General features: G+C 37.1%; 1 protein-coding gene, 1 long non-coding RNA gene and 5 other non-coding genes across 10 annotated transcripts; all 7 read right to left on the bottom strand.

Annotated features, from left to right (window-relative positions):
• Positions 1–45,517: 45,517 nt before the first annotated feature.
• On the bottom strand, positions 45,518–49,233 carry LOC131037358 (uncharacterized). Its single transcript, XR_009104208.2, has 2 exons — positions 48,803–49,233; positions 45,518–48,130 (listed from the first exon to the last, which is right to left on the bottom strand). It is a non-coding gene; the product is annotated as an uncharacterized LOC131037358 (long non-coding RNA).
• On the bottom strand, positions 48,605–48,685 carry LOC131037387 (small nucleolar RNA snoR77Y). The gene has a single exon (XR_009104218.1). It is a non-coding gene; the product is annotated as a small nucleolar RNA snoR77Y (small nucleolar RNA).
• LOC131037388 (small nucleolar RNA snoR2/U65) lies at positions 48,757–48,903 on the bottom strand. Its single transcript, XR_009104219.1, has one exon. It is a non-coding gene; the product is annotated as a small nucleolar RNA snoR2/U65 (small nucleolar RNA).
• On the bottom strand, positions 48,922–49,095 carry LOC131037386 (small nucleolar RNA Z112). Its single transcript, XR_009104217.1, has one exon. It is a non-coding gene; the product is annotated as a small nucleolar RNA Z112 (small nucleolar RNA).
• A 7,129-nt stretch (positions 49,234–56,362) lies between the features above and the next one.
• LOC131037383 (small nucleolar RNA snoR2/U65) lies at positions 56,363–56,509 on the bottom strand. Its single transcript, XR_009104215.1, has one exon. It is a non-coding gene; the product is annotated as a small nucleolar RNA snoR2/U65 (small nucleolar RNA).
• An 18-nt stretch (positions 56,510–56,527) lies between these two features.
• On the bottom strand, positions 56,528–56,701 carry LOC131037384 (small nucleolar RNA Z112). The gene has a single exon (XR_009104216.1). It is a non-coding gene; the product is annotated as a small nucleolar RNA Z112 (small nucleolar RNA).
• A 5,905-nt stretch (positions 56,702–62,606) lies between these two features.
• Positions 62,607–115,080, bottom strand: LOC131037316 (uncharacterized). Of its 4 annotated transcripts, XM_059218150.1 has the most exons (4): positions 114,819–115,080; positions 114,506–114,669; positions 63,167–63,534; positions 62,608–63,081 (listed from the first exon to the last, which is right to left on the bottom strand). In XM_059218150.1, the coding sequence occupies exons 3-4, from the start codon at positions 63,527–63,529 to the stop codon at positions 62,905–62,907; spliced, it is 540 nt and encodes a 179-aa protein (XP_059074133.1). In that variant the 5' UTR covers positions 63,530–63,534; positions 114,506–114,669; positions 114,819–115,080; the 3' UTR covers positions 62,608–62,904. The 4 variants fall into 4 exon arrangements, with proteins under 4 accessions (XP_057825399.1, XP_059074132.1, XP_059074133.1 ...); XM_057969416.2 differs by lacking the exon at positions 114,506–114,669 and having other exon boundaries at positions 62,607–63,081; XM_059218149.1 differs by lacking the exons at positions 114,506–114,669; positions 114,819–115,080 and adding an exon at positions 63,999–64,174 and having other exon boundaries at positions 62,607–63,081.
• Between the last annotated feature and the right edge of the window lie 29,099 nt (positions 115,081–144,179).

Raw genomic sequence — 144,179 nt, 5'->3', positions numbered from 1 at the left:
GCCTTTGGAGTCTCCGTCTGTTTGGCTTTTTCTACTGCCTTCTTTTCTTCATCTCTTTTCTTTTCCTCTTCTTTCTTCCTTTGCTCCTCTTCATGTTTTTTCTTCTCCTCCTTCTTTCTTTCTTCTTCTTTTTGCTTCTCCTCTTCTTGTTTCCTCTTCTCCTCTTCTTTATGCTTCTCCTCTTCTTGTTTCCTCTTCTCCTCTTCTTTCTGCTTCTCCTCTTCTTGTTTCCTCTTCTCCTCTTCTTTCCACTTCTCCTCTTCTTGTTTTCTCTTCTCCTCTTCTTGTTTCCTTTTCTCCTCTTCTTTCTTTTTCTCCTCTTCTTTCCTCTTCTCCTCTTTCTTTTTCTCTACCTCTTTCTTTGCTTTCTCCTTATCAGCTGTTTCCTTCTCTGCGTCTGGAGTGACATCTTCACCATATAACGTGTCCACATCAATAGTGTCAACCTATTCTGTAGCTGGTTCTCCTTTTCCATCAAATGCCTCATTCGATTTTCCAGTTTCTATTTCTTGTTCAGCTTCTCTATTTGCTTGAGAAACTTGATGTATTTTCACAGCGGCTTTAGTATGGAAGTGTGTGTCTTTCACCACTTCAGAGGCTTTGCCTTCCAGTAGCAAGAGTCTTCTTCTTCTCATGAAGAAGAGACCTTTGTACTGGTCCATGATTTCAAACAATTCAGAATTTGAAGCATCAAGGAAGTATTTTGCAAAAAAAAATTCTCTGATCTCCTGTTCTCTCTCGATAGCAATGCGCCATTTATTATCTAAAGAATTGTATAAAGAATCCGGTACCTCAGATCTAATTTATGATGGTGGCCAGTCATAAACACATAAATAATTAATGATTTCCCACTCTACTTATTCTTTCTCACTATCAACAAAATCATCAAAATATTCCTTCAAATAACCAAATTTTCTTTTAATATTCTTAATAGTCCTCTGACAATGTGTCATCGACTTATAAGAAAAGATGTCAATATTTACCGGTGTTGACGATGCAGGTGCATTACTAGTAGTTTTTTCTTTCTTCCTTGTTTATCTGGTCTTCTTAGGCTGCACTTCTGGTTTTGTATCCTCAGACTCCGGTGAGTTGCTTTTGGTCTTCTGCTTCCTTTCAAAAACTTTAGTGGTAGCAACTTCAGGTTTCTTTTTGGCAGGTGACCACTTGGTCACTTTAGGACTTGTTGAGGTAACCGGTGCTAATACCGATGGCACTACCTTTCCCTTTTTCACTGAAGGTTCTTCAACCGGTGTTATCCTTTCCAAGTAGGTGCCGGTTCACTTTTTCTTTGCATCTAAAGGAGAGGCAATCAGGGTAGAGGCATACCCATCCAACATGCAATACATCACCTCATATCCCATAGGTTCTACTTTTTCCTTTCTAGGCTCTACCGCTTCCATTATGCACTCATCTACTTTAATGGTAAAGCAGATGTCCTCTTCATATTTCTTAACAATGTCTCCAAATATCCTCATCCTCTGGCTCATCTTCTGCTTGAATTCATCAAAGTATTTATTCAAGACTTCAAGATATCCGGTTCCCATCGCTTGGAGACTTTCCCTAATTTGTTTGGTGACTAGTTGGTCAGCAGACCATTGAATATCACCGACTCTCGGGAAATAGCCTTGAAAGTAGAAAAATAGACCTACCAAAAGTTGTCCAAATCTGAATCTTAAGGAATTGTCCTGTTTGATGGACTTCAAGTTTAATAAAAGTTTCTTATGCAAACAGGTGCATAGATCAAATGAGGCGTCCTCCTTGATCATTCTGTGGGCAGCATTCACCGCAGCAGTAGGGACAGAGTTTATTCTGCTAGCATAAAATACCCTGTACCCAATCACCATGCAAACATACTTGACCAAATCATTTTTGATGGGATTGATAGTCATTCCCCGTTGGTCACTTAGAGAACCGGTGAGCTTAGTCATTTCGGTCTTGATGACTTTCCTAAGGGCTAGCACCTCACCAATGTTGCAGAAACTTGTGACTACATGAATTTCTTCTGGTGTTATGTCATGTGTCCACTCCAGGTACATTTTATCACTATGTACTCTACTCAAGATGATGTGGATGTGATCTTCCATGAACTCTTCAAGAAAATAAACAGCATTGTGTAGTTTCTTCCTTTCTAGGATGTTGTATTCTGGTTTGATTTTCTTGTCATCCCCATAGAATAGACCTAGCTAGGAGTGAATTGTTGGGGATCCTAGGTCTTCCAATTTACAGTCAATGTACCCTGAAATATCTTCTTCAATAATGACTCTAGCAGGTATTTGAGGCAGGGCATTGTATTTCATTTTCCTTTGAATAAATTCAGCTGAGTCCACATGTACACTAGAGCTGGAGTGCGATGCAGAAGCCATGATTAACAAGAATTTTGAGAAATACCTTCGCAAATTCTAAATTTAGGGTTTGCCAATGCAGCTCATGACACACCACTTTGGTTTCTCGGTTACCGCTTAGTATTCTTCACCGATAGATTGAAAATATCTTTGGATTCTTATGCAAGATTTGAATTCTCTCTGAATCGCAAGTCGAATCGCACTTTATCGCTCTGCTCTTGACAATTTCTACACTCATAAACTGATAAGTGAAAATGACTTTGAAAATTCCTTTTAAACAAATTCTTCACCTACCATAATAAATGCTCCACCACTAGGGTATAAACCCTAATTTTGCCTTTTACCGCTTCACAATCTTTTGTCAATTGACAGGTAACGTATACCGGTTTAAGGTCTTTATCGATATAAATCGGGGGTTCAAATATTTCATTGATATGATCCCCCTAAGCTTTTCTAAATCTCAGTTTGTCGGTTCAGAGACTTCCACACTAGGTGTAGAAACCGGTTCATCTTGTGACACTTCTTCAGGTTTCTTTTTCCATGTTTTATTCATTCCTTCTTGAATGGTTTCGACATCAATCTTCCCTTCTAGAGTGATGGGTATATCATCTGATAGGTTCTTTCTCATTCCACAGGTTCTGGCAAGGTGTCCCGGTTTGTTGCAATGATAGCATATCATTCCAGGTGTTCTCCATGGTCCATTGTTCATTCTACCATTCTTCCTTCTGCATGTTGCAACAATGTGACCACCACCATGACAGATCAAACAGGTTGCTCTCCAACTGGTTGTCGATTGATAGCCACCACCACCTGACTGATGGTCATAGGCATTGTACCGATTTGGATTCCGGTCCACAGTGGGTTCTGGAATAACTCCTTGAGTCCTTGGGGGGTGTCTCCCAGTGTTGTGCACAATAGACCTGCATTCAAATGCTCTATGCCCAAAATTGTTGCATGCATAACAGTTTCCATTGAATCTATTGGATCTAGGATTACTGTTTAGAAAATAAGGAAAATTATTGTAGGCCTTATTTCTACACACATTAGCAGTATGTCCTTCCTTGAGACAATTAAAGCAAACAAGTTTAAACTTTTGCTTACCTTTATCCTTTGATTTTGGTTCCTTCTTTGATGCTACATTTTTTGTTCCAGAGGTCTCGCCTTCCTCATAACTGGAAAAACCAAGTCTAGTGGTATTCTTTACCAGTTTTGTTGATTCAAGATTTTGCTTTAGCTTAACAGTACTCTGATTGAATTTGGCAAGTATTTCCTTAGACTCAGTGAGTTCCTTGGAAATAGCAGCATTGGATTCCTTCAAGGTTGCATTCTCAGAAATAGCTATGTTTAGTTCACCTTGCATTTCTTCTTTTTCCACTTTACTCTCTTGGAGATGAGTAGTAAGGGCACTGATTTCTTGCTTCATCTTGGAGATCTCATGATCTTTGTCTTTTACCAGATCTTCATCTTTCCTTCGGTTCTCAAGCTCTTGACACATTCTGATTGTCAGTCCTTCTAGTTCCCTTCTTAGGTTGGCATTGGATTCATTCAGTTTTTCAACTTCTTCAACAAGGGCATCAATGTCTACTTCATCAAAAGAACTATTTTTAGTTAGCTCCATTAGTTTCTTAGCATGCTCTCTTCTTTTTGCCAGAGAGGCTTTATACTTGACTTTGAGTTCATCATAGGCTTTCTTAGTCTGAGTGAGATGATGAGTAAGTTCCCTCACAGTATATTCCCCCATATCTCCTTCCAAGTGGTTAGACTTATAGAAAGGTTTGCTCTGATACCAATTGATGAATACTAAGAGGGGGGGTGAATTAGTATACCAAAAAACACTGAACTCAAACACTTAAACAGTTTAGTAGATAACTGGTATGATAGATTTATAAATAAACCGGTTAAGATAAATGCAAACCAAATAGCAAACAAAGCATTCACCCACAAGAGCACAATCACCATAACACAAGAAGTTTTGACGTGGAAACCCAAATGGGAAAACCCACGGTGAGCAGAAACTCATAAGTAACTATCTACAGAATAGAAACCAAACCAGTTAAGGTTAGACCGGTTAAGGTCATACAATGTTCTTCACCAGAACAGATCTGCTTAAGAATCTAGATCTTTGTTAGGAGATAAGTCCTGTTAAAGACTACCTTGGGAGAGGATTTTAGATTCACAGTTGTGAACGACCTTGTTAGAGGATTTACAAAGGCTTTGCTAGGCCTACCCGGTTAACGGTTTCAGACTTGTCAAAGATGTGAGTAATCAACAAGTGAGTGATCTATATACTAGCATAGTATGCTTGGTTAGATCCATGATAGCTCATTGTTAATTCATTTCAGCATTACTTCAGTCTTCAATATCTCCACACTCCTACTCTTCACACAGACCTAATCTTCTCTTCTGTGATCGCACATACTCATCAACAACAAAAAGCCCTAGACATGATGTCCTTATAAAGGAGTTTGATTTCATGTCGGTCCAATAGGATTACATTACAAGTTCCTAGGTTCAGTGCATCTAGACACATTTGGTAACATGGCACAAAATCACTGCCAAAGTGTCGGTGGATGATAACTCACCACAGAAATACCGGTTGGTAACTCATCACAGAGTAATACTAGTTCATACAATTTACCAATTACCAGGTGTCAAAAGTGAAGACTGGAAAAATGTTAACTACCGCTTTGTTCCTTCGTACCACTTGATATCCTCAAACCGCTTGAGGTCTTCATACCGCTTTAGGTCTTCAATCAGTTTGTGACTGGTAAACATCTTCTGCAAAACACCAATAGGCTAAAGACTATAATACATAATATCGATTGGAACAAATATCGGCTGAGTATAACTCATACATAAAGAAAGTGATCTCAAAACAAGTGTGTGTCCATCAATGACAATCACAGCATCATCAAAATGCCAACAAGGAATGTGAAAAATCTCAGTAAATAGAGGAGAGCACGTGATGCATTATCAGCTTCCAGAAGTGGTGAAGAACGGACAATGGAGAACGTCTTGAGATTTCTTCAAGATTGTTTTACTCTATGCAATGTGATTAAATGGTCAAGATTGGACCGACTGTATTGATAACCTAGATGCTTAGGGTTTTAGGTTTTGGCTACCAACCTAATTGTTGTCTATAAGGTCAATGATGATTTGCATTATGAAGTTGTTGGCAAATGGTTGTGTTTGTATCCAAGTGAAGAGATACTTGATTCTTTCCAGACTGGTGCAGTGAGTAGAGATCTCCAGAGTGTGATTGCAGAAGTATAAGAACTGAAGTGGATCTTCCTTAACATTGAGTGTTGTTATCAGATCAGTGTATTACCTGTTGACTTCTAATCATTTCAACAATTGGAAAATACCTTAACCGGGTGGCTTTAACAGGCTCTTTGTAAATCCTTTAGCAGGGTGACTCAAAATCATTGAGTTCTTCAAATCCTCTTGCGAGGTAACCTTTAACAAGGTTCTAACCTTTAACCGGGTATTTAGTCATCCCTTAACCAGGTGATCCCTAGCAGGATTGGTTCTTAGTAGAACCTGTTGTAAAGTCTTTAGCTAGACTAGGCTCCTAACAGAGTGGACTTCAGAAGAGTTCAAAGAATAGCTTGAGGGTATTCATCCCCACCGTGGTCTTTCCCAGTTGGGTTTCCACGTGAAAAATCAGTGTGTTATGTGTGATGTTGAGCAGAAAATTGCAGGTGACAAGAAGAAGGAAGCCAACCAGGTTTGGGTTGAGAAGGATAAGAATAAAGCAGAATCAAGTCTGATTGTACAGACTACCCTACATGCAGAAATAAGAAATATATGGGTTGTAGATGGTGGATGTTCAAATCACATGACCGGAGACAAAAAGAAGTTCATCAAGTTTGAAGATTGGAATGGAGGTTCAGTGAGGTTTGGAGACAACTCTTCCATCAAGATAAAAGGCAAAGGTACTCTAAATATAGATGGAAAATTAAAAGCACATGATGTTTACTATGTGGAAGGCCTAAAACATAATTTGTTGAGTGTGAGTCAGATGTGTGACAAAGGATACAAGTTCACTTTTGACTCTACCAGTTGTCAGATAAGAAAGGAGAGTACCAGATAGATTGTTGTAGAAGGAAAAAGGACAGATGTAAATGTGTAGAATCTAAAGGAATTCTTTGAGTCCCAATACTTGATGGGACAAGTAGATGAGAGATGGCTATGGCACAAAATATTAGGCCATATAAACTTTGATAATCTAGTTAAGGTGAACAAAAAGGGCTATGTGACACATATACCACCAATCATCAAATTGGCAAGCACCTTTTGTGATGAATGTCTAAGAGGTAAGAAGACTAAGGTAGCCTTCAAGACCAATGAACATAATACCTCAAGGCCCTTAGAAGTTGTGCATACTAGTCTGTGTGGACCAACCAGAACAAGAGCTTCAGCCAGTGAGAGATACTTCATGTTGTTCATTGCTGATTTTTCAAGAATGACATGGGTCACCTTTCTACATGACAAATCACAAGCATATGAGAGGTTCAAGATATTTAGGAAGATGGTTGAGAAGGAAAGTGGATACAATCTAAAATGTCTGAGATCTGACCGGGGTGGTGAGTTCACATCAAATGAGTTTGTAGACTACTGTGAGAGACATGGAATCAGAAGACAGTATTCAACCCCAAGAACACCACAACAAAATGGTGTTGTAGAAAGGAAAAACCGAACTGTCAAGGAGATGGCAAGAACTATGTTGAATGAAGCAAACATACCAAATATGTACTAGAAGGAAGCAGTTTGACTGTTGTATATACTTTGGACCGGGTTCAACTAAGAGAAAATAGCAAAATGACACCTTATGAATTGTGGTATGACCTGAAGCCATCAGTTAAATATTTCAAAGTTTTTGGAATGAAATGCTTCATCGAGAGAGATGAAGCTGGTTTAGGTGGTTTTGATTCTAGGAGTGATGAAGGTATTTTCTTGGGTTACTCAACTCACAGCAAGGCCTGCAGATGCTACAACAAAAGACTAAGAAGATTCATTGAGAGTGTGCATGTAAGAGTATATGAAGATTTGCATAAAAGTAGAAAAAACACAAGTAAACTGGTATGATCACTCATGTGATGAAGATGAGGTGCAGTCAGAGTATGAATAGGAAGAGGCATATAGCAAGGCCCCTAATAGATATGTGCAAAAAAAATTACCCCGAAGAGCTGATTATAGGAAATAAAAATGACGGTGTGCAAACTAGAAGAAGGCTTGCACAGAACAATGAACAAGTGAATTTTTGCCTCATGACTGAAATGGAGCCCAAAACATTTAATGAGGCTAGCAAAAATGAGAAATGGATGGATGCAATAGAAGAAGAGGTGTAGTAGATTCAAAAGAACAAGACTTGTTAGTTCCTAGACCAGCAAATAAGAATGTCATTGGTACTAAATGGGTCTACCAGAACAAGATGAATGAAGAAGGTAAGGTCGTCAGGCATAAAGCAAGATTAGTGTGTAAAGGGTATTCTCAAGTAGAAGAAATTGATTTTGAAGAAACATTTTCACCGGTTGCAAGACTTGAGTCTATTAGATTGTTCTCAGCATTCTTTGCCTACAAAGGATACAAGGTATATCAAATGGACGTTAAATCTGCCTTCTTGAATGGTAATTTGGAAGAAGAAGTCTACATAGAACAACTGGAAGGTTTTTTGCTGCATGATGGCGAAAATTTTGTGTGCTGATTGAAGAAGGCATTGTATGGGTTGAAGAAGGCTCCAAGAGCATGGTATTCAAGGTTAGATAAGTATCTTCGAGAGAAAGGTTTCAGAAATCGAAATGCATATAGTAATCTATGCATCAAAGTAGATGGACATCACATGATTATTGTTGTTGTGTATGTGGATGATATAATATTTGGAGGCAACAAAAATACCTTGTGTAAAGAGTTTGTTGATCATATGCAATTAGAGTTTGAGATGTCAATGCTTGGAGAGTTGTCATATTTTCTTGGTTTGTAGATTTCATAGCAAGATAAAGGAATATTTATCTCTCAAATCAAGTATGCCAGAGATATGTTGAAGAAGTTTCAGATGGAGGACAGCAAATCAGTTAGTACCCCCATGGTGACCAGATGCAAGTTGAGCAAGGTTGATGAGTCACCGGATATAGTGCAGGCAGTATGTATGGTGGCATGATTTCAAGTTGCACCTAAAAAATCACATGTGAATGCAGTCAGAAGGATCTTCAAGTACCTACAAGGAACACTTAATTATGGCTTATGGTATCCAAAGCAAGGGGATTTCACTTTACAGGCCTACACTAATATCGATTAGGCAGGCTACATTGATGACCAAAAAAGAAAAAGTGGTGGAACATTCTTTTTGGGTAACCATTTGGTTTCATGGCACAACAAGACGCAGGATTCAGTCTCCTTATCTACTACTGAGACAGAGTATATTGCTGCTACTACATGTTCTTCTCAGGTGTTATGGATGAAGCACACCCTCAAGGACATTCAGGTAGAAATATCTAACCCTATTCCTATCTGGTGTGATAACTCAAGTGCAATCAGCATTTCAAAGAATTTTGTTATGCACTCAAGGACAAAGCACATTGCCATTAAATACCATTTTCTCAGGGAGAAGGTTGTAGAGAAAGAAGTAAACATATAATATGTCCCTACAAGTGAACAAGTTGTTGATATCTTCACAAAACCTCTACCAGCAAACACATTTGAGTATCTAAGACACAAGTTGGGAGTAGTCCCACCAGCTTTCTGCACTTAAATGTGTATGGAGATCTATGGTTCAGGGGGATTTCACACCTATACATCTTTTAACTCTTGGACCATATGTTGTACACAGAGGGAGAACTCGATCATCAGTCTCTGGAGTGAAGTTGGTGTCTGAGCCCTTTGTCATTGTTGTCAAAGGGGGAGTAAAGAGTGCAGTTGGAGAAAGAGTACAGTTGTGTATGTGAGTTGACATTGTGTGTTGACATCAATGCCAAAGGGGGAGATTGTTGGCATTGTGTTGTCATTGATGTCAACTGGTATGCAAGTAGGTGTATTGCAAATTGTTGGTATGTTGATGTCAACCGGTAAGTATGTCAATCGGTAAGAAAGTAAAGTGACAAATTGAAATTGAAGGACCCAAATAAGAAGATGAAAGGATGTGAATTTTTTTACACTTTGGCAAAACAGTTGAGGACTTTCACCGGTAAATGTTAAATTGTCCTAACCGGCCGAATAGAGAAGTGCATGATATGAAGGTTAATCGGTTAGTGTATATCGGTAGCATGTTTGGTCGATGACTGAGATTGAACTGATACAATCAAGTGATTTGTATGTTGACAGAGATTTTGCATGGACTCCAAGTGGCAAACATGCAGTGGTAGGTGAATAGTGCATCGGCGAGGTAGTTGTTGACTAGGACGATATTAAATGAAGACCATGGAAATCATGGATCGATTGCAGAGGATTGCGGCTCAAAGTAGATCGAAAGGCAGAGATTTTATTTTTTGATATCATGATCGAAGTAGGATATCCGATCATCTTGTTGATCTGGAGAAGGAAACAACTATATCGTTTATTGTAATCAAAAAAATCAAGGCCGATGAACAAGATCCAATTTGCTAAATATAGTAAACGTTCATTGGAAGAATAAACAAGGACAAAGCTTTTTGTTGAACTATTGCAGGTTGTCAATTCAAGAAGATGAGATCCGATTTGATACGGATTATGGTCGGTGAAGAAAACCCTAGACGCATAAAGTTTGAGTTTTTGTTTTGGCGGGAAAGCATGTGGATAAATGTGCAGATCAATGACTTAAGAAAGTTGGATGTGTGATGAGAAAGTGCGATCATGCTAGAGGAGAGTTGATCAGTCTGAGTGTTGATAGAAAAATATTGAAGTGACAGAGTGATAGAAGAAGAACCGGCAAGAAGGGTTTAACCGGCAAGGTTTAAGGTAATCGGTAAACTGTTACAGAGCATAATAGTCTATCAAACCAGCAGAGATTGAACCGGTAAGGTAGCCACTGAGAATGAAGGAGAGCAGAGAGAGTGTGAGAGGTGATCTAGTAAGGCAAAAGCTGAGTTGAAGAAGATTCAGACAAAGAGAACTGATATCCGGTAAAGGAGAAGCGGTGTGACAAAAAATAGTTCAACTGGAAGAGTGAATAGTTTGCAAAGGTTACAAAACTCATTTGTAACAAGGTGCTTATCATTGTATTGAATTTATATCTCATTGTATTTCACTGAGTGGGTTCTTAGTGTAGGGGTTGGTGCTCCTTGATTTGGTGCTCATAATAGATCATGGGTTGGTGCTCCTTTGGGTAGGTGCCCATAAATTGTTAGGGGTTGGTGCTCCTTGGGTTGGTGCCCTAAACATTGTAAAATTGTTATTTCATTGTGAGGCTGGATTGGAGCAGTAGATCTCCATCAGCATTTCTCACTGAGGTTTTTCCCACATTGGGGTTTCCTCATATATCCAGTGTTATGTGACATGTGCTCTTGTGTGTGATTGCTTGTTAGTGTTTTCATTATTCCACCTGTTGCACACATTGTTTGAAATTGTTTATAATCACTGATTCACCCCCCTCTCGGTTATATCTTGTGTTCTACACCTTTGTCTATGTCAATAGACCCTTTCCCATGAACACGCATATTTGTGTTGTTATCCATCATAATGTTTAATGATGAACAAGTTTTAAATGAAGAGAACAGATCCTATGATGAAGCCATATGATGTGAAGCTCCAAAATCAAGGATCCATCTCCTTGACTCAGAATTTGCCATTTCAACCAATTATTTCCCCTTTTGTTTCTCTGACTTAGAATTAGATGAAGATGTTGAATCCTTTGACATAGTTGATGGTAGATTAATTTTATTCTTTGCCAAAAGATGCTTCAACTCATCAATTTATTTTAAATAACATTGATGTTCATCATGCCCATATTTCTTGCAATATGCACAAGTGGGTTTCTCCTTTTTAGATGATTCCCTTTTTGAGGAAGAAGACTCAGATTATTTTTGTGACTTGATATTTTTATTCCTATGTTTCTGATCAGGATACCCTGAATATTTTTGTGCCTTACGTTCACTAGCAATCAATGCTTGTGATTTGGATGTTTTGATGATACCCATTTGAATTAGCTCCGCTTCTTCTTGGATTAGAAGATCTAGAAATGCATCAAAAGTGGGTTGTTGAGATTGAGTAATCTCAAAAATGGAGCAATGGATGGTTGAGATTGAGTAATCTCAACAAGGGTCAGGATTGAATGATATTCAATCCATGTGATGGCTTTCAACCCAATCCTAGGATGACAAGTGTCAATATGAGATAGGTTGAGAGGAGAGGGAATAAGCATTAAATGCTTGACATGACCTGAGAGTTAACTTGGGAGTTAAGGCCAAGGTTGGGTTGAATGGATAAATTCTTTATTCAAAGAATAAAGCTTTTATCCAATGGATAAACTCTTGTACAAAGGCAAAAGGGATAACCATGGTCAAAGCAATAAATGCTTGAGGAGACACATGAGTGCAAGTTGAAATAACCATAAATGGTTATGTAAGAGCCATAAATGGTCATGTAAGAGACATTAGTGGTTTTGGAAGACTTTGGAGGTTAAATTGTTGAACACACAAAGCATTAAATGTTTTTCAAAGACTTTGAAGTCTTTGAGAAGTGACTCCAAGTTGCTTAGGAATGTGACAATAATTAAGGGATGGATTAGGCTAATTAGGAAGGGGTTAGAAGAATCTAGAAGGGGGTTTAGGAATGCAAGTGGATTTGGTGGGTGAGGGAAAATAGGATTTTTATTTAAAATAAATTAATTTATTTCAATAAATGTGTGCAAGTTGCATTTGTAGGAAAATGCAAGTGGGGGGGATAAATGATTTAAATAAATGTTTGATTTTAATTTATTTAAAAGAGGAAAAGGAGATTAAATGAAATAAATATGATTTATTCATTTAATTGATTGTGAGTTTGGTTTAGTGAATTAATTAAAATAAATTGAATAATTTATTTAATTAATAGGAGAATATTTTGAAGATGAATTAATTAAATATTAATTTAATTAACTGATGGCTAGTGGATTTTTAATCAAATAAATAGCAAATATTCATTTAATTAAACTGGACAGATTTATGTGACTACACAACCTAATGCAATATTAAGATGATAATGATAATGATAATAAAATGATACTAACGCAAGATTAAAATGATATGCAACCTAATGCAAGATTAAGATGATAATGATAATAAAATGATACTAATGCATTCTCATTCCCAAATGTTTCCATCTGTTTTGATCGAAGTGCCAGTGCTTCCTTTGTTTTCATCATTGAGCCTTGATTTTTTGAAAGTTGATACAAGCATCATGGTATAATTAAACCATAATGACCTGAGTATAACTTACATGGATTTTGATACTGCAAGATGACACAAGCGTCGAGGTATAATTGAACCAAGACAACCTGAGTGTTGCTTGCGTAAAACAAACAAGAGTTAACCTTAGTCCCATACAAATCCAAAATGTCTTCAGTGATATGTTGTCTGATCACATCGTAAGACAAATTTGCATAGTAGAAGGCTTCACTCCCAAATAGTAGACAAAGAAAACATCACATTCCTTCCTTGCTTCTCTAGTCTGTGAGATATCCTTGAGCCACTTAGGAGATATGATAAGAAAAAATCAACAACTATAAGTAAGCATGCATGCTATTGAAACGTATTCTTGTTAAGTAAAACATCTTGCAAATAGATAGTTTGTTTAGTTCAAATCAGTTCAATTCCTTGATGTCTACCCTTCTTGCATTGTTGTGGTCATTGTTGATTGTTCTGATCTGTTTTGTCTTGCTACATGTTTGGTCTGATGTCTAAAACCTTCAAGGTGAAATGCCCCTAGCAAGGTCAGGTTTTTGCCCCTTGTTGATATTACTTCGATACGGATATGTACACTAATTACCAAGCCATGGTGGGATATGAGTCAGATAACTAATTCAGATAATCAAGGACAACAACTATGCTAAGTATGTCAAAATTATCCTTGACATACTTAGCATAGTTGTTGTCCTTGATTATCTGAATTAGTTATCTGACTCATATCCCACCATGGCTTGGTAATTAGTGTACATATCCGTATCGAAGTAATATCAACAACAAGGGGCAAAAACCTGACCTTGCTAGGGGCATTTCACCTTGAAGGTTTTAGACATCAGACCAAACATGTAGCAAGACAAAACAGATCAGAACAATCAACAATGACCACAACAATGCAAGAAGGGTAGACATCAAGGAATTGAACTGATTTGAACTAAACAAACTATCTATTTGCAAGATGTTTTACTTAACAAGAATACGTTTCAATAGCATGCATGCTTACTTATAGTTGTTGATTTTTTCTTATCATATCTCCTAAGTGGCTCAAGGATATCTCACAGACTAGAGAAGCAAGGAAGGAATGTGATGTTTTCTTTGTCTACTATTTGGGAGTGAAGCCTTCTACTATGCAAATTTGTCTTACGATGTGATCAGACAACATATCACTGAAGACATTTTGGATTTGTATGGGACTAAGGTTAACTCTTGTTTGTTTTACGCAAGCAACACTCAGGTTGTCTTGGTTCAATTATACCTCGACGCTTGTGTCATCTTGCAGTATCAAAATCCATGTAAGTTATACTCAGGTCATTATGGTTTAATTATACCATGATGCTTGTATCAACTTTCAAAAAATCAAGGCTCAATGATGAAAACAAAGGAAGCACTGGCACTTCGATCAAAACAGATGGAAACATTTGGGAATGAGAATGCATTAGTATCATTTTATTATCATTATCATCTTAATCTTGCATTAGGTTGCATATCATTTTAATCTTGCGTTAGTATCATTTTATTATCATTATCATTATCATCTTAATATTGCATTAGGTTGTGTAGTCACATAAATCTGTCCAGTTTAATTAAATGAATATTTGCTATTTATTTGATTAAAAATCCACTAGCCATCAGTTAATTAAATTAATATTTAATTAATTCATCTTCAAAATATTCTCCTATTAATTAAATAAATTATTCAATTTATTTTAATTAATTCACTAAACCAAACTCACAATCAATTAAATGAATAAATCATATTTATTTCATTTAATCTCCTTTTCCTCTTTTAAATAAATTAAAATCAAACATTTATTTAAATCATTTATCCCCCCCACTTGCATTTTCCTACAAATGCAACTTGCACACATTTATTGAAATAAATTAATTTATTTTAAATAAAAATCCTATTTTCCCTCACCCACCAAATCCACTTGCATTCCTAAACCCCCTTCTAGATTCTTCTAACCCCTTCCTAATTAGCCTAATCCATCCCTTAATTATTGTCACATTCCTAAGCAACTTGGAGTCACTTCTCAAAGACTTCAAAGTCTTTGAAAAACATTTAATGCTTTGTGTGTTCAACAATTTAACCTCCAAAGTCTTCCAAAACCACTAATGTCTCTTACATGACCATTTATGGCTCTTACATAACCATTTATGGTTATTTCAACTTGCACTCATGTGTCTCCTCAAGCATTTATTGCTTTGACCATGGTTATCCCTTTTGCCTTTGTACAAGAGTTTATCCATTGGATAAAAGCTTTATTCTTTGAATAAAGAATTTATCCATTCAACCCAACCTTGGCCTTAACTCCCAAGTTAACTCTCAGGTCATGTCAAGCATTTAATGCTTATTCCCTCTCCTCTCAACCTATCTCATATTGACACTTGTCATCCTAGGATTGGGTTGAAAGCCATCACATGGATTGAATATCATTCAATCCTGACCCTTGTTGAGATTACTCAATCTCAACCATCTTGTTGAGAAATGGATTAGAAGATCTAGGAGCAAAGGAGAGGGGAGCAGAGCGGACAAGGGGAATGGTCAGGCCCAAAATTCAAATGTTTTGGGTAGGAGACCTGGAGCAGCATCAGGACAGCAGGTACCAGGTGGATTTTCTGACTCTTTGGAGGGGGAGGGACCAGAAGGTTTGGAACCCAATGCTCCTTTGGATTTGGGGGACCTAGGTGGGGGTCCCAGATCATGTGAACCTAGGCTTGAGAAGATTGGTAAATGGTCTTCTTTGTTTGGAATCAAACCTAAAGGTAAGTCAACTTTGCCTCCTGTTGAGAATATATCAAATATTTCAAAGGGATAGTACACCATTTCCATTCCTGATCAAATAATAGATCATAATATTGCTTGAATGGAAAGCACCCTGATAGGCAAATTATTTGGGGTGAGACCTAATATTGAGGTTGTTCGAGGATTCGTGAAGAGAAAATGGAATCTAAAAGGTCAGGTGGATGTAGTAGCTATGAATAAAGGATGTATCTCCTTTTCCTTTTTCATGTGAAGAAGATCGCAAACAGATCCTCTATAATGGAACCTGGATGATAGGTAAATACATGATGTATATGCAGAAATGGTACCCTAACTCGGGTCAGGATGAAGAGTTTGTGGTCCAAGTGCCTGTTTGGATTAAGCTTCCAGGTCTTCCAATGGAGTACTGGGAGGAAGATGTGTTTGCTAGGATAGCTAATGCTTTCAGGGAGCTTCTTTCCATTGACCTGATGACGGCATCCAGAAGAAGACTCATTTATGCCAGAATCTGTGTAGGGGTAGGACCCGACACGGATATGCCAAAGGAAATAGAGATAGACTCAAAACTTGGTAAATGGATGCAAAATATTATTTATGAAACTATCCCCTTCGCCTGTCTTCAGTGTAAAAGAGTGGGACACTGGGCTAAAAAGTGCCCAAGCAAAGTTTCCAAACCACAAACCCAAAAAAGGGTCTGGAAAAGGGTGGAAATGAACCCAGATAAAAAAACCGAAAAACCTTTGAAAGTTCCTCCTTCTGAAGGTCTGGATCAGGAGAAACAATCTCAGATGGGAAGAAATGAGGAGAAATCAACTAGGGAAATAGGAAGTGAGACGGTGGATAGAATGGAAGATAAGATTTCCCAGTAGGAAAATGGGCAGGAGAAAAGTGGAGAGGATTCTAATGATGGTGAGAAGAACAGCCTAAGTGACCAAAAGGACACAGAAGATCAGAATATAGCTAAGAGTGAAAAGAGGGAAATTAATCAAATGGATAAAGGAGGCAGTCAAACTATGGACAATAAGGTGGAGGGAGATTCTCCTAACTCTTCAGGGTCTGAAAATGGAGTAAGCTAGTTTCAAGATGCTCATCATGATAATGTTCTTGAGCAAGGACTTTCGGAGATATCGTTGGTTTCTCCAGCTCAAGTCAAGGTGACTTTCCTAGAGGAAAATGCTCCAATGTGGGGAAATGAAGAAGACATAGACAAGGCCCTGAGAAAGAGTGGGATAAATCAAGAAGAGGTTGAAACATTGGAGGAAAATAGAAAAGGAAAGAACAAAAAAAAAAAATAATAATAATAATAATAATAACAACCACCAGACTACCAAAAACACCAGAAGTATATTAGGGGATGTGGGGGCTCAGCATGCATCACCTGGAAGATATTCTAATGCAAAGAAGAGGGCAATGGAAGCCAATAAGAATCTAGCGGATGGTACTCAAAGAACCATCTTTGAAGCGGGTATCTCTAAAAAATCAAGAAGATTATCTCCTGGAATATTTGAGGATTGAATGATCCTCATAAACAAGACTTAATTAAAAGTATGAGTAGAGACAAAAACCTGGATGTTATTATGATTCAGGAAACTAAAATGTCTAGGGAAAAGGTTGAATGTCTGAAAATGTTTAGTAATGGAGGAGTTAGTGGTGGTAGCTCTAAAGGGGCTTCTGGGGGTATTGCTACTTTCTAGAATAAGAATAATGTAAAGGGTGAGGTGTTGATTCAAAGTAACAATATGGCTTGTATTAGATTTAATCATCTGAAAGAAGGTACATCATGGGTTTTGTCCAATGTGTATGCCCCTAACACTAAAGTTGGTAGAGGTATTTTCAAGAAGAACCTATCCACGATTAGAAATAAGTTTGTTGAAGATAGCTGGATTATTATGGGGGATTTTAATACCCCTCTAAGAGAAAATGAGAAGAAGGGAGGAAGCCAAACTAATCTGGATAGCAGATTGGACTTGATGCAGTTCATTATCAACCATACTCTCCATGACCTAGACTTGCAAGGGGTTAAATATACATGGACCAACAGAAGGAGTGGAGAAGACTTAATTCAGGTTAGGCTTGATAGAGCTTTAATTTCTCATGATTGGTTTAATTCCTACTTTTGTTCCTTATCTGCTCATATTAGGTTGGGTCGGATCATTATCCTATATATTTTAATGCTGACCCCAAGCAGGGAAGGAGGCATTCCCCTTATAGATTTTAAAGAATATGGACCAAACACCCAGACCTTGAAAGCAAAATCAAGGAATGGTGGCAGGTTAGAGTTGAAGGAAATGCTATGTATAAGGTGGTTAAAAAGCTAAAGTTTGTGAAAGACAATGTTAAAAGGTGGAATAAGGAATCCTTTGGGAAAATTTTTGTGTCCAAAGCTACCACTCTCTTAGATCTGAAAGATATCCAAGATGAGATCCAGCATAATGGCTACAACAATGTCTCTAGAGAGGCTGAAGATGAGATTCTGATGAAATATCATGATATCATAGCTAAAGAATAAACCTTTTGGAAACAGAGATCGAGAAATGTATGGTTGAAGGAGGGGGATAGAAATACCAAATACTTTCATATGTCCACTTTGAAACACAAGGCAATCAACAAGATTTCTTAGCTTAAAGTCAATGGCAGAATTATTGATAATGAAGATTCCATGAGGAAAGCTTCTCTAGAGTTTTTCTCCAATCTTTTGACAAAGGATCAGAATCTGGACCCTCAACCTCAAAGGGATCTTTTGGATTGCATCCCTTCTATCTTGGATGCTAACCAGCTATATTACTGCTATCCCTGCTAATGATGATATTTTGAAGGCTATCAATTCTTTTGATGGTAATAAGGCCCCGGGCCCAGATGGCTACCCTATGTTTTTTTTTCAAATGTAAAAGGGAGGTGTCCAGTGCGATGAAAGAATTCTTTGGTGCTAGGAGAATTCTAAAAGAATTGAATGGTACTTTCATTTCTCTTATTCCTAAGAAGATGGGGGTTGACTCCATGGATCTTTCTAGACCTATAAGTCTATGTAACTCCCTGTACAAGATCATCTCTAAAGTCTTGACTTCTAGAATTCTCACTTTGCTCCCCTTGATCATATCTCCCCATCAAAGTGGGTTTGTTCCCGGGAGACAAATTTTGGAATCAATTATCGTGGTTCATGAGAACATTCACTCTCTTTCTAGGGCTAAAAAATAAGGTTTTCTTCTAAAGCTTGATTTATCTAAAGCCTATGATAGAGTTGACTGGGGCTTTATGTAGACTGTTCTTTCAGCCTTTTGATTTTGTTCAAGAAGCATCTGTCTTATTATGCAATTGGTTTCCTCTACTTCTTTCTCTGTGTTGGTCAATGGGTCTCCCTCGCCATTTTTCAAGTCCTCCAGTGGTCTCGGATAGGGGGATCCTCTTTCCCCTGTTCTTTTTATAATTATGGTAGAATGCTTGGGAAGACTTATTGGAAATCTTGTTGAGAAGGGAGATTTTAGAGGCCTTAAACCTTCATCTGCAGACCAAGTGTGCTCTCATCAGCAATTTGTGGATGATTCAATTATTATGGGTAATTCTTTTGTGAAAGATTCTAGAAGCCTAAAGAAAGCTTTGGATAGATATGGGAGTGCAACTGGTCAAATGATTAATTGGTCTAAAAGTTATGTTTATTTCATAAATACTCCAGAAAGAAGATAGACAAAGATTAGTGTTATTTTGGGTAGCCAAATTGGGAATCTCCCTGCTTCCTAACTTGGGCTCCCTTTATGTCAAGTTCCTCCTGATACCTTTTGGGGTGCTCTGGTGGATAAAGTTCATAAGAATTTAGTTGGATGGAAAGGCTCTTTGCTCAGTCAAGCGGGAAAGGTCCAGCTTCTGAAATCTACCCTCCAGAGTATTCCTCTTTATGTCATTTGTCTTTTTAAAATTCTTGTTAAGTTTGCAAAGGTTATTGAAAAAATCCAAAGAACCTTTCTTTGGACTGGGGTTGAGGAAAAGAAGAGAATGAATCTGATTGCATGGGATAAGGTGTGCAAACCTATAAGAAAAGGTGGACTTGGTCTTAGAAGAATCAGGGATATGAATGAGTTTCTCATGGCTAAGCAGATGTGGAGAGGTTATAAAACTGAGGGAGAGTGGAAACGGATATGGGATAATAAGTACAAAAGACAGCTTCCGACCCTTCATAGTTTCCTCAAGGCTGAAGGAATTTCGATTGGATCCAACATCTAGAAAAATGTCACAAGAACTAGAGACATAATACTCAAAGGAGTGAAATGGATGGTGGGGAGGGGTAATTTTATTAAATTTTGGGAAGACACTTTGTTGTTAGATTCTCCCATTAGTGACAATCCTGATTGGGGCAAGTTTAAGGATCGGTGTAAGGAAAAATTTGGTACCACTATGGCTTACTACTGGAATTTAGGATAGTGGAAGGACCTATCCATTGTTGATCCTTCTCTTGAGCATCTGAATAAAATAATGAATTCTATGGTGGTGATTGATGATGAGGATTAGCTTATCTGGAAACTCACTGTTCATAGTAAATTTTTTGTCTCCTCTCTTTATTTCCAGCAATTTTCTAGTCAGGAAAGCCCTTGTTGGGCTAAGGCTTGGGTGAAAGGTTTTAATCCCAAAATTAATATTTTTTCCTGGATAGTTCTGCAAAACAAGATTCTGGCGACTGACAATCTCAAAACAAGAGGCTCTTGTTTGCCTAGTATTTGTCATCTTTGTATGCAGAATGAGGAAATCATTAATCACATGTTTATCCATTGTCCTTTCTCAGTGGATATTTGGGCCAGATGCTTGGACAATTTCAATATCAGTTGGGTTTTCCCTGAACCTGTCCAAGATGTCTTTAATTCCTGCCTCCACCCCTCCAGGAATAATTTAGTTAATCTACTATGGAAATTTGCTTTACCACATATTTGTTGGGGAATATGGAAAGAGAGAAATGATAGAGTGTTCAGAGATAAGGAATCAAAAGCCCAAATTATTTTTGAGAAAATTAAAAGAAATATGGTGGTGAACCTCTACATAACAGGTGGAATAATGAATCCTAAAGATCAAGAGGATAACATTATTTTTAAGAATTGGAAATTAAAGGGGAGTGAAACCATATATGCTAATCCTAGAGATGAGGTGAGATGGGAAGGCCCTCCTCAAGGATGGATGAAAATCAATTTCGATGGTTCTTCCCAGGGTAATCCTGGTAAGGCAGGGTGTGGTGTGGTATTAAGAGATGAAGGGGGAATATGTAAAGCTATTAAATGTATTCCTATAGGTCACCAAACCAATCATGTTGCAGAGGCCATTGCTGCTTATCAGGGGTTGGTTCTTGCTAAAGATTCAAACTACACAAAAGTGTGGGTTGAAGGACATTCTTTGAACATTATTAACTGCTTGAATAATGTTTTCCCGCCTTCTTGGTCTATACACAATGCCATTGAAACTATGAAGGATATAAGTAAAAACTTTGAAATATGTATTTTTACACATGCTTATAGAGAAGCTAACAAATGTGTTGACTAGGCTGCCAACCTGGCTTGTCACTCTGACAAAATTACTACCCTTTATGGTGAGAGTAATCTCAAGTGTGAGGTGAATTCATTGCTTGAACTGGATCGGATCCAGATGAAACAACGTGTCTTAACTAATCATAATCTTTAATGCTTTATTCTCACTTGTCCAGGATTGATCACAACGGCGGTGAGGCTTGTTTTATTTGTCGTATCATATTTATTTGGCACGAATTCTGGGTGGCTCTGCATAGCAACAATAAAATTGTTAGCTTTTTCCATAGAGCTCACAGAGAAAATAACAGAGCTGCGATAAGGAAGAACTGGGAATTCAATGATAAAGTGGGGGGTAATAAAAAGAGGTTTGAACCGGCTTCTTATTCAGATTGGAAGAAAAACAAAGAAGTATGGGAGATTCTTCAAGATGGAGGTTTGAATTTTTTTATGGAAAGGCTTTGTGGCAAAGACCCTATTGTCACGAAGCACTTCATAAAAAATTGGAAGAGTGGTAAGATTCTTGTTGGCACCCAAATGATGCAAGTGGATGAGGATGTCATTGCAGAAGCTACGGGTATGGTGAAAGATGGTATGAAATTCTACAGAAATAGAAGTGTGTCTGACAAGGCCGCGGATAGGTTTCCTGGCATGGATGGAGAAAGAAGAAAATTGGTTAAGGCGAACAATCCCTACTAATCCCCTAAGCGCATTTGTAGGTCGTGGAGGTTTCTGTTGTTTGCTACCATCAGCTACATTACTCTGGACGGGAGATTCACAAGGGCTTATGGGAATCACTTTGTGCTGCTCAACCACTTCCGCCATGGTGATCAGGTTATTTTGCCGTACTATCTCGCATGCTCTATGGATCATACTATTCGTGAAATGCAAAAGGATTCTCAAAAATATCATACCCTGCACCAGGGTTTAATGGTTTTAGTTTATAAGATGTTGAAAGGGAAAATTATTGAGAAACCCATCAATAAAGGCAAACAAATTAGGGATGATGAAACAGAACGTGAGGATAGTGGGTTCAATCTTTATTCTGAAACTAAGGGTGAGTCTGAATATTTTAGCAACAAGGGGAAGACCAAGGGAAAGAGCAAGGGGACTACAATGGAGTCTGACCTCTCAGACTCTGAGGAGGAGTCGTTTGATGATAAAATCATAATGAGTAAGAAAAGAAAGGGGATGAGGAAGCAAACCCAGAAGAGAAAGAAGACCAGTAAGGGGATAAATAAGGTGAAAAGGAATATTATTATCTCTTCTGATGAGGACACTGAGGTTGAAAAAATGGACAAGAACAAGGGTAAGGAGGAAGATGAAATGCAGAAAGCTGACTATGTGGAGAACCCAAACACTTAGAGAATGCAGAATGAAGATCAGGAGAACAATAGGGGAAATCAAAATGTCAGCCAAGGCACCATAGGAAATGATAGTATCAAGGGTTTCTGTGAGGTCATAAGAAAAATGGCGAAAGAAATAGGCGAATTGAAGGCTGGTCTCAACATGATCAAAAGGCAACCATAGGTGAGAAGCCTCTTTCTGAAAATATCAAAGAATTAATGGTGGCCATTAATAAGGCCAAAGCTATTGAGGCAATGGTCAATAAAATTCTGGAAATGGAAAAGAAGGTGAAGGAGATGGAAGGAATCAGAGCTGATAAAGGTCTAGGAATTAACTTGAACGACCTTGTCAATAGGGTGGATAAGATGGAATTAACTGTGAAGAATATTGCTGAGCAAAATTTCTAGATCTTTAAGGCCACTGTTGATCATGTTAACATGCTAATAAACAAATTTGAATAGATCAAAGGTAAGGAAGATGAGAAGGAACAGATAGAGAAGATGGGTCATGAAAAGAGAACAAGGGCCAACACCCAGAAACAGGTGGGCATCAAGGAAAAAGAGCTCGATGATATGAAGAACTTTGCAGTCAATATGAAGCAGCAGTCAATATGAAGCAAATGGTGGTACATGTGGAAGAACTCATAATAAATATCTAGTTGTCTCGGTGTTGTCTTTGTGCTATCTATGTGTTGTCTTTGTGTTGTCCTTTGGCTGTCTTGTGTTGTTCTCTTTATCTCTGATCCCTTTTTGTTTTTCTGGGATCTGATCTTTGTTTGGGTGTCCAGGCACTATTATTTCTAGTCACTTTAATGCTTTTTCTTTTTCCTTCTATGTAATCAAGGTTCTGGGTTCCTCCCAAAAACCTGTTTTTAATTAATCAAAACAAATTTAGAATCAATTGTAAATCCTCTTTTGTAATCTTGCAATTTGTTAACTGTGTTCTTAGTTGCTTTATCTTGGAGATATAGTCTTGGATGTTGTTGAAACTTTTTGGATCAAGATTCATTAGATCATTATCAATCTAATAACACCTAATCTTGTCAATTTTACCATAGAAATTTTCAAGAGTCTCCCAGGCCTCCTTTGGTGTCTTGCATGATTCAAGATGAAATTATAAATCAAAAGAGACTAGTGAACAAATGTAACCAAGAGCTCTCTCATGATTGATATAGCCAATGGAACCTTTTTCCCTTAGATAATTCCATACTGATTTTTTTCATGTTTCATAGTTATATGGAGTTAGGAGTTAAATTTGAGTTTTCCCCATTGTACTATCACACAACAAAAGAAAACAACACAAGATCACCCCCCCCCCAAATTCACTAAATAAATGGTCCTCCCAAAAAAATATGGTGGTGGCACTTTATAAATTAGTGTGTTTACAATTCTATAGTGTTTTCCAAAGTTTTACAATGTCCAAAATTGGACCCAAATAATGAAAGTACAATAGAATGTTAGAATTACAACCTCAAAATAGCACCAATGGATAGTTCTCAAAAAAATATTAACTTTCAAAAAATAAGCACCTCGATCTGAGGTAGTATGTGAAAGTTATAGCCGTTTGAAGTTGAAACAACTGAGATTGTCCTTCAAATTTGATGAAAAAACTGATTTTATGGAGAATTTGGATCACTTGAAGAAAAAATGATGGCACCACTAAAAATCTTGCGAAATTCTACCCCAAATCAAAAAAAATTGTGTTGCAAACTGACTTCGTATAACTAAGATATGATCATCTGAAGTTGAGGTGCAAAATACAAAACTCCAATGGTGAGGGGTAAATAATTTCAAAAATAACTTCTGCCAAGTTTGTTGAAACATTGCTAAATTTGGAGAGACTGCCAAATTTGGTTGGACCTGCTTTTAAATTTTGGAAAACTAACAATTTTACAAATCTCCACAAACTAAACTTAGAGCTCCTCCATATTTAGCGAAAACGCCAAACTGATAAATTATCAAAATAATTGCTAAATCTGGTTGACCACCAAAACTAGCAGTACTGCTAAATTTAGCACAAAGACCAGAGTGGGTGTGCAAGGTTATGGTTCCCAAACCAATAGTCTCTGAGTCCTAGAGGAATTGTCACTAATTCATCGACAAACTCAGGGAGGGATTTGGCTAACGAATGAGATTTAGTCACAAGGACTGAGATCTCCTGCACTTTTGGCTCTACGAGACCAGGGCAGGTGAACCTATGCAATTTCAAAACAACTAACAGCTTCAAGATACTCAGGACGTTACATTTATACCAGATCGTCCCAATGAAAATGTACTAAGGAAGATGGTTTATTAGTTTCTAAGCATATGTGCACTTCATTGAGGAGGGGGTTTCTACACTAATCCTACTCCTAATGCATAAATAAAATGCATAAATGAAAAAGATTTTGAATAAAAAGATGATTCTGAAGGCTGGAAACAACCCCAAGACCAATGCCTCATATGGGCAGTAGAGTCAACTTCACAATATGCAGATATGACATCCAAACAGGGCAACATGCAACCTTTGAGCCTAAAATGATAATGCATTACACCAGCATTCACTCTTTTGGTATCACCAACAACCATACTTGAGAATCTCATATATGCACAACACTATTTCTATATCTTGAAGAAGCAAATTAATATCTTCTTTGAAGAGAAGCAAACAACAAGATATACACCTGACTTGCAAGGACAAAACAAAAGATCCATGATCATTTCATTTCATAAAATAGAGCATACATAAGAGAGACAGTTGCAACTAAAACCTCTGAAACTGTTTGTATTCTGGTTACAAATTGTTTGAAACATCAAGATACTACAAACTGAAAGAAAACTAACTCTAACTAGCATGAAAAATTTGCACTATGTACACGGAAGCCTTGCTTCCAGAAAAAATTACAATTGAAATCAACCCCTTCACACTGGCCCTGGATTCCCTTTTATAGACACAAGGGAGAAAAACAAGCTCCAGGTCAGGTGTGATACACATGTCAAAATTTGATTGCATGGTAAAGATACACCGTGATGTGTCCAATCTCCTACTCTGCACACAATCCACCTAGAAACAATCAATGCAAGTGGCCATGAAGATAGCCTTTGGAATCTAGGACCACGAGTCCGAGGACAACAACAAGGGGAGGTGTCTCGAGCCACAAAATTTTTCTCTTAAGTTCGTCCCCTGCTGCACTTTGACTAACTTCTGAATCTGGATTACTACCTTTAGTAATCCAAACCTTCTATGTGTCCTTTCATCTTCTCGGTCAATGACCCTCTGGCATTCTTGATGCTGCGAAATCTAGCTGACAGAAGATCATCAGATCTTATGGAGCCTCTCAATTGATCCTTTGTCCGATCTTCATTCAATGTGAGATCCCTCTTGGGATTTTTCGCTGCGATCCGATCTGATCTAGCCACAAAAAAATCTACCTGCAATACGTCGGCACAACAATTCTCTATCGGTAGCATCTCCACCCGATAGGTAAAATTTGGCCAATTAGCACGTGCCATGTCCTCAAAATATTCCCCTTTGTCCTCTAGTCAACCTTCGTCAACCCTCCACATGGACAATTTGACCATCGGGTTGTGCACTACAAATCACATAACACGCGTGTTATGCGCCCCTATGATTCCATCGTCTGGTCATCAGTATCGCGGGATAACGGGCTCTACTTTTCTCTTTTGTTTTTACTTATACTGCGCTACCTCAGAGACATCGCTTCACCCCCGCAGGATAAGCCCTTTTATCTTTTTCCTTTATCGTCTTCTTATCTCGCGGTCAATTTCCTTATCCCAGTGGGGATGCATGGGATAAGGAAACCCCTTTGTTATTTTTTTCTCTTACCCTATGGCCTTTGGAGACATCCTCTTTATCTCCGCGAGATAAGCCATGGCCTCCATCGGCTTTACCTTTTCTTACCCCGCAAGCTCTCGCTATGCTCGTTTTCCCTGCACAGGATAACACTGTCGACTCCATGTGCCTTAGCTTCTATCGGCTTCCCTTATTTTATTATCTCGCAACCTTCATCTGCACCCTGCATGCCCTCCCGAGATAAGCCTTTCAACTTATGCTTTTATGTTTCCTTATCCTGCAGCCTTTTTCTAAGCTTCAAGACATGTGCAGGATAAGCCCTTCCTTCATGAATTTCATTACCCCATGTGACCTCTCTAGTCACCTTTTGGATGAGCAGGATAAGCCTTTCCTCTTGTAGCAACATCTTTCATTATCCCACGATTTGACTTACTACCTTCAAATATGGCGCGGGATAAGCATCACCTCTTTTTTCTTTTTATCTCTGTTTTCTTGCCCCACAGCCTTTATTGACTGATGGGAACCCTCATGGGATAAAGGTTTATTTCTTATCCTTTGTGTGTCTTTATCCCGCATCATGCTACGTGCCTCATGAGGATTTCGTGGGGTAACATTTTTCTTTGTTTTTAAACCACCCCTTATCCCGTGGCCTTTTCCTTATCCCCGCAAGAACGCATGAGATAAGGAAAACCCCTTTCTTTCATTGTGTTGCCTTGCGGGATAAGGGAAACCTCCCCTTTGTTGCTTCACCTGCCTTATCCCACATGACCCTTTGGTTGGTCACGTTGTCTCATAGGATAACGAGTGATGTTACCACTAGTTGGTAAGGACTAACCCTAAGGACCGACCTGCCAATGAGATGAAACCCATCAGTCAGTGAAGCTTAAGTGAGTTGACTGGCTAGACCCATCAACTCAAAAATAGAACATTTTGGAGCCCGAAAAGACTCCCTCCTGCGTTGCAACATACTTAGCCACCTGCTGCTGCCTCAGCGGTCAATAACACGCTGCCCAAATACTCAAGGCAGTCAATAACACAACATTCTATTGACGTGAGATGCTAATGTTAGGAACAAGGTCAATAACATATTGACACTTCATATAACCCTCATGTTATACGACACATTGTTGCCTGTTATAGTATGATAACCTGCGCGTTATCTTGCAAAGGGGACTTTGAGTGCAAAAATTCAAAATTTTGTGTCTGGGACTTCAAAGTTAACAAAATGTTTGAAGTCCCAACACAAGGGTTGAGACAAGAATGAAAAAGTATAGACACGGGCTGAATTTTTGAAAATTTCAATAAAACAATTGCACTTTTTATCGAGGGGCTGAAGCCACACCTCGTTCCTCTTGAAAGGGGTCCTGCGGTAGGGTTTTAAGCCCACCATGCAAGCCTTAAAGCCTGTTGAATTTGAGGTCAAGAGGGAGCAGGGCCTGCGTATAGTGCAAGTACCCTGCGTACCTACCTCGTACGGGGCTGACAGGGGATTCGGTACCCTTGATAAAAAAATCTTCTTTTTTTTATTTTTACTTTTTTTCAAAAGTTTATGTAATAATTTTTTTTAAATAAACAATATTTTTTTTAAATATAGGATGGATATATATATATATATATATATATATATATATATATATATATTAATAAAAAAAATTGTACCATAATTATGCAAATGGAGCCTCAAATTTGACTTTCACCAAAATATGGAGAATTTTATATCAAAATTCATCTGTTCAACCTATTGGACTCGATCGTAATGTCCTTTTCAGCTGAAAGTGCACCCAACAAAAACTCGGTGTTGAATCTCTCCCAAATTCAAGAAGGGGCTTGCAGATCTAGAAGCTTTGATACCATGTCAGAGTCACTGATGGACTCAATCTCCTAGGATCACCTCCAAAACCAAGATCAACCTTATACACAAGAGCAATAGAGAGAATGAAATGTTGGAATATGGTGCAATAACAAAATAATGATATTATCATACTCCGAAAGATACAATATGGATCAACACTCCCTTGTACTGACTAAGCTAATATAAACTCATCTAAGTTAGCTCTGATTTAGCTCATAAGGGATAGGTGAGTGTTGATTATATAGGAAAATGTGAGCACATAATTTCAAGAGGAATAATAACTCCCAAATAACCAAATTAGGTGGGGGTTGTGCCTACTTGGAAAGTGCCAAACATGCGGCAAACCAACTCAGGTAGGGACAAACAAATGGTTATGGGGAGGTGGAAAATGAGTCCAAAAGAGGGTGTGACATTCAACCACCCAAATATGGGTGTGAATGATACATGTAAATGTAGGACTATGCCATGTGTCCTCATATAAACCATCCTAATATAACCTAAGTATGCTTAATAATGTGTAGGAGAAACAAATATAAAAAACCTACACTAACAATTTGGGTGTCGTTGGCTAGGTCTCAACTCAAAATCATAGGGTTTTCACTATTTGTTGATTTTCACCTAGCTTGGACTTCTGCACACAACTACTTGTGGGAAAACTTTATGAGTTTTGGTTGCTTATTCTTAGCAATGTCTTCATCAAAGTGGTTGGGATGTGGAAAGCTACAAAGAATTATTCTAGATGATAATGAGAAAATCCTCATCAGAGGCGCTTGAAAGATAGAATTCAAAATTGAGATAGATAAGGAAGTCGTTTAGAAAGGGTATGAGACCATATTTTTTCATTGTTCTCTTCTTGTCATTTGTAGTCTTCACAAAAGAACTTGTTTATGTTGAATATGCTTTGTTGTTTTTAAAATTCTATAATGAAAAGAAAGGAATATAAAATTTATATCTATTTGTAATGTCTCTAAACATATGAGTGACAAAGAAATAATGGGAGAGATCTAGTCAATCACGTGGAAAATTACATCTAGCATCACCTACCTCCCATGTCTTGATGAACCATGTATGTACACATCTAATCAATTTTGTCCTAATAGTTTTGAGTGCTTATCAGGCTTTTAATAGCAATCATAGCTGCATCAAACTGGCCCTAATGAAAGATAGAAAACTCTTAAATTTCATCTTGACATTTTGAGAAATTATTTAGGTTTTGAATGGAAATCATATCCACATTAGATTCACCCTAAGGAAAGATAGTAGAATCCTCCACTTAAATTAAAAATAATGAAAATATTTGAATTAAATTAAATCAAATATTTAGTTCCTCACTTGTGAACATTAATATTTGAATTAATTTGAAAATCAAATCAAGTTTGGATGGTACTCCTTGACGGATATCTACTAGTTGCTTTCATTTTAAAACATTGTAGATCATTATTAATTTGTCTTCTAGCTCTATATTGAACTAATGTTATTTTTCTTTGTTGGAGGCATATTTGATGTACTTTCCTACACAAGTAGGGGATTTTTGCAATTTGGTTATGTCAAATTACAAAAAAAATAATGTTTTGACATACTTTGATCTCTAAATCTAACACATTAATGTCAAACTTGTTTCGATTACATTACTGATAAATTTTATCTTTTTTGGATTTGATTATGGAATTTTTTAGTATGTGTTCTCATATATGATCATTGAATCTATTCATTGGTCAATATATAGAGAAAAATAATGTTTTAGAGAAATTTTCAAAAATATTTTCTTTGGTTTTTGTTTATTTGTGGAAATTTTGAGAAATTTCAATGTTTAGAGATTTCTAGTTTTCATTTGCATTGAGGAGATAAATTGTACATCACTCAAGAAATTGAATAATACCTTTACCTTCTTTCAAGAAATTGAAAATGTTCCAAATCTCTTTACCTTCTTTCAATCCCTTAACTTTCATAAATACTACATCACTCAAGAAATTGAATAATACTATTCTAGCTTTCACATTTGTCTCATGATCCTTCACTTCATCCAAGGTCTGAGGTCCATTATGTGGAGGTTTATAATTGGACTTCACAATATCCCAATTTTTTTTATGCAAAGTCTCCAAATAAGATTCTATTCTATCCTTCCAGTAAGGAAAATTTGTTCCATCAAACAACAAAGCCTTAATATGTAGTATGTGCATAATTTTGAATCTACCTCAAGCAGTTAAGCTTTCCAAAGAGGAACCTTTCTCTAATACCAATTGTTGAACACAAGGTAGGACTAAGAGTAGGGGGTGAATCGATACAAAACTTCAAAACAAATTAACTATAAACAACATTCAACCATAAAAAACACTACTGAAAAACTCACTAACCATCAACACGTGAACGCCAGATTTTACATGGAAAACCCAAACTAGGAAAAACCATAGTGAGAATATAACTCACAATAACAATGATTACAAAATTTTAGGCTCACTGCCAAGGAGCAATAGCACCTAATGGACTTGCAGAATTCGCACAACCTTAGGTAAGATACAAAATAAGGACTTAGTCAGCTAAGGCTTACTGCTTCAAGGAAATATACAAAAATGTTGCTAGAAGACTCATTGTCATACAACAACTAAAGAAATAGTAGAACTAATATGAGAAGGATCTCTTGGACAATATAATCTTGAGCAGCTAATCTCATGGCAAACATCTCTAAACATAATCTTTGTCTTTGTACATTGTCTTCCTAAATATACCACCTTCAAAGCTCTTCATAATATCACTTCCACATATTCACACACTCAAATTTGCTTGCATATTATTTTCATACACTTCTCAGTAATTCACATGCATTCTACTCATCCATGTACACACTCCTTAAATATGAAATAGAACATCAAAAACTTAATTGAGGATCGACCAAAATAAAAATGAATATTATTGCACAAAATAAGCTACCCGGACCAAAATACTCAAGGCGGTCCACTCGAAGAGAAAGAGGGGACTCAAATACATCATAAAACATTCATCCAAGATAGATCCAATGGTCCGTACATGCTAACATATCCTCCAAGGTCAACACCAAACGTAGCATGTAGATAGGCATTAAAGCTTATCAAATAGTCAACCAAAGAGATATTCTCCAATAAAAAATACTCCATGCAGATCTCCACACACCAAGGTGAGACCCATAAAAATATCCCATCTTTCCATCAAAAGCATATTCAGACCAAAAAAAATGATCCAAATAAGATAAACCAATCAAACACATTAGAGCACAGCATAATTGAATATACATCACACTCAATTCAACATAACTTGCTCCCAATGCACCAACACCACAAGAGAATCATATTGAGAATACTGGAAGAACCATATAATCATGTCCTCTGAAGCGCAACATAAACTTCAACATATCTAGAGGCCACCAAAGACTTTTTGGCCTAGTTTGGTAAACACTCTTCCTATTAGAAAGTAGTAACAAATGACTTATGCAAACCACAAACTAGAAAACCAAACCAAACTGTCAATGAGATATTAAAAAATATTTCCTGCATATTGCCACAACCAACACCAAAAACATTTCCACCAACTGCAACACCAACACAAGATACATTCAGATCAAAATTCATCCAAACAACCAAGTTTGACATCAATGACAACAATGCAAACTCTTATTTCCAACATAAATATATAAGTTGAATTCAAGTTTGAATACAACAACCTATCTCATTTTTTGAAAGGAAAATTGTAGCTAAATATATGATAATTTTTATATAACACAATTGAGAAATCAAAAAAATAATCACTTACAATACATGCAAAGAATAGACAACATACCCATCAAAGTTGACATAAGAAATACCCTGGGAAAATCCTCATGAGGGAAAAACCCAACCTCCAAAAGAATCTATCATCCATGTGTTATCAGTAATGTACAATTAATAACAGTGAAAGCCTTCAAAACCCCTACCATCAATAATCACTCCATGTGAACAATCATGTAACCATACATCCCACATGTCATTCTTCCAACCTCTACAAATGCTAATCTGGCTTACCCAAACAACTACCCTTGTAGCTTCTTTTATGGACTCGGGCTACCACAAAACCACCAAATGGTATTACATCAAAACCATGTGCTAATACCATGGCCGAACTACCCCATTGATCCCACATCTAATATTGGATACTTTATTGAATTAATTTCCCTAATATTAAATAAATACAATATAATATATTATTCATTTGTTGCTTTTGGATTCGATTGTGTGAGCAATTTTTTATCATCAACGATTCGAATCACACTTTGTGATTCATCATCAGGATGACAAAGAATTCTAAGGAGATGAAGAAATTCTTCATCCTAATGATGAATCACGAAGAGTGGATTCAAAACATTGATGATAAAAATTTGCTTACACAATTGAATCCAAAAGCAACAAATGAATAATATAACAAATTGTGGAAATCTCATAGCTTTAATATAATATATTTCAATATTATAATACAACTCATCAAGTGGCCTTGAGAATATTCCAAGGGAATCTCTACACTTTACACATCTATGTACATCTCACATAGTAAATAAAATATTACAATTATAAACTTTATTATGCAAGATATACAACACCTATTTTCCCAGCATTTTTATCAACTCCAAAAAATTTCATAGTACAAATATAAAATATATTTTTATTAAATATCTCATGTGCATCTAATGTAAAGATGCTAGGAGTCATATTTTTGTTATGCATGTCATGGAATCAAACTAGGGTTGTGAAAATATTAAGTTGTGTGGTTGAATTCTTTTTATAGGCCTCTTTTCATTAGATAATGATATTGATCCTTCTAGGCTATGATGATCTAGAAAAGTCTTTTAAAAAACCTAAGAGCAAATAAAGTGAAACTTTGACACAATGATTCTTAGAAACTTTGATACCTAAGAATTTTATTTTTCAGCCTAATGTGGATGGTGATTCTTACTATAATAAACTATCTTAGTTTCCTTCATTTCTAAAATATTTGTTTATGTCAATAACAAATGTATTTGTATTAAATGTCTCATTTACATCTAGTGTAAGGTTGTAAAGAGTCATATTTTCTATTTTGTACAATGTCGGACTAAATTTTTTGTTCCATCATATTTGTTGGATGATTTAATGCTTATCTATACCTCATTCCTTTTTAAATGGTTAGGCTCCTTACAAACAACAAATATATGAAAAAGTATCTTAGCATACCTAAGAGCAACGAATCGCTAAACTTTGATATATTAGTTCTTGGAATTTGAGACTCCTAATAATAGCTTTTTTGCACTTAAAAATGGATGTCATGCTCGAAATGATAAAATATCTCCATTACCTTTATATCTGAATTATTAATGTGCTAGATAAAAATTCATTATTTCTTAATTCTCCATTTATATCCTATGTAAGGGTACCAAAAGTCATATTTTTCATTCAAAAACTTGTGGAAACAAATTAAGTGTACCAACATGTCAAAGTGGATTAGTTAATTATATTAGAGACCTCCTTAAGTTTTTGAATGGTCTCAATCCCAATGGGTTGTACTAATCTAGTAAAATTTCTTAAGACACCTAAGAGCTAAAATGTGCCAATGTTTGATGCATCAATTCTCATAATCCATGGCAAACAAGAACTGTTTTGTCACCTACAACTTAATGTTAGGTTTAGGTACAATAATAAATTTATATTTCCCTCAACACTAAATTGTATTATCATATTGGTGATGAATGCATTCTTTCATTTTCTCAATTTATGCCTAACGTAAGGGTGCAAAGGATCATAGTTTTGTTATCCACTTTATGAAACCAAACAAAGGTTTTGAACATATAAAGGTGGAAATTTAAATGCTAGTAGAGGCATCCTTTTTATTTCTGAAGTGTCAAATCCTTTCAAACTATAATAATTTGACAAATTTTCTTTAAAGAGCTAATAGCAAAAAAGTGTCTCTAGAATTATTCTTATAGTTTGGCAAATTTTCTTTATATCATTTGAATCTATAGGAATCCAAAAAAGTCTCTTAATTGAGCCAAGAGCAACAAGATGCCAAAATTTTACGCAATGATTCTCAAAATGCATGGTAGCTATGAATATTTTTGTTGCACCTAAAATTAGATTAAGGTCTATCTATAGTAAACTACCTTTGTTTCCTTCAACTCTAAATTACTTGACCATGGTATCAAAAAATAAATTCTAACTAAATATGTCATTTGCATTCAATGTAAGGGTGTTGAGGATAATAATTTTTTTAACAACCTTGTGGGATCAAATTTATGGTTCCAAAATGTTGATGTGGGTGGTTCAATACTATTGGAAGTCTCTTTTTATGACCAAAGAGTTAGATGATCGAGAAAAGTGTTGAGCAAATGTTGCCATTAATGTCAAAGGAGTATTATATTAGTGATAGAAGAGCTAGTAGATTATGTGGAGCTCACTGTGAGATCAAATCAACATGTAATTGTATAGCCATAGCTATCAAAATATCTATGTCAGAACATTTAAACTTTGAAAGTTCACTATCAAGTTGAGGGATAAATTGTAGTATACTTGTAATATCATCTTGCATCCATTCCTTGTGTGGAAAGTGATCTAGAAGTGTAATCCAAAAATTTATGTGGTTTTTTCCTCAAACAATATGTTTTCACTAGAAATTTGCCATGCTCCACATTTTGCCTCTATTGGGTGCTTTAACTTGTAGTTTGAAAGGACATTATGTCTACACTTGTCCTATTAGATTCTAGAGTCTCAAGAATTAAGTTTTTGTGGACAAAGAGTTTGAAGTGACAAAGTGGTCACTATTCTTATTTATCAACTAGGATATCATTTTGGTATGTTGTGCTAGAGGTTTGTAACATGTGCTCATTATAGATAACGTGTGGATGAGTGTTGGGACAAGATAAGGCTACATTGAGAAACATGTAGCATGTTGTTTATTCTTGCTTAGCATGTGGGCTATTGGATCAAGCCTATTACACATTTGGTTTAGGGTTATGTTTGTTGTTGACTTGCAGATGAAATAATATTTATTTTAGGTTAACATATGAATGCAATTGTAATTATAGTGCATATAGAGTTCATGTAGGATCTATCCTGGAATGTTTTAAAGCTATGTAATATCGATATTAATATAATTACCTAATATGTGTTTGAAGTGCGAGTATGTGGGTGATGTTATGTGAGTTGTAATCCTATCATTGTGTGGTTCCATTAGATGATCATATACAAGGTGGGAGAGTGTTACTAAGGTTGTAGGGAAAGTAGGTGTTGTACACCTTGCATAATAATATTTATAATTGTAATATTTAATTTATTATGTGAGTTGCACATGGACGTGTAACATGTAGGTATTCTATTTAGAAAATTCTTAGGGTCAATAGATGGTGTATTATAACATTGAAATAGTATATTATAATTATTTAATATTAGGGAAAGATATTTAAAAAAGAAAAAGCTTAGTACACAATATTAAATGTGAGGTCAATGGGTAGGTAATCCATGTTGCAAGGTGTGCACCCTTGGTCTCCTTGTGTTGTGTAGCATTGTGCTTAGGTTTGCGACATGGCTTAACCACCTCCCATGGATTCATCGTCTCACGGTTAAATCAGGAATTAGGATGTCATTCTTTGGTGCAACAACAACTGTGTTTCTAACAAGTGGTATCAAAGCTTGGGTCACGGGTTTGAACCCCACTTGTGCTAAGGGGGTTGTTGCAAGGTGTGCGCCCTTGGTCTCCTTATGATGTGTAGTGTGGTGCTTGGGTTCACGAAATGGCTTAACTACCTCTCATGGATTCATTAAGTCTCGTGGTTGTATCGGGCATTAATAGGTCAATCTTTTGGTGCAACGACAATTGTGTTTTTAAAAGTCCATGGTTTTTGCACATGGTTTTGATGCAATAGTACTTGGTGATTTTTTGGGATCTTGGCTCTATAAAATAAACCACAAGATATTTGTTTAAGGTTTGCTAGGTTAGAATTTGTGAAGGTTGGAAGCATGGCATGGGATGTTTTGTTCCATGATTATTCACATGGAATTCTTATTGATGGATGGGTTCAAAGGCTTCTATGGATGTATTGTAATGTTGCATTGTTGATTAATACATAGATGATGGATACTTTTGGAGGCTAGGTTTTTCCCTCATGAGGCTTTTCCTAGGGTATATCATGTGTCACTTTTTTATGGGTATGATGTCTATTCTTTGCATATGAATTCTAAGTGTTTATTTGCTTTGATTACTCATTTGGGTTATGTGAAAATTGTCATTCTATGGCTGAAAGTTTCCTTTTATTTGGTACCAAAGCCATGGTTCTAGTGGTATAATCCTATGAGATAAATCTATGGAATGCATGAAAGAATGAAAGACAAGATAATGTTTGAGGGTTTTCTTGTAGATTGGGGTTTTTGGGTTGCATATTTGTGGGTATTTTTTGCACACCTGTGTTTAGAAAAAATTGTTTAAAAATGGGTTTTCTTTGATGTTCATGATGATGGTTTTGAGGGTGAGGTTTTATATTTGATCCCATGGGGAAAAATAGATCTCATAGTTGGGTTCAAGAGGAAAGGGACATGAATCTCAAAATAAAATTTGAGCCCCTTTGGTGATGGTGAAGGGTTTGAAATAGTGGATTGTGACTATGGCTACAACTGTGGAGTAGTGAAACATTGTGGCATGTGAGAAGCTGAAGCGAATGAATAATTCTTTTCTTTTCAAGAAACTGTTGTCTAGCCCTTCTTAGTTTCAGGGGCCTCAAATGAGAATGAAGGTTAAAACTCCTTTTGGGAGGTATTAACTCATGGAGTAGCTAGAGGGCAACCCCTAATCTCGTGCTCTAAAGACTAGCACCAAAAATAAGTATTGGGAAGATTCAGATAGAGAACTCGTTGCGAGTGAGAAAGACATCCCATCTAAATTTCAATAGTCTCTTTAAGGTCTTGACACAAATCAACTTCTACACAACCCATCTTTTAAGGGTGAGCATGGTAAAACTAGTCAACCTCAACATAGATAACCTTGCTAATGGACTGGCCAATGGTCTGAAAAAATGACCAAAAAGGAAAAGGGAGACTAAGGAATTGAATCCAAACTGGGAGCTTGAGCTTCTTGCCATCAGAGACAAAGAAATATCTTGACCATGGATGAGAAACATGCAAAGACAACCAAACATACCAAGGCCCATGTTGGAGAACGGCCTAAACATGGTTAGCCCCAACAAAGCGAAACAAAAAATGGCCTTTTATGAGATTCTAGATGCCATCAAGATAGTCCCAATGAGGGGCCTAGGTCTTGGCATCCCAATCATAAATCATGGTTTTGGGTGGAACTCTCCCCATAAAATACCCTAACAAATTAAATTGTTCAAGCCACTGGCATGCACTATCAAAATAATGAACATCCAAAAGAACATTAGGGGTACCACAATATGTACCTCATGAAATACTATGGGAATAAATTTCGTAGGATGTTTTTTCAAGGGTGCCATGATTATCAATTGCCAATGCTCCAACACTAGCATCAATTGTTGGGGTAAGGTTGTTTGAGGCCATAATAAACCTAAAGACTCCTACAATAAATGTGATATGATGGCAAACACTCAAAAAATAGATAGTAGGCATAAACAAGTTGCAAAACCTTAGCATAACACAAAATGACCATTAGAGTTCAATACTTGACCAAGTAAAAATATTTTGATTCTGGTTTCATATTTCATATCTAAAATTTACATAAATATGTTTACTAGTTTTCTCAAGCCTAAGATTTTATGTATAATTTTTTTTATTATTATTAAATATTAGTCTTTCTATTTGTAAGAGAATAAAAGTACACATATTGACACAAAAAATATGGCTAGATAAAAATCACATCCAAATAGTCCATGTCATATAATACCTGAATAGAAAATAACCACATAAACATAAAGGCTACAAGGTGGCAAGAGCAGTGGCAAGAGGTGGAGGAAACAAGTCCTAACACTTGACCCACCCCATACATTAGTGGGGTTTGGGGTGACATTATAGGGATTCCACCCCTCAACATATTTTTCTTTATCTTCATCATGAGCCAAAGGAAGAGCCCACACCAACTAAGGAAACTTGTTCAAACTAGACCACTTAGAAGTATCACTAGATGGCCTCCCTAGGACTACCCCTATAACGCCATCCAAAATGGCCTCAAAAGGAAACCCAAGAGCAATACCTTGAGGGGGAGGTAAAGTTAAGCATCATCTAACAAGTTTTGATGCACTCTAAGGACCCCAGTCATTTCGCAAGTTGGAGGAGAAGCCTAGGACCAAATATCTTGATTACCACAAGCTGGTGGACTCTTACCTCGCTAGCGCACTTGAAGGTGAGAAACCTTAAAAAGAGGAAGTTGATGGAGGAACTTTAGATAGGACACAAGGATTATTCCCCAATGATAAGGCATTTCTTGAAGCTAAATCCACTTTCTAGGTAAACCTTGTTGGATTGTTCCTAGATCTATAATAACATATTAGAGCAGATAGTCGCTTTAGAAAAAAGTGAAAAATTCTAGTCAACAATATAATGAGAAAAAATAGCAAAACTTGTATCTTTCCAAATGCTGAAGAGAATCTCTATGCTAAAAGTGTCCTAAATTTGATTGAATCTATAGCCTGGGATGCAAGTCCAATCCCCTAAAAGAACCACATGCCAAGAAAATGCTCTAGCCAAAAGGGTCAAAAAAAATAATGAACCAATTCTAGAGCTATTGATATCAAATATTAAATTAAAAGAAGTGTTTAAAAGACTTCAATTATTCATAAGAGAGGAACAAGGGTCTCAAATTTCGATGCTTATTAACTATGAACCCATAGGCAAGCCCTGGAAAATAATAAACCAAGAAATTAGAATAGTTTGGAATTCAAAATAGTGGACCAAACTTTGGGAAATTTGTGTTTCCAAATAGAGAATGGAAATTGCATATGTAGTCCCAGATTTAAACATGGTACCATGTGTAAATCAAGACAAAACTAACGGTATCCAAAATGTGGTGTGCAATTGTAGCAGGTAGTGTTCTAACCCCGCTTTCAATCTTTCTACCATCATCTAGAAGATTAAATGCTAATTTTGTGAACCATATCAATAGGAATGACCCCTTTAATATCTTCAAAAGTCTCACTATCTTGACAAAAAGGAACCACAAAGCCTTCACCAATGAAAAAAGAGCTATAGTGTGACCTTGATCTTGCAAAAAAGGAGACACCAAAGGTTATATTGATTGAGACAAAAGTCATCCCTAAAATTGAATCCATTCCAAGATATCAAAGGCATAATAGCCTCCCAAGAATTACAAATTCTTTTGGCCATAAAAATGCCCTCGATGTGAACCACATACCTCATGGTGAGAAGGGTTTTAAAATCAATCCCCTTCTAGGTAGGTTGTTTAGTTAGGTAGCTTGAGGAAATGAAATGTTGAAGAAGAATCTTTAAATATTCATTTCTAGTGAGAGCACAAATAATCTATTTGAGGCAAAGAGCCAACTTTTTCTGCTAAGTGGATAAAAAACTCTAAAAACTCTAAACCTCTTTACTCATGAGGGTGGCAACAAAAATCCTAGGAAACCTAGTGAAAATGCTTGTAGTTATTGGAAGAAGCCCAAAAAATTTTGGGGGAAGCTTCTCTAGCTCTAGGTAGGAGGGCTTTGAAGGAGACCATCAAGACTAATAATTTACATGAGTGGACACAAGAATTTTGAGAAAACTTGATTTTTTTCGACTAGGGGAAGAGGGTTCATAATCCAGTAAGGAAGATTATGTAAATCCAAATTAAAAACAAGTTCCTTTAATAATTTCATGACCAAATGAAACCTTTCAATGTTAAATTAAACTCTTTGTTGAATTTGATGATAACATCATGTTATTTTTCTAGAAGTAATAGTAAAAAATCATAGATAAATATCCTATAATTCTCCTCCAAGGTAACTGATCAAAAAAATTGTCTACTATTCTCAAAGAAATTTTAATTATTTTACAATAATTAACTACTAAAGTTCATGCATTTTATTCTTTCCGTAAAAAATTCGAGTTATAGAAAATCTAAATACTTTATTCAATAATCCACAACTATCTAATAAATCAATTTTTTTTAAATTTCTAAATAAAAGAAATATAATTTTTAGCTAATACTTAGGGTAGAGGACCCTGTAGTTGAGCATCATAACTCTATGCTTCTCAAAATCTTACATGGAAATTTTAAATCACTCCCAATTTTTTATAGTAGCTTACATGTCAAGTCCCTTGCCAAGGTGTCCCAAAAAGCCCCAAAAAATGTGAGACTGATACCTGTGTGTTGATGTGGCATAACATGATTCATTTCTTTTTAGTGCTTAGGGGGACATTTTATTCAATTATGGGTAGTCATCATCACAATAACAACTTTAAAATCACAACTATTGGTGCCATGTTATAAATAATATTAAGCATTAAATCAACAAGAATGGGCACTAAATCAATAAATGTTATCACAACCATTGGAACGTGGTCAACTATTGGGTCCTTTCCCCTATTAATGTTTCCAATAATTATGCTAAATATAATTTTAAATTAAATTTTACTTTTTCTGATATTAAAGGAATATGTATTCTTTTTTATTTAATTTCACTTATCTATAAATTGATTTTATATGAATGAGTAAATAAAATATGCAGTTTCCAATTCAATTCTATTTGACTAATTATATTATATAAAAAATAAAGTACTTCTAATAAATAATAATTGTATTTATTATAATTATCTCTCCTAATTGTTGATACATGATTATTGCTTCATAGTGAAGGTTAGATGCTTACAAACTTCGTGAACTAGATGCATATTAAATATTTAACATTAATTTTATTTATATTATCTTAAAATTAAATTATGCTTTGATAATGTTTTTTATTAAATAAAGCAGTGTTAACTAGGGCGTTGACCCTTAACATAGATAGAGACTACCAAAAAAAGAAAAGCCAGTAGGCAGGAAAAACAGCACATCGGATTAAGCTCGGGACCAACAAGGTCGAACAGAGGGAACTTGTCCAACCTTCAACAACTCAAACCCAACTCAGGGAGGGGAGTGGACACTCAATCCTTGGGGGGGCGAGGAGGACTTCCCCTTCCGCCTGCAACAAACAACAGTCCAGGCGATACTACTCTCGAGGTCGTCAAGAGAATGACCAAGCGGTAAGGATCCCGCTTGTAAACCATCAATAAAGCCAGCAAAAGGCTGCTACGAGACAACAACCGACTACGGTAAGACAGCAATCGACTGTTGCAGAACAGGAGTTGGTTGCAGAACAGTAGGCTACAGCAGAGCATCAGGAGCATGACCAGTAGGTGTAGAGCAAAGCTACAAATCGGAGGCAACAAGGTTCGTTCGGACCGGAGGATCCAAAACGGTGGAATCGACAGCAGCATCAGTAGTAGTAAAAGGCACCTCCAAATCAAATTTAGCAACATAGATGGTCAAGTGATTATCAGGAGCATCCTTCCACCAAGTAGCAACACCTTTGTGGCGTGAGATAGAACAATCCAAAGCAAGATGGCTCGTAGAGAAACATATCTGACAACGAAAGGGAAGACCCTCAAAATGCGAGCAAAGGTAGTGTTGTTATAATGTGAAAATTTAATTATAAATTACATTAATTTTATTTATTTATTCTTAAATTAAATTATAGTTTGTCTCTATTGTTATAATGTGAAATTTTCATTATTATATTATTAAAGAATCTTTAAGCTTAATAAATCTATAGCATATTGCAACTTGTGTACAAATATATCACAAATAGGATTAAAAAAAATTTGGCCTTGATCTAATTAATTGTGGAATATAAATTTTAAAATTCAATTAGTTTTTGTATATATTATTTTGAAGTTAAAAATAATGTTACCAATATCATAATATAGATTAACTTAATCTTCAAATCTCCACAAAGCTCTATATAATAACAACAACAACAACAACAACAAATGCTTATAAATTTACATATATGTAAAAAATAATATATTACTTCAAGTTACATTGCTTATAAATTTACATATATGTAAAAAATAATATATTACTTCAAGTTACATTGTCCAATATATTCTACACTAATTTGTCAAATTTTAAAAATTTCCATAACTTGAATGGATTTAATAAAAAAACCAATCAATTTTAATTTTTTTGAAAAGAATAATGTTTTACATGTTATAAATTATAGATTTTATTATTAGTTGTTTTTTAATGTGCGAAATTAAATTACTTTTTAAAATTTTATGTTATTTATATTTATTATTATATTAATTATAATAATAGATTCACTACAATTAGTTTCCATAGTAGTAAATTACAGAAAATAGTATTATAAATGTATAATTTAATAAAGAATTATAAGGGCCATTTTGTTGCCGAGATAAGCAAGGTAGGGGCATAAGGGCCATTTTGTTGTCGAGATAGGCAAGGAGGGCAGAGGATAGATGCCTAAGGTAGGTAGTGGCAGCCAATTTTTTACATTTTTACAAAATTGAGATGACAAATTAAAAGGATAGAACCATTAGAATTCACATAAACTATTATGATTTGCAGATTAAACTATTGTGATTTGTAGATTGTACTATTGATCAGGTATTGTTTTGTTAAATAATATAAAACTCAAATGGATTTTTGTTTGGTCTATATATTGTATATATTTATGTAGTAGATGATGTCAATTGGTAGGTCATTTGTCAAATGATTTTTTTACAACAAATGTCTCAATGTTGAAATGATAACCAAAAAAGAACCTTTGAATCAAGAAGATAATTAGGCTCCGTTACTAATAGGCTCATATTATGTTTGGAATAGGAAAAGAGGGAACACCTATAGAGTTAAGGGAGGGGAGAATGAGATAGAGATAGAGATAGAGACAAAGACAAAGATATAGATATAGACAAGGATGGTGATGGTGATGGTGATGGATAAAGAGAGGGATATGGAGAGGAGGGAGAAATGAGGAGAGAGAGAGAGAGAGAGAGAGAGAGAGAGAGAGAGATGGGAGAGAAATATATAGAGAAGAAATATAAAGTGATATATAGAGAGAGTTATAGAGGGGAAGATATATAGAGGCGGAGAGAGATGTAGAGATAATGAGATAGATATGGAGATATATATATATATATATATATATAGAGAGAGAGAGAGAGAGAGAGAGAGAGAGAGAGACGGCAAGATGGAGAGAAAGGGAAAGTAAGGGAGAGAGTAGGTGGAGGAGTGAGGGATAAGAGGTGCCTGAGAGAGGTAGAGATAAAGGTGGAGAGAGAGAGAGAGAGAGAGAGAGAGAGAGAGAGATGTATGCAAAAGAATAGAGAGAGAGAAATTGATAAGGAGATAAAGCTAGAGAAAGATATGGACGGAAATAGATATATAGAGAGAGCGATATAGATGGATGGAGAGATATAGGGATAGAAAAAATAGACCAAATCCTCCCTATATATATATATATATATATAATTAATAATATATTTTTATGTAGTGTAATATAACAATTATTAAATATATAATTAACTATTTATAAATTATATTTTTATTTTTATATATGCTATAATTATATATAAATAAAATTAGACAACAAACATATTTTTAAATATGTAATTCTATGATCTTATATAAAATATATACTAAATATAATATAATCCCACTTTAATTAATGTAGACATAACTGAAATAAATTTTTATGATCAAACTCCATTAGCAATAGGCTTATGCTAAGTTTACAATTGATAGAGAGGGAGATAGTGAGAGAGATAGAAGGTTAATGGGATAAAGATGGAGAGGACAATATGTAAATAATATTAATTATTATAAATAAACTTTTATGATCAAACTCCATTAGCAAAATAGGCTTATGCTAAGTTTACAATTGATAGAGAGGGAGATAGTGAGAGATAGAAGGTTAATGGGATAGAGATAGAGAGGACAATATGTAAATAATATTAATTATTATAAAAAAATTATTTGTAATGTAATATATTGTAATTAACAATTATTTAATTAACAATTATTTAATTATATGTTTAAAATTAATAAATATTTGATATCATAAAGTTTAAATTTTTTAAATTTAGATGTCAAGATCTATCTAAGGTAAGAAATTGAAAGCATTCATTTCTCTTTGATTGAAAGTTTTGTTTGTTGGTCATCTATAGAATCTTAAATTAAATAGTCAATCCTTGATGCTAATAAGATAAGTCTATTTATCAAAGGATCCAATAGACAATATACATCAACAACAAATTTCATGTATTGGATGACGAGATTTGACTTTAAGTTAAGTTATTTTTACACTTTAATTATTTTATAAAATTCATTCAAGCATTAAAATTTCTATTAACATATGAATGAAATTAACATAAAAAATAAATTAAAATAGCTAAATAATATCATATTCACTTACTAATTTTACATTCAAATATTTATTTATTTATTTAAATTTAATCTACTTCATAAACACTATATAATGTTTTTTTTATCCATGTACAATGTCACATATCCTTTATCCTTTTTAGATTTTATAGTATTAGTTTATCATTTACCATCTCCAATTGCACTTAAGCTCTAGAACTCCTCAATATTGAAAAAAAAATCCCTTCTTGAGGAAGTATTTGAATCTTTGTTTCTTTCATGAAGTGGGAACTTGTGGTTCAAAATTAACCATATGGGATGAAATATTATGATATATTAATAATATCAATACAATTAAAATTGCAATTATACATAAATTGTAAGTGAAACTTTAAGATTGTATTATATGAAAAATACTGATTTGTAATTATATATTAAAATTTATTAGAATAAAAAAGATTTATTCCAAATCTTATTAAATCTCATAAAACGAATTTAAATAAATGAACATAGTTTTCTTAGAATTTAGAAAAAAACTTGAATAAAAGGCAAATATTCAAGAATATCTATTAGAATATTTAGATAGGCCTTTTTTCATCAGCATTGATACAATAAATGAAAGAACTTACAAATCAAATATTGGGCATTAATATTTTTTGTCAAGAGTTACAATAGGAAGCTAAATTTAGCCATTCTAGGAATGGTAGTAAAGAAACAGAGCTTGACCACGTGTAAATACAATGTTTCCTAGCCTTAGCACGTGTAGAGTGAATGCAATAGAATGACTTGCATCGCTGTCTTTCGCATTGAGAATGTTGCAGAAAAGCTCTCTAAGAACCAAAAAAAATTGCAGTATGAATCAGAAACGACGCTGTGCTTTCATTGCGTAATGGATGGAAGATCAAAAATTTCTTAGAGAGGGTTATGTATATATGACATGAGCAGTAACCGCAATTGTTGCAATCTTAACTTTTTCATTTTTAGCGTTCATTGGTTTAATAAATTATCATGCCTCTTGACCTTTACGAATTATGTGTTTTTAGTAATCTCTGCATGGTCCCATGTTTCAATTACATGGGTCATCTCACAGGAAATCAAAACAAAGAACAAAATTAAGAAACTTTTGGATCATTAAAGTCAGGAAAATGTGAATGCAAATTATGGCAAATATTAGACAGGAAAGGATGACCATCAAATTTGGTATCTCAAGTGCATGACGGTTAAAAATTGTAAGGGTTGAGGGGACCCTTGTGCCATTCCACTGCCTTTTCTTGTTTTGAAGAAATCATCAAGAAACATGTAGCACTAAGCATGATTGCAGTCCAAATATATGCTCATTCAATGCTATTATTGGTAAGTATTGGAAGAAAGGAAAATTCAAAGAGATGATGCAATTTCTTAGCGAACTGAGATCTGCTGGATGTACCCCTGAGAGAGTCACATGGAATACCATTTGGTGAACCGAGATCTGCTGGATTTACCCCTGAGAGAGTCACATGGAATAACTTGTTGACTATGTGCAAGAAATGGAGGGCATAAGTTTATTGATAAGAGTTTACAAGGAAATGATGAAAGTTAAAAGAGTATATCCAAGCCAGCCATGATAATGTTTAATATGATAGAGTTTACAAGGAAATGATGAAAGTTAAGAGTATATCCAAGCCAGCCATGATAATGTTTAATATGTTGATTAGCGCTTATGGTAGTTGTGGATTAATCAACCATGCTTTGGCAACATATAGTGCAATGTTGGAAGCAGGAATCGCTCCCATTCTTGTGACTTACAATACCATTTCAAATGCAATCTCTAGAAAAGCGCACTGGAAGGAGGCAGAGGCTGTTCTAAAAGATATGAATGAAAAAGGGTTATAAACCAAATGCAGATGCGTATACCTCATCATTGCATGCTTATGCAAATGGTTATAATTTAGGATAATCGAACGCCCTAGAAAGAGATATACAAGCAGGAATCATTCATGCCAGTTTGGTACTCCCAAAATCAGTTTTGCAGCAAAGGATCTGTACAATTTATTCTTTTCCAAGGAGAAATTGTGGGTCACTTATTCAGCCCTTTTTTAGTGCCAAAGAAATAAAGAAAGAACGCTTTTGGAGAAAACTCTCATGAATACGATAATTATACGATAATTACACTGGCGTATCTTGACTGGTTTAATACATTGGAGTATCTTGTTTTGGTGGGTATTTTCACCTAAGGAAGTGCGGCTAGTGCTAGGAGATTTTGAAATGAGAAAACTGTATAATCCTCATATACATAGTTGCTCAGTGCGGCTAGTGCTAGGAGATTTTGAAATGAGAAAACTGTATGATCCTCATATACATAGTTGCTCAACACGAATCATATCAGCTGGAGAAAAAATTATCTTAGAAAGTAAAGTGGTGGAGAAGAAATTATCTTTGAAAGTTAAGTAGGTAGTTAGTGCTACAAGTAGAGATTTGTATTGAATGAATGTGTGAGTGATGATTCAGCAATACAGACGAGTCAGATGAGCCACTTGCCTGGAGATGACATAGTTAATAATGGCACATTCAATGCATGTGATCATGCATGTGATCCAGCGAAAACATTTGGACGAATTAAAATTATGAAAAATGAAAGGTGGCAATCGTCTTGCAGCACCTCTAAATAACTTTCCACCGTTGATTTGGAACCGGAGGTTGTTTTCCTCAAATAAGAGGGGCCGCCTTCGGCGTAATAAGTTGAAAGTTTTTTCTTAATATTTGCAGTTATCATCTATTTACGTGGATTTGACTTTTGTTATTTTTGACAGTTGGAACTGACCATCTTTTTCCATTATAATAGAATGTTAAAGAACAAATGGCATTTGTGAACTAATGACATTTTCTTTTTTTTAAATAGAAAATAATAATTATCCAGATTACTTCTAATTAGACACCATTGAACCTCATTTTTAAAATAATTATGATTAAACTATTTTTGATAATCAATATGATGATTATTGATAAAAACAAGTTATCATGTGAATGAATATAGAACATAATGATTATCCAGATCAGTTCAAATTAGACACCACTGAACCTTATTTTTAAAATAATTATTGATAAAAACAAGTTATCATGTGAATGAATATAGAACATAATGATTATCCAGATCAGTTCAAATTAGACACCATTGAACCTTTTTTTTAAATAATTATTGATTAAATTATTATTGATAATTAATATGATGATTATTGATTATTCTTTTTATTCGTTAAACAATTTAAGATATAAGATATGTGAATGCATAAAATTAGCAAACAGTTTCAAGATGAGAACTGTTCCATATACATCACAGAAAAACATGAACCAAAACACTAGAGTTGCAACAAAGCTACAACATCAAAATTCAATGGACAAATATTTAACATATCCAAATACATTTAAAAAACTGAAAAAAGACTACAAATTATCAAACCAACCAAGCTCCCAATATTCGAAGCTCTTCCTACAATAAGCAGAATGGCCAATACATGGAACATAAACTTCTAATACAAGTCAAATCTCTTCTGCAGCTACTTCTAATATAAGTCAAATCTCTTATGCAGCTTCCCACAAGAATTCAAACCATCCGAGTTACTCTACATGAACAATCAATCAATCTTAATATCCAAATTAAAATGAATCTAATAACATCCATCTACTAACTAAATCATGTCTATTACAGAGTTGATTTAGCTCCAATTTGCTATAGAGCCTTTATCCAAACAATCCATCTACTAACTAAATCATGTCTATTACAGAGTTGATTTAGCTCCAATTTGCTATAGAGCCTTTATCCAAACAATAAGTTTAATACACCCCACCCCATGTACCTGTAATAATCAACCCTAACATCAATAGTTTTAAAAAATATATACTCCTTGATATTTTAAGCTAGAATGATCAAAACTAATATTTATACGCCTAAAAACCCTAAAACCCAACTGCCAAAATGGAGGACAAACGAGCATAAAAACCTAAATACCGTTCGACATTATATTATATTAACAGTTAAACCCTAAACCCAAATGATCTGCCTAATAGCCACTAAAAACAGCTTGTATAGTAAATGTCTTCTAAAAGAGAGACAGAATGTTAAAAGCTAATCCCTGATTCTTTGTGCCACACGAATAAAACCCTCCTATCCCGCTACTCATGACTGAAAAGGACGTTACGATATTCAAGCAAAAACCCTTAAAGGTTTGCCTTTACTTCTAATTACTAAAGGCCGTCTTAAACCCTAATCATGAAAGACAACTTTTTTAGATCCCTAATTTTAGGAACTAAAAAAAAATTATCAAAAAATCATGGAGCCTCAGAATGCCTAACGACATCTCCGGATTAATCCTCAGTCGGTAATTCCAACAAAATAACATCATCACTGGCTCCAGCACTTCCATAATCTTAACCACATTCAAGATGAAAAAAAAAGAAAAGCCAGAAAACTAAAGGACTGAAACAATGTAATCACAATAATGGCACCAATAAGCAATTGAATATCATACCCTTGGTTTCCTATCAGAAATGTGAAGAAATTGATATTTGCCCAATCATAGCATCCATGGTCACTGCAAATAAGTAGCTACCGAGGACGTGGCATCGGGCAACAGAATATATATAAAGAAACCCTCAGAGACCCGTGTAAAATCACTCAACACTTGTAAAAAGCCACCAAAAACAAGAGGCCGTGGTGTTTCAATGAAACAAACCAGGGATTCAAATGTTCTGAGACAAAGAACAAGAGTTTTTTTCCGTCATACGGCACTTCCTATCAGTGGGTTTGTGTCCTCACAGGGTTTGTTGAGGGTTTCCTGTCAAATGCTCTACTTAAGCAATGTGATGGAGTGCGCTGCAAAGTTAGGGCATTTAACCACAGTTGTTGCAACGACCAGGGTTAAGTTAGGTTATCCAGTTGAAGGGTTAGACTAGTATAAAAAGGTGATTTGCCCCGGGTTAGATTAGTTAAAAAGGGTTAGATTAGGATAAAAGGTGATTTACCTGTTGTAAGCTTATATGGAATTTGGAATATGTATGTATATTGTTCTCAAACATTGGGAGAATTTTGAGTTCCTTTAACGTGATTTTGTTTTTTTTTAATTCATATTTGTTTAAAGGAAGAGTTTATTTTAAGTTTAGTTTAGGTTATTGATAAAATGTATATGGATAATTAATCTAGATTAAATAATGATAATTTGAATTTAAATTTTTGTGCACATAATTAAGAATGTAAATAGAAATAGGCATATTTAGGCTCGGTCTAATGGAGGGGGCTTCCTAAATAATAGAGTTGGAGGTGCTGAGAGTTTTTAGAAAAAATTTAAAGCTTGTGGTTCGATGAATTTTGTAGTGTAGTTCAACTTAAAAATTTAAGCTCCGAAATAGAAATTAAACTTGGATGTTTAACAAGTGGCAATAACATCCCTAAGCTCGTGGGGCAATTTCTAGCCCCACCCCTTATTCACCTGCTCAAAAGATTCCAAATAATCCCATAGCACAAATTTTTTTATTCATGGGACCGCCTCTTCCTTAAAAATAGAGCTTAAGCCTCCCTCGTGGGACCCTCCTTAGTTTGATAATTGAAGAATATAAATAGAAATAAATATATTAAGTTTTATAAAGATGATTTGAGTTTGATATGTTTCAAGATCAAGAATAATGCATAACTAATTGTCAATTGTTTTGGAATTAGAATATTATGTAGAGTCTGTTTAGGGATGAGTTTGACGATCTAGCACTAATCCATGAGTGTGTACTTGTGTTATGCAATCTACAAACTTTTGTTCTTCACTTTACATGATAAACATTGGCTTATTTCATATCTTCTAGTGCCTAATAGACTAACAATATTTAGAAATACCTTTGTGGGGTTCAATATCGCATAGGGGAACATGTTCTCCTAGGTCAACCCTTGAAAATAAGTACAAGTAATAAGAAACAACAATCTTTAGTTGTGTGTATGCTCTCATGGTGTTTATACGGAACTAGATTTCTATAAGTGCACCAATCAAATAATGCTTGCTAATCAAGATACAATCAGAATGAATGCATTGAGTGTCTTTAAATACAAGGAATAGCAATACATTACACCAAGTTGTGTTTGTTCAACTCTAAGCAAGAAGGGCAAAGTTTGGAAGTCGGTCAACTTTTAATTTTAAATTTTAGATTTGGGTAAGATATGTCTATGATTGCAACGATATCTTCATGGCCACGAATTGGATCTTACCACTATTGGATAGTGGTAAGATCCACACATACAATAATGGCAATTTATGATAATATAGAAGATAGATCACACGCAGAGCAAGATATGTTTATGGGTCAAGATACCTTAATATCATTTATATGCAGAAATAAAATAAACTATTGAGGTAAGGGTAACACCATATAATTTTCCTTGAGGAAGAAGCCACTCCCTACTATATCTCTAAGAGATACAAAACTCAATATCAAACTCATTGCTTATCCTTACAGCCATATTCACCTCCTTTTATAAAAACCTTGTCTTAATAACATAGTATAGGGATGAACAACTCAACCCATCTAGGTCTACTTATTACAAAACATAATTAAATATACAAATTATCCACATCACCCAACATAACTAACTTAAGGGATGTGTGTCGCATGTTGGCATCTTCGTCAACCTATATATTATAAAATCATATCTCTAGGTAAATAGCATGTCATCCTTTCTTGACATGTTTTATCCTTGAAACATGAGAAGAGACCAAATAGTAAGGCCATGGTTGATCTTTGTGATAATTCCAGCTTGATGGTACCTAGATTCTATTCTTCATCCACATTTTATTACACCAAGTTGATGTCATCCTTTATCATATTGGGTTATCATTTTTGCCTTATAATAGTCATTACTTATATGTTAACATGATCAATGTAGTCTCTTCTTTAATTCCATGCATATCCATAGCAATTGACCTAATAGTTGCATGTGAGTGTCTATATATTGCACCCTTTATGTCTCTATAACCTTATTCAAGACTCTTAACAATTTTTTGTTATTTTCTTTATTAGCTCATGAAGAGAAATAGTCTTTTCCTTCTTTTTAACATCTTGCTCCTCTTGTTTGTCCTCTAATCCTTTGGTGCATTCTTTAGCAAATTCTTGAACTCTCTCTACCTTGGTTTTTGTTTTGTCTCCATTATGTGTAACATCTTGATAGTTTTTTCTTTCTATATCAAAGCTACATGATCTTCTTATGCACATTAATATTTAGTGTCCCCAAAGATTTGAACCAATGATATCCAAGAAAAATAATCAATCCATCCATATTCAAATCATAAAATTTTGAATACAAAACATATTTATTCATGGAGAGCTTCAAATCTTTAAAAAGTTGAATATCCCTACCCTCTAGTTGACTATCCTTAATTTAATTTGCGTGTACTTCCAATTGTTTGGCTAAGTTTGTGCTAATGAATGTATGCATGCTACTAGGGTTTAAAGAAACAAAAATGTGTTCCTTTTGAATGCATCATGAAATTGAAGGATTGGATCTTTCTTCCTTAGCATGAAAATGTATGTACTAGTATCCTTCATCTTCTCTTCATCTCCTTCTCCTTTTCTTTTTCTATTCCTCGTCACAATTCTTCTTCTTGCTCCTCCCATTGAGACTTTAAGGGCATTAGCTCCCTCATATCTATAATCCAAATCCCTCATCTTTCAACCCAAAACACCAATCAAACCCTTCGACTCGCCTAATCATCATATCCAATCATAAATCCTACCCATTCTTCTAATCATTGGAAACTAACCAAGTCCCTTGATATCAAAATAAACACCATTCATTAATTGAGACCCTAACTAAATCAAATCAATCAAACCAATGCTTACTTGAGAACTTAGCCTAGATTGAATGGGTATCCAAAATGATCCTTTCTTAGGAACTAAGTGTATCTTAAGTATTGAATCAAATCTAATCAAATCATCATTTAAGGTTTTGAATCTTGACCCATCGCCTATCCAAATTTTCATCCTCTTTCCATCATTGTAACCATCAAAATCCTCTACCAATACATTATTCAACTCCAATCATTTATCCTAATCCATCACCAATATCATTCTTCTAATTCAGCCCTAAATCATTGTCCTAAGATCCTAGGTTCAAACCCCTAAAAATCTAAATCCAATTTTGTCCAAAATCATCAAATTTCTACCAAGTCCATAGTTTGGTGCATCTACACTTTCAACATTTATATGTTGTTTTAGTACATCAACTTCCCAAACACTCAAAACTACATTTCAAGGCATCTACACCTCAAATCAATGAATATGTCATGATCCAAGGCATTTGCATCATATTTAAGTGCACGTGCACAAGAATACTGCATTTGCATCCTACTATAGCATTTGTACTTCTTAAACTATCATTTTGATCCAAAATCAAGTTACTCACTTCCAACATCAAGAATATTTTTTACCTTTATCCAACCTATCCAATCCATACATCCATCCAAAATTAAGTTCACTTAGCCCAAACTTGAGCTTAATGCAAATTTAAACCTAAGTTATAGTAATTCCACCTTAAGATCTTTTGATATTGAAAGCAATCTTAAAATATATTTTTCATCATTTTCTAATTCCTTCCACCTTTTCTCTAATCATCTCTTCACGTCCAATCTCATCTTTCATTTTCATCCTATATCAAATAAAGAGTGATTAATCCAACATGGTATAACTAGGCATTTCATCCCCCCTCCATTGTCACTTCATCCTTTTCATCGCCTATCCATTGTCTCATTCCTCATCTATCTTGCATCTTTTCATCCATTTCAAGAGCACGCCTATGTTCTCCAAACTTGCATGTCCTCTTAAGGGCCCATCATCATCATATTTTACTAACTTTTATGCTTAATCTAATTGTTACATAGATTGAGAGAATAATAGACTAATATATTTTTTCTTGTATGCTCTAATTTTTATGTATTCAATTCTCTTGAATGAGTAAGAGGTTTACTGATCGAATGTTTGAACTTATATAAGGTAAAATTCATAAGTACAATATCTCTTTATGTGATAGTATTATGCCAACTTATATTATGATATACCAAAAACCTTTTAGGTTTATAAAGTACAATTTCTCTTTATGTGATAGTATTATGCCTACTTATAGTATGATATACCATAAGCCTTTTAGGTAATATTTTGCATGGATTAGCCTAGAATTTTTATCTAGATTGTTATGTACAAGTTGAGTGGAAGGTGAAGGACTTCAACATGTTTTAGGTGAGACAATAAGACATGCTAGCATACTAGTAATCTAAAAGTTGGGTCACTGGTCTATTGCAAACAAGTTAATTGTGGCTATCATATATGCTTAGCTAAAGTTTGTAACATTGATAGGTTATGCTATTGATTTATTTATCTTATGATGACTTCATGAAAGCTCTTTGTGGATAGATAGTTATTTAAGATTTGAAATAAATAAATTATCCTACTCTTATGGAGTGAAATAACTAACTTGATATCAATTATTCTTAGGTAATTACACTAAACAACGACTTGAACCTTGGTACATATTTGAAAATTATTAGCAAACTATGAATGCAAATAAATATGAATGAGATTAAAATTGATCTAGTTTTGGGTCCTTGCATAGGCATGTTAAAGCTCTAGATGTCTAATTGAATTCTAATGATTTAAATGGGGATATATAACCCCAGAATATTGGAGATCACGCCTTACAAATCAATGATCATAACTGACTTGATATCAATTATTCTAATTACATAAGATGATTACTTGAACCTTAGTATCTATTTGGGAAAGATGGGTAAACCATGAATGCAAATGAATATGGATGGCATTAACTTTGATGTAGACTTGGGTTCTTACTTGGACAACTAAAGCTTTAGAAGCCTAATTGAAGCCTAATTATTCAAATGGAGATATATAACCCCAAATAATGGGAGATCCCTCCTTAAAAATCAATCTTTGAGGAAAACTCCTATCGACAACATTAGTAACAATTGAATGTGAAGTTAATATCGAGTGTCTACAGTTCCAGTTGAACACTTGGGATCATGAGATTGGGCTCTAGTCCTTAAATTGGCACATGAGTTAAGGAAATGAACCTAGATGTTAACAATTGCAATGATTGAAGAAAACCTAGTTATAAATTCAAACAAAACAAATACCTGTAATTACCAATTCAAGAAAAATATATAATTGTGTTCTAAGGTTATCATGCTAAGTGTAAACGTGTAATAGCCTCATGAATTGACTCATAAAAATGGTTAAGGTTTTGAAATTCCATTACAATTGGTTGTGTGCCTTTGAAAGCTATTACTTTCATGTAGCTTGCTTGTCATCCTTCATTATACCAATTATTTTTGAGGGATTTTAGTGCTACCTTGATGAGAAATTTATAGCACTTCCATCCAATTTCACACTAATTTACATTGCTTATAAATGAATGAATGAATTTTAATGACATCCACAAGACGAGGTGATCTAAGGGATCATGAGACCTATAGTTACCCATTTTCACTAGCTTTGTTTACTCATAGATCTCATTAAGACTATCCACTTGCAAAATATTTACAATTGAAATATGAATATCCTCATATGTTGCACAATCTAGAATGAAGTGTCGTTTAGTTTCAACTACCCCTTTGCTACAAAAAAATGCAAATTTGTTCTTCCCAATTTTCCTCAGGGACAATCCATATGCCCATCCCACATGTGAGATGGTGAAACCCAATCCTTACCTTAACAACTAAAATCCTAGCCTTTCCCTTAATTGTGGCTCTTGAATAAGGTTTTTCATCATGTTCTCACAAAGGGCTTGAATTCTTTGATATGATGTGGTTTTTTTCGACCAATTTTTTTTGTCCACATGGTAGTCTTGAATGTTTCTAACTCAAACTTTCTTATCTCTTCATTGGTATTAGGACATTCATGTGGATTAATGTAATGGATTTGCCCATACACTTCTTATTCTGCTTCATCCAAGTCATCTTCCTATTGTGTAACTCCTCCTTAACAACCATTTTGAGCCAACGATGTTTATCCATGTTTTCAACTATTTTTTAAGTAGCTTAGCATGTTGAGACATGGACCAACTAGGACTCAAACCTAGGACCTTCCATACACTGTTGGAGTGCTCTACCATTGAGCTATTGGTTCCTCTTGGACCAATTCATCGCCGGTTCGGGTGTGGCTTATTTCCAACACCAACACCCCCCTTAAGTCACACCTCTCGTGTGCTTGGGGTTCCTGGCCTGGCACTGGCTCTGATACCATGTTGAGACATGGACCAACTAGGTGCTCTACCTCTGAGCTACTGGCCACTATTGGGCTAGTCCATCGTCGGTATGCAAACATATTATTGTTGTTGCTTGCATTGGAAACATCCCCGCTTCAAAAAAATCTCACAAGCAATCATAGATTTGACTTTAAGACTGTTGGTGATTAAATGTTTTTGGATTCTTTCAAGATGTCTTCGCTTGAGGTTTGACATGCTACTCCCCCAAACCTCACAACCATAGAGGACAACCAATAGGACCAACAAACCAAAAAGAGTTCTCTTGGTTTTCTAATCTCATAACTCTGCTTTCATCCAACTATTTTGAAGTAGGTAAGAATCTCTTCATCCTCCTTGGATCCTTTATGTTCTACAGGTCTCCCAATTGAGTCTATTTTAAAAATCAATTCCTACGTACTTGTATTCTTCCACCATCTCCAATGAGATTCCCTCAAAAATGAAGTTAACATGTTGCTTCTTTTTTTTTCAAAGAAAATATCATGACTTTAATCTCGCTGATGTTTACTTGGATCATGACCTCTTGACAAAAGAGGTCTAAAGCCTTCAAATAATCTATGAAATCATGAGCAGAATTTGCAATTAGAATAAGGTCATCTGCAAACAAAAGTATAACTTCACCACAAAATCATGGAGCCTCAGAATGCCTAACTATATCTCCGGATTGATCCTCAGTCGGTAATTCTAACAAAATAACATCGTCACTGGCTCCAGCACTTCCATAATCTTCACCAAATTCAAGATGAAAAAATGAAAGAAAAGTCAGAAAACTAAAAGACTGCAACAATGTAATCACAATAATGGCACCAATAAGCAATTGAATATCATACCCTTGGTTTCCTATCAGAAATGTGAAGAAATTGATATTTGCCCAATCATAGCATCCATAGTCACTGCAAATAAATAGCTACCGAGGACGTGGCATCAGGCAACAAAATATATATAAAGAAACCCTCAGAGACCCGTATAAAATCACCCAACACTTGTAAAAAGCCACCAAAAACAAGAGGCCGTGGTGTTTCAATGAAACAAACCAGGGATTCAAATGTTCTGAGACAAAGAACAAGTGTTTTTTTCCGTCATACGGCACTTCCTATCAGTGGGTTTGTGTCCTCACAGGGTTTGTTGAGGGTTTCTTGTCAAATGCTCTACTTAAACAATGTGATGGAATGCGCTGCAAAGTTAGGGCATTTAACCACAGTTGTTGCAACGACCAGGGTTAAGTTAGGTTATCCGGTTGAAGGGTTAGACTAGTATAAAAAGGTGATTTACCCCGGGTTAGATTAGTTAAAAAGGGTTAGATTAGGATAAAAAGCGATTTACCTATTGTAAGCTTAAAATTTAAGGATTGATAGGGAATTTGGAATGTATGTATATTGTTCTCAAACATTGGGAGAATTTTGAGTTCCTTTAACGTAATTTTGTTTTTTTAAATTCATATTTGTTTAAAAGGAAAAGCTTATTTTAAGTTTAGTTTAGGTTATTGATAAAACGTATATGGATAATTAATCTAGATTACATAATGATAATTAGAATTTAAATTTTTGTGCAAGTAATTAAGAATATAAATAGAAAGGAAAATTTTTAAGCTTGTGGTCCCATGAATTTTGTAGTATAGTTCAACTTAAAAATTTAAGCTCCAAAATTTAAGGAAGCTCGTGGTCTCATGAATATAATATCTTTGTATGTGCATAATAAAAACATGTAAAAATAATTTATTTTCCTCCAAAACTATTTTTAGATGTTTAACAAGTGGGAGAAACATCCCTAAGCTCGTGGGGTGCCCCACCCCCTTTTCACCTACTCAAATTTGCATGCCTAAAAAGTAGGGGCTTCTATTTTTTTTTTAAAGATTCCAAATAATCTCGTAGCACATTTTTTTTCATTCATGGGACCGCCTCTTCCTTAAAAATATTGAAAGCAATCTTAAGATATATTTTTCATCATTTTCTAATTCCTTCCACCTTTTCTCTAATCATCTCTTCACGTCCAATCTCATCTTTCATTTTCATCCTATATCAAATAAAGAGTGATTAATCCAACATGGCATAACTAGGCATTTCATCCCCCCTCCATTGTCACTTCATCCTTTTCGTCGCCTATCCATTTGCTCATTCCTCATCTATCTTGCATCTTTTCATCCATTTCAAGAGCGCGCCCATGTTCTCCAAACTTGCATGTCCTCTTAAGGGCCCATCATCATCATATTTTACTAACTTTTATGCTTAATCTAATTGTTATATAGATTGAGAGAATAATAGACTAATATAATTTTAATTTGCTCTTGTATGCTCTAATTTTTATGTATTCTATTCTCTTGAATGAGTAAGAGGTTTACTGATCGAATGTTTGAACTTATATAAGGTAAAACTTATAAGTACAATTTCTCTTTATGTGATAGTATTATGACTACTTATAGTATGATATATCGTAAGCCTTTTAGGTGATATTCAACATGGATTGGCCTAGAATTTTTATCTAGATTGTGGTGTACAAGTTGAGTGGAAGGTGAAGGACTTCAACATGTTTTAGGCGAGACAATAAGATATGCTAGCATACTAGTAATCTAAAAGTTGGGTCACTGGTCTATTGCAAACAAGTTAATTGTGGCTATCATATATGCCTAACTAAAGTTTGTAATATTGATAGGTTATGTTGTTGATTTATTTATCTTATGATGACTTCATGAAAGCTCTTTGTGGATAGATAGTTATTTAAGATTTGAAATAAATAAATAAATTATCTTACTCTTATGGAGTGAAATAACTAACTTGATATCAATTATTCTTAGGTTGTTACACTAAACAATGACTTGAACCTTGGTACATATTTGAAAAATATTAGTAAACTATGAATGCAAACAAATATGAATGAGATTAAAATTGATCTAGTTTTGGGTCCTTGCATAGGCATGTTAAAGCTCTAGATGTCTAATTGAATTCTAATGATTTAAATGGGGATATATAACCTCAGAATATTAGAGATCACACCTTACAAATCAATGATCAACCTAGATAACTAACTTGATATCAATTATTCTAATTACATAGGATAGTGACTTGAACCTTAGTATATATTTGGGAAAGATGGGTAAACCATGAATGCAAATGAATATGGATGGGATTAACTTTGATGTAGACTTGGGTTCTTACTTGGACAACTAAAGCTTTAGAAGCCTAATTGAAGCCTAATGATTCAAATGGAGATATATAACCCCAAATAATGGGAGACCCCTCCTTAAAAATTAATTTTTGAGGAAAACTCATATCGACAACATTAGTAACAATTGAATGTGAAGTTAATATTGAGTGCCTATGGTTCCAGTTGAACACTTGGGATCATGAGATTGGGTTCGAGTCCTTAAATTGGCACATGAGTTAAGGAAATGAACCTAGATGGTAACAATTGCAATGATTGAAGAAAACCTAGTTATAAATTCAAACAAAACAAATAATTGTAATTACCAATTCAAGAAAAATATATAATTGTGTTCTAAGGTTATCATGCTAAGTGTAAGCATGTAATAGCCTCATGAATTGACTCATAAAAATGGTTAAGGTTTTGAAATTCCATTACAATTGATTGTGCGCCTTTGAAAGCTATTACTTTCACGTAGCTTGCTTGTCACCCTTCATTATACCAATTGTTTTTGTGGGATTTTAGTGCTACCTTGATGAGAAATTTATAGCACTTCCATAATCTAATTTCACACTAATTTGCATTGCTTATAAATGAATGAATGAATTTTAATGACATCCACAAGACCAGGTGATCTAAGGGACTATGAGACCTAGAGTTACCCATTTTCAGGTTTCTTTCAATGTCGGTTCTTCTATTGTGTTTCTTGATTAAGAAACTTGAGATATTATAAAGCTTTGTTTACTCATAATCTCATTAAGACTATCCACTTGCAAAATGTTTTCAATTGAAATATGAATATCCTCATATGTTGCACAATCTAGAATGAAGTGTCGTTTAGTTTCAATTACCACTTTGCTACAAAAAATGCAAATTTGTTCTTCCCAATTTTCCTCAGGGACAATCCATCTCCCCATCCCACATCTGAGATGGTGAAACCCAATCCTTACCTTAGCAACTAAAATCCTAGCCTTTCCCTTAATTGCGGCTCTTAAATAAGATTTTTTATCATGTTCTCACAAGGGCTTGAATTATTTGATATGATGTGGTTTTTTTCGACCAATTTGTTTTGTCCACATGACAGTCTTGAATGTTTCTAACTCAAACTTTCTTATCTCTTCATTGATATTAGGATATTCACGCAAATTAATGTATTGGATTTGCTCATTCTTCCTATTGTCTAAGTCCTCCTTAACAACCATTTTGAGCCAACAATGTTTATCCATGTTTTCAACTTTTTTTAAGTAGCTTAACAAACATATTGTTGTTGCTTGCATTGGAAACATCCCCACTTCAAAAGGATCTCATAGGCAATCATAGATTTGACTTTAAGAGTGTTGGTGATTAAATGTTTTTGGATTCTTTCAAGATGTCTTCGCTTGAGGTTTGGCATGCTACTCCCCTAAACCTCACAACCATAGAGGACAACCAACACGAGCAACAAACCAAAAAAAGTTCTCTTGGTTTTCTAATCCCATAACTCTGCTTTCATGCAACTATTTTGAAGTAGGTAAGAGTCTCTTCATCCTCCTTGGATCCTTTTTGTTCTACAAGTCTCCCAATTGAGTCTATTGTAAAAATCAATTCCTATGTACTTGTATTCTTCCACCATCTCCAATGAGATTCCCTCAAAAAAGAAGTTAACATGTTGCTTCTTTTTTTTTCAAAGAAAATATCATGACTTTAGTCTTGCTGGTGTTTACTTGCATCATGACCTCTTGACAAAAGAGCTCTAAAGCCTTCAAATGTTCTATGAAATCATAAGCAGAATTTACAATTAGAATAAGGTCATCTGCAAACAAAAGTAACTTCACCACAAAATCTGTCAGCTAAAATGTCTTCTCTCATGATCTTGTTTAGTCGTTCTTCTAGTTTATCGATATATAAGACAAACAACGTGGTGGATAGAGGGCATCCCTATTTGACTCCAATATCACTGGCAAAACACTGACATGCTCTTTTTAGTTTTGGTTATGGCTCTAACCTGCTCATAAAGTTTGTGGACTACTACTCTAAATTCGTTTGGAATTCCAAGCTCCTCCATTCTACTCCAAAAATTGTCCCTAGAAACGGTGTCATCAAATGATTTTTGGAAATCAATAAAGCAACAAAAGGCTTCTCCTTGGGTGTCCCAAACCTTTTCAATGAAGCGTCTAAGAGTGATGCAATGGTCAATGGCAAAGTGCATTGGCCTAAAGCCTCTTACCCTTTTGCTCTTTTTCCTTCTTTTTATGTCCACTTGCTGATTCTATGTTCAATTATGCTCCCAAAAAGTTTTCCAAGGAGAGAATTGATCATAATAGTACGATAATTGGAAGGGTTATTGATATCCCCACTTTTATAAATAGAAATAACAACACTGTTGTCCACTCAATTAGTAAGTTGCTTTGTGTGACACTATTAAATATTATCTTATTGTGTAGAGCAAGGAGCCCCACTTCCCATTTTAGGAATTCAACCTACAAGCTATCAATGTCTTGAGCTTTACACCTTGCTAACTTATGTATGCCTTGATTGATACCTTCTATTAAGAAGAGCTTAGTTGATGTGTCAATCATAGGAGGATTACTATTCTCATAAGCCCATTCAGACAAAAGCTTCACATAATCTAACTAGCAGACATCCATGATGTTATTTTCTCTTGTTTTCCTCTTCTGGTATTGCTCCCTCCAAAAACCTTTAAGATTGTGTTTTCCCGTAGATAAACTCTTTCCTCAAAATCACATAGCTTTCTTTTTTATATTTTATCACATTTTCATATTTTATTTTACTTTCTTTGTTTGACTTTTTTAAAATGATCTTGTAGCAACCTTACATTCTTTGGCATACCAAGGGTTAGTCAAGAAAGAGTTTGCAGCCCTCTTCATACGCCGAGATCTTTTACAAACCTTTAGAGCCTCGTGGATTAAAGGGATCAACGTATTGTTGTGAATGTAATTATTTTCTTTATTGTTCTCCTTATCTCCTATGCTGTTTATTGCCATCTTAAGGTGTTGCTCAAAGACCAGCAACAAAAAATTCTTGGTGTTCTTGATAAATACAATAATTTTGTCTTGTTTATGGCCTTTCATGCGTATGTGTCGGTCCTGCTTCTCATGAAGGTTGCTTGTGCGAATGCAAAACTTTACAAGAAGAGGCATATGGTCAGATTTAACTCAATAGGGAAATTCTCGATATTGAACTCTAACATCCTGAAAATAGAACTCTGAAAGTAGATTACGTAAACCACCACACTTTGTCCGTTGTAGGCTTTACAAGTGAATCCAATTGATCCTCACCAAATTGTCATGCCATTACAGATAACCAAGCCATACAAGCTCCACAGCGCAAGGAGCTCCACACCAAAGTGTGACACACTCCCATACTTCAAGATCTCAGAATTTGATAAAATCTTACAGCTAAAATGCTTAGATACACAAGCACAATCATGCATATATATATTTCAAGATCTCAACATAGTTCCCTATTCAGACAGTATTGCAATGTTTACGAGATGCATATCAACAGTTTTACATTGATAAAAACAACCTAAAGATGATCTATATCAATTTTCTGAGTTACGTCGGATACTTTTCAGAAATATTTTTTCAAGTTGTATCACACAATTTTTTAAAAGAATGAAATGCAGTTATTTAATTGCTGGTAGCAACACTGGTGCAGGAGTATTTTCTAATTTTGTTAGTTCTTGTTTAATCATCTCATGTGTCTCCAATTAAGCAAGGCTGAACTCAAGAAAAGTCCAATTTTTGTTTCTCAAATATTAGCAAGATTAGCATGTATACAAAAAAATCCTTATAACTGCAATATGTGGAACCAAACTCCGTTCCTAGCTTCTCTCATGGGTAGAGGAAAGATAATTTAAGAAATTATGAGTCAAAACTTTACAAGAACAAGTTGATAATTCTCTGACAAGTTGTAGATTAAATTTGATTTTGTGATGCCATTGTCTATTTAGACCATTTAAATGTTACTATGTTCATGCATATCCATGACATGTAAATCAGCAAAGTATTCAACCAGGTAGACATAGAGACCATTAGAGTTTGTCACATCCACATTTATGTAGAGAAATGTTTGTCCAACTCATGGAAACAAAATTTGATGGGACAAAAGTGTGTGCTTTCTACACAAAAAAGAATGAACACCTACACATTATCGAAGATCAATCTCAGAACAGAGTCCAGACACTTAAATGTCATCTTCAGAATCGGATGATAACAGATTATGTATTGGTGTGGTGGGGGGTCTCCAAACAGGCAAATCAAAAATGGATTTTTTGAGGACTTGTTCATGTGTATGACACATCATTTCAGCCAAATTGCACAAAATCATTGCATCCTGGATGAAGGCATCTTGGACTTCCACCTGTGCAAGGAATTTGGAATATAAACACACTCAGCGGAACTTCAAAGAAAAGGGGTTAAGCAGAGGAAATTGGGAGAGTACGCACCTGCTGTAAGAGCTCCTTCAGAACACATTTGCAGCTGTTCCCTGTTTGGGTTTGGGGCAGAGCTAATGAAGGTGCAGATTCCTTCATGGAGGAGATAGAATAAGCTGGTGTCTTCTGCAACTGCTGGGAGAGGGATTCCCAATGTCTAATTTCTTTTTCATATTTTTCCTTGAGATTTAATAGGGCTGCTTTTTTAGTTTGGCGACGTTGTTTGATATACTGTTCATCATTGTGTTTAGAAGTGGTAGTTTTGATTGGTATTGGTGAAGCAGAAACATCCTTCCTCTTCCTTTTCTTGTACACAAAACCATCATCATTCACAACGTCCCATTCATCTTCCAAATCCAATGAAGGTTCACTCATATTCACTGCCATTCATTCAACACCCAGATTCAGAGAAGCAAAACATGGATTTAATAGACAAATAGACCAAATGAATTGGTTTGAGAATGCTCTTTCAATAATAAAAATTGTTGTTTTAATTGACAGAATTTTTTGGCAAAAAATAATTATGTTTTTTAATGCCTTCGAAGATATGCATTGATACCATTTTTTTTATTGGATGACCCAATTCAATATAACAGTTTACAAATACAATTTACAATGAATTCAGCAACAAAACTGCTGATAAAGACAGCAGCAACCAAATAAGCCTGCTGAAAAGAAAAGATCAGTAACAGCAATAAAACAGAAGGATAAACAGGGCAAAACGGAGTAGGCAATAGCACATGAAAGCTGATATAGACAGCTCCCCAAAACAGAAAGCCACTATATCAGCAGGCCGTAATTACAGAGAAACAAGCCTCTGCCACTCCAGAATAAAATCACTCACACAAATGAGTGTGGAGCCACAGCAAGAGCAACCAGAGCAGCACCATAGATTGAATGCATAAAGTGTAGCTGACAGAGAACACAACCACTGCTGGACAACATCAAGTTATACCAACTGTTGAAGAAGCCTGGAGAGTGTGATCTGTGTTGAATTATGATCCTGAATGCAAACCCTTAGCCTTGAGTTGCAAGAGAAGACCTTCAGCCTGCACCCTAATAGAATCATTGTTAGAGACTTGATCTTTTAAAGAGGTAGCTATGAAAATCATTTGGATTAGAAGACTGGAGCAAATGGTTTGAATTTCAAACTCACAGGGAGAAAAGGAGTGTGACAGGGCAGCCAGACATCTAATCTTCCCAATGCATTTGATTATGGCGCGACAGAAAGAATTGGAAATCATGTTGTGAACTGATGAATATCCTTGAAGAGTGGCTTTTCAAGACCAAGGGAAACGAAAACGGGCAGGTAAGGACGCAAAAAACTCAGCCCATAACAATTTAACATGTTGGCAGAAGCAGAAGCAATGTTTGAAGGATTCATTCTTACCACAAAAGAGACATGAATGGACGGGCTAAGGAAATCAAGGCAGGATCCTGTTGTGACATTTTCACACATCAGCGCATTGCAAATGGGCACCCCCACTTTTTTGCTCTTAGGGTAGTCATTTTGTTAATTTGCTTGGCTTGGCAGTGATTTCTTAGGCATCGTTGGCCTTTGCTTGTGAGAGGAGATAGGTCTTGTCAGGATAGGGATAAGGAGGTATGTGATGTCAATCATACGGATGTTGTCAATAGTGCTAAGCTTACTAGGTCGTCAATGTTGTCCAAGGGATGAAAGCTGCTTAATATTGTAAAACTTGTCAAAGTTATCAAAGATGCAAAGAAGTTTCAAAAATGTTGTCCGAACAAATTGTTGAAATTCAAACTCAAATGTTGGAGTGGAAAATCTACTTGTGATTCTATTAGGAATTGCAACTCGTACATATGCAAGTCTTGCTCTACAATGTCGAGGATGGACACTAGAACTATCAAGGGCCACAAATGAAATTGTCAAAATATTAAGTGTCGGTCTAGTGTCAGGGTTATCAAGTTTTAGTTTGCATTTGTGTCGAAGTGCTGATCAATGCAAATCCTTCCCAAACTCCAACTTGTCATGAAGGATTGCAAAACTTGAATGAAGTCCGACCTAGCAAAATACACTTCTATGAATTCCGACCTTAGGCAAGGAGATTATAAAAGTTTGATCAAACTCCAATCGTGTCAAGAATGCAAAACATGAGTGGACTCCGACCTACATCATTGCATAACCTTCTAAAAGTCCAATCAGCAAGAAACAATACAAGAATGAGTAAAGGTCCGACTTTCATATAATGCAAACTTCATATGAACTCCAACTTGCATCAATGTGCAAATTATTGAAAGTCCGACTTGGATCATTGCTAAAACCTTGACAAACTCCGACTTTGCACATTGTAAAACAGTTCAAAAGTTCACCCTTGCTAGTGCAAGCTTGATCAAGATCTATTTTTATAAGGCATCCCTTCAAGATCGCAATCACTTGGATCAAAATTGCAAACATGCCTCATAACTCGACTATCTTGGTGGGAAGATTGTTGAACATGCACAAACTTCAACACTGCAAAATGCAATGGAAGTCCAATCAGCACTAGAGCATAAATCATTGAAACTCCAACCTAGGTGTATATCAATGCAGAAGTATTAGAAACTCCGACCAGCCTTGGCATTGTGCAAACTTGTTTCAAACTCCAATCCTATTTATGCACAACTTATTAAAAGTCTGACCTAGGCCTAGAGAGGAATGCAAACCATGGCAAAAGTCCACCCTTATGTCTGAGTGCACAACTCATTTAAAAGTTCGAGCTGCCTTAGAGGATTGCAAAACACTTTGAAAGTCCGACCTTCATCATTGCAAACTTGTTTCAAACTCCGACATCAAATCTGGATAAATGTGCAACCTGTCCAAACTCCGCCCAGCAGTGAAGAAGATAAAATCAGACCTTATTCTAAAAAAACAGACCTAAATTGTGAAAAGATCAGAATTTTCGAAGTCTTAAAGGCAGATGCTAAGTTCGCACTTGCAGAGAAGAACAAGGACTTTATCACGTTTGAAATTGTGTTTGGTGGGAGAAGCCTTGGCCTATATTTATAGGCGCCTAAGCCATAAAGTGTGCCGGCAGACCTAAGGCAAAAGATTTTGAATTCAGACTTGTGAAGGATGATATATAGGAAAAGGGATTCATTCATTTCCAACATCAATTCAATGAAGACCTGTGCGAATTGTAGGGGGCAGACCTGAAGCGAATTAAGGACAGAATTGAGATGAATTCAGGAGCAGAAAGAAGGATAAGCAAAGCAAAGGATGCAAATTGCAGAGTGGAGATTGAAATGCAGACTGTTGTGACATTTTCACACATCACCCCAATGCAAATGGGGAGCCCTACTTTTTTGCTTTCTGGCATAGTTGTCCTAGTTTAGTCACCTAGCTTAGCAGTAGTTTTGGAGCTTTTAACCTCTTACTTGAGAGAAGATGCAATGCAATTTCTAGTTTGTGTCCAGGAAGGAGTTCCATGATGAAGGTTCAGGGTGATTGAATAATCCTCAAGCAAATCTGTATTTCAACGGATAATGATAACTGATAGGTGAGGGATGTGTAAAAGAGTGAAACTTGGAATATCAATGGCTTTCCTTGGATTTCCGAAAGGAAGTTCAGTTTTCTGATTTTTGACTTTGAGAATTTTGTCAAATACTTGGCATACAAAGGGATATCTTACTGTTATAAATTTCAGATTGCTTTCACTTGTACTTAGTCCAAAATGGTACAATAGAAAATGTTTTGCAAAGACTTCTAAACATCTAAAAATGAACTAGGATGAAGATGCAATTGTTTTTGGCATTTTCCAAAGCATATATATGACTTATCTAGTGCAAATCAACACCTACAGCTAAGTGGCATTTTTACAAACACTTGTCATGCAAACTTCAATTATATTTCAGACTTTTGAAAATGATAGTTTGCTGATATAAAATCAGATTACAATGCCTTCAACAAGCCGACTACAATGCCCATACAAATGCCCTGAAAATGTGTTTCAAATTTATACTCAGAACAATTACAATGCAATAACATGAAGATATAATGAAGGGAACCTGGGATTGATAAGCAGATTTAAATCTGATCAGAATCTACCATATACTGTAGCGGTACTGTTCACAACCACTGTAGCAGTACTGTTTGTTGATGTGTTTTTTAGGCACATGCGAACATAGAATAAAATACCCAAAAGTATCTTATCCTCTCTTGAACAAAGTTACCCAAATGTTGAAGATTAGCTTAAGGATCACTTGAGATAACTCCAAGGTTCTGGTATGTCGGGTCACGACGTGTGGATAAGCTCATTGGTTTGATGTGATTAGGCTGGAATCACAAAGGGGACTTACGGTGAATTGTTGAATGCTTGAATCGCTGGAACTTGATCATCTGATGTTGCAATCTTGTGATGCTTTTTATCCTAAACTAGCTTGAGTTGAAAAAAAAAAGGACAAAAGGAAAGGGTTTAGGAAGCCTATTCTAATCCTGAGAATGCAAGAGGAGAGTGAATAATTCGATGGAATCCTACTGGGCAAGGTCTCACCATCAAACTAAACATCAGTGCAATCTTCTAAGGGATAATTCAAAGATATTCAAATCATTATCATCAAACACTGATTACCATTCAAGTCCATGCATAAACAATGGACGTATAACAACTTGAAGTTAAGCTTATATAATTCCAGTTGACCACGCAAAGCACACTTACAATCAGCAAGAGGCTAGTGGTATGGACTAAACGGATTCCACACAAATGCATTCAACAAATTCCTCCATTCAATCTAATAACATGAAAGCAAATAAGAAGTAGAAACCATGGGACTTGTTGGAATAACACATTTCACCATAACTTGAATGAAAAGAGTATCTCATTTACAAGTCTTAACAACAATTCCTCCTTCTAATCTATTATAGCTTCTAATTTCTACTAAACTATTCTTGAGCTACTAACTATCTATTCCTTTCTATTCTTCTATTACTTCTATTAACCTTTTCAAATAAAGACCTCGAGCTTTATATAGAGAGCTCCTTACAATGAATGGCCAGGATCAAACCCAATCAATGGCTAAGATTTTACAATGAAACCCTAATTAAGGTTTGTTACAACAAACTCTATTCTGGCCAATGAAATAATTATAACACTTTGACACGACCAATAGATAATAGGGGTAGGTGCATTGGAGTTTGTGCCATCATGGACGAGTCGGGTACATTGCATCTAGACATGATGTGGAACTTCTTTGATTGGTGGAGGTAGTGACTGGGATGCCACCTTAATTTGCTCTCGTACTTGGTTGATTATCATGAAGGGATGTCGAGAGATATCTCTTAATACTCAACATTTCAAGTTCGCTCAAAGTAGTGGTGATGGGAAGCCTTGATGTAGCTGAGTCATTCCTCCATCCTCGCCTGCTTGCCTTGGGGTGATTGTATGATTTCTCCTTCACACTCCTTTGATCTCTTCATGTCTCCATGTTGCAGTGAGAGTTGAGATTCCTCTTGGGCATTCTTGTGCTTGTAAATGAAGTTTTCCCCTTTGCATGCTAGTGTAGATCTTACAATCTTCCTCCTTTTGCTTTGCAATCACCATCCTTGATGTTTTTGTATTTGCTGATGAAGTTTTCCTCTTGAGGACATCTTCTTGACCTTGACATCAAAATTTCCTCCTTACGACACTTGTTTTGATCCTCCTCCAACCTGATCCCCTTGATTTCTTTCTTAATCTCCTGCAAAACAAACAAATGGGTATCAAACACACATGATATATACAACCTCTATAATCTCTTAATTTGACATAATTTCTGATTTTATGTGGTTTGCAGGTTTGATAAGAGGAGGTCGCTCCTAAGGGTGGGCAATGGAAGTTGGAGCAAATTCGCTCATGATGAGAAGCAAAGGAGACTTAGCATCATTTCATCACTTCTCTACCAATTGATCTCTTAAGATTTAGTTTTCATGTGCAGAATTGATCATATCACCTTCATTGAATGCATTGAGAATGACTTCGCTCCAAGATAGAGGCAAGAGAAGAGGATTTCGCTCCCACTAAGGGGCAATAGAAGTTCTCTCAAACCTAGTCCAATTATGCCCTTCATCACTTCAGGTTTGAATACTTCATCATTCATGCAAGTGGAGGCATCAAATTAACTTGGAATAGGGCTCTATAAGCAATTTCGCTCCTAACCTTGGGCACATGAAGTAAATTTCGCTCCAACTAGGGAGCACTTGAAGTTGAAATCGCTCCAAAGAAGGAGCACTTGAAGTTGTTTTCCAAAACGAAGTCTCGCTTACTAATGACAATTCAGATGCACTAAATCACTCATTTGAGGCTTTTAGGGGTAAATTTGCTCCAAAGAAGGAGCACTTGAAGTGAAATTCAAATTAAAGTCATGTTCACTATCTTCACTCATGACCATTCAAATGCTTTAAATCGTGCTCAATCAAGGCTTGAAAGGCAAATTCACTCCAAAAGTGAAGCACTTGAAGTTTGCTCCAAAAGTGGTGCACTTGAAGTTCGCTCCAAAAGTGATGCACTTGAAGTTCGCTCCAAAAGTGATACACTTGAAGTGGTCTTCAAACCTGAAACTGAACTTGCTCCTACTCACTTTTCATCATCCTATGGGCTCAAACCTTAAGTCTTTCAACCATTCACTCATGAAAACATGTCAAATTCACCTCATGGAAGGCCTAAAAAGGAATTTCGCTCCTATCAAAGAGCACTTGAAGCGAAATTCTCTCCAAAAGAGGATTACTTGAAGTAATTTGAAAATGCATCTTTTGAGTTGAATCTCATCGTTTTATATCTTAGTTTATGCTCCTATATACCAAAAAACCTCAAAACTCACCTTGATTGTGGCTTCACCTTCTACCTGAGTCATTAGAAGTGAAACTCGCTCTGAGAGAGGGGCACTTGAAGTGAATTTCGCTCCAGAAGAGGAGCACTTGAAGCATCCTTTACTAGCAATCTCTCATTCATTCCTTGGTTGAATTCATGATAGGCTTCACTTCTCCTGTGATCTAGACGTTACTAAAGGCTGATAAACTTATTCATCTCCCTTAATTGTTGCTCAAGAAGTCCATTTCGCTCCCAATTATGAGCAAGAGAAGCAGATTTCGCTCCAACTAGGGAGCACTTGAAGTTGCCTACATAATTGACCTAATTGATGTTTCCTTGCATTGCTTGATCAAATTGAGATATTACACAATGATGAGAGGTATCTTAAGTGACCTGGAGAGCTTGGTATTCCTAATGAGGAGCAGTAGAAGCAAAATTCGCTCCTACTAGGGAGCAATTGAAAATTTTATATACTTAGTCAAAATTTTGCTCCCGAAAGTCACCTTTCACCGAGATGTATATAAGTCACTTGTTGAACACAGAGTACCACTCAGAGGGGGGTGAATCAATGGTTCCTGAGCTTTTTGACTTTCAAATCAACTTCAAAATATCAATTATTCACTTAAACACTAAACAATCAAACCGGTAGAACAAGAAAGAAAGCCAAAGAGATCATTCACACAAATGTAACTCTCAACACCAGATTTACGAGGAAAACCCAATGTGGGAAAAACCTCGGTGAGAAAAGCTATTGGAGACTACTGCTCCAATCCAACCTCACAGGTAAAACACTGAATTACAAAGATTTAGGGCACCAACCCAAGGAGCACCAACCCCTGCACTTTTAGGGCACCAACCCAAGGAGCAACAACCCCTGCACCAAGCTTCAACTTGGCGAAGTATATTAAAATACTATTTGAATACAATTAAGGCTTCTTGTTGCAAATGAATTCCGCAACTCTTTGATCAAATAACTCACTGTCGGTTGGCAGTCTTTTCTCCTCCACTGAATCTCACACTACCGGTTGTGAGATTACTTTCTCTGATTCTTGGCCTCCGTTATCTCTCTCTCTCTCTCTCTCTCTCTCTCTCTCTCTCTCTCTCTCTCTCTCTCTCTCTCTCTCTCTCTCTCTCTCTCACACAGTCTCTCAACACACTATGTTACACTTGGATGCTGCCTGCTCTGCCACACCTTGCCGGTTTAGCTTAAACGTGAAACTATAGTTATGCCGATAGAACCCTCTCACCAATATGCTTGCTCACTTACTCTGCAACTTTCTTAGAACTATTTCTAAGGCTAGCAATTCTTCTCTTTCACTTAATCTCTCTTTTCTCTTCCTCTTCTCTCCAGCATCATCTTGCTCTATCTCGAGCTCTCCTCTTTATCCCGTGATTTCCCGCCAGAAGCAATTCAAACTTCGGAGCGGTTAGGGTTTCCTCTTCCCGACACAATCTTCATGAGATCCAATCCGACCTGTCTTGGATCAATCACCTGTCCTTCAGCAATGCATCTATACACGGTTTCCATTATCCAACGCACATTTGCTGAAAATAGCAATCTCGAACAAGATTTCCTGCCTTGAAATCTATCGACACATAAAACGCTTCAGTTGTTTCCTTTACGAGGTCTTCCTGAATCGGATTTCCTTTGCATTGATCCAGGTGCCAACTACTCCCTGATCTTCCTCTGTCATTCTTTCTTCCTCGAGCCGCATCAGTCAGTTACAATCCCACAATTTGTGGCTGTTTCATTTATATCGACTGATAGTTTCACCAACCGTGTCGATGGTGGTTTTATCAACCTTTGCCTATTTGCCACCTCGGCTCCACATGGCATCACCATGGTCAATCACTCTGCTCACCGACACATAGTCGGTTCAAACTTGAACATTCAGCAAACTCATACCGGTACATGCCTTTACCGGTAAGGCCTTCTTCTTCTGCTAACCGGCAGTGCACATTATACCGATAACACATCTTCACCTCCAGTGATTTGTGATAACTTTAACATTCTGCCTCGTCATCATAAACACGCAGCCAACTACCAAACTGGTTTATTGATCAACATGTTAACACACACATAGCCTTCGTCCCAGTTTATGCCTTACCGTTAAGCTTTCATTCTGTTTGCTCACTCTTATGTGAATTGCCATCATGCCGGTTGACATCAATGACAATTTAATGCCAAAATGCCAACATCACTCGGATGACAAAAGGAACACTTGCATTGCTGATTAGGTTTAGACTTTTTGAGGATTCCTCCATCAAACCTCTTCCTCTGTATGCTCAACTATTGCAGACTTTGAGCGATTGAGCTAACAATCACCCCCTCATCTCATAACACTTCATTCCACACCTCACACAGGGCTATCCACCTGACTCCTGGCTTCTTGACCATCTATACCTCTTCAATGCAAAGGCTAATAGCTAAGGACTCTAACACTATCTTAGAAAGCAGAAAAAAAAAGTGGGGGTCCTGTTGGTGTACGTTTTATCATATAACGAACATTAGAATAAAATACCCAAGGATACTTTATCCTCTCTTGAAAAACCACCACTTATACTAAGAGGGCGATTCCAAGGTTTCTTTTGTCAGGTCTTGACGTGTGGATAAGCTCAATGGGCGTTGTGATATGCTGGTAATACACAAAGGGACTTACACTTGGCTCGTTCAATTCACAATGGAGATTTATCGTTTGGCTTCTGGATCATGGATTTCGAGAAAACTGAAAAGGCAATAAGGTTTAGAAATTCTAATCTATTCCTAAGAATTCAAGAGACGGTATTGACTAGGTGACTTCAATAACAACACTTTGCTTCACCACGCTTAGGACAACTACACAAAGTGAGTGCGATCTTCGAGGGATGTGCTTATGATTTTCATACTAATGAATAATACCAACAATTGAACAATATTACTCGAAGTAGAAGTTAAATCCTTCACAAAATAAGCTCAGACTAACTTTACACAATGAACAAAAATCATATGTTCATCAAAAGTATGAGCGGAAATTCACCATAAATCAATACTTATCAAATCTTGCATTCTTTTAACATACATGAAATAAAATCTAAACTATGATGAGGGATAAGAACCATGTCAACTCTAAAATAAAAGAGGTAATCACCATCAATTCGAACAATGCATTACTTATTACTTTGGCGATTGTATGCAACAATTTATTTATCTCAACATGTTTTGCAACATGCCCCCATAATTTACAAATGAGGGGTGAACTCAATTTATAGGCTCCCCAATTACAATTCAATGGCCAGGATTGATTTCCAATCAACGGTCGAGATTAAAACAACCTAACCCTAATCAAAGTTTCCCAAAATAGGTCAAATATTCGTCGGATGAGAGACAAGTGGCACAAGATGCTATCTTTTAGGATTGCACCCCCTTCTCCTGTTGAGAGGTAGTGTGTTCAATGAACCTGGACATGTCGTCTTGGAACAATTGAATGTCCTCCTTGAATTCTCCAATTTGTGTCGAAAAATTGCCTAAGAATGAAAATTTGTAGTCTTCTTGCCACCATCTGATTCTGATTGGGAGCTTGTCTCTAATTCTTCAGGAGATGAAATCCTTCAAGAAGTCTGGAATTTCTTTGTATATTTTCGCCAAGCCTGAAGACTTCCTTTCGTGATGCCTGGAAACTCTTTCAAATGCCTAGGATTTTGGAGAAAAATTCCCTTGTGCCTTCGCCACAATGAAGGAAATTGGAACTTTTCTGTGAAATATTTCCCATACTTAACCAAATTTTGACCATTTCTATGCTCGTACACACTTTTCCTATGGATTTGCCTTCAATTCTGGATCTGGCTTGTGCTAAGTAGAACAAACTCTGCCTTTGGACAAGAATTTTATTCATCTCCTCTTTATTTTCCTCTTTGTTCTTCTTCTTTCTTCCTGTTTCCTCTCCAACACTTAGTCAAAATTTGATTCTTTTGGTTGTGGAAAATTCCACAGTTAACCATTTTTCATGTGTCAAACTTTTATTTTCCAACCCGTTCAATTAATTAATCCTTGATTTCATGTGCTACTTTGTCAAATTTGTTTTTCCTTTTAGCCATTTTCTCTCTTTGGCATGGCAAGTTGATTGTCTTCATGTCTTATCCTTGAGCCATAGGCAAATTTTTATGTTTTGCCTAGGCATCTTCACATATTCCATTTATGCCTAGGTAAACTTGGAATGTCTTGCCAACTTGTGTTTGATCAAACTTTCAAGGTGTTTGGACAATTTACCTTGGAAAATTTCAATTTTCCTTAAACCAATTTTCATGTTTTTTAACTTTGTCAGCTTTCTTCTTGTCACCTTGGGCTAGGCGGACTTGGATGAAGTCTAGCCATGCTTTTTTTTTTCGGTGAACTTGGAAATTACCATGCTTACCAACTTCTACCCTTCCTAGGCGGACTTTGATATTCATTAGCCATTTGTCCAAGGTGGACTTTGTGACTTCTTTGCCATCTACCTCTTGTGCCTAGCAGACTTCATGCTTCATTGGATCTTCCTTGTGTTAGGGCGGAATTTCTCATACCTTGGACATTCTTCTTATGCTTGGTGACTTGATGGTTTCCTTGCCAAGGCGGACTTGGCACGTGGTTGGGCAGGGCGGTGTTTGGGGTAGCTTGGACATATTTCTTTATGTGCCTAGGCGGAGTTCAAGGAAGCTTGGACATGCTTCCACTTTGCAATACCTTGGCGGACTTTATGCTTTATCTGCCATCTTTTATCTTGGCTAGGCGGAGTTTGAGTCTTCCTAGACATATTTCTTTATGTGCCTAGGCGGAGTTCAAGGAAGCTTGGATAATCTCTTTCCAAACTTGCTTTGCTCTTCCTTTAGTGGACTTGGAAGAAGCCTTGCCAACTTTGTTTTGATCATGCTTAGGCGGGGTTTGAAGATGTCCAGACATGTTTTTTATCATCCAACCTAGGCGGACTTTGGAGTGCATTAGCCAAGGGCAGACTTTGTCTCTCCTTGGACAGGTTTCTTGGGGCGGATTTGCTTCTTGCTTAGGGAATTTTCCTTGACACTTAACCAAATTTTGAAATTTTATTCTCCAAGGTATCAACACTTAGCCAATTTTTCTGAATTTTTTCCTTAACCAAAGGTAGGAGTTTGATGAACCTCTGCCATGGGTTATTTGACTGAAGGTAGGAGTTCGCCATGAGCATGCCAACTTTGTTTGCACATAGGCGGAGTTTGAAGAGTCTTAGCCATCCTTCCAACATACTTAGGCGAACTTGAATGTTTACATGCCATGGGCGGACTTGAGGATGGCTTGGCCATTCCAGTTGATGTGCAATCTTCCAAACTTCTAGAAAATCTTTGTCTGCCATTCCTTTCCTTGGGCGAATTTTTCATTTGGACAGCCATGTGCCATCTTCCATGCTTCTAGACAAGGCGAATCCTTTGTCTGCCATTCCTGCAAAAACACATGAAAATTCCATATTATTTTCAGGCTTTAATTCTGATTTTTAATCCTCTTTTCTGAAAATTTCACTTTCAGCCTGTCAAAAGGTTAAATTTCTGCGAAAAAGCGGACTGAAAGTGAAGGATTTGGTCAAGAAATTGATAAAATTGAAAGAAATAAGACAGAAAGGTAAGAAAATCCAATCGGATTGAATCTTTGAATGACTGAAATATACCTTCAACTCTGAAATTCTGTCTTAAAATCTTAAAAAAGCACCTAATTTCTTGATTTCAACACTTGAAGAATTTTATTCTAAAAAATTTATCTTCAAAAATTCAAAATTCACAAATTTTGAGAGAAAACTTCTTCTCAATTGCTCTCCAAATTCTCAACCTGAATAATGAATTGTGAAAATGAGTTGGTTGAAAATATATAGAGTCTAGGATTCCTTAGCTTAGAAGTTTTATTTTTGTTTTATTGTTTTTTTTAATTTATTTTTTTAATAATTTTTTATTATTTTTTTGTTTTAATCTTTCCAAAATGAAAAGTTTTATTTTATCTCTCAAATTCATCTTTATCAAGGAATCTTCTAGAACTTTCTTTTGATTTCCAAATTGAATTTTTTTTTTTTTTTTTGAAACAATTCTAAGTGTTGAAAAATAATCCTTGAAAATAATTTTAATTTATTTCATGTGCCAAATTTATTTTCCAACTTACTTTACACTTCCATGCCTCAATTTATTTATTATTTTATTTATATTTTTTTCTTCTAACATGGTCTAATATCAAGTAGGAGTTTAGCTAACTCTTGCCAAGAGTTAATTAACCATCGGTAGGATTTTACCATCTGTCGGACAATTTTACTTGATCATAAGGTGAGCCCGACTGAGTCTTGGACAACTTTCTTATGCTCTGGCGGACATTGATCCTGCCTAAACATCTTCCATACTTGACATCCTTGGGCGAATTTGACTCATCATCTGCCATTCCATTTGTCTGACTTTGAGCCTTGACGAGCCTGTCTAAGCATCTACCATTTTTACTTCTCCAACTTAGGCAAAATTTTCAATGTGCCATACCCAAACTCTTCCTCTATACTTGATCAACAGTGTTCATGCCATGTTGATACCATGCTGGTTCATCTGGAACAAAACCCTAATTAGGGTTTCCACTCTGCTTTTTGCACTTGGAGACCTTACCTTCGAAATCTAAGAACATGGGCACTGATAATATGGCTGATCTTCTAGAACAAAACCCTAATCAAGGTTTGCATTTTGCTTTTTACCCCTAAAGACATAATTTTCAAAATCTGAGAACATGGGTAGTAATAATATGGCATGAAGATCAAAACCCTAATCTTGAAGAAAAACTAAAATTTCAAACCCTTGCTTTTTATACTTAGGAGCAAAAATTTTCGAATCTAAAGACATGGGTAGGACTGATATGACCTAAAGAACAAAACCCTAGTCTCAGAAAAAAGCAAAAATTTCGAAGCTTTGCTTTTTATACCTAGAGACAAGATTTTCAAATTCCGACAACATGGGCAGAGATGAAATGATATAAGGAACGAAACCCAAATTCTACTTTCAAAAAAGCAAAAAAAACAAAAAAAGCAAAACTTTCTAAAAATAGCAGGTTGTTAGAAATGACCCAAAGCAATTGCAATCTTCGTCCTTCAGACCTTCTGAGCACTTTGACAATATCCACAAGTGATTCCGAGCATGATTTCTCAATTTGGTTCGGGATCACCTCAAACTCTAATTCCTCATTTGCAAAAAGATTGGTGATTAGCAGCTGCAACACCAAAGCAAAAAAAACAGGGGGTCCCCATTTGCAATGGGGTGATGTGTGAAAAAGGTCACAACAGGTCCCCATTTGCAAAGGGGCGATGTGTGAAAACGTCACAACATTGTTCACGACCACTGTTCATGTCACCTTCAATCTTAGGAAAGCCTTCAAACCCTCCCAAAAAATCATTGCCAAGACTCACAAAATGGAGCACCCAACTACTCGTATGAAATCGATGCACAAACAAGCCTCCATGAGCAAAATCGTGGGACCTCAGCACTGCTGCAATATGACTGAAATTTGCATCAGAATTAGTCCTTCAATCGTTTATCCAAAAAATTGGCCCTAGGCCACAAAATTTGGCACAATGAGAAGACCGAGTTATCTCCTCCAATAGCTGCAACCCTTCAGAGGATCTTTCACCACCTCAATTATGTGAATCAATGGGAGTGTTCGTTCCCAATGACCAATGTAGCAAACTGCAAAAACCCTTGGCTCCACAATAAATTCATCAAAGCAAATATCAAATCCTGGATGCTTAGAAGCTTGGTTGACCCCTCTATTTATACTTTTTTCTCCAAGAGGCAGTGGATCCTTCAAGAAGTTTCTAGAAACATATTAGTTACTTTAGTGACTTTAAGACATAATATTTTTATTAACCTTTCAATTTTTTTTTATTATTTATTTGATAACTTTATAAATAATTAACTTAATTCTCTCTTATTTCTCCACTTAGCCTTCGAGAGCATAAAGGCTAAGAAATCACTGAGATGGCTTACTAAGAGGGGGACATTACAAAATTAAAGGATAAAATCTTCATGCAAGGGAGTCCACTTCTCCATCCTTCACACGTATCTCCACATGGCATATCCCTTATATCTCCATCCCTTACCACCCCCTTTGCCACAGCATATCCTTACCTCACCTCCCGCAACTCCTTGCCATCGCAGCACCTTTCCTCACCCACATCCTTCTCTCCCTTCTCACCGTGGCACATCCTTCTTTCATTTCCCTTACCTCTCTCCCATCGTGGCATATCTCCTTCCAACCTTCCACACATTCCTCCCACCACAGCATATCATTCTTTCTTACATCCCGTGCTCCCTTCTCACCGCGGCATGTGCTCCTTCATTCTAAAGCACCCGATAAGCATGGAAAAAGAAGTGTGGCACCAGCAAGGATAGAGAGGGCCCACTCATAAGACAAAGTATTTCATTTAAAGATGAGACCGTTGACACTTTGACCCCTTAAAATCCACGATAAAGGTGAATAAGGCATAATGTAATGTAACAAAGGAATGTCGACTTCTTAAAGGAGGCATTTCACTCAAAACATAACCAGTGGAAATAAATAAAATAAAATAATAAAATAAAAACCACCAAGTATGCAAGTCGGCTATCAACTTGTTAACAGGGAGGGTTCCTTCTCTGTTGTCCAATCACGAGATACCAGGCGTGGAAGCGAGGGTTCCAGGCGCTTTGATCACGACACATTGAGGCGAGGGTTCAGATGGTAACATCAGTTGCAGAGGGGGGCCCAGTGCCAATGCACAGAGTCAATATTCTATCCACTTTTCCACATATTTGTTGGGCTCGACACGGACAGAGACAAGGTGTGCCCACATCGGTCCTTATGTTTTCATTTTTGTCCTGTCTACACTCTCTTTTCCTACATTTCTCTTTCTATATGGGTTAATACAAAACTGAGGTTACCGATATAACACCTTTACGCAAAGCAAAACAAAAACGATATGAAACTCGACAGTGGTGAAGCAGAGAGAAATAACACCTTTTCTCAAAACAAATATAACATGAAACTCGACAGTGGTGAAGCAGAGAGAAACTTAGCAGTTATTTGTCAGGGAGACAGTATGAAGGGGTCACATTTCTCAATGGGGAACAATAGTTTATTCCAACCAGGGTTAACGATGGGAGTAGGCTTCAATAATAGCCTATAAGCTCAGTTGATGGGATCAATGTTCAACTTTTTTTATCAGGATGGCTGGAAACAATCTCCAACCTCACCTGAGACACCTCGTTATACGGCAAATATTGAGGGTTTAATAGGGGCTTGGGAATCTGTCATGAAACATTTTCTCCTAAAGCAAGCAGGCAACACAGATGATAGACTGATATTGGTAAATGCAAAACAGTACAAAGGTATTTTAAGACATAGGCAGATTCGAAAACTCAAGCAAAAGCATAAAAAAATATTCGCAACGATTTTACCAAGAATGGGCAATTTCTTTGGCAAATCTTATCAATCCAATATGGAACAAGTGGGACAGAAAGAGAATGAAATAGAAGAGGTACAAACACAAGCAGAAGTTAATGAGAATCCCGAATCAAAATTGTTCCAGACAGAAGAAGTATGCACATTACACAAAAAGGACAGCATGGAAGATAAACAAAGCAAAAAAGTTTTTTCTAGTCCAACATAAACACCTTTATTGTGGTCTTCAGAGCTATACGTGGAGGAGCTTATGGACGTAAAAAAGAGGCTAGAAACTTTGGAAGTAAGGAATTGGGAAGAGGAGAACAAAGTGTATGAAGCAATAGAATATACAAGCAAAATAGAGAGAGAGAGAGAGAGAGAGAGAGAGAGAGAGAGAACAAAAGCCTAAAAGAGCAAATTTAAAGCATGCAGATCAAGATGGAAACAGGACGGCAAGAATTGGAAATCATAAAACAAGAATTAGAACGATGGAAATCAAATAATGACAAGAGATCTGAATTGATAGAGGGAGAGGATGCAACACAAGTAAAGGAAATTCAATCAGCCTTAGTGGACTTAGAAAATAAAGAGTCTAAACTAAGGGAGCAGATAGAAGAGGCTAAATCTTGGTCACAAGTAGTAAGCGGATCAGCAAACAAACAAAAAGGAATCATTGAGCAGCAAATTAAAATACAAATAAGAGAAGAACAAGACAGACGTGGCAAGGCTGCAAATATCATTATCAAAGGTCTCAAAGACTTCGGAGAAAAAGAGAGAACTGAAATTCTAGCTAGAGACTTTCTTAGAGATAAGCTAGAATGGACAGGGTGTATTCAGCAAGCAAACAGGTTAGGAAGAAAGATAGAAGGTAGATATAGACATGTAAGAGTTACCCTAAGAAACATAGAGGATTAAAATTTTGTCCTTAGAAATAGAAGACTACTCAAAGGGTCACAATTCTATCTAGATGAAGATTTGACTTTTGCTCAGCAGGAGGAACAAAGAAAGGAATGGAATAAAGTAAAGGCAGCAAGAGAAGAGGGAAAGTGGGCATGGTTGAAGAACGGAAAAGCTCAGATTAGGGAGCGCCTCTCGAATAAGAAATAGGAAATAGGGGCCCCACAAGACTGCTTAAATACAGTGAGTTGGAATCGCAAAGGTTATCCATGGAGAAGAGGTCCTGGGGTGGGGCCCATAGCAAAGGGGAAAGATATTATCATTTTTGTTGAAACGCATGAACATGACAACTGCAAGGTCCCAAATTTTGAAGGTTACAAGAAATTTTCTGTTTGGAACAAGGGGAATGGGACAGGAAAAGGTCATGGTGGAGTTACAGTGCTTAGAAATGAGAAGTGGTATGGAGTTGTTAAAGTTGAAAAAGAGGACCCAAACAAACAATACATTTGGACCCGCCGCCAACACCAATTTACCACCTTCAGAACCACACGGAAGTCCATGGCGCACATCATTTTTGTGATATTTTAAGATGCCAAAAACCTTCTTCTCCACTCTATTTTTTTCAACATCCCAGCTCCAGACTCCATCGAATGATTTTTCCATCTGGTCGTCGTTTTTTTTTTTTTTTCACGTGCCATCACCACCGTTTATCCCTACCGTGTTGTGGTATTTTTCCTTTCACCCTCTTTTAAACCGCCGCCACTGTCACCGTGCTCCTTCAGGCCTACGGACTGTAATGTCCCGAGCCCATACAGAGGTTATCTGTCATACGATGGAGTGGTCTATCGTACAGTGGAGTGAACCTGTACGGTGGCTGAGTCGTACGGCGACTAGGGTCACCCGAAGCTTGGTGTTGTACGGTGATTGGTCTCCCGTATGGTGGATGGGAAGGTCGTATGGTGGATGAATACCCGCCGAGTTCCGCCCTCAGAGGCCGGTGACCTTCGTCGACGGTGGTGCACCGTGGTGGTTCCACCGCACGGTGGTCTCCCGTGGTGGTTCCACCGCACAATGGTCTCCCGTGGTGGTTCCACCGTACGGTGGTCCCACCGTACGGTGGTCCCACCACCACTTGCAAAAAATATATATTTATTCATTTCTTTTTTTTTTCAATTTATTTTCCTAATCTATTTGTCCAAAGAGTCTTCGGCTCGGGTCCCATGCCTCTGGGATCGCCCTTCATCCTTCTCGGTTTGCCTCGCCCGAGAGTCTCCCGCTTTGGTCCTGTGCCTCTTGAGTCGCCTGCCCGACCTCTCGGGTCCCCTTCCATCCTCTCGGGTCCCCTACGCGCTTCTCGTGGTAGGGTTTCAATTTGGACCCGTTGATGGCAAGTCTATTTTCAATGGCCATCCGAAGACCTGGAACCATAAATTCTACAGGGACCACAGTCTCCTTCCCGTACATAAGAAGAAGAAGAAGAATAAAGATTTTGAAGGCTGCGGCCTTCCACACAGGGTTCCAATTGTTGTCGACACGAATGATCTTGGGATTATCTACATCACCGAGGTTTGTCTCCTTCAATTACCTCTTCATACCTGATGGGTTCTTCCTTAGGGAATTGGTGCGCAGTGGTGTCACTCACACGGGCGTCTCCCTTCCAATATTCTCTGTATTCCGGCAGGTACACCTCCTCTGTTACTTGCTCTGGTTCCTCTACTTCGAGCCTGTAGCTCTGGAACATTTCGTAATCCTCCATCTGCCAGTGGAAGAGGCCATTCATGAAGTCCTCATCATCCCTCGAGCATGCTTCCAATTCTAATACCCCTCCGTCACTGGGCTCCATACGGCGTCCGTCTCCATCCTCACCCAACTGGTCTCCCTCAGATTCTGACCCGGAGGAGGATGCCAACTCCTCACTCACCATCTGCGTATAGAGATAGATCATGTACTTCCTCCCCATGCTTTCCAAGGAGAGCGTATTCCGCTTCCAATTATGGTTTGCCTTTGCCGCAATTAGCCACCCACGTCCGAGAATGGCGTTGTACCCTTTCTGCTTTAGTGGAATCACTACAAGATCTAGCACGAATGGCTGCGTGCCAATCATCACCCGCTGGCCCATGAGGGTACCGAGGGGTTTAATTCCATGTTGATCTGCCCCTAGCAGGTTGAACGTGGGGGGCCACAACGTAGGCTTTCCTAGTTTTTTCCATGTCTCTTTTGGGAGCACATTTACTCCTAACCCTCCGTCCACAATGGTGTCCGTCAAGATAGTTCCCAGGATGCCCATTTCTACCACCGCCGGTTGGCGTCCGCTGTTGACTACTAACGACATAGGGTCGATCGTGGGGCTTACGACCTCCCTCGTTTTAGCTTGTGTGGGTACGGAGTTTAAGATAGCCATTTTCAACTGCGGCATGGTTTCAAGGAGGTCTTGAATCTTCACGGGTACCTCTATTTGCAATATTTGTTGTAGGATTCTCTCTTCTCCCTTCATCCGTGACAGGCTTGTGGCCTCGTGGCTACTTTGTCCTTGTGCGGCCATTTCCTTTGTGATCTCGACCCTTGCTTCCTGCACTCTCTCGGTCTCCGTGTGAGGATCGGGGTATGTGGCCTTTTTGGCCTGTGCCCTTGTGATTGCAAACACTTTTGCCTTCGTGCGTTCGATGTTCAAAAGGTTTACTCCTCGCTTCCGGCAATTTGCATCCTCATGGTCGCCTGGCCCACACCAACGACAGAGGTGCTGAGGGGTGGCTTCCTTCGTGCAATCCCGGGCGAAGTGCCCCCACTGATTGCAAGCCCTACATTGAATCATTGGTCGGCCCTTGGCGTCATACTGGACACGGCTTCGGTTATTGTTATTGTTGTTATTCCTTTCGGTCGCCACGTCTGTCGTCCCGGTAACCTCCGGATGATGTCGTTGTGTTGGTTTGTTGGGCCGTACCCGCTAGTGCGGATGTTGTGGCCTGCTTAGTGAACAACACTTGCATATTTCGGGTCTTCATATTGTATGGGCACTCCTTGATGGAGTGTCCCATTACTTGGCAAATTTCGCAAAAAGCCTTCTTTGGGCATGTACCCTTCGCATGTCCTTCCTCCTTGCAGTCTATGCACCACACGTCTCCTTCGATCCTGCTAGTAGAGCCTTTCATTGCTTTAAATTCCCTCATCATACGCTCCATGTCCCTCTGCAGGGCAGTCACTTTCTTTTTTGACTCCTCGTTACCACTCTCCTTAGAGGAAGAGTCATTTTCCACCGAGGAGTACTTCCCCTTTTTCTTGGACGTTTTGTATTCACTTTCTAAGTCCATAGCCCTATTGTATGCATCATCATATGACGAAGGAGGGACTATCTTCATTTTCTTCTTCAAACTAGGTTTTAGGCCTTCTACGAACCACCTCTTCTTGAGTCCGTCGATCGGCTGACTCTCCATTTTCCCAGTTAGCTCCTTTAGGTGCCTTCCGTAGGCACGAACTGATTCCTTTTGTCCTTGTTTCGTACTGTATATCTCTATCACTATTTCATTATCATCCTGGAGTAGGCGGCACTCCTTCTCGAAGGCTTTCCGCAGCGTGTCCTATGTGGCCACTGTAGTTTTATCAATATCCGAGTACCAGTCGATGGCAACTTCCCATAATGTCACTGGGAATTGCGTCGTCCATTCGTCCTGGTTCGTGACACCATTGGCCGCCCATATGGTTTTGCAGGTTCTGCAGTGCCTTATGGGATCCTCCTTCTCGTCGCCAGTGAATTTCGGTAGCTTTTGCCTATGGGCCATTGATGGGGGTCGTGTCCCTAGAGGTGGCTGTGTCTGTCGTGCACCCGCGCCACTCCCTCCCACGCCAGTGGTGTTTCCTATTTGAGTGAATGGGGGTACGGTGTTTTGTACCCGCGTGCTTGGTGTGATGGGTCCCAAGAGGGGGTCCTGTCTGTCGTGTGCCTGTGCCTTCTCCACACCTATGGTCGTACGGTTGCCCTCTCCCCTGTTCTCACCCTCATCCTCTATTCGCTCCCTTCGGTGGTCCTCTGTGCGCGGCGTAAGGGATAAGTTCCTGAACAGATCCCTGGTCTCTTTGACCATATTTCTTCGTAGCCTAGTTTCCTCCAAAAACTCTTTGTGGCTTCTCACCCTACGGTGTTCTGGCGACGCATAGAAATCCCCTTCGGCTTCTGCACCCCCCGTGACACCTCCTTGGTTCCCTTCGGGCAACCCTTCGACAGGTTGTCCTTCAACAAGTTGCCTTAGCCTCCGTCTACGTTCTACTTGTTGTTCCAGAATCAAGGCCCTCTGTGCAACCTCCCACTCCTCACTTTGTGCCTTCTTATTTCTGTCCTTATTTAATAAGTTGGGCATTAATTCCCGTACATCTTCATAAATAGCAACAACACATAAAAATAAGACACTTCTTTATTAATTCATCCTGTCGGATACAATTTGTGTCAATAGTACGACACCATTATTATAATAGTGTGTGGGGGAAAAAGTGACACTAAGCAAACATGCCCTAATCTCACTTTCAATCACACACTTGTGGAATACGAAAGAGCCTAGAGGTATCACACGATTGGCTACTTCTTTTTGTGGAAGAGAGAGCCACGGGCTACCTATTAGGATTTCTATTCCTTTGTTGCAAATGATAGATAAAATGATGCAAGTTCAACTACTGGCCCTAGAGTGCAAGTATGAACTAGTAACAAGATTGCAAGATTGAGATTAAGTGATGAAAAGCTGTAAACACAAGGATAAGAGAAGAATGCAGATGTGTACCTGGGGTTAAAATCTGAGTGGAAATGTTCAGGACGGGGGCGCATGTGCCACTGACTTGAAACTGCTCCTTTTGGCAACCTGAAAGCTGTCCTCTTGATCGGATCCTTGATCGCTTTCAATGACGATCTCTGTTGATTCCATGACTTCTTGCTGGGTATCTTCATCTTGCATATCTTGTATCATCAAGATTTCTTCCACTTTGGGTTTGTATGTTCCTAGGTCGGACTCTAAAAATAGGACTTCATTGTCCTCTCCATATTCAGTTATCATCAACCTCAACCTTGGGGTGCTATCAATCTTAATCTGGTTCGGGACTCCTCTCCATGGTAGCCACATGTGTGCGAAATCGGTCGATACATATCCATTTAACTTTCGGGACCAATCTCGACTTAGGAGCATTCCATATGAATCTGGAATATCCACTACTGATATATCTATGAAATTCTGGACTCTTGGATCTGTGGCCAATTGCATGTGAATGTTGTTCAATTCTCCCATGACTGGAACTTCTGTCTTGTCAAGCTGAGTGACCTTCCTCTTGGTGGGTGCGGGAGTTATTCCAAGTCTTTGACAAACAACCAGGGGCATCACGTTACTGGAAGCTCCTGAATCATAAAGGCAATTGTGCAATAACTTTCCAAATATTCTAACTGATAACAGAAACGGGGCCGGTTCGTCTTTTCCTTGAGAAGGAACTGAAGTTTCTTCACTTGATTCTTGATGTTTGACTTGATTAATCTTTGAGTGATCGTCCTTCGCTGAGCTCTCCTCTTTCGAGTGACTGGCTTTGCTTGTAGATTTTCCCTTCTTAACTACATCTTTCTTGATTGCGACTTCCTTTTCGGGAAGAACCAAGTTAGTAGTGAGGTTCTCTTTGACTATAGGCTGAGCTTTCTTGGTCTCGCCCCTTTTGAGTAATACTTTTCCTTCCAACATGTCTTCCTTTTTAGCTGGGAAAGTTATGGTTTGAACCATGCACTCATTTTGTCCAGATTGTTCTTGGGAGTCAGCTTCCTCTTGAGTCACATTGATAGTGGTTTGAACATTTGACCTTGCTGTACTAGGTTCACTCAAACTATTGATCACCGCATCTTTGATTTCTGACACTTTAAGCAATTCATAGAGTGGCAGACTTACCTTAACTTTCTTGAGTTCATCTAACACTAAGGCGGCCAATCTCTTTATTTCATTTCCTGCGGGAGGTGTAGTGTTCCTTTGTCTGTATTCTTGAGTGTTCTGTGGGTACTCTGGAATGTTGCTGGCTTGGGGATCTGGCGGAGTTGAGAAATTGTTTGGAGGAATTGATGTAGTTAACGGTTCAGGATTCCTCTGATTCCTGTGATAAACTTTTTGGTTCACTCCTCCTGATGATTGATGGAACACTTCCTTTATTCCTTCTACTAGGACACTGTCGTTCAATGGTGGGAAATAGTATTCTGAATCTTCCACAGGTCCATTTGCAGATGCTGGCGGAAACTGAGATCCTGGTGGTACCATCGGTCCATTGGCCGATTCTGGAGGAAATCTCCCATTTTGCACTTGACTAATTTCTTCTTGTGAATATCTGCAGGTTTCAACGATCATGGCTTGACCATATTGCGTGGTTGGAACAATTTCGTACCCTGTGGTGGTAGGATTTTCAGGTGGATTGGTGGTACGCATCTCTTGTTGAAAAATGTCGGCTGCAATCTTGAACTCAGGACACTGCAACTCAGAGTGTTGGTTCGTGTTGTGAAGTCTGCACCAACTGGACAAAGCTGCTTCGGCTAAAAACACTTTGCTTGAAGAGGGATTCTCTTGACTTTGCACATTTGGTGGATTGTCCAAAGGCGTCACCACATTTCCATTGTTCGGAGCTGTATTCCATGGTCTTCTTTGGAAACCTTGATTGTTATTTCCTTGATAATTGTTTCTAAATCCTTGATTATTGTTTCCTTGGAAATTTTGATTGTGATTGATTCTTTGCATACTTTGGAGTTGATTATTCTGATTCCTCAAGTGAGTGACCTCAGTTGATAATTTCTTGACTTGTTCGATCAACTCTTTCATTTCATCCTTTTCTTCTTGTGTCCTTGACGAATTTGTGGCATTTTGCAGGTACACAGGTTGAGCGGGTGGGGCTTGAGAAATTGGAGCTCCTGGGTGAAGGACCAACTGATTCGTCGGTTGTACGCTTGGATATGTCGCTTGCGGGATTGGGTTCATGACTGGAGTTTGGTTGGCCAAGGCCGTGCCAACTGCCTGCATCTGGTTTGGTGCTGCGACAGGTCCCATATGTAGTAGTGGTCCAGTGATATTTTGACCCATGTGCTTACTCACTTCGATGGCCTTTGCATAGGCCGCATTTAGATCATTCGGAGTTGGATGCGTCCTTACGAACATAGCTGTGAGATGGTCTAAAGCACCATAGTAAATTTCCCTTGGATCTGCAATAAGATAAGGAGGACGTAGCATTGTGTATGCTCGGTGAAATCTGTTGTTGAAGGAAGTAATAGGTTCGTGCTCTCTCCTTCGAACTTCGACAAATTGTCTGTACAACTCTGCTGGTGTAGTTGGGATGCCAAATTTGGCAATGAATGTGTCTTTCATCGCGTCCCAAGTCCTGATGGACCCTGTAGGCAAATGAATAAACCAAAAGTATGCCTCTTCTCCCAGTGAGGAGGGAAAAAGCCTACATGCCACATCTCCATATTCAATCTGTCTGTTGCGGAGAAGGTCCTCGAACATCTTGATGTGATCTTCTGCCGTGCGATGGAAATCACTAACATTGAACTTGGAACAAAAGTGTTCTGGATTCTTCGGCATATCATGATAAACTGCAAATTCCAACGGTGATGGATTGTTGACTAGCCACGTCGCACCATTAAGTATATGAGGAGGAGGAGGAGGAGGTGGAACACGTTGAGCCATTGTACTATTTGAAGCTGAACTTGATGAACTAGCTTGGCCCTTTGTTTGTGAAATTGCCTGGATACTAGATTGGATCGCCGCTTGAACTTGTTCTTGAAGAACTTGTGATGACTCAGGAGATCCTTCCAATCTTAATTCGAACTCTTTGGGAGTGTCCTCTCTTTTAACTCGCTTCGCCTTAGAAGTAAATTGAAGTTCACTTAGATTCTTGACGCCTGGTGTGGACCTCAACAACCTTTGATGTTTCTCGGGCGAGAAAGAACCAATGCGATCCAGCGTGAAGCCTTGTAAGGATTATTGTGGGTTCCTTTAATTGCGAAGATCTCTAGCTATGACCCTTTGATGTTCTTCGGCTATATCTTCCTCTTGTTCTAAGATGATTCTGACTCTATTATATTCGACTTGACTTCTCCTTGCGTTCCAAGCCACTTGATTCAATTCGGAAATAATGTCTTCTTGGGTATTGCCTACTTGCAAATTGGGTTGCACTACTTGATTCAGTCCTTCATTCGGCAACACCATCGTACTTCATGATCATGTTTGCAATGTATTTCTCTTTTCCAAAATCTTCGGACTTCGAACTTCGGAGACTAAGAGCCCTCCTTCTAGCGCCAATTCTGTTGACGTGTATTTTATACACAATCATACACAGAATAAAATACCAATAGGTATCTTATCCTCTCTTGAGAAAATAGTCTCTAACTGCTGAAGATCTGCAAAAAGGATCAGTTAGATGGACTCCAAGGTTCTTTTAGTGGGGTCTCCACGTGTGGACAAGCTATTTAGTGGTATGATGTGATTTGCTGTTTCCTCCAAGGGGTCTTACGTATTCTAAGCTCGAAGATTTTACTAAACTAAAGGAATTTTCAAAAAAAAAATCAAAAGGATAGGGTTTAAGAGGTCTAATCTAGCCTAACCCTATGAATGACTTAGCATGGACGAGATTTGGCAAGACTCAACCAACTTCAATTTTGCCATAAGATAACAACTTAATTGAAATTAGTGCGATCTTCTAAGGTAATATAATGATGTTCAATGCATCAAAGACCAAGGACACTACTACGAAGGTACATATCCAAGACACAATGATAATTGAAGGTTAAGGACTCAAAGTGTTCTCCAGTCGACCATGCAAGGCGTTCCTACAATCAGCAAGAAGCTAGTGGTTTGGATTGCGAATCCTACCAAATATCAAATCTCACACTTAGTCTTTCAAATTAATAATCTACTTTGATTGAGCATGATTCAAGTACGCCAAACAACCATGAAGATAACTCAAGAAATTTGCAACAAAACACCATAACTTCAATATTTTATTGATTTCCAAGTCATCATGTACAACAATTGCTTGAATTTCTCTCTTCAAGACTCAATCTTGCTACAAAATTGCTTCTAGCTTTAATCTCTATTCTCTATTACATCAACTATTACTCTATTACTCTCTTGACTATTCGACTATTATTAAATGAAATGAAAAATGGGGGTATAAATAGCATCCCCAGTTACAATGAAAGGTCCAGATTGAAAACAAATCAATGGACAAGATCATGACACCTAAACCCTAATTAGGGTTTGTTACAAACGACCTCCTTTTTACTGAACAATATTAAATACATAGCCAAATATTAAATTTGGCACAAAAACCTAGGAGGTATCAACCAATGAGAAATAAGATGTCATGTCATCTGTAACAACCTTTCATCTAGAATCTTATTCCCTTTCCAATTCTCTTTCTTAGCATATGCAATGAATTTTGTCACGATTCCTTCGATTTCTGTGATTGGAATCTCGGGAAGATTCTTCATACTCTCTTCTAAGTGGATAACCTGATCGAATGCATCTAGAAGAGCTGCGTCCCAAGTAGATTCAAGTTCCTTCGTTCTATCAATCAAGAGCATGGTGGCATACATCTGATCATACTGCTCATCTGTAACATCTGCGTCCTTGCAAAAGATGATCTTGATTCTATCCTCAAATTCCTGCATATCCACATCTGTCTCAACCTCGATCCTTCTGCCAAGAATGGTATGAAGTACCTCAAATACTCTGTCCTGGATCGGATTGATCACCTCCTCAACTTGACCACATCTAACACTGATGTCCTCGAAGAGAACATTCTTTATATGGAGTAAGGTTGACCACTGAAACAAACTGTGAGAATCACCTTCTAAGATCCTCTCCTGCGCTAAAATTCTTCTGGATGTATGTCTTATTACCTTCAAGACAGGGATGACAACGTCCTTGGTATGGGCAAATGCAGCTACTGTTGCCATCAATCTGTGGATAATCTCAAGAACTTGGATAGCCTGATGAATGATCTTCGACATCCTTGTAACAAACCCTAAGGCCACTGTATGAGATCTATCCATCCAACTACATGTACGCTGGACCAGGTTCCTGAATCTTTCTGCTTCATTGATCGATTGAAGGGGCAATGCTTGCACTGGTGATCTAACTGGATCCTGACGTCCCAAAGGTTCATTGATGTGACTGAAATATGACCTCCATGCACCGACCTCTCTCTCAAGCTTTCTATTCTTTTCCACTTCTTCTCTAAGCTTGTCCTTTAATGCTTCAAATGTGTCGGTAGCATCATCTAAAGTCTGCTCTGTTGTGGATGGTCCTAACTCAATAGTCTGTATATCATAATCCTCTGCTAGGATCTCACCCTCATATTTATCTGCTGCCGGTGTAGCTATCTGCAGTTTCCTAGATCCAGTCTCATCTCGAATCATCTTGGACATCCTTCTAGCCTTCTTCTTCTCTGTTATCACATGTGAACGTCCAACAAGGCTCTCTAAATCAATTGCACTGTCTTCGTCCTCTACGACGATCACCTTAGTCAATCTTTCCTTCAACCAATCTGGAATATTCGATCTTGTTTCTTGAACTTGAATTTCTTTATGTACTATTTCTTCTTGTCTGGGAGGAGATGTTATTTCATTATCTTCTTCTAAATCATAGTCTTGGAGAGATCCATCGGATGAAACATGCTGTGCCTGTCCTTCCTCCTGCCTGTCATTCTGTACCATAGACTCCATGGACTCTTCCACTCGAATTGTTATATTCTCTGGTCTAGAAGAAGTACCTGGTGCTTGATCTTTGTTGGCCCCTTGCTTTTTCTTGGAAGGCTCTTTCTTTTTTGATCTTTCCTTTCTCTTCGAACCTCTCGGATGGAGATTGCCCTCACTGGCACATCGAAGGTTACCTTCACCTGAATTCCTAGGATTAGGATTGCCTTCACTCACACTGGCTCCACCTTCGGCTGGTTTTTCTTCCAAAGTAAAAGACATAGCTATGCCTTGTTCTCTCAACTTCTGATGCTGAATGTCTACCCATCTGCGAGTACAAGACAAAACTGGTGCCATCAAATCATCTAAATCCACGGCCTCGGGCTCATTCCAATCCAACCTTATTGTTTTGCTTTCTCTATCATAGGAAGACTGGATGTGCCTGCCATTGTCCTGAGCTTGGTCGGCCACTCTGTAAATCCTACACTTCCTGATGAAATCCAAAGGCAATCTAGAATGTATCTTTCGTTTCACTTCAAGATCATCTAGGAGGTTCATCATAAAATCTTCAATTTGGTGCTCATGTCTAAATCTTCTACCGACCGTCTCCTCTAAATGTCCATGTGGATCAAAGCTCTCTCTCCAAGCAAAAGATGAAAAAGAATACAAGGCTAACTCCTTCTCTGCGTCATCCATGGCTAAGACATTAGGACATACCTCAACTGAATTACCCAAAATAATGGGTACCTGGACTCCATTCTGATGTCTGTGTCTGAATGCCTTCACATATGCTGCCAACTGCCTTGTTACTTCAAGTAACACAATTCTGTCTGTCGGGTACCTGGGCAACATGTATGGAGGTAAAGGACATCCATGCACTCTTATGTAAGTGAACTTGGGAAACTGAATGAACCAAGCACCGTACCTCTTGATGAACTCCTGGGCATCCTGAGATAATCTGTTGTGAATTCCACCTTGCAACGTCCTTGTGATGTTCATCGTGAAAGTATCATTGACTAACTTGTAGTTCTTCCCTGGCGGATGATGCAAGTAGGTATAGGATTCACAAGCTCTGACCTCGCCGAGTCCTCTTCCAATCACTCCTCTGTGAGGTAGTCCTGCATACTCAACGCTCCTGATCAAAGCATAGATGACGTATGAACTCATGTGGAAGGACTTAGTAGCCCTGAGTCTCCTCAACTGTACGTCTAAGCAATGGCTAATTATCCTAGCCCAATGTATTGTACCCTTTCCTTGAACAATCACCTGGATGAAGTAAAACATCCACTTCTCAAAATAGAAGGCATGAGGTGCTCCTGTAACTCTGTTGAGCATGGTAATCAAATCTCTGTACTCCTCCTGGAAATCAATCCGGTGTGGTGTGTTCGGTACCTTGCTTAGACGGGGACGACTCTTGAGTAGCCAGTTCTTATTGATTATGCTTAGGCAAGCATCTGGATCATCATCGTACACTGATCTCGCTCCTTCAATGCTCTTATATATCATGTCCCTGTGCTCTGGAAGATGGAAAGCTTCACTTATAGCTTCCTCTGAAAGGTATGCCAAATTGTTTCCCTCATTGGACACAATTGTCCTGGACTGTGGATTGTAGTGACGGGCACACTCGATCATCAACTCGTGGCACTGAATAGCTGGAGAAAAACCGGCCGCCTTAATGATGCCACTCTCTATTATTCTCCGGGCGACAGGTGATGGCTTGCCAATGTAAGGGACCTCTCGGAACTTCTTCGTGCTAAAGTTCCCCAAGTTGGTATCTCCAATGTTGCTCCACTTTGACACGATCTTGGTCTCCACTTCTTCGGTTTTCTGATCTTCTTTCATGAGAGCTGAGTGGCTGGTGGATGCTCCCGCCTTTGGGGTCGCCATACCTACACAACATTTCATTATAAGAACTCGATTTTGCAATGAATAACGTAAATAAGAGAGAGAAGTTTTTAGGAAACGTCATGATAAGTCTCTAGAGTTATCATTTCCTAAAAAACAACGATTGAGCTAAGAGATTCAAAATTCAAAACTTCAAAATTTAAAATATGACGACGAAAGAATAAAGCAATAATAATTAAATCGCCATACCTCAAGAGAGAGCTAACTCTAGAATGCAAAAAGGAAAAGATCGCCTAGGCAAAATTGATGGTAAAAATAGATCTTCAATGTGGTCTCCTCAAAAAATCAACTTCGCCACCCTTGGATTGAACGTGATCTTCAAGTCTTTAGCAAATTCGCCTTTGATGTGATCTTCAAACTCGCTCAAATGGGTCTTCAAGTTCGCACCACCTTAGATAATTAAGCGCCACCTTTGGTCTTCAACGTAATTCGCACTCCACACAAGATGATATTAGCGCCACCTTTGGTTTGAAATCGCACTTCTTTCCTTCTCCTCAAGATCGCATGTGAAAGGATAAAATGATGATGTGAAAATGATAATTCCATTCCCCTTATATAGCGCTTGCAATCGATTTATCCCTTAGGCCGACTTGGAGATAAAAAACACTTTTTTAAAAATGATTTTAAATGATTTGCAATAAAATAAGAAGGCCGACTTCCTTAAATGAGCGCTTGAAATCGATTTTATATTAATTAATTAATTAATTATTAATGCCTTGCGTTTTTATTTTTGCAAATTTCGATTTTTTAATAAAGGCAAAATAATTAATAAAGGCAATGCCATATTAAATGCAAGTTAAAATGGATTTTCAATTTTTTTATCGAACTTGGCATTTAAGAAAATTTGAATTTGTTTATTTGGCGCCAAAAATATGAAAATGGAAGGGACGTACCTCATCGCCCTGGTCCCTTGGAGAGGGACAGGAGCGATCCATGATTTTGTCTTGGTTTTTGCATTACGTCCAACTCCTTCATCTCCACATTGAAAATCGACCATCTTGATAGGTTCTTTGCATTTGATTGCCTTGTGTGCGTTCATGAGTGCCTTTGGGTGTTCATCGCCTTGGTCCTTGTCCAAAGGACAGGAGCGATCTTCATTTTTCTACGTTCAATATGCGTCTTTGTTCCTTAATCTTTCATTGTTGGCGAATAACATCCTTTGTTCGTGTCTTCCACGTTCGTTCCATTTGTTCGCATGAGGTTTTTGGGCGTATTAAAGGGATCATCGCCCTTGTCCCTTGGAGAGGGACAGGAGCGATCCATGTTTTCTCCTTGACCTTGTCAACTTTAAACCTTGATCTTCGTTGTGATGTCCTTCAAACGTCGTCCCTTACCTCGCCTAACCTCGCCTTGCTTCGTTTTTTGAAAGAATATGAGCGCTTTTGGTGATATCGCCTTGGTCCTTGTCCAAAGGACAGGAGCGATGTGAACTTCTTACCTTGATTGGCAATGTTTGGACGTTCAAAACTCTTGCATGTTATCTTCAAACGATGCCCTGAACCTTGTTCAACCTTATGAAATCTTGTCCTTCCGTAAATCGTGCACAAAATGACCAATGCATCTAACATCTCCCTGGTCCCTTCCTGAGGGACAGGAGCGATCTAGGTCTTAGGGTGCGAATTTCTTCATTATAACGTCCCTTGAGTACTTGTGCTTGCTAAAGACGCCTTGAAATGTCCCTCGCCACCTTGTCTTGACTTGGATCGACCTTGAACTTTGGAGGAACGACCTTGAACTTGCATAGGAAGTATCATCATCATTGTATCGCCCTGGTCCCTTGGAGAGGGACAGGAGCGATCCTCCCTTTATGGCCTTTATTTTCACTTTGCCAGGTTCCAAGTTTATATTCAACGGACTCGTCATGCTCCACTACATTCGTTCATGTCTTGACATCATCTGTAACTTTGCAAGAAAATCATTTATATCAAAAATTGCTCTGGTCCCTTCCTGAGGGACAGGAGCGAACTAGGCATTTAGGACCTTGTGGACGTCTAAAAAAATCTTCAATTTATATTCAACGCGTTCATCTCATGTTCTTCCTTGCTTTTGAACGTACACTTGTCTTGATTTTAGCTCGGATCTTGCCTAATGAAGGAAATCGCTCTGGTCCCTGGGAGAGGGACGAGAGCTACAAGGTACCTCGCCCTGGTCCCTTGGAGAGGGACAGGAGCGATTTTAGCATTCTAGGTCATTCTCCTTCATTTTTGCATCTCAAATTATATTCATTTGGCAAAGCATCTTCCTTCGGACCCTTTCAAATTGTTAAGTCATCGAAATCTTGCAAGGACAAGGCGAAATTTGATTTGTAGTTCCGGTCCTTCACTGAGGGACAGGAGCGATTTTCCTCCTGGAGGCATTTCTGTGCTCATGAAAATCTTCAATTTATATTCAATGGAAAGATCTCGCCGTTCTCCATCACTTCCAACTCGAAATTTGTCCGGACTCTGCAAGGATGATGAGATATTTGAAAATGAGCTTCCGTCCTTCACTGAGGGACAGGAGCGATTTTGCTCCTACAGGCCAAAATAACATGATTTTTCACATTTTAACACTTCACGAGGCGAAAACAAATCAATTCCAATGCCCAGGATCAAAAATCAAAAGGTCAAAATTTGGTCAAAAATATTCAATCGGACAAAAATTCACATTTCACTTTCAACACTTAGACAAATTTAAGCTTTGCATCAACATTCCAATTGAAAATGAGACCATTTTGGCGAATTCATTGCATTCAAAATTTGCATTCTAGAAAAGGAAGCTCAAAAACTCTCAAAAACGACTGGATTCTGGCCTGAAAAGACAAAATTTAAAACCCTAAGGCTTGACCCTAAATCCAGACGACTAACTAACTAACAAAATCCTAAAAACGAAAGCGAAAACGAACGAAAAACAAGCAAAAAGAGGGGGTCCCCATTTGCGATGGGGCGATGTGTGAAATGGTCACAACAGCGCCCCACGCCCCTGTCCTAGGTTTCTGCTCTGCAATTTGGTGTGTTGTCCCGTCTCAGTCTGCTTCCGCGGATCTGCAACTTGCGGCGTCCTTCGAATTCGGAAATCTGCACTTATATCTAAAAAGGGTTGTAGGTGGCTATATAGGGTTTTGCCTTAGTCAAACCCCCGCTTTGGTGATTTCCACCTCCACGAATAGCCAAGTTGTATAGTAAAAGTTGTGTGTGCAGACCTTGTGTGTGTGCAAGATCCTAAAATGCAAGTAAGCAAACTAGAGCAACCTAGAAAGTAAACCCTAATTGCTTGTAAATGATAATGTAAATGCTCCAAATCAAGATGCAAAGTGATCTAAAGCATGAATACAAATGATATAATGAGGCTTATGCAAAGACATGAAAACAACATGAAATCATACCCAACCCCAAGGGAGGGGTACAAGCCAATCTTCAGTCGGTGATCCCTTATTGCTCTTCAATGTCTTCAAAGCCCTAAATGGATGAATGAAATTGATGAATGCTTGATGGATGGATGTTGAATGTTGTTGAAGTCTTCAAAGATCTGCTCTTTCGCTGCATAGAAAGTCCCCTGAAACCAAAATTCAGATCCTTTCAAATGAAGAAAGAGGGCTCTTATATATGAAACCCTAGGTCTTAATTTCAACTTTTGGCCGACCTAGAGATTGAATCTCCCGCCAATTTCTTGGGGTTAAGCTTTATTTTATGATTGGATTGCACTCCTAAAATTTCGGGAAAAATGTCCGGGACCGTGTGCACGCCGGGCGCCATGGTCCCGACAACTTTTCACCAAATTTTCAAGGCCATCGGATATGATGATTTTAGAGCGAATCCCGAAGTTACAGCTGATTTCGAGATGTTTTGACCCCCGAAATCAAGCCCCCAAGTTCAAAATAGGACCCAATTAGGGTTTTTTATTAAATGATGTATTGGAGGAATAAAATGAAAGGGGCACACTTTAATGAAAAGGGCCCAACTTTATGATATGGAAGATGATGAAATAGAACCTTAGACCTAATTAATTTAATTAATTAAGCGCTAAAGGGGAAATGTAATGCAAAATGCAAAATGCGCCAAGGCGGGTGCTAAACTAGGTGCGAAATTGTACCACCCTAGCAAGTGCGTACAATTTACGACGCTACATATAGAATGTTCTTTATTCCTCCTAGAGGTTCAGGGTTCAATTTCCCCTTGGCCTCTTGCCATCACGCTCCGCTTCCCAGCGACGACTGTTATCTTCGTACTGTTGGAGGACCTGTTGGCGTCGCTCCTCACGGGCAATCTCCTCCATGCGAGTTCGTTGTGCCAGTGATGCCTGTGCAAGCAACCGGGGGAGGTGGTTCATCAACCAATTCGCTCCGGGGCTAACTTCCAGTGCGGTCCACACGGCACTTGTTGGGACATCAGCCTTCGTGGCCTCTCTTCGGACGTAGCTCTCGATGGCCACCTGAAGCAGGATTGGGAATTCCCTCGTTGCAGTGTCTTCTCCGTCGTAGAGCTCCGTTTGCGCGTCGTCGGCCTCTGGGTTAATCTCACCAACGGGTAGGCCCATCGTGTCCATACACCATCTGCTCCTTCCTTTCCCGAGTATGTCTAGACAACGACGCCAGATGTTTGCCACATACGAGTAAACGTTTAAATGCAGAAAGTAAATGCACAGAACATAATGAGAATATATTTAAGAACCAGTCTCTGTATTAAGTCAACAGTCCATCTACATCAAGTGCTTATAACATCACACCCAGATACGACTATCATGATCCTACTTCGAAGGAAAGGTATGCAATATATGATACCCGAAGGGGTGCGACCAACCATTGCATCCAACTGCCCTTCGGGAAGACTAACTGACTGTCGTAACCCATAATTACCGACGACAACATAACATAATGATTATTCCCGACAACACTATGGTTGGAAGAAATTGAGGGTCAATCTTGGGAAAGAACTTCGCAAGATAATAATGGGGATGTCTCACATTTTGGGGCAGAATTATTGGGGATGTGTAGTCTGTTTGATTTGGTTATTTGCAATGGCATGAGAAGCTGGCCGACATCGGGGAGTATTACTTGCAAAACTTATAATGGTCAGAGTGTGGTAGATTACTTGATTTGCTCTCAAAACCTTACATCTAAAGTGCTGGAGTTTGACATCGGAGATTGTCTTATAGAAATGAAATCGGATCATATGCCTCTTTTTATGAAGTTGGACTTTGCCTCAAGCAGCCCGCAAGATAAACAGGCTCCGTACATGCAAAAGACAACAGCTACTAAAGGCAAAATCCTCATAAACCAAGAAAACAGAGACATTTTTAATGTTGTCCTTAAACAGCAACTTCATGAAATAAATAGTATTTTGGCGGATGAAAGATTCAATACGGAAGAGGATCATGTCCATAGCAGCTTGTTGATCCCTATAATACACAAGGCTTTGAGCGCCTGCAAAAGGATTGGCAGTAGGAAGAGGGTTGCGAATACTTTCCCGACAAGCCCACGGTATGATGAAGAGTATAAGGCAGCCAAGAGATCTTTGAAAGGGAAAGGTATGAACAAACAAAATAGGAAGAGGTACACAAAACTCATTCAAACTAAAAAAGAAGATTATGTACAGGTGAGAAGGAAGGAGTTAATCTATCTTGATAAACACAGTCCCAAAGATTTCTGGAAGGAACTGCAGCAAAGGAGAAAACAAACTAAAAACAATATTACAAATGCCCAATGGTTGGATTATGCCAAGCTTCTTTATGAGCGGTTACAGGATAATAATTCTCCTCCCCTTGTGACCACTTTGATGGAGTTATTCACGATGGATGATATCAAGCAAGGAATAAAGAGTTTAGCAAATGGTAAGGCAAGTGATATTGATGGGCTTCAAGCGGAATTCCTTAAGTGGGGAGTTGAGCTTCTTGCTCCTCACATAAAGGGTATCTTCAATAGGGTCATACGAGATGGTTTTCCGGCAGATTGGACAACTAGCGTGGTCATCCCTCTCTTTAAGAGTGGGGATATCAACAACCCATCTAACTACCGCACTATTATGGTCAACCCCCTTCTAGGCAAACTTTTTGGGAGCTTGGTGGAGCGTAGAATCAGCAGTTGGGCAAAAGCGGAAGGAAAAAGGGCCAAAGGTCAAGCCGGTTTCAAACCTAGACACTCCACCATTGATCATTGCATCACTCTTCGGCATTTGATAGAGAAAATATGGGACAATCAAGGGGAAGAAGCATATTGCTGTTTTATGGATTTTAAGAAAGCATTTGACACGATACCTAGAGACAAACTTTAGAATAGAATGGAAGATTTGGGTGTACCTGACATATATAGAGCGGTTGTCCATAGACTTTATGAGAAAGTTAGAGCTAAAATCAGAACTAGTGAAGGAATGTCCGAGTGTTTTGGTAGTGACATTGGCGTTAAGCAGGGGTGCCCTCTATCTCCCACTTTGTTTGGTTTATACATTGATAAATTAGAAACATGGTTAAACATGTCGGAAGGTGAAGGTGTCCATCTTGCAGACTATGTGGTGAAATTACTTTTATATGTGGATGATCTTATCCTAATATCTAAAACGGCTCATGGTTTGAGAAATCACTTAAGAGCTCTCAAGCACTTTTGTAAAAAGGTGGGGATGGAGGTGAACATTACCAAAACCAAGATCATGATTTTATCTCTAAAGAGGAAAGCTAAGCAAATTACATTTCTTTTTGAAGGTAATCCCCTGGAAATTGTGAAAGAATACAAATATCTTGACATTGAATTTCAAAGTAAACTTAGATAGGAAACTTGTAGAGCGAAAAGGATACAGGGGGGAGGGAAAGCGTCATATTTACTTCAAAATAGGTGCAGAAAAGCTGAGTTGTGAGATTGGAAAACCAAGAAAACTCTTTTCGGTTTGCTGGTCACACCAGTTGTTCTATATGGATGCGAGGTTTGGGGGGGCAGCATGTCAAATTGTGGGTGGAGACAGTTAGAAAGAATTCAAAAGCACTTGATCACAAGCAATCTCAAAGTTAAAACTTTAGTGCCTTATGATATCCTTTTAGCAGAAGCAGGTACTTTTCCGTTGGAGGCATCAGCTATAATCCGGTTAATAAGTTATCTAAAGAAGGTTGAAAACATGAGTAACCAAAGGTGGCCCAAGATTGTGATGGAAGAAGGTCTTAACCGTAGGAAGAAAACTTGGATGAAACAAAACAAAAAGTGGTTGAACAAATGGAACATCCAACTGCACGAATGTCCTAATACTAATGGGGAAATAAAGAAGTTTGTCATTGAAAAGTTTCAAACTGCCATGTGGACTAATCACATTGGTCGTAAAAAGGCATATTACATCAAAGAGTTTAACCCAACTAGAGAACATGATGAGAAAGAATACTTAGGGACAGCTATTAAAGGGAAAGCAAAGCTGTTACTTGCTCAACTAAGGACTGGTTCACATCATCTCAGATGTGAAACGAGTAGGTGGCAAAGACCCAAAGAGGTCTGGGAGGAGAGAACTTGCTTGTTCTACAAGGCAGGTGCTAAAGAGACTAAACGCCACTTTCTCATTGAGTGCATTGCTTACGATGATATACTTGCTCAATATGAGTTTATCTTGAAAGCCGACAACATGTATCATTTATTTGATGAGGACAATATCAACCAAACTGCTAGCTATCTGGTCAAGATTCATAGCAGGAGATCTGAAATGGAAAGGAATTCAAAGGGTCTAGTGCTGTGATTTTCTTGGTCCCATAGACTGATCAGTCTCGTGGACGTCAATAAAATCATTCATTCATTCTTGAATGATGTAAAGCGCCCAGCAACGAAAAGGAAATTAAAACATTTTATATGTTAGAAGGCAAGTCGGCCTATAATGCAAAGTGATGCATCCGTTTGCATGTACGCTTATATAAAGGAGATACTTTATCACATTATGAACATCATTCAAGTGATTAGAATTCTGATCAAGAGCAGAGTGAAATCCCTTCAAGGCAGCAAATTTTATCAAGGACTGATTTTTGATAACAGAGACCAGCGAATCTCTTGATCAAGCAAGGTGATTTTGACTAAGCTGGCTTGAGATCAAGTTGGAGACAGTTTGATCTACTTTGAAGGCAGCCTGGGCAGAGCTAAGTGAATTTTCCATACATTATCAGACCTGTAGCAAACATAAAACCAGACCTAAAATATAGCTTAATGAAACAAATCAGAGCACATAGAGATGGAAGGTAGGTAATATTAGTATGAGTTATATGCGTTTGATGCCTTCTTTGTTTTGTAGGTGACAAAGGAGGAAATCAAAAGGGCAGACCAGATTGTAGGAAGATCAGAACAGCACTACAAGGAGGGTATTTCAACATCAAGGCCGTTCGAGTCATGCAAAGCAGAGATCAAAGTCAAGGTCCAAGATCCAAGGAAGATTAGAATTCTACCACATGAAAGTCTATTCTCTAAAGTGTATCAACAATCCTCACAACTTCAAAGTGAAACATGGGAATGGACATCTTCAAGAGGAAGGATTTCATTGGCAAGCACAAAGATACCAAGGAAGGTGACGACACAAGAAGAATTTCAAGATATTCAAAAAATTTCATTGCATTATGACGATATGAAGAAGTCAATACCCCAAAGTGTAAACGAGAGATCACACAATCACATCAAGGAAAGACACTATAATGCAAGTGTAAAAAATCAATACAAAGTATGACAAGTTCAAAGCATAAATATTAGATAAGGATTCACCGAGGAGGATATGGGACAAACATAAGGTTTGATGTGAAGAGGATCAACATCAAGATGTTCAAGAACTCAATATTGTAAAAGGATCAAAGAGGCTTCAAGCAATGCAAAGTGGAAAGAATGAAGTTAGAGCTCAAGGTCAAGTATATCATGAACAAGGGAAGATCAACCAAGGGCATCACATAGTCTACATCCAGTGTGATCAAGCAAGCAAAGATAGAAGATTGGCTTGACCATAACGATGCTTGCCATCACCACATTGAGCAAGCTTGAGATGTTCAAATCCTATGATTGTCCATTGCTCTTGCATTCATAGGATTAGTTTAGCTTTCTCAACTCTTTATCCTTTTGTTCTTTTTTTTCAATCAATGTAAGATCCCAAATTCCAGCAGCATTCCAACGAAGTTCAGGCATCAACGTAAGTCTCATTTGTGATTCCAGCAAAACACATTAAACCATTGAGCTATCCATACGTCAAGACCTAACTATAGAAACCTTGGAGTCGTCTCGATTGATCACATAATTTAGCATCCAAGGAGATTTTGATCAAGAGAGGAAAGAGTGCCTTTGGTATTTTATTTTGTGTTGCATAGTGCATAAAAACACATCAACACAGACCTAAAGATGTAAGGCGAATTTGCAGATCAGGCATTGGAACGATTTTGTGAGGTCTGATTTTGACTGGTTTAGAAGGCCTTTACACCTGTTTTCAAGCCTAATTTAAGGTGTATTTAAAGTCAGACAGAGGGCGAATCTGATAGCTGCCTGATTTTAAGTGAACTTCAAGCTATTTTTACTGATTTCCAGCCTAACTTGTTCAAATTTCTTCAGGTGTAAAGCAAATTTGATTCGGACCTGAATTAGGTCATTGCGATCAGACCTAATGTGAATTTATCAGGCCCGACTGGGTGCACTTATAGGGCCTCTTTCCTGAGCGAACTGCTGCTTATGTGGCACAAATCTGTCTTCAACTGATGTCGATGAAAATCACTCAATAACATCAATTCAATTCAGATCTGAGCAGTGATGCATTAGGGGTGTGAAAGGTTGCTTTATTATCATGATTTTTGATTCATTGTGTCTCCTTTCAGGTTTTGAAGCAAGGATAGAATGCTAGGAAAGATGAACATTCAGGGAGACATCAAGGAATTCAGCATGTGCAAGACAAGGAATCAAGTGCAAAAAGGACTCGACTAAGGTAAAGACCCTCAAGGATAGCATGAAGAAGACTTCACAATCATGCGATGAAGGACTTACAACATCAAGATAGAGCAATGAAGTGAAGGATTGCTCAAGCACATCAAGGCATTCATAATGACAAGTGCAGATTGAGAGGACAGGGCATGAAAAACTTGAAGGGTGCAAAGAGAATGGATGAACAAAGTGATGCAATCAATTAAATTCCCAAATTAGAGAAGGCCAACTTAATCAAGGATATGCAAGCTGAGGTATCGCTGACTCATCTCTATTCATCAATCAAGGTTAACATGTCCAAGTTCAGAAAACCTAGCTCATTCAAAGGTGGAGCAAATGACACTAGTCACTTCATCAAATATTGTTTATCTTACCTAACCTCGATTCCTATTGGTTAGAATTCAATGTTGGACATGTGTCCTAAAAATGTAATTTTATCATTGGTCAAGCATTAAATGTTATGTTACAGGTGTAACAAAACCTAATTAGGGTTTCTATCTTTCTATCTTGGACATTGATTTGGATTTGATCCTGGACATTCCTTTGTAAAGGGAAGTCCATAAAAGGTTTGCTCTCCTCATTTGTAAAGGTTAATAGTTAGTAGCAGAAGCAATCAATAGCAATTAGAAATAGAGTAGAGTGGGAGGAGAAGGCAGAAATTGTTGCCAAGGCATGTAAATAGACATACTTTTCATTGAATGTATGGTGAATGGTGGTGTTTGTTTTGTATATTGTATAGTTTCTTGTTATATACTCATGTTAGATGAAGTTCATTGATTGTGATGGAAAAATGCGTGGATGTTGATAATTCCTTGGTTCATACTATTTGTGGTTGGATGATTTTCAATTACAGTGCATAGTTAGTTTGAACATTAATTGTGCTAAGTTCAATTGTGGATATGTTTATTCAAATTGCACCAGTGTATTGGGTATTTGGATGAATATTCATGATATGAAAACCTTTCATTCCCCTTGGAAGATTGCATCGGTTTTGTGAAGTTGTTGGCAACATGGCAAAGCAAAGCTTGATTTAAGGCATATGTTCATCCAAGCATGATCTAGTGCTATCATTGACCTTAGGAGTAGATTAGATTTCTCTAAACCCTCAAATCCCTTTTGTCTTTTTTTCCAAATCAAGTAAATTTCCACGTTCCAGCAGCATTCAAGCATTCATGTACAACGTAAGTCCCCCATGGATTACCAGCAATCGGATCAACCATTGAGACTATCCACACATCGAGACTTGACAGTATGAACCTTGGAGTTATCTCAAGTGATCACTTAGTTCAACATTTGAGAAGATTTTGTTCAAGAGAGGATAGAGTATTCAATACTTTATTCTGTGTTCAAAGTGTCGTAAAACAAACATCAATGGGAAGACAAAATCAGAACTAACGGTGAATTTCAGTCCAGGCAATCAGATGCGAACTCCAGAAAAGACAACCTTGCATGGAAATGAAAGAGCAGAACAGTTACTTCACATAATTCAAGTCAAAACAAAATCAAATTCGCAGCAAGAAACAAATTAGATTGAGGAAGAAGCACTTTTAAAGGGAAAACTTAAGAAATTTATATTCAGATCTGACCATTTTTCACCAGTGTTTCTTTATCATTTTCAGGTTTGAAAACGTAGAATTTCAGGGGTATAGACTTCATTTCTGGGAGTTCTAAGTGTGCATTTCCAGATTTCAAAGGGTTTCATGAAGCAAATTTTGAGAATAATCTTGCATTACCATAACCTAGGGCTTCAACTCACAATTTTTATCAAAGTGTTCTCTTTGTCTTTTCAGGTCTAATGCAAGCGGTGAAATGCATGGAGCGTGGAATAAGGAACTTCACAACTAGAGGGAGATCAAGTCATCAAGGGATCAAGTATTCAACAAAGGTTACATTCCAAGCCGAGCACAAGACAACTATGCCAATGATAAGCTCAAGAATCAGCATCATCAGGGCCTCAAAGGATGAAACTTAGAGGGAGAACTTCACAAGGAACAAAGGAGAGGACATTGCAAAGCAAGTGTAAGGATCAAGGTTCAAGGGCGCAGCATCAGAGGAAGTCAATACATATACCTCACTCTTTCAACATTAAACTTCAAGCTAGGGAGGTATGTGTAACATGAAGATGCCAACTTGCTTCATGAAGAGAGAGATTTCACTATGTAGACGAGACCAAAGGCAATGCGAAGGACTTGAATAATGTGAGGTAGGACACCTCAACGTAAAAAATATGAAGGTCAACATAAGAAAGGAAAATTCGACAATCTTGAATTTCCTTCAGAAATCTAAGAATCAAGGCTAGTACAACAAATGAAGATATTTCCTATGTCATACATAAGGATGATGAAGCATTAACAACAGGAAGGAGCTCAAGTCAAGTGTAGGAGAGTCAAAAGCAAGCATCCTCAAGATGAAGTGCAATTGAGGTTCAAGATTCCCAAGTTAAGAGGATTGAAATATAAATGTGATCAAGGAAGCAAATAGTTTCAAAAGAGTTAATCAAAGTTAGAAAATTTGATCAAAAATGATGCAATTTGGGAATATCTCCCATCACATTACATCAAGCTTGGAAAATGTTGAGTATCAAGAGATATGTCTCAACCTCAAACACTTTGTGATCTACAAGGCGGATTGAGGTGGCACCCTAGTCATCATTAACCCATTTCAGATTGTGACATATCAACATGTCCAAATACAGTGAACCTAACTCATTCAAGGAGAGAGCGACACATGGCGTTGCATCAAAGTCTATTCATCATAACTAACCTAAATTTCTATTGGTGCACACTCAAGGATGGACATGTGTCCAATTCGATGTAATTATTTCATTGGTCAAGGAGTTTGTTGTAACAAACCCTAATTAGGTTTTATTCTTGTAATCTTGGCCATTGATTTGAGAAATCAACCCCGACCCTTCATTGCAAATGAGATGTCTATATAAGACATTACCTTCTCATTTGTAAAGAGAAATAGTTAGCAATTAGATAGCAGAAGCAATTAGGAGTTAGAAGTAGAGGAGGAGGAGGAAGCTAGAGATTGTTGCCAAGACTTGTTGAATTTAATACATGATTTTCATTGAAGCATGGTGGATTTCTATGTGTTGTTTCTAAATGTTGCATAGTTTCTTGTTACTTCTCAAGTTTAGATCAAAGTTCATTGATTGTAATGGAGAAATGTGATGATATGATGATGGAATTCCTATTCTTACCATTTGTAATTTGCTGATTGTAAGTTATAGTGCATGGTTAGTTTGAACTTCATTAAGCACAAGTTCAATTGTAAATGTTCACTTGAATTGCACCAATCTTGGGTATTTAAATGAATGTTCATGATATGAAATACCTTCATTATTCCTTAGAAAAATTGCATTAGTTTTGTGTAGTTGTTTCTGCATAGCGAAGCAAAGCTTGATTATGGAATCTGTCTATCAAAGCATCAACCTTTATTATCATTGTTCTTAGGATTAGACTAAATCTCTAAACCCTTCATGCCCTTTGCCTTTTATTTTCTACGCAAGTTAGTATAGAGCCCATGTTCCAAGTGTTCATATACGTAAGTCCCCTTGTGATTCCAACAAATCACATCATAAACACCGAATCTATCCCGAGCATTAAGTCGCATTGTTTGCATTGTAAACCTTGGAGTCATCTCATTTGATCACGTTACATAGCATATGAGGTTTCTTTGTTCAAGAGGGGATAGGACACCTTGGTATTCTATTCTGTGTATGAGGTGCTAAAAAACACATCAACATAACCAACTAGGAGTTTCACATGTAGAAGCTTCCAAGCAATGAATTGGGACTGCGCATCAACTTTAGACTTCCAGACTTGAAGGCTAAGTTTGTTCCAGCTAGTTCATTTTATTTTGCATCTCCAAAGAGAGTTGAGTTGACTAGAGATGAGCAGGCTTGGCATAAGCTGTTTATAGAGGACTCTAAGAGGAAAGGATCTAAGGCTGCAGCCATTAGGCCACCTAAAATGTGCAAATGACAATTAGAAGAGATGAGAATAAGAAGGTTGCAGGGCACAATTTTCTGAACTTCCATCAAATTCTAGAGCAACTCTTGATATTCAATGATGAGAAAAAGGGTCAAACGAGACCATGAAAGTACAAGAGATGATATTTTAATATTGATTATATTCTAAGAAATATTTTTAGGAATTTTTTATGATTGGAAGTGGAGTGCCCAAAATGTAAATAGCAAAAATTCCTCAGAAAAATGCTGACCAAACTATGTCTTTCCCTTATGAATTTTCTATGATAAACCTGGCATTACCAAATTTTCATTTCTTACTTTATTATGGTGGTCAAATATTTTTCTACCAAATCTTGGTGATGTATGAAGGCAAGAAATTTGATCACTGCTTGAAAAGATGTTACCAACAATAAATATTTAAACGAAATGAAACATAAATACGTGTACATCAAAATCCTATACAAAAAGGGTTTGATTATATGTACTTAGCCATAATATTTGGTTTCATATTTAGATGTCGTTGACAATAACTCAAAGGACAACAATTCAATTCTTATTCCTTTGTGGGCAACAGATAATTTTCTTGAGATACAATATACCTGTTTGAAACTTTAAACATTTTTTGACATGGTTCTAAACAATTTCTGGTCTGCACCCTTCTGGTTTACTGTTTCCCTTTGTAAGTTAATGTATTTGAGATTTTAAAGGAATCTTTAAAAAAAAAGCCAGCTCTAAGTTTCCATTATAGATGCAAAGTACCTAATAACTTAGGGATGGTATTTCTTTAATGCTATTGATTTGATTAGTTCTCTCTAGAGATCATCTAGTGATTTTTGGTTAAATCATACACAACACAATTTCTTCTTTTCTATTTGAATATTCAGTTTTCAGTTTTCTCCATGTTTCTGTTGCACTTTATTTTCATAATAATATTTACCCATTATTAAGTTTTTTTAAATTTTTAAATGAGAGAATTTTATTGAGGACCCTCACCCCTTGATTCAAGTGTCCCTATTGGCTTAGAGCCTGAAAACACTTGGCTTAAGAAGCTACACCGTGAAGGCTAGAAAGCTATCCAGGCTGGGCCAAACGAGCAAAAATCCAAAAAACCAAACAGCAAACCAAAAAATAAACCTAACGAAGCACCAAAAGGCTACACAAAATAGCATCAAAAAAATTGACCTATAGCCCTTCATAAACTATGAGGTGGGTTGTGGAAGGCCAGGAACTAATCTCCCCCACTCCAAGCATGTGTTAGCCCTGCAGCTCTCTTCTCGTCAATGGCAATCATGAGATGTATCTCATCAACCTTATCATCCACAGACTGAATTTCTTCCTCCACAATACCACACACCCAAGAGATACCTCTTTCCACCCTCGCCCCCTTGCCTCTACCTATACTTCCTCTTCCACGCTGAGCCCTACACCAGGAAGTAGGCACATCTATCTCCACTTCCAAAGCCTTTTTTCCCCTCCAAAGACAGTAACAACTTCATCTCTCAATGGTCACATAACCATCCTTTCCAGTACCTATAGTTTCCAACCATTTACATTATGCTTAAACAATATATTCCTTGGGAGTGTAAGGATTGTTCAGAAAGTATTGGTTTGTTATCTAGAATTTTACTCATCAAAATAGTTTTAAAATTAGCTTGACATGCTCCTCTAGGCCAGTATAAAGAATATAGACTTCAATCCCATATTTCACTTTAGGCTACTTTGAAACTACTGCATCTATTCTTAGAATCGTAAGGTTGAATCACTTTCTAATCAGAATAGTTTTGTTATCTAGAATATTACTAGTTGAACTTGATATCTTTCTCTAGTCCAAACTAAAGAATAGGGACTTCAATCCCATGTTTTCACTTTCAGCTTCTCTGAAGTCTTGAAACTATTGCATCTATTTTTAAAAGTTGAATCACTTTCTAATCAATGATACTCTCCAATACCTTATTCCTTCCATTAAGACAGATAACCATGTTTCGATTTTTTTTTTATTTCTTTCCCTTTTGTTTTCTTTAGAATGATGTTCAAGTAACTTGTTATAGCCTATTTTCTGACCTGTTTTCTTTACATTTATTCTGGAATTAATCCACTTCTATCCTAACTGCATTCTCCTTTGGAAGTCGGTATTATCCAACAGTCATAGATTTTGTCAACTTCTTTATTTCAAAGTTCAAATCATAAAACTATTGCAAGGCAAGTAGTACAAAGTCACTACAAACCACCATACCAATCTGAGTGGACTTATTGCAAGGCATTCTCAAACTCAAGAATGTTACAGCAGCATAGCCAATAAGTGGGAGAGGTCACATAGAGCATGCTACAACCCACTTAACATCTGTAAACAGGAATAATGAGCATCAAATGATCAAACCTCCATTGTTTGGTAGTCACGCGATTAATCCCATGCTCCTTATCGTCAATTAGCAAGGAGATCAAGAGTGGTACACATGGAGAATCTCAAGAATAACATGGCACATACAATTATCAATGATGGGTCTATTGTGAATGTACTTCCATAGGACACTTGGCAAAGCCTACTATTTGACCTTCACCTTTTTAGTAGGTGGGAGCAGATCAACAAGGGATAAAAGTGCTTATAATTCTAATGTCACAAAAGGTAATAATTGGAACTCAATCATAATTATTCAACTTCATAGTCATCTCATGGCATAAGAAGGCATATGATGCATTGTTGGGTCAAGGTTGTTAGCAGCCAAAGCCAACTATAATTTTTTTCTATATTTGAGAAAAGTGTACAAATATAGCTCAGAAAGGCAGTTGGAAACCTTTATAACCAAAATGAGCTCCACCTCTTCCTTATTGAGCAGAATTCAAGAGATAGCTGAAGCTTAGGAAGATATTGAGGATATTCAAAGCAGGATAATTCCATGTCTGAAGATAATCAAAGGGCTTTCTCAGCAGGATCTTATAGACGAAAAAGTCATCCAGCCTGGTGACATATATGATTTCAGCACTTGGTGCTTTGCTTTGATTGCTAGGGTTGAATCTTTGAGAAAACCCGAGGCTAAGTGTTCAGAGATTGAAAAGACCATCAGGAGTATTCAGGACAAAGTCTTCTTTGTGGCAGCTAAGATATTGCAGCAGGATGAGGTGCGAGAGAAGCATCTGCGTGCAGAGAATTTGAGGGCCAAAGTTCAAGGAAACTTCTTCAAAGTTTTAGGGTCGATTCTCAAGGAAGATCTCACCAGGATTTCGAGTTTCATTCGTATTGATGAGAATTTCTTAGCATAGGCAGCTGACTAGGAGAACACTCTCGCCACATGTGCTGATGACGTGGACATGGTTGATTTCAAAATTGGCAGCTTACCACATGTCACCATGGAGGAGGTTCGGCCACTTGTGTCTAGAATCTAGATACATTGAATTTGCAGCATCCCAGAAAGGAAACTAGAGGGTCACTTCACCAAGATTAGCAGTTGCGCCACTTGTCCTCTTTTCTCTTGTTGAAACTAATTGAGGTTTTGGAAACCCTAATTAGGGTTTTGATCTTTTAATCTGGGCCCTTGATCGCTGTTCAATCTTGGCCATTCAAAAAATTTGGACTCCTATATAAGGTTGCCTCCTCTCATTTGGAGAGTGTGAGGTTTTTGAAATATTGTTGCAAGAAGGTCATTTTCAGATAATATATTACTTGTGTGCTTTTTCTTAAGGCTTTGTAATTTCTATTATTTGAGTGATTAACAAGGTTTTCAATTTCTTCAACCTCTTAGTTAGATTTTATTTCATGTTGTTAGATTGAATGAAGGATTTGATAAGTATTGATTCATGGTGTATCTCCGCTCATACTTTTGATGAATAGATGATTTCTATTCATTGTGCAAAGTTAGCCTGAGCTTTCCATTTTGTGTATGCTTAAACTTACAAAATGCTTAAACTTCTGATCATAAGCACATTCCTTGAAGATTGCATCCGCTTTGTGTAGTTGTCTTAAATGAGGCGAAGCAAAGTGTGGTTTATTGAGTTCACCAAATCAATACCGTCTCTTGAGTTCATAGGAGTAGAGTAGATTTCTAAACCCTTATCCTTTTTAACCTTTTTCTTTTGGAAGTCGTAATCCGAAAATCAAAAAAAAAGAAGGAGAAGAGCACCAATCGATAAACCTGTCTACATCCCGAACTAGTGAACAATTCAAGCGTAAGTCTCTTTGTGTATTACCAACATATCACAACGCCCATTGAGCTTATCCACACGTCAAGACCTGACAAAAAGAAACCTTGGAATCGCCATATGATCTTCTAGCAATCTTAGCATACGCGGTGATTTTGTTCAAGAGAGGATAAATTATCTTTGGGTACTTTATTCTAATGTTCGGTATATGATAAAACGTACACCAACAGGTCTCCATTTGCAATGGGGCAATGTGTGAAAATGTCACAACACAACCATTAAGGGGATGATAGAGATTTGGTATTCAATGCCCCTCCATCAACAATTCATAGCACTGAAGGCCTTGTCTTCATTCATTTTGATCTTCACCTAATCTTGGATCTTGAACTCCAAAAACAAGTATTCTGCATGTTCAGTTTGATGGCATCAACCATTTTTACTTACATAGCCTAGATGGCTAGGGCCTCATCTACTTGTGTCTTAAATCGTCTTTCTATGAAGAAGATTTTTTTGGTGAGTACTCACACCAATACAGTTTATTTTTTAATGAATTGTTCTATTCTATTTATTTTCATAGCATTAACGTGTGTGTGAGATGTTTTCCCTGTTTTTCAAAGCTGCCATTACGGAAACACAAAACTGTTTCCCTACTTCAAGTGGCATAAATCTCCATAGATAGGTGAATGATAGGAGGAATATAATTGCCTTAGACAAGCCCAAAAGCATATTATTCCCATCTATTTCTCCATTGGTTCTATGACCAAACAAGACAAGACGAACAAAATCTCCTCCACAAAGTTCCTGGTCTTAGATGAGTCCGTAAAGCTATCATATGTACAATAGATGGTATTTGTAAGGTGTATATTATGAAAGAAATATAATGATTACCTGAATGAATTTGAATTGACTGTATATTCGATAGCTTCATACAGATATGAAACATTCCTTTAAGGCTCATGAAGAGACTCTACTCATTTACGTGCTACCCGTCAGATATAATAGATATTATTAACAACTCTCTCCATTTGAGACAAAAAATGTATTATGAACTGTACAAATGATGTTTAGATAAATGCAAATGATACACTGACTCACTGGGAAAGATTCAGGAGTTTGTCTCTAGATATGACACAAGTCAAACTCAAAATTGCCATCTAGTTCTAACTTCATGATAGCTATCACGCATCTTCAGTCCAGACTAAGGCAAGACCCTTGGAGAAAATAATCCACAGGGATAAAGATCATGAATTTCTCTTGCACCAGAGGGATTCAGGTAATCAAAGGTCAAGAGGGGTCTATGATAAGGGTAACTGAAAACAATCTTTCATACAGTGGTTCTCTTCAGTGAATATTTACCTGCGATATTTTTTTGCTTCAAATAGCATACCAATTTATCAGTTTGGACCTAGATTAGAGCAACAGACAAATCCTTCTCGAAAGAAAAAGCTACCAGCATATGCTTAGGACCATCCATTTTGTCAGTAAGTTGGGATCATCAATATTCAAGAAGAAATTCGGAAGATGTGGAGAGCTAGAACAGACTGGGGCTTGAAAATATTAAGCCATTTCATATCTAGTTGAAGATAAAGAGAAAATGCTGAAAAAGTCAGTCCCTTCCTTGAGTTTTAGTTAAGCTCGTCAAGCTCCAAAAGATTATCAGCTAGTATTTTCAATACAAATATAGGAACATGATTTCAATGTCCACCATATGACTTGTGTTAACAGAAGGAAGAACACATAATAATCTCAGCAGTGATGTATATAATCGAGGCCAAAACTGTCATACTTTCATCTTATACCTCCGAATGATGAAACATCCACATAGTTGAAAATTAACACTCTTGTGCCATAGTCCCATGCTGCTTAAATTTGAGCAGCACAAGAGGTCTCATACAAATTTTAAATAAGGTGAAAAAGATTATTTAAAATTTTCTCTTATTATGGTGGCCTTACACAAATTTTAAATTAGGTGGAAAGGATAATTTAAAAGCTTCTCTTATTAAATTTTAAGTATTAAAATTATCATATGTTCTCAGAATGCATCTCCTGCCAATATTGCCCCATCTCCCTCCCATAGGGGACATTTCATGTATACAGAGATGGGTAGGAAAGATCCCCACCTCATCTGTTATTTGAAAAAAAATGGGAAATGTCCTTGATAATACACAAAGTATTTTAGGGGACGCCTGGGTATGTTAGGGTACAGTCAAGGGACGTCCAAACATCCTCCAACTGTCATGAGGATGGCTAGCCATCCCTTGACATACTTAGGCACATTTTAGTTACTTTTATAAAAAAAACTTACAAACTTTCAATGTCATTTGGTTTATGACATTTTCCTTTAAGATCTACATAAAATTATAAACATGTTGCATGCCATGAAAGTCTATGTTGTTTTGAAGATCTTCGTTTGGACTTGGTGGTGGGGGCTCCACTCTTCAACTCTGCCCTATATTGCGACAAGAAACACACTAGGGTCATTGCCCCCGGATCCTACAAAGGGTGGTACCCTTGACCCTACTAGAGGCATCGCCCCCAAAAACCCCACCAAACTCTAAGTCTAACCATGTAATATACTAATGATTAAATAATGAACACGAAATCTACAAAATACAGATCCCTATTTAAGATCTCTACACCTTCATAGTCAATGATAATCTTGTTTCACACATGGGAAAACATGTTCAATAGACAAGGACTACAATAAACAAAGTTGACATGCTACAACCATTATACTACAGAATACGAACAAAGTCATAATGAGCAGGAAATGTCATTTTCATAATGCAAAAATGTATCAATCATGCCCTGCATGTACAACTCTAGATGAGTCTAGAACAATCTCATCTATTAGTATTCTAATGAAGGTCAAACTAGAACATAACCAATTATCTTTTTACTTAATCACTCCTCTTTGTTAATGAGTTTGACAGTAGAACATGTAGTCTTGAAGGTTTTGAGAAAACTCAATAATAAATCCCCCGCCTCAATACGCACACTAATCAGACATGTCTTTATTAACTCATGCTCACATATATATAAAGAACGTCATAATTCTTATTCAGTTACCGATATTCACAAAGATCTTTAATGTTTATAGTTTCTAATCAATGATATCATATGAATATTTTTAAAAAATTTAAATTTTTTTAAATTCTCCTTTTTTTTAACAGCCATCCCCTTCAAAATAATCTAAAATAAAACTGGTCCTATAGACAACCCCATGCCCCTGCCATCCTCGTCTTAGAAACTTGGAGGAACATAGAAATTAGTGTGGAAAAATGGGGAGCTGAAATTATGCCGCTATTCTATGATTACAATTTTATTAGATAACCACATATATTTCCTTTTCTCTTTTTACCTTCCCTTTGAATTTTACTTCGTAACTTTCTTCATTAATGAATAGCTATTTATGATTTTTACTTCAACCTATATAATGTTAAAATAAAGAGGAACCACTATTTCCACAAAACAGACTAAAAATCTGAATAGCTACTGCTAAACAACTGCATTGAATCATGGTCTTATGCATTGACACACCCGATAGCATATGATTCTTATCCCTAATAAGCAGATGACAAGATTCCCTAAGCATTAAAATAAAAATCATATCATATTCCGTTGAAGATACTCTTTTAATGGCAAATCACTGGTAAAATGTGCACTTACAAAAATCCCTAGGAAAAAGCGTATTTGACCTTCTGGCTGTGTCTGTCTCTCCTCGAAATGCACAAGGATTGAAAACTTGGCCAACAGAGCTCCCAAATTACGAATGTTTGAGTACCAAAAGATTCCAGTTCAGACGGAAGTTAAAAACCTTAAGCATTCAATAGCTACACAACAAAAATATGTACATTATTCTTCAAAATGGACTCTACTTTTATATATATTCCTATTTGAGATATCAAAGTTCACATGTCAAAAAGAATTCCTGTTTGGAAACACTCATTCCATCTTATTTTTCCACCAACAAATTCATTACCATCATATTCTGTACGCTTATCTTCCACGCTTACTTCCAGTGGAAGAACACTTGTTTCAACAAGAAGTATTGCGCATAAATGTCTTTTTTAAATTCAATTCGATGGCTAATCTCTGCTACAGAGAACACGAGATACAAGTAAAGATGCTGCAACAGCCATATCAATATCTAGAATTGAACAATTGGAGGGAATTGTTACAGGAGGAACTTTGTTTCTGGTTTACTACTACCAGGTAGGACGTTACGGGCTGAAAAAGGCGCGAAGTGGATTAAATGTTGATATAATGGGGACATTATCAAATATTAGTTTTCAATAAATTAATAAGTACGGTCAAATGTGCATTATGGGACTACATAGACATCACAAAACATGTAGGTCTGTAGGATGGATTGTTCTTTAAGTTGGATAAGTTGTGTGTTACAATTGGGGTGATATTCACAAAAAATTTCAAATTATTGTAATTGATTTATTTAATAGTTAATTAATTATATGTAAGGATCGTGGAGGGATCTGATTTGAATGTTAGCATGAAATTGTAAAATAGTTATAATTAATTAGTATTCTTTAAGTGACTTGAAATATAATGGGAGAAAGTATTGTAAGGTACGGACGCGTCTATTCTGGTTTCAAAAAGTGGTACGACGCGACTAACACGCGATGTTAGTCGTAAATGTCAACCGTAGATTTTTTATCCAACGACGGAGAATGCATAACACGTCTTGTTAGTTTGACAGATTCGTCTTTTTTGGAGCTAGAATAGACACAACCGTAAGGTACCATTGGACACTTAAAATAGAAAGAAATATGTGACAACTTATACAATGCATAAAAAAACATATTTGGCATTGTAAGAGGTGTAAGAAAATATCTATGATGATGTGTAAGAAATTTGTTTTTGTAGCATCATAAATTGTCTCCGGTCCAATTTACACTTCATGTTTGTGCTCCCACTTTAGTGTGTCCTATCCTCATCTCCTCTCTAGGTCCATTCAAGCTCAATTATCCAACTTTGATGTCATGCACACGCTTTAGTGGGTCCTATTGTGAGATGCCCACTCCCTTGGCTGCTTGTTTTGGTCCTCCTTGCAGAAGGACCGACCCTGGTCCCTCTTAAAGGGGTCCCAATTTAAAATGGGTTAAGGGCTATATCTACCCACCAACATTTGATCGCTGAGGCTACATATGACCATTGGAGATTGACCTAATCGGTAAATTACGTAGGGAACCCTGTGTAAAGACATCATATCAATTCATTTTAGACCTAGAACCAATCTAATACTCCATCCCTATTATTTGTGCATCCGTGAAGCATTCATTATCCAGCATCTTCAAAGATTCAAGGCCACATATTCATCGTTCAAGCATTGGGGAGCAAAGTTACATCAATATTCATGCAAGCATGTGTGTGTGTAATTAGGGTTTTTCATGTTCGTGTGTTTGTCATTCCATTACATTGAACATTTGTGATTACATTCAAAGAGCATTACATCATCATCGACAATTGCAAGTCTAAGGTATATCTCCTTAATATTTATTTTAGTATTTGCATTATTTCATTCATGGTTAATTCCAAAGTTGGGGTTTGACCTAAGGCAAACCCCTATTCCCAACATCTTTCCCTTTCTTTTTGTGTGTAGGAAATAGGTGCGGAGCTATACTCGATAAATCCAACAAATTCAATAGTGACAAGCAGGTCGGATTTCGATGGTGAAAAACATTGAGCACCAAGGCGGATCAGTGCTATCTGGTCCCAAAAAATCAAGTCGAACTTTAGAGGATAGGTTTTAAAAATCTATTTTTGCTCATATCCAGGTTGGTGGCTCTGCGGGACATCTGTAGCTTATTATTTTCGTCTGACCACTTCAATAATCCCTCATTTTACCCTAATTTCATAATCAATCAAATTCAAATTAGAAAGAAGATAATCAAACCCACACCGAATTGAATCCAATCAGAATCTTAGTCTCTTTCCTATTAGGATTGAGCCTAGATCTATTGGGTTCAATCCACTTTCAATGTATGTGGATTAATTAGGCTAGTTAGTAAATTTATTATCTTAAACCCTAATTCCTAATTTTTCCGACATTACAGTTTTCTTTTTTAACTTTTTCTTTTTTATTTTTATTGAATAAAGCAAATTTATAAAGAATATAAGCTACCAATAGGTAGCAAAAGAGAAGATGGTAACACCTCACAAAAGTTCCATAAGAGAACACACATGAGAAGTTATTGCAATAGAACTAGGATACTATACAAAAGTTAATTGGTTAGTTGAAGCACTTTACAAAGGAAAATATTGCAACTATTCATAACTGAGCACACATTCCAAGCTCTTGAAATAGAACTAAGATATTTAACCTAGGTTGATTGATCCATCAAATGTCATAGGGATTACTTAGCTTAAGCACTTTAAATAAAAGTTCATATTGCAATTGTTTTGAAGCTAATAAGCCTAATCTCGAAGTTGTTGAAGCTGACATGGTCAAAACATTTTTCTTGGCCAAGACTGGAAGCTATAAAAGCAAAAAAGCAACTTGAAAAACTATGTTAGAGTAAAGCATTAAAATACCAAATTCCTAACAATAATTGCTTAAGAATGTAGCGGTACATCTAGCCTTCCAAATGTCTTAAAATAACTTGTTTGATAGAACAACAATGATATCATTATGCAAACCAAAGCCAAAAAGAACTTCTTTCCAATTCAACTTATGAAGCAAAATAGCATAATATTTTTAAAAGATACCATGCCATTGTTTTTTAATGAATAGGCAGTCCCAAAATATGTACCTCATAGTTTCAATACATAAACAAAAAGGGCAATTAGTTGGTTGAATTTTAATTCATCTTAGTTGATCTCCAATGGGTAACATAAGATGTAAAATTTATAGGCCAACAATTGGGTATCCACATCAGTTTTGGATCTTCATATATGTGCACTCATTTTGGTTCACCTTTTAGCAATAAATTTACATTTCCATTTATGGTTGAGGTGAGGAAGGATCCTCCACAGAGTTAAAGAATGCAAATAGATTTTCATAAGTGGAAAATAATGGAAATGAGAAGCCAACCGTTTCCAATATTTGAAAAAAGTGCAATCTCTAGGAGTACATAATTTCATGGCTAACTCTAGTGGAACTAATGATTGCACAAATATAAGAAAATCTTTGTACTTTACATTCAACCCACATTGCTCTCTAATCTTCAACCATGGAGTCCATTCAAGAGTGTCAAAAACCCAAACATCTTTAAAATGTTGAATGTCTTTCTTATACAAATAATAAGCATGTTTACGAAAGCAATTAGCCAGAGGTTGATTATGATAATTAACAAGTTTATTCCACCAAATCAAAGAGGAAACAAAGCTAAAACCATGTTGCAGTGAAGAGGTATTCCACTAAAGAAAATGACAAGTTTGTTGCCAAACCTTCCAAATAGACTGCAAAGAAAATGCGGCCTTGATTTTGAAAAAGAAGGACATGATAATTTTATCGGACCGGTTGATAGGCTGTCACATTTAATTAGTTGTAGATTGACAAACTTGAGTTCAAACTATAATTTTCCAAGGTTCGTCCCCTTTTGTGGCTCTAATAATCCACTTCGTAACAAGGCACAACCCTTGAGTTTTAGGGTCAATAATTCCTAAACCACCCTTATGTTTGATTGAAGACAATGATCCCAAGAAGCAATAATCAAACCAACGTCACCATCCCATTTTGACCAAAGAAATTTTCCAATTAACTTATTCAAATCTTCGTATTTTCTCTTTTAAGACATCAACAAGATGAATAATAAGCATGGGAGGCAATGAAAATTTTAATAGCGATTTGAATTCTTCCTGCCAAGGATAAGAATTTGTTGCCCCGATTAAATAGTTTATTTTTCAACTTGTTTAAGAACCAATCCCAAATGTCAAAAAGAGAGACTCCTAAGTCGAAAGGAATGTTAATACATCTTGTAATCTCCCCATGTTTAATATGTCTCCAGTCTTTTGGAAATCATTGAGGGTTATTTCCTAGTGTAGCGTCATAAAATTATGACCTTGCAATTTTCAATCACATTTTGGTCTTCACATTGGCGAAATGAATCCCTAAGCCTGATTGGAGACCCGAGACATGCTCGCACTGCCCGAATCTTGCATTTCCTCGCAACCCGCATTGCCCGAATCTTGCATTTCCTCGCACCCCGCACTCCCTGTTACTGCTTCCTATCCTAAATTAGGGCAGGACAGGGGCGTGGCACCCTTGTCCTTTCCCTATTTTGGGCCCCCTCCATTCAAACTTTGCATTGGGCTTTGCATTTTGGAAGCGGGAAAAGTTTCCCTATGTCGGCCTATAGTGAAAAATCGATCAATTAACCCTAATTGGCGAATATATGAGATGCACTCCTCTCTCCTATTGGTGGGAGATAAGTTCAATAAGCATACGTGACATGGAAATTGCAATCCTACGCGAAATCAAGCATTCAAGTATCCTTTCAAACATTGAGCATTCTCAAGTCTCCTTTGAAGGCTGGGTGTTGCATTCAAGTCAAGGATTCAACCATTGAACTGAAGATCACTCTTTGACATTCAATTTTACATATCCTTCAAACAACTCTATCAACATTTCAATTACATCCTCCCTTGAGGTGACTTCCATTTCAGTCATTTACTTTCATTACTTGCAAGTACTTTTCATTATTTGGTTAATTCCAAAACCAGGGTTTGACCTAAAGGCAAACCCCTAATCCCAACAACATTTCCTCTCTTTTTTGTGTGTAGGTTGCAGTTGTGCAGCTGTATTTGCAAATTTTGACTCCATTCTCAGATGCGGAAAAACCCTTTTCGGCACGCAGATTTTTCGGAGGACCATGTGCACACTTTCAACACGGTCCCGACAACTTTCACCCAAATTTATAGGAGAGATTCATCTCAGCCTTTTACTACCAATTCCAGGTGCACAACTTCATCCCGCATTTCTATCTCAACTTATAATCATTTTTTTGTCGCTTTTACACTTAGTCTTAAATCACATAATTCAACCTATTGCATTCTAAAAGAGGGGTTACTTTCACTTTCTAAATTCACTATCAATTCACTTAGCATTCAATCTCTTGAGATTGGATCTAGTGAATTCTCCCCCCTCTTTTAAATGTAATGTGTGTGAGAGGTTGAAGAGAATCTTTTGCGAAACTTTCACTCCTTTCCTTGAGGAGAGAAAAGCTTTCCTCTTGACTTATCCATCACCCTTTTTCACCACATTACATTTTGGTGAACCCAACATCTTACATGCCCGACATTTCAAATCATTGCATATTTTTCATTTACAATTTTAATTTTATTACAAATTTACAAAGCTTAGTGGTTAATTTAATCAAAACCTTAGTTTTCAAAAATTGGAATTGAACTTGTGTCTTGTAAAAATTGCTATCTATTGTTTTAGATCTGAAAATTGCATTGAGTGTCAAATTCAATTTCATCATTGTCTTGTTTAAATTGCAAATCAAATTTACAAAATTAAGTGGTTAATTGTCGAAACCCTAATTTAAAAAAATCAATTTGAACTTGTGCAAAACTTGAATTTACATTTTCGATTTCCCTCCCTTTTTCAAAATTTTAAATTTTAAAATTCAGTGGTTAGGTCGTAAAACCCTAATTTTTTAAATTAATTGGATTTTGTGCAAATTTCAATCAATTTGAATCAATTTCAGTTTTCTAAACATTCTTCAAGGTGGCCCTGTCCATTAGGTTTGACCTTTTTCAAATTTGCAATTCAACATCTTGTCTTTTTTAAAACCCTATTAGGATCCTATTTTCACATTCAAACCTCAATTTCGTCTATCTAAACTTCATAAAATCAACCATTTTTGGGGGGTTAGCTCTAAAATCGTTGTAAGTTTCATGTGAGGCCCTACCCCGACTCATCCTAGCATTTCTGTTATTTTCATGTTGAGACTATTATGGATGCTTTATTTTATTGCATTATAGATTAGAACTTATATGATTCCATGATTTGGATAACATTGATGTATATTGATGCTTCATTTTTATTCATTATGGATATGAAACTTTATATGATTCTAGAATAGGAATAACTTTAGGATGATGTATGTCATTATTGGATTTGCAGGACTTTATTTTGATGACAGAAATAGGATGCATATAATATGAATGGATCAAAATTATGAGAATTATGATAATTGCTTATGTGGATTAATTGAGATATGTGAGATATTGATTTATTAATGTCAATTGTATGCAGAGTGTTTGATGTGTATTCAAATTCATGAGTTTAATGTTATATGAGGTTATTTGAAATTACTAATGTGTAAATTGAGATGTGTAGGAAAATTATCCATGTGACCATGGAAATATTATGGAGAACCAAACCTAGACCTATGTACATTCGTGAAATCAGGGGTTGTCTATTTGGAGAGACAACACCCCGTATGTATCGTATTTTATTTGTGAAGTAAATGTTGCATGTGTGTTGAATTGAATTTATTAATTTGTGTAAATCCAACAAGAGACAAATTCCATGTGTAATTTTGTAATGTGTTTTATTGTGTCATTTGACACATGTGCTGATTAGTGTCATTGATCTTGACTTGTCTCTTGGAGGGAGTTTGTTTCTACCAAAGCCCATTCCAAACATTTGAGTGTGGTCCCAAACTTTCCTTGGGTAGAGAGTCTTAGGAGTGGTCAACTCAGGTTTGACCCGAAGGTTAACTTCAGATGGGTTTCTGAGGGGTCAAATGGACTCCTAGGGGTAGTTTAAGTGTTTCTCCTAAGGTCCATAAGGTATACCTATGGGCTAGGGGTAATTTTAGGCATGTGACTACTCCCATGTGATTGTTTAGTCACCTCAAAAAGTGGTTTTTCCAAGGTGAGCGAAAATTCAACTTAGAAGGTTCCTCTTGGGATAGACAACCTTTCCTTTCTTGTGTCAGTCTCTCTTCCCCACTTTCTCTTACCTTTTCCCTTTCCAGTTTTAGTAACCTGTAAGAGGTTGGGAAGACCAACCAATGGGAACTCTCACTCTATCCAAGGGGTTGGGAAGAGTGAGAGAGGCCTTCTTGGGCAAGGATTAGGGACTTAGTGAGTTAATCACCCACTCTCCATTGTTGGAGATTATGCAATTTTTGAGAAGAATAGTTGTAGAATAGAATTTTGGCTAAGTCTTGGAGATAAGATTGTGTGGATTTGGGCTGCTCATCCTCAACTAGATCTAGCAAAACCTTTGGGTAGATTGAAGGTTGGTTCTTACTCTACTTTGTTTATGTTGCATATGTATGTTTGAAGAAATGCTTGTATGTAGGAGGTGTTTACTTGTATTTTTCCTTTGTAAAAGAATATGTGACATTGCCCTTCATTTCTTTTATGCATTTTTTGTATTGGGAGTATCCAAGGCCTTCTACTCTTGGGAGAGTAGGATGGTCTTGGGGTGGAAGGAGTTTGACAGCCTTGGGTGAGAGGCTCTCATTATGAAAGTGATCTCAAGGGTTTTTTTTTTTGTGACCCTTGCTGCATAGCCTTGTTTATGCATTTGGGGGGTCATAAGGAGAGAAGTTAGGGCTTGTATGCCTTTGGGAGGTCACAAGGAGAGAAGTTAGGGCTTGTATGCTTTTGGGGGGCATAAGGATGTGGGGTATGGACTTATGTTGTATTTGGTTTCCATGAGGTGGCTTGTGATGTTCCATGCTTGCAGTCCCCCCAATGGTATTTGGTCCACTTCCACCCTTGTGAAAATCATCACATTTTGTGGTGAAGTGTAGCCTTGGTTGGGAAAGTGTTTGTTGTGTGTTTATCCCTTGCTTGTTGTGTTTGCATGTGTGTAACCTGTCTAGTGCTTGGTTCTCCAAGCTCGGGGGTGGCTTCTAGTAAGCCTAGGCTGGGAGGTGAGCACTCCATGGTCAAAGCCTTATGGTTTATTTGCAGGTTGCTTGGAAAGAAAAGGAAAAAAAAAGGGAAGGCTAGGAGTTGTTGGTTTTTATTTGAATTGCAGAAAAGTTTAGGAAAGGGAATATTGTATTTTATTTACAGTAATGTAAAAAGGAAAGTTATATGTTGTATTTATTTTAAGAAAGAAAAAAAAATAGAAGAAATGTATTCATTTTTATTTCAAGTCCTCATTTAATGAAAATGAGAGACTAGTTGGGTATCACACCCTTTTGTAATGTTGACTACTTTGTATTCTAAATGCTCTCAAAAGAAATGTATTTTCCTATTAGAATGCTATTGCAAAAATGAAATGTTATTTATGGATTAAGTTCCTATAGTTGTTGGAATAATATATTTGTTGCCTTCTTATTATTTGAAAATAAAAGTTCATTTTATTTCATCATGCAAAATGAAATTTTGGGATTTATAAAAGCAAGCACCTTGATCTATTGAGTTAAATACAAATACAAATTATGGTTAAATAGGTTTAATATGTCTATCCCTAAATTGATTTTTTTAAAGTTTTCTAGGCTAATATAGTTGCTGTTAAAATTTATTACATTCTGTCATTTTATTTATTGCAGAAATTAAATCTGAAAGTAATAGCCTATTTCTAAAGTTAGCATCTAGTCTTAGTAAAAGAAAGAAATACATTAGAGCTTGTTGTTAGTGTTTATTTAAAAAAAAAAAGATATATACAAAATATTTTAAACAATGGAAAAAGTAGTATTTCCCACTATGCTAGGTTTAAAGTGCTAGGGGAATAATTAGTTATGATTTGTATTAAAAAAAAATAGGGACGGAGTTTAAAACCTAAATAATAACATAATAGAAAAGGAATATTGCATCTATTACTCGCTGTCATTTTTTATCAGTTTTCTACATGGCTTATAGGGTTGTAAAAAATAAATATAGAATGCTTAAGTGTGTGTGTGTGTATATATATATATATATATATATATGAGGAACTTCATTTAAAAAAAAAAAAAAAATTAGTTCTCAGCCTCTGAAAAACTTTATTGAAACTATCTTTAACCTCAGAAAAAAAAAATACGTATATATATTTTTGCATTTAAAAAAAATATAACAAAAAAAAACTATTGAGAAAACAAAAAAAAAATATTAAAGAATTATGTTTTTTTTTACCCCCAGCAAGAAACCCCCCACCGAGGGTCCCGCGGAGCCGAGCTCCACGTAGGAGCCCCTCGGCGGCCCGAGCCCCCACAGAGGCGCTGCTGCAGGCTGCGACCCGCGACCCACAGTGGCGTCTTGGCGCCACTGCGGGTGGCCCCGCCCCTCCCTATGGAAACCGCCACCGCCGCCACCCTGCGCTTCCCCACTTCGGCTCCGTTGAAAATCATGGCCGCCGCTCCCCTTACCCTACAACAAACAAAAAAAAAAAAACCTCGCACACACTTCACAAAAAAAAAAGATAAGAATATCTTTGTTAAACCCTAACCCGAAATTAGGGTTAGGGCAAGATAACAAGTTGGAAGAAAATGGGTAGAAGGTGAGTAAGGTTGTCATAATTTAGTTAGGTTATATGAGGTATTTCCTAAAATGAAGTTTGTTTGGAAAACAAAATACAAATATACATGTGTTCATAAAATAAATATCTGTGTGACAATTAAAAAGATATATATGTGATTTATTAAAATATGTATTTATATATATATCTACACACACGTATATATAAGAAGGTATAAAACCAACTTAAATTCAAATAGCTTATTAAAACATTCATATTTTATAAATGGTTTTATTTAAATATGATGTTTTAAAACTCTAATTGATTAGAGTTAATATTTTAGGGAGTTTCAAAGACTTGTAAGTTAATTTTGGCTATAAGGGCATTAACTTTATTCTCCTAACTATAGGCTCTTCTAGTTTAAATGTGATAGGGTTATTTTCTTTAAAGATTTATTTGGCGCTATAGTGGAAATTTAATACACATTATATCTATTGTTAAACTAAAATAATAGGTTTTAATAACCTAAGTGCTAGGATTAATTAATTTAGTTCCTAGGCAAATTAAAAGACTATTTGAGATTAATGATATCTCTTGCAAATTGATTTAGAGATTTTTGTATAAACGAAGTTAATAATTATTATTTGATGAGAAAATAATAATTCTTTGGAGAATTAATATTCCGCATTTAACTTAGATCATCTCGCTTACTTGATCTAGTGTTTAGATTATTCTTAGTTGAAAAGAAACCAAACTTAGTTAAGACAAGACTTGTTAATGCGTTATTTAGCAAAATTAGTTTTATTAGGATATGTTTAAAAAAAAAATTTATTCTGTTCGTGCCCAAAAGTTTGGGCATGACATTTCATCCCTGAAATTTTTCAAAAAAATTGGGAGGACCGTGTGCACTTTCAACATGGTCCCTGGCTTTTTTCCCGAAATTTTGAGAGACTGTTATGACTGTATTTAATTGCTTAAATCCAGAAATTGGTTGATTTTCTCGAATTTTGCTCTCTGTAAAATAAAAAATACTTCCCAATTTCAATATCACAACTTTCAAGGAAAATTTTGAAATTAAGTGGTTAATTCTAATCTGCCTTGAGTTTAAAAATTCAAATTTTAACAAATTTTATTTTGAAATTAAGTGGTATCCCATTGGCCCTAACTTAAAAAAAAATTGATTTCCTTTTTCATCATTATTTCTTTTGGAAACTATGTCACTTCTCCTTTCAACAAAGTTCAAATTGTGTAATTGTAATTTCCTTGAATTTTGCATTATTCAATTTTGCAAACTTTGTTCCTAAAATTCTAAATTCAAATTTTCCCTCTAGTGCATGAGTTTTACCACTATTAGTCCTACCTCTACTATCCCCGTTAGATGAAGCATTAGAATTAAGGCTTCTCAAGGTTTAATTCTCGAGGAGATGGAGACTAATTTGGTTGACTTCTTTAATGAAGGTAATGCTAATTCTTCTCATCCTAATAACATCCCTATCTACCCAATTGATGATTCTAATGATGAAGAAGAAGCTTTGACTAGAGTTTCCATGGATCAACTTTCAAAATTCGATAATCAATTTGACAACTTTCAACAATGGATGTCCCAAGTATACCCTAATAGTGAAGCTCTTCCATTAATTGAAGGCCTAAAGGGCATGATTCACAGTGATAAGAATGGAATTGATATATTGTGTGGCATCGCTCATATTGTTGATTCTAATTTCATGCCTATAAAGAGTTGTGTTGAGAACTTAGGTTATTCACAACCTTCTACACAAATCAATCACTTTATTCCTTTGACCACTTTGATGGCTAGTATTCCTACTTTCACTTCAAACATCATGGCTACATCAACTCAACATGTCATAACTACAACCATTAGTCATGGGGGAAATCCCTCTTCTTCAATAATCCCTTCATCCTTACCCATGCCTTCAATAAGTATTCCCCTTGTCTCTCACCCAATCAATGTGACGCAAGGGGGCAATTCATCCAATCATTTTATTCCTCCTTTTAGTGTCCCATTTCCTACTCAATCATATCGTATGCCTACTTACCATAGTGTTCCTGCACCTTATTCTTAATCAATGCCTTCTTTCAACAACGTCACACCACCTTCTCAATCAAACATGTCTAACATGAATTCTTCAACCAAAGCAACCATTAATAATCTTGCTCAAACCGTGTCATCATCACAACAACAAATCACTTCTATGAGTCAATCCAAGTTTAGTGTGCCCACGTTTGATGTTGTGAGCCCACTTTCTCTTGATATTGTTAGAGTCATCCCTCCTAAACATGTTGAAGTCCATCAATTGAAACTCTATAATGGAAAAGGTGATCCTTTAACATGTGTTAAGACATTCCAAACTTTGTGTATTGACTTTGCTTATGATCAAAGATTGCTTGCTAAATTGTTTACTATAACATTGAGAGATAAGGCTTTACAATGGTATTGCTCTTTGCCTTCCTATTCTATTACTTCTTTTCAACAATTAGCAAATGCTTTTATTCAACAATTTCAAAACAACATAGGTCCTAAGATCACTTTGACTGATTTAATGCATTGTAAACAAAGTGTTAGAGAAAAAGTGATTGATTTCATTGGTAGATACAAGCATTTGTGTTCTCGAATTTCTTTTCAAGCACCTGATAATGATATTCAAAGAATTTTCATTTCTAATTTGCAAAAAGATATTAGAGAAAAACTTCTCCTTTTCGAGTTTACTTCCTTTTCGTAGTTGTGTGCAACACTTCACAATTATCAACTGATTGTGAGTCAACTGGAGCAATCCGCTCCTATGGCTCTGAGTGATAAGGGTGACATTTCTCAACAACCATTTGCAAAGTTCAAACCAAGCAAAGGATTAATCAAATTCAATTACAACATGAACAACAACAATGTGAATGCTACAATAGGTGTGCCTCCTACTTCTAATTTTTTTAAAAGAGAAAGACAAACTACTCCTTTGAATGAATATTTACATAGCATTATGTCTCAGTTGTTACAAATAAATGTTATCAAACTTCCTCCAATAAAACCAGTTGACCTTTCTAAGGCAACCTCACCTTACTTTGATAATAATTATTTTTGTCAATTTCATCGTCAACCTGGTCATGGCACTGATTCAAGATTTGATTGATAATAATACTATATCTGTGACAACTGTGAATGATAAGGGAAATAAATCAGTAGCCCCTCCTAATCAAAATCTTAAGATTTTTACTGATCCTTTACCTTCTCATACCTCAAACGTGATTGAGACTGAACATACCTCTTTATCTCCTTTTGGTATGACCACCACAGTTCAAAATTTGGTGAATATGGTAGAAAAACAAAGAAAACCTAAGGATCTATGCATCACATTTGACCCTAGTGAGACCATTAGAGCACCCGATGGACCTCTATACATAGTTGCAAAGATTCAATAAATGCCTTGTCGTGGTGTGCTTATCGATCCCTCTTGCATGGTTAATGTCATCACTCAGGAGTATCTTTTCACTTTACGTTTGCATAAACCAATCTATGATGACACTAATGTGGTTGTTAAGTTATTTGATAGATTCTCTTGTCCTACCATTGGTTCTATCACACTTCCTATTGAGGTTCACACTAAATCTATGGATGTCAAATTTGTTATCATTCCTTCCTCTGAGTAATTCCATGTGAAGTTGGGCTATCCTTGGCTATCTTCCATGAAGGCTATTGCTTCTCCAATCCATAAATGTTTGAAATTTCCCCACAATGGATAAATCATAACTATTAACCATAGCTTATTTTGACCAGCAGAAAAAAGCCCAAGTGTTCCTATTGATTTATTTTGGCCTAAAAAATTTCAGTCTCTTCCACCGAGAAGCGATGCTCTCTTTCAATCATATCAAAAGTGGAAGAAAGATGTGATCCTATCCTTAATCCAACCTAGAACTCCAAAGCTTGATATTCCCATCCTTCTTGAAAATGAGGTTCTTCCTTGACAGATAGAACTAACCTTCCTCCTAAGGAAGATTCCCAACCTATTCCAATGGATTAAACTATGCCTTCTCCTAAGAAGGATAACAATATTCCACCTAAGGTTAGACCTGTACCTCCTCATGATGGACCTGGTCTCCTTCCTACACCAAACATTCCTCCTTTATATGGTGCAGTTCCACCTCCTTTCTCTTATAGAGAGAAGAGACATGCCTCTCCTCTTGTTCAACCTAAAAGACCTCAACCTAAACCTCCAACTATCAGAGATGAGAATATTCTTCCTTAAACAAATATTCCTCCTCCTTCTCAGTCTTCTGCTAAGACTCGACAAAATCGTTGTGCGAGAGAGTGTCGACGAAAGCATCGTGCTCGAGCTCATGAAGTTGTTCCTCAAAATATTCAATCTCCCAAAACTCCAACAATTGACATGATTCCCTTTTCTCCTAAACAAGATGTTGAACCTACATCTCCAAATCATAAGTTGCAAAAAACATGTGATGGTTTTACTCCCATTCATGTTTGCACTCCTCTTTCTATAAATCTTGATGAAGAAATAGGTGAAAATATTATTCATGATGGCAATACAACTCCTAATGCTTCTGATAGTGACTATGAATATGTTGATGTGGACAACTGCAAAGTTTTCAAAAGCCTTAATCCTAGCCCCTAGAAATGAACAAAGTGACTTAGCACATGAGCATATTCCTTGTTTGGATCTTTTGATAGCTCCATCTGTTGTGCTCGATGTCTCTCCTCTGGCGTGTTTCCCGCCTTCCCGAAATAGTGATCATCAAGATCAGGAGGTGGGTGACATGCTAGATTAGCTTCATTAGCACCATAGATCCTCTACCTCTTTCTCTTTAATTGCTCTTTTGTGACCATTCCTCTATGTGTATCCCTGTTCTTCTATGTTCCTTGGTAATGTCTACTTGAGGATGATGCAAAGCATTGAGATTGCTTTTGGTCTCTTTCATGTTGACTCAAAAGACACCTTTTGTTCCCTTTCTTCCAAGGTAGTTTCCTTTCTTTGGGGAATGACGACTATTATATATATATGAGTTATCATGCAACACACTGACCCTGAGGAAAGTGAACTACATCGTGATTCATGTTTGTGTTTATTATCCTTGGGTTTATTCCTCAATTGGGGGCTCTCTCTCTCTCTCTCTCTCTCTCTCTCTCTCTCTCTCTCTCTCTCTCTCTCTCTCTCTCTCTCTCTCTCTCTCTCTCAGGTGCATCCTACCTTAAAGAAATTGCTCCCGATAAAGCGTGTAAGATCGCTTTAACGTGGGGGCATACACTCCGCTCATATTTTCCTTCTTGATACTCAATGTTACTTAGTGAACTTGGCTTTACGTTGTAATTTTTGGTATCCTTTCTTTTCATGACTCATAGTGAGGGAAACCTTGCTACATTCAATCGTGGTCCTTCCCTCTTGATCTTCCCGTTTACTTTGTCAATCGATGTCGTAAGATCCTTAGTCCACTAGGGGCTTGGTGTATCTTGCCTCCTTGATGTGGTGAAAGTCTTTCAATCTTGTATCCTTGTACTTTACCAGTAGTATTGGTGTATGCTTATACTCCCACTAAAGTAGGGGCTAAATGTAACACCATAAAATTGTGACCTTGTAATTTTCAACCATATTTGGCTCTTCACATTGGCGAAACGAATCCCTAAGCTTGATTGGAGACCAGAGACATGCTCACACTGCCTGAAGCTTGTATTTCCTCACACCCTGCACTCCCTATTGTTGCTTCCTGTCCTCACCCTGTTTTGGGCCCTCTCCATTCAAACTTTGCATTGGGCTTTGCATTTTGGAAGTGGGAAAAGTTTCCCTATGTCGGCCTATAATGAAAAATCAATCAATTAACCCTAATTGGCGAATATATAAGATGCATTCCTCTCTCCTATTGGCAGGAGACAAGTTCAATAAGCATACATTGTTGGCAATTTGGAGGAATTGATTATGTGTTGCATTGATGTTTTGTCATTGATGTCAACACTAGTTGTTTTGTTGTGAATCAGCTTCCGATAGAGTGGTCTGGAGACCATCTCCGGTATTCTCTGATTTGGTACGGCTTGTGGTATCTACTTGGATTGGTTATTCATGTGTTCCTGATGTGTATCACATTCAATTGGTTTTGTATTTGATGATCTGGATGGTATCATTTGCTTTAGTAAGCCTTTTGGTCACCGGTAAGGGTTTTACCAACGACGCTTTGATGAAGATCTTTTGATGAATCTGATAAGTGATGTTGGTGCAGATTCTAGAATTTTATCAGGATGTTGATGGTTATCATGTTCATGTTCCAGTTGATCAGTGGTGTTTGCATTTAGGACCGGACCTATTCTATCTTATTCTGCTAGGTTATGGACCAGTTTGTGTAACGTGTTGGTTGATGCTCTTGATGCGTCACCAGTTGGATTTATTGTTTGGATTGTGTTGTTTTGATCTTAGGCTGACTTGGTTTATTAATGGTTTGCAGGATTATGTAATGGATCTAATCTATTATCTTTTAGGTGGCCGACCTAATGATTTAGGTCCCGAGTTGGTATAAATATGATGTAAGATCTCTTTGTAGATCGTGGGTCTTATGGGATATAAGATTATCTGTGTGCGAATAATGTTGTAATCATATGTAGAGGTTTGGTCGATCATAGGTGATCGAATTGGGTTTGTGAAAGAGGTTTAAGACCTTTGGTATTGAGCTTAACCAGAACTATACTCAGGCATAGGAGATGTTATTCTTGCAGTTCATTCTTATTTCTTGATTGTAGTTTGGATTTCTTTGTAGTCAGTGAGGCTTCTTTTGTGATGAGCAGTGTGGCTTCCTGCATGTGCACACCCCTCTTATTGTAATCACATACTTACTGCAAATGTATTATCTGACTGTGCGTAGACTTCCCACCATGGTTTTTCCCTTTATCAGGTTTTCCACGTACAAATCTTGGTGTCATGTGTTATGGATGGTTGGTTAATTATTCTTTAATTTATATTTATGCTTAATTGTTACATCTGTTATTCTGGTATTTGGTTTATGCATTATGGTAGAAGTCTACGTGAGTTTAAAGTTTTATAATCTATTGAAAACTGATTCACCCCCCCCACCTTCCATAGTTGTCCACCAGTTATCCTAACATACATGACGTGGAAATTGTAATCCTAAGCGAAATCAATCATTCAAGTATCCTTTCAAGCATTGAGCATTCTAAAGTCTCCTTTCAAGGCTAGGTGTTGTCTTCAAGTCAAGGATTCAACCATTGAAGTGGAGATCTCTCTTGACATTGAATTTTACATATCCTTCAAACAACTCTATCAACATTTCAATTACATCCTCCCTTGAGGTGAATTCCATTTCAGTCATTTACTTTCATTACTTGCAAGTACTTTTCATCATTTGGTTAATTCCAAAACTGGGGTTTGACCTAAAGGCAAACCCCCAATCCCAACAACATTTCCTCTTTTTTCTATGTGTAGGTTGTAGTTGTGGAGTTGTATTTGTAGATTTGGACTCCATTCTCAAAGGTGGAAAAACCCTTTTCGGCACATGGATTTTTCGGAGGACCGTGTGCACTTTCAACACGGTCCCAACAACTTTCACCCAAATTTCCAGGGGAGCTTCGTCTCGGCCTTTTACTGCTAATTCCAGGTGCACAACTTCATCCCACATTTCTATCTCAACTTATAATCATTTCTTTGTTGCTTTTACACTTAGTCTTAAATCACATAATTCAACCTACTGCATTCTAAAAGAGGGGTTACTTTCACTTTCTAAATTCATTTTCAATTTACTTAGCATTCAATCTCTTGAGATTGGATCTAGTGAATTCTCCCCCCTCTTTTAAATGTAATGTGTGTGAGAGGTTGAAGATAATATTTTGTGAAACTTTCATTCCTTTCCTTGAGGAGAGAAAAGCTTTCCTCTTGACTTCTCCTTCACCCTTTTTCACCACATTACACCTAGCTTAGACATCATACGTTCAGTCTTGTTATGAGCTAATCGAGATCAGGAGATAGCACTGATATAATTCAAGGATGTCCAATGCGTTCCTTAACTCATCTTCAAAATTTTGCAAAAATAGCATACTATCATTAGCAAAATAAGAGTTAATAACCACCTTATTTCAAGGAATATAAATCCCTTTAATAAGTTTCATTTGATTAGCTCCTTGAAAATCACTCTTTTGCAGAGTTCAGGATATCCTTCGGTATATTCCAGTGTGATTAGATCTTGTGCTGAGTTTTGGGGATATTGTTTGGGATGGTCTTGTGTATCTTCATTTTAGATGGATCATGATTTGGTGCTCCACAAGTTATCTTTCTTCGTGACAATTGTCGATTGGTAGTGTTCTTGAACTTTTAGATGTTGATCGATGAAGATTTGATAAGTGGTGTTGACCAGTTGTGCCTGATAATTCTAACATGCTTTTTGGTGTTTCCTAGTCGTGTCCTATTTGTTTTGGCGATCTGTATTGATCGTTGTGCGAGTTTTTTCATGTTATGCAGTTTTCCTGGTGGTGTAGCATGTTGTGATTGATCTTGGCATGATTTCCAGTGGAGTTGAGCATTTGGGAATTTGTTTTAGGTCCATGTTATGCTATGTAAACCATTATATTGGTTTGGTGGTCAATCTATGTATTGTGTAATGTAATTTTGTAATTGAGGGTTGAGGGTTTAGTCGACCTTGTTATCAAGGTTGATGATTTGTATACATAGGTGATGTATTCATGTAATTTAGGTGTCGATGTTGTGTTTGCATTATCAGAGAGAGAGATGCATGTGTGAACAAGTGATTTTTCCTTCAGTGTTGTGATTGTGGATTGGTGTTGTTGAGCAAACAACTATGCTTAATCGGAACTGTAATCAGGCATTGGAGATGCTATTCATTTAGTTCATTTCTTCTGGATTGTAGTCTGAATCTTGTTGGAAGTCAGTGAGACTTCCCTTAGGGTTATGGACTTCCGAGCCATTACATTTGAGCAATGAGCTCTAGGCAGTATGCCTGAATGCATGTGCATTCCCCATTGTAGTATTTACACATACTACTGCAGAGTATCATCTTACTGTGGGTAGGTTCCCACCGTGGCTTTTTCCTTAACCGAGTTTTCCACATCAAAATCTCGGTGGTGTGTGTTGTGCTGTTAATTTTCTTATTTGTTTTATTGTTGCAGTTTATCAAATCTGTGTTTTGTGATTAATTTTGGTATTCCGGTGAATACTGATTCACCCCCCCCTTTCAAGATTCCTTCTTGGTTGCTGCTAACCATTGGTATCAGAGCCAGATCCTCTGGTAGAATCTTAACCGCTTGGGGAGATCTGGGATGGAAGCTCAAGGTGTTATCTTTAAAAAGGATAGTCTGAGATTTGATGGAAGTGTATTTGAAATGTCTTGGTGAAGATTATTGGAAGATTACAAAGAATACCTATATTGTTCCTCATAATGGACCGTCTACTCCCGACGAGAGCAAGGAAGTTGAACACAATATTAGAGAGAAGCAAGCATTGCTTAGTGCCCTGACTGATTTTGAGTTGACAAATGTGATGGGACTTCATACTGCTCGTAAGGTCTGGGAGAAGCTTGAGGTTCTGTATGAAGGTGATAAACAGGTGAAAGTTGCCAAGTTGCAGAGTTTAAAAGGAAATTATGAGACATTGAATATGGGAGAAGATGAGAACATACACTCTTTCATGGCTAAGGTGAATGATCTTGTTCTAGGTATCAGATGTGCCGGTGGAACCATCAAGGAAGATGAAATTGTTGCTAAGGTGTTGAGATCTTTTCCTCTTGCTTATAAACATAAGGTTGATGCTAATGATGAGATCTGGAGTGTGACTACAGTGACAAGAGATATGTTGGTTGGAAAGATTGTTGCATTTGAGCTGAGTGAGTTTGGAGAATCGCATGGAAAGTCTAAGACTACATTTAGAGCATCTGCATCTGTATCCGGTAAGCAGAAGTATGATCCCGATAAGTGGAGAATATCTAGATATGAGTGTGAGAGAGCGAGAGAGAGAGCTAAAAGAACTTGAAACATTGATTGCCCAGAGATTGCCTAAAGGTGTCGGTAAGTATGATGGAAAGTTGCCTTTGAAATGCTTTTCTTGTAATAAGATAGGACATTTTTCTTCTAAATGCCCAGAGAGAATGGCTAAGTATGACATACATGATAAGTTTGATAAGCATGATAATAATGATAGATATGAGAAGCATGAGAAGTATGATAAGCCTTACAAGCCTAACCGGAAGTATAGGAACTATAAGAAGTGTTACTATGTTGTTGATGAAGGTGTTATAGATGAAGAATCAAAAGGAGATGAAGTTGTATTCCTTGCCATTAAGGAAGATGGACCCGTAACTATTGATTCCACTAGTTGTACTATTGAGGAGAAAGGTTTGGCTGCTAAAGTTGAAGAGAAAAATGAATGGGTAATTGATAGTGGTTGTTCACATCATATGACCGGTGATAAAAGCAAATTTGTGAGTATGGAAAGATATGATGGTGGAATAGTTAGATTTGGAGATGACAAAGCCTATGTGATTCCTAGGAGAGGTTCTATTTCTTTTGATGGTAAGCATAACACTGATGATGTCTTGTATGTCGAAGGTTTGAAGCATAACATTTTGAGTGTTGGACAAATGGTTGATAAAGGTTATGATCTACAATTCAAGGATGGAAAATGTAATATCTTGAATGCCTCCGGTATAGAGATTGCATTAGGGACTAAGACTGAAGGTAACATTTTTCATTTTAATGTTGGTGAGAGAAGTTGTTTGATTGCTCAGATAGATGAGAGTTGGTTGTGGCATAGGAGAATGTGTCATGTGAACTTTTATTCAACGATTAAGATCTGTTATGCATATTGTTAGAGATTTGCCTAAGATTGTTAAGCCTGCTAATCTGGTATGTAAGGAATGTCAGTTGGGTAAGAAAACAAGGATTTCTTTCAAGAGCAAACAATATACATCTGATGGACTGCTAGATGAACTGTGCATACTGGCCTATGTTGACCTACAAATGTTAGAAGTGTGCAAGGTGATAGATATTTTATGCTGCTAATTGATGATTATTCTAGGATGATGTGGGTTGTCTTTTTGAAGGAGAAATCAGAAGCATTTGATAAATTCAATATATTTAAAGAAAAAGTGGAGACTGAGTCTGGTTTGAAGGTAAAGTGCCTGAGATATGATAGAGGCGGAGAATTCTATTCCAGCGAGTTCAATTCATTCTGTGAGAAGCATGAGATTAGAAGACAATTATTTACTCCTAGAACCCTACAGTAGAATGGAGTTGCTGAGAGAAAAAACAAAACTGTTTTGGATGCTGCAAGGACTATGCTAATTAAAGGAAATGTTCCGAAGATCTATTGGAGAGAAGCCATTAGTACTATTGTTTACACATTCAATGGAGTTCACATCAAAGGTGATATCGGTAAGACCCCTTATGAGCTATGGTTTGGTCATGTTCCTACTACGAGATATTTCAGAGTATTTGGTAGCAAATGTTATATCAAGAGAGATGAGGATGTAGGAAAGTTTGATGCTAGAAGTGATGAAGGTATCTTCTTGGGATATTCAACAAAGAGCAAAGCCTACTTGTGCTACAATAAGAGACTGAGAAAGATAGTGGGAAGTGCAAAATGTGAAGGTGGGTGAGAACCTTGGGAAGGAGATCAAAGGATGTGGTTATGATGATGGACAACATATTGTTCTAGCCCCTATTCATCCTAAAGAGCCTAAGCAAAATGATTCGGTAGAGACAATTAATTTGGATGTTGTTGTTGCTGGTGAAGGAGTGCAGGAATCTGATAATCAGAACAATCAGAAGACTCTGAGGTATGCAAGATTGAATCATTCTGAAAATCAGATTATTGGTGATAAGAATAAAGGTGTAATGAATAGAAGAAGGTTAGTTGTTGAAGAAGTATGCTTGATTTTTAAAGTTGAACCTAAAGGATGTTGCTGAAGCCTATAAAGATGAAAATTGGATGAGAGTTATGGAAGAAGAACTAGATTATATTGAAAAGAATAATACATGGGAACGTGTGACTAGACCTAAGGATAAAAATGTTATTGGTACTAAATGGGTATTCAGGATCAAATTGAATGAAGCCGGTGAAGTTGTCAGAAATAAAGCTAGATTGGTCTGCAAAGGATACTCTCAGAAAGAAGGAATTGATTATGAGGAGACTTTTGCTCCAGTTGCCAGACTTGAAGCTGTTAGACTATTGCTTGCTTATGTTGCTTATAAATATATCAAGGTATATGAGATGGATGTCAAATCTGCCTTTTTGAATGGTGATCTTGAGGAAATAGTTTACATTGAGCAACCTGATGGATTTTCACTGTCAAATGATGGAGACATAGTATGTAAGCTGAAGAAAGCTCTTTATGGATTGAAACAAGCCCCTAGAGCCTGGTATGCTAGACTAGACAAATATTTGTTGAAATTCGGATTTAGTAAAGGTGTTGCTGATAGTAATTTGTACTTTAAGATAGAAAATGACAACATCCTTATTGTTGAAGTCTTTGTTGATGACATCATCTTTGGAGGTGATGACAACTTGAGTATGAAGTTTGTCGGTGATATGCAAAAAGAATTTGAGATGTCTGTGATTGGTGAGATGAAATTCTTCTTAGGTTTGTAGATTGCACATAGCGGAAAAGGTATATTCATATCACAAACTAAGTATGTGAAGGAATTACTGAAGAAGTTTGGGTTAGATGACTCCAAACCGGTTGGAACTCCTATGGTGACTGGTTGTAAATTATCTAAGAATGATGAATCTTTGAAAGCTAAGTAGAGTTTGTATAGATCTATGGTTGGTGGACTGCTATATCTTACTTAGACTAGACCAAACATTATGCATGATGTGTGCATGGCTACTAGATATCAAGTTGATCTGAAAGAGAGTCATGTTGATAAAAAATGATGAACAGTTGGTACCAAACCGGTACTGAGAGGGGGGGGGGTGAATCAGTACAGACAAAAACACTTTTCCTGAACCAGTTTGACTGCAAACACTGTACTTTGACTGGAAAGCACTAACACCAGTCTAAACCAGATTACTATCGGTAAAACACAGTGAGAATGTGAGAGACATAAACCGGTAACCCTTAGCTTTCCATACAATCTAATACCTCATTTCCACTTCACTCTCATGCATAAACAAGTAATCTATCATCAGAAATATATGACTGCTAGTTCAACATGTTTTACCACTTTGACATAAAACACTAAACCATCACATGAAAGACATCACACATGACACACTGATTTTTCATGTGGAAACCCAACTGGGAAAAACCACGATGGGGATGAATACCCACAAGCTATTCTTGAACTCTTTTGAAGTCCACTCTGTTAGGAGCCTAGTCCGGTTAAAGACTATTACAATAGGTTCTACTAGGAACCGATCCTGCTAGGGATCACCTGGTTAAGGGATGGCTAAATACCTGGTTAAAAAGGTTACCTCACAAGAGGATTTGAAGAACTCATTGAATTGAGTCACCCTGTTAAAAGATTTACACAGAAGCCTATTAAAGCTACCCGGTTAAGGGATTTTCCAACTGCTGAAATGGTTAGAAGTCAACAAGTAATACACTAATCTGATAACAACACTCAATGCCAAGGAATATCCACTTTAGCTCCTTTTCTTTTACAATCACACTTTGCAGGTATCAACACACTTCTTCGGTCTGGCAAGAATCAAGTATCACTCTGGAATACACACATAACATTTGCCAACAAGTTCAAAATGAAAAACATCATCGACCTTATAGGAAACATATAGGTTGGAAGCATAAACCCTAAACCCTAAACATTTAGGTTTTACAATCCAGTCGGTTCAATCCTGACCATTAATCACACTGCATCAAATACAACAGTCTTGAATAGATCTCAAGACGTTCTCCAACATTCATTCTTTGCCGCTTCAAGAAGCTGATAACTCATCACGCACTCTCCACCGTTTACAGAGACTTCGCACATTCCCAAGGTAGATAGGATCAATCTCCATGCAAGATCCTCAAGGAAATCCTTCACACACACAAGACTGACGTGGCAACACTTATCTAGTCTTCATTACAATGCTAACTCATCACAAGATCTCATCGGTTGAATTGCACAATCTTGGAATGCATCAACTGGAAACCCTGAAGCTGAGACTACCAACCGGTAGTCATGCCAAATGAAACCCTGATATAAAACTTCCATTTATCGGTTCTCATTCCAACATACTGGTTCACCTTGAACAAACATACCGCTTCACTTTTTCACAAATACCGGTTTACATCATCATACCGGTTCTCTTGCCAGTTTGCTTACTACAACATACCAGTTCATATTTCAGCATATTGACATCAATGACAACATACAAAATCATCATGTCATTATGCTCTCCACATATGCCAACACATGTCACTGTTGCTAAGAGGATATTCAAATAACTGAAGGGATCTGTGGATTATAGTTTATGGTATATGAGGAATGATGATTTCATGCTATGTGCCTACATTGATGCCGATTGGGCTGGTGATATTGATGACCGGAAGAGAACTACCGATGGAGCATTCTTTTTGGGTAAGAAGTTAGTTTCATGGGTTAGTAAGAAACAAGATTCAGTATCCTTATCTACTGTTGAAGCTGAGTACATTGCTGCTGCTAGTAATTGCATTCAGGTAGTTTGGATGAAGCAAATGTTAAAAGATATCAGAGTTGTTTATGATGAGCCTATTGTTATATACTATGACAATTCCAGTGCTATTAACATGTCAAAGAATTTGTTGCAACATTCAAAGATTACGCATGTGTCAATCAAATATCGTTACTTGAGAAAGAAGTTGATGAAGAGAAGGTGAAGCTGGAGTATATATCTACAAAGGAACAAATAGCTGATATTTTCAGTAAGCGTTTGCCTGCAGATACATTTGTCTACTTGAGAGACAAGTTAGGGGTATCCACCCCTCCTATTGAGAACTGATGTATTAAGTTGCATCAATCTGGTGGACTTCATAGTCTTATCCTTTTATCTGAATTGGTGTGTTGGTGTTGCTCCTCTGGTGGAGTAGTCTGTGTTTTTGAAGGAGAGATTTGTATGATTCATGTTTCTGTTTTGGGGAGAGAGATCATATTTTGGTTATTTGTTTTGAGATATTTGGCATTGTTGTTAAAGGGGAGAGAGAGATCATGTGAAAAAATGCTTTATATGTCCTTATCTTAGGGGGAGTTTGCTAAAGTTTGTTGGTGATATCTTCTTTCTTTACATTGACTGTTTTTCACATTCATATGTTTTTGATTAAGTAAAAACAGGTTTTAAGGGACCCAAAACCCATTTACATTCAAAAGATATTCAAGAAAGAAACAAAACACAACTGCTGCAAAAGACTAGCAAAAAAACCAGCAACAGAGAAAAGGACAGGAAGAGGCCAGCAAGAAATTGACCCCAAGCCCAGCATAACAAGAAATTTAAAAACTCTTCATGGTTTCTTCTACATTCTGCACCAAGAGCATCATTGCCTTGGCCGCTTCCCTCAAGTCGGTCTTTTCCTGAGCAATCTGACTCTCTTTCATCTTCATGTCCTTCTCCACCGTAGTCTGCCTGGTTCTGCGCCTAGGGGTCTAGTGGCTTAGGCTGGAAGTAGGAGCATCTTCAATAATTACCAGGTTCTTCTCCTGGTTTTTCTTTTCCAGATGATTCACCAACACATTCATATTCTGGGAGGAGACTTTGAGAACCTAGAGGTTGTGGTTCATAAGGCTTTTCAAGGCTTTCTCGTTTCGAGCCATCCGGGCATTGACATTGTCCTTATCCTCCTCCACCTATTCCTTCATGACTTTAATGATGTCCTCCAAATGTTTCAGGTCGCCTTTTATCAAATCTTTCTCCAGCCAATCTTCCATTTCCATTTCCTCTTCCGCTTCACTATTTTTCGTCTCCTCGTGTTGTTTCCTAGAGTCAGACATCTTGATCAGCTTGTTGATCTTAACTTCTAGCTCCCTTTGTTTACCCTGCATGCTGGTGATGTTTTCAACCACCCACTTCTGAAAATTAAAGAATTCAAGGGTGCAATTGCAGGCGGTGTCTAGAATGGTATCCGCAGAGTCCTTGCTCTGTTCAGTCTCCTCCACATTAGGGTTTTCACCTTCCTTAGGCTTCAGAGCCTCTTTCTCACATTCCGAGCCCTCAGGGTTGGGGTGACGATTCTCAGAATTTCCCCCTTCCTCTCCTTCCCCATAATTATCCTCCTTGTTAAGCTTCATTTCAGAATCAGTTTCCTTATCCTTTCCCTCTTCTTCATCAAAATGCACATCCTTTTCATCCTGCTCGGTTTCAACCTTCCTTTTTTTATGGGTAGGGATGCTGGGCTCCCCAGTCGAATCAGAGTCTATGCATTTCTCATATATCTGAGCATCGATGATCAAAGGATCATCCTTGGTAGCCCTAGTCTTATCCTTAATATATTCATAAATCAACAGGATGAGTCCCTGGTGCGCTAGAGGATAGGAGCTGGGCTTTTTGGCATGGCCAGCCAGGCTCTCATTTAGAGAGGAGGCTAAATAGAAGGGCAAAGATATTTTAGCCCCATGGCAGAAGTGGTTCAGGATGGCGAAATGATAGTTGTAATTTTTCGTAAACCTGCCATCCACAGTTAAATATTCCATTAAAGCCCTAAGAACTTTTTGCCATAAAGGTTTTACATGTTGGGGGGTGTAGTATGATATGTTGTCCTTCTTCGCCAGGTTGCCCTTCTCGTCCTCTGTCTTTGGGAAATTTTTGAAGGCCTTAGCGGCATACTTTCTATCCCTGTAGAATTTTGTCCCCTCCATCTTGAGTCCTGTGACCTCCGAGATCAAATTTTCATCAATTTGCCAGATTTCCCCAAACATGGTAGCCCTGTTATTGCTCCAGTTTTTAGCGAAACCGTGAGACACAGAGTTTCTACTACCATGGAGCTTCTCCATATAATCAGTGAAATCGTGTCTGTGGAGCCTTCTCCACACCTTTCGCTCTTCCAGTGCTCACAACCTGAAGGCTCGTTCCTGTTAAGGTTGCCTCCCATTCTTCTTTCCAGGTAACGATATCCTTTGCTACAAATCTCAATCCGTAGGTAAAGCTCTAAATTTCTGGTTTCCCCTTGTAAAGACTCTTTCATAATTTTGAGATTGCTACTCATGTTCATACGAACCCGGCTATTATTACTATTACCTTTCGCACACATATGATCTTGGTTATGATGCCGAGAAACACTCATCATCTGGTAGTTCATCCGCCCCCAAAATCTGTCATTGGTACTCGTTCCCCATAAATCAATCATGATATTAGCTTGATCCATTAAGGCGATCAAAGTATAATTGTTCCTTAATTTACTACTTGATGTGATTTTCCCCTATGTATTTGACGCCCTTCTCCAATTTAACCCCTTCATTGGCAAGGATATCCGCTACCTTATTGCCCTCTCTAAAGGTGTGGGTTATAATAATGCTAACATAGTTATTTAGAATTTTCACATTCATATGTTGCCATCAATGCCAAAGGGGGATATTGTTGGATATTGTTGGTCATTGCTGCTGCTAGGATATGTTGTTGTCATTGATGTCAACATATTCCTGTGATTTGTTTCGGTGATTGCATTTTGGGAAGATCTTATGATCCAGTTTGTTGTGTTGTTTTGTTGATCACTGTTTTGAAGAGTTCGATATATCCTCTAGTATATTCTGGTGTGATCAGATCTTGTGCCAATTTTTTTGGATATTGCTTGGGATGGTCTTGTGTATCTTCATTTCAGATGGATCATGATTTGGTTCTCTGCAAGTTATCTTTCTTCGTGACAGTTGCTGATTGGTTGTGTTCTTGAGCTTTCAGATGTTGATCGATGAAGATTTGATAAGTGGTCTTGGTGCAGCTGTTCCTGATGATTCTAACATGCTTGTTGGTGTTTCCTAGCAATTTCCTATTTGTTTTAGGGATCCACATTGATCATTGTGCGATTTTTTGGGTGGTTTCTATCAACCGATGATGATTTTTGTATTATGCGGTTTTCCTGGTGGTGTAGCATGTTGTAGTTGATCTTGGCATGATTTCCGTTGGAGTTGAGCGTTCAAGAATTTGTTTTAGGTCCATGTTAAACTATGTAAACCATTATATTGGTCTGGTGGTCGATCTTTGTATCGTGTGATGTAATCTCGTAATTGAGGGTTGAGGGTTTAGTCGACCTTGTTATCAAGGTTGATGATTTGTATATATATGTGATATATTCATGTAATTTAGGTGTCGATGTTGTGTCTGAATTATCAAAGAGTGATATATGTGTGAACAAGTGATTTATCCTTTGGTGTTGTGATTGTGGAGAAATTGGTGTTGCCGAGAAGACAACTATGCTTAACCGGAACTATAATCAGGCATTGGAGATGTTATTCCTCCAATTCATTTCTTCTGGATTGTCGTCTGAATCTTGTTGTAAGTCAGTGAGACTTCCCTAAGGGTTGTATCCTTCTAGGCCATTACATTTGAGCACTGATATCTAGGCAGTGTGCCTGAATGCATGTGCATTCCCCATTGTAATATTTACACATACTACTGCAGAGTATCATCTTACTGTGGGTAGGTTCCCACTCTGGTTTTTCCCTTAACCGTGTTTTCCACTTCAAAATCTTGGTGTGTGTTGTGCTGTTAATTTTCTTATCTGTTGTATTACTGCAGTTTATCATATCTGTGTTTTTGATTAATTTTGGTATTTCGGTGAAGACAGATTCACCCCCCCTCTCAATATTCCTTCTTGGCTGCTGCTAACAATCAACACAAAGTACATATAAGAAAGTTGATAATGAGCAACCATATTGTATAGATCATTATAAATCAAAAGGAGTTTCCAATGTATTATTAATCGCCAATTAAGCACTGGCATCTGAGAACAACATATGCACATGTTTTTTAACTTGGAGAGTTGTTATTTTGTCATACAGTGGGTTATTTTTTTTCCTTTATTAAAGTTGGATGATTGATTTCATGAGAAAAACCTTTAAGATTATAGAAAGATGTTTGCAACTCTCAATCACATATAATGAGGTTTCTTTTGCATGTTGACTAAATTTGACTCATTATTTGAGTCTATTGTATTGAAAATCATTTCTAATTTCTTTACTTACATTTGTCTATATATCAAAGAAATAAGATATATTGTTATGATATTGGAATATTATGACTTAAAAGGAAAGTTGTGTTGATGCACTCTATATTTGAATTAATACAATCTTGAGTTCATTTTTGTGATGGGTTTTTTTTGGTTAGAAATCCAGGTTAACAACTACAACATGAAAATCTAAATTTCATGTTGTACGTTTAAATTTTATTTTATTTTATACCAATAGAGATTTAAAAAATATAAGTTGGCAATAAAAAAGAAATTAAAAGTAAAAGAGATTTACACAACACAATATTTGCATGGATAAATCTTTTTCAATTAAATATACTTCACCAAAAAAGAGGTCAAGTTTATATTATCTCAAAATGAAAATATAATATAACCACTTCCTTATTTCCTAAATCCAAATCGATAACATCAATGTGCATGTGCAAGCTCACATTTCTCTACCTTCTCAAGCACCTGTATAATAATCAGTAATTACATTCTTCTCAATCACCAAATATGGTGTAAAATTTTGGGCAAAAAATTATGCCTCAATCTTGGAGAAAAATTCAGCATGCTAAATCAAAACTCTTACAAAAAATCATAATTGACAATAAAATAATATCTCTATTTTGAAAGCCTTGGTTTTCAATCCCTAGAAAATAAGATACACTCCAAGATGAATCCCTATAATTTATTAAAGACTCTCTAAGATGAGTGTATAATTTAATCTCATTACTTCATCTCAAAATTAGAAGATGCTTTTAATTGGGAAATAATAAATAAATAATTTCCATTGCCAATAGATCCTACATCCCTTGTGAATGCATTTGCAAATATTGTCTTAGAATAATTAAATACATAGGATTTACAAGA

The sequence above is a fragment of the Cryptomeria japonica genome, chromosome 3 (genome assembly GCF_030272615.1).
Source record: "Cryptomeria japonica chromosome 3, Sugi_1.0, whole genome shotgun sequence".
NCBI lineage: Eukaryota > Viridiplantae > Streptophyta > Pinopsida > Cupressales > Cupressaceae > Cryptomeria > Cryptomeria japonica.
Note: the sequence above shows the minus strand (reverse complement) of the source record. Positions and strands in the feature narration are given on the sequence as shown.

What these genes read in the sequence shown, in the direction of transcription:
- LOC131037316 (XM_059218149.1), bottom strand. Translation starts at nt 64,044, where the DNA reads ATGGTGCTGCTCTGGTTGCTCTTGCTGTGGCTCCACACTCATTTGT. An exon ending in GTGGCTCCACACTCATTTGT is followed by an intron (nt 63,535 to 63,998) that starts GTGAGTGATTTT and finishes AATGAATGGCAG; the next exon opens with TGAATATGAGTGAACCTTCA. An exon ending in TGAAGGAGCTCTTACAGCAG is followed by an intron (nt 63,082 to 63,166) that starts GTGCGTACTCTC and finishes TTCCTTGCACAG; the next exon opens with GTGGAAGTCCAAGATGCCTT.